Raw genomic sequence first — 107,645 nt, forward strand, 5'->3', positions numbered from 1 at the left:
CAGGTGATGGAGCACACTGGAGTACACTGCTAATATTGCAGGGTGATATGGGAGCACAGTGCTAATTTTGCAGGGTGATATGGAGGGCTGGTGACGGAGCCCACTGCTAATATTGCAGGGTGATATGGAGGGCTGGAGAGGGAGCACACTGCAAATACTGCAGGGTGATATGGGGGCTGGTGACGGGACACACTGCTAATACTGCGGGATGACATGGGAATACAGGAAGTGGGAAGACAAAGGATTTAGTTCAATATAGACTAATCACCATCCTAATAGGAATCCTAAGGGAAATCTAAGGTATTTTTACTGAAAAGGAATTAGCCATACCATATATGAGCAGACTGTACCTGTACACTAAAAGAAATTTTCAGGAAATTTTTAAGGATGGAACTTAGTTTTTGGAACAACTTTTTTACCATGGGGGAACCTTTGAAATAATGGTCAGGTCTTCAAGGAATTGTTGATAGAGCCTCCTCTTGAGGAACCCTGGGTGAGAAACACTACTATTGAGGGACAGGCTTTCTACTAGATGGGAAATAGCCACAACCATCTCCCTATCTCTGTCTTTTACTTGCATTTCCAGGTCCTGGCCAAGAGTTGCAAAATAGCCAGCAAAAAAAAAAAAAACAATATAACCCAACATAGCTGCTCCCTGACTGGAGGCCTGGAAGCCTGGAAAAGGCAGCAGTACACATACAGAGCTCCATCTAGTGGTCACTTTGGATTACTGCAGGAAAAGAATACCAAATAACACAAACAGGATCTCCCATGTTGGGTCAGTCGCCAGCTCAAAATCACCTGCTAAAGACAGTTAACATTAGACCAAATGGGTGTATTTTTTTTTTGTTTTTTTGTGACACCCAATCCAATGTCCAGGGGTGGTTTGCTGTCTCTGCCACCTTCATAGAATTGCATCAGAACTGTCAGAAAACACTTAAAATGCTTGTACAGGTATTTTTAAATGCTTCTGGATGTTTTTAGGTGTTTTAGGAGTTTTTTATTGCCTAGAAAAAAGGAACAAGAGATTGCTAATCAGATTTCACTTATTGTGTTGAGCCACGTACCCTGATATGAGTCGAAATAACATATGAAAAGCAAAGAAGAAAAGCCAGGGTATTTGCTTTTGTGGCAATGTATTGAAAACAGTGTACATTTTTTTTCTATATTTCAGGAATGTGCATAACACAAAATTGTTGTCATAGTTATAAACAAACATAATTGAGGTCAACATATATTTAGCTGTTTAGATCTAAATATATGGGAAGCCTATATAGGCGAAACGCGTTGGGTACTGATCAATTGCTTTAATGTTCTTAGGGATTCTATGTATAGCCTATAGGTCAAAAGAAACCCCCTTGATCTAAACACTGCAGCACGGCTTTCTAAGCAGGGCTTTTCCTTTCGGGGTTCCCTCTAATATTGAAACCAGACTCTTCAATAGACTTGGGATCTTTCTGGATAGGAAATGAGGCAGTGAGCTTACCTGAGTGGGCAATGTGCCCATATGGACAATCCCCCTGTCCTACCCATTAAAGGTCCTTGGGATTTTTTTTCAAAGAATGGTGGTAAAAAGTGGAGATCTGTGGGTGGGGACATTATTTAAAATCTGAAAGCCCCCTTTATGAAGGGGCTCCCAAATATCCACCCCCTCACCCTAATGAATGAGTACAAGGGCACCCCTTACCTATTCCTATAACAAGTTAAATAATCCTAGTAATAATCACAACACACGTTTGTTTAAAACATTTTTGTTTTTTTCTAATACTTACTTTTTCACCTGTCTCCCGAGGGAGAATCCTTCCAGTGTAGGGGGAATGCAAGGCTCCTTTGAGTGGATCAGCAAATTCAGCTGGAGTGCAGTCCAGGACAGGTATCGCTCTGAGTCCTCTTCTGTGATTGGTTGAAACAATTTATACATTGAAGACACCTCCATTGTTGTTAGTGCTAGGATTGCCTCAACTAATCATAGAAGAGGGCACAAGAGAACATCTGCCTGACTATTCAAGCAAAATGATAGGTCCTATATGACTGTCAGATCCAGTGACTTGAAAATACTCTACACATGCATGGGAGCGGCAATTTTTCCCCTCAATGCAGAAAGGACAGAAGGGGAGGGGCTTTACTTTTTTTTTTTAAAGGGTGTTAAAGAAAAAAAAAGAACATTTTCACCCTTTTATGTAAAGTAAAAATTTTGGTGATAGATCGGCTTTAAGCAATATTTGCTGATTACAATTAAACACCAGCAGATGGCAATAGATCTCCAGCATTGCGAGTTAAAACCATTTTTACCTTCTGGCATCTCTGCCCTTCTTTAAAATTATGATCCATTTATGAAATTATGATCCACTTTATTTATCACAATATAAGTGACAGTATTTAGTGTTTAATATGCAGATCATCCATTTTTGTACACAGAATTCGGAACCACCAATAAATTGCCATGATTACCTGATAAAACACATAAGTTTAAGTGTCACTTTAATCCTTTAATCTTCCCCATATATCAGTTGGAATATAGTAATTTGCTATGACAAAGTATGTAAGCACACGGATTTAAAGATGACCTTTTCATCGACCACCAGAAAATGGTAAAGGAAGCTCCCATCTTTAAAGTAGATGTAAACTATAACTGAGTAACATTTGCCAGACATCTGCTTAATCAATGTGTATCATTTATTCTCTTTTTTTATACAGCAGGGAACAACAGAGCAGGGGGTGGTGTGGGCCTCATTCTCTCACTTAACTGGACATACAGTGTCCTCCCTACCCAGCCCTCCCTCATTTTCACCTCTTTTGAAGCCCACTCTGTCTGTCTTTTCTGCCCTCTAACCCTTATTGTTGGTGTTGTCTACAACTTTGCCTCCTGGCTCCCACATATTCTTTCCCATGACCTGCCCACCCTCATCCTTGGTGACTTTAATGTTGCAATGGATGACCCCAACCATCCCTCCTCAGCCAAACTGCTCTCCATCACCTCCTCCTTTGGACTCACACAGAACATCAACAGCCCCACACATATCGCTGGACACACTTTGGACCTGGTATTTCCCAAACTCTGCAACCTCACCTTCCACCTTGACAACTCACCATTTCCCCTTTCTGATCACAACCTAATCACCTTCAACCTATCTAACTCCTGCCCCCCTCCACCACAGCCCAGACCTGGCCAGATATCTGTAACCTTGACCACAACCTCAAACTGCCTTACGTCCCTCACCCCCGCTCCCTGCAAAATCACCTCCCCAGAGGAAGCTGCCACCCAGGTAAACCACTCTCTCTCCTCAGCTCTGGAAAAAGTTGCCCCTGCCACCTTCCGCTACCCGCGCCCTGCCAACCCCTGTCCCTGGCACAACAATCACACCAAACACCTACAAAAGACTGTTCGTGCAGCTGAGCGCCAGTGGAGGAAATCTGGCCTCAGCGCTGACTTCATGGACTACAAAGCCAAGCTACATCACTTTAACACTGAACTCACTGTTACCAAGCAAAATTATTTCTCCGCTGTCATTTCCTCTCAAGTTTCCAATCCACACAGCCTCTTCTCAACAATTAACTCCCTCCTTAACCCCACACCTACTGCCCCACAACATCCTTCTCTGCCTAAGACACTGCCACCTACTTTAGAGATAAAATTGACAAAATCAGACATGATGTCTCTGCCCACCGAGCCACTCCAATCATACCCACCCCTTTCACCTGTAAATCATCACTGGCCTCCCTCAGCCCTGTTACTGTGGACGAAGTCTCCTCTCTTCTCTCATCATCTCAATCTACTACCTGTCCGCTTTACCCAATTCCCTGATCTACTCCGTGCCCATTCCTCCACCTCTGTCCCCGCCTTAACCAAACTATTCAACCTCTCCCTTTCTATTGGTATCTCTCCCTCCGCTTTCAAACATGCCATAATTCTCCATATCCTGAAGAAACCCTCACTAGACCCCTCCCTACCTTTGAGCTAACGCCCCCTTCTCGCATTTGTTTCTAAACTCCTTGAGCGCCTTGTTTTCAAAAGACTCACTGATTACCTGAGCACCAATTCTCTACTTGACCCCCTCCAGTCTGGCTTCCGAGCTGACCATTCCACCGAAACAGCCCTTACTAAAGTGGCCAATGACCTCATCAGAGCTAGATCTCAAGGCAACTTTTCCCTGCTCCTTCTCCTTGATCTTTCCTCTGCATTTGACACTGTTGACAACCCCATACTAATGCAAATCTTGCGCTCTATTGGTATTACTTACACTGCTCTCTGTTGGTTTGCTTCCTATCTGTCTGACCGTTCCTTTCAAGTTTCTTTCAATGGTAATTCCTTCTCTCCCACTCTCCTCCCTGTTGGTGTTCCCCAAGGGTCAGTCCTTGGACCGGTTCTCTTCTCTCTGTACACCTCCTCTCTGGGTAGTCTCATATCCTCTTTTGGCTTGCAGTACCATCTGTATGCTGATGACACTCAGATCTATCTGTCCACCCCTGACCTGTCTCCCTCAGTCCTGGATAAGGTCTCATGCTGCCGGTCAGCCATATAATCATGGATTTCTGACCGATTTCTGAAAGTCAATCTGGATAAAACCGAACTCATCATCTTCCCCCCCTCAAATTCCAAATCTCCCCCTGACATATTCCAGTTAACAACACTGTTATTTGTCCCTCCCCTCAGACACGTTGTCTTGGTGTCACCATTGAATCTGCCCTCTCATTCACCCCCCATATTAAGAACATTTCCAGGTCCTGTCACTTTCCCATGTGCAACATCTCCAAAATCCGCCCCCACCTGTCCCCAGAGACCACCAAACTCCTTGTACACGCTCTCATCATCTCTCGTCCGGACTACTGCAACATCCTTCCCTCTGATTTTCCACTAACCCGACTCTCTCCTCTACAATCTATCATGAATGCTGCAGCCAGACTCATCCATCCTTCCCATCATTGCTCTTCTGCTGCATCTCTTTGTAGTTCCCTTCATTGGCTTCCATTTCACCTTAGAATCAAATTCAAGTTCCTGTGCTTTGCCTTCAAATCCCTACACAGCTCCTGTCCAACCTACCTTTCTGACCTGGTAGACAAATACTCCCCTAGCCGCTCTCTTCGCTCCTCCAATGACCTACTAATGACTTCCTCGCTCACAACCTCATCACACGCATGGATACAAGACTTTTCCAGAGCTGCCCCGATTCTCTGGAACGGTTCCCCTCATCCCATTTGGTTTGCTCCTACCTTCCACTCATTTAAAAGGCACTCAAAACACACTTTTTCAGACTTGCGTACCCGTCTTCTTCTGTCTCTTGAAACACTCACCACTACTCATCACTCCATATCTCCCCTTGTGTGAGACTTCCCCCACTGCGTAGATTGTAAGCTCTTCTCCGCCTGTGTCACTGTTTGTAACTGTCTGTCATTTGCTACCCCTATCTTATGTACAGTGCTGCTTAATATGTTGGCGCTATATAAATCCTGTTTAATATTAATAAAATTGCCACTACAGAATGTTTGAGGAAATGTCAGATTCCGATTTTTTTTTAAACAGAACCCATAGACACTCTTTTTTGTAAGTAAAATATTGTTTTTACATAGTTGTTAACCTTTGTTGCATCTTAGTGGAGAAGATTTGCTACTTTCCTTTTTCAGCCACTTCCTGTCTGTATGTAAGCACCCCCTTAACGGCTGCATGTAAGAGCAAGTCTACTGATGGTGACAACAAAATGCACTTTTCACCATAACATAAGAAATAGGACCTTTGCGTTCTCTCCTTCCAAAGGTCTGAATCAAAACAGCTCTCAAGTCAACTGGGGTATGAACTTTGCTGATTATAGAGCTATATGTCTGACTCAGTAAGGGGTATATTAGACCTCCCATAACACCACTGCTTTAATATAGAGAGCAATGTTCATTCTCTGTAGCACACTTGTAGGGTGCAGGCTTTCCTGCATAGCCTGTGTCTGCAATTGGAGCAACAAACATTAAGATTTGGCACTAAATGCATTTAATTTTTTTTTAATAATCCAATTTTTCCAAGGAAAGCAAAGGTAGAAATATTTCACAGTTTTAGTATTTGAGGGTACAAAAAAATTAACACTGGGTTACAACAAATCAGGGGGAGACTACATAACAAACAAACTCAAAGAAACTTGGGGTTATTTGCTAACAAACATAAAACGCAATATAATGATATAATGCATTGCTTGGTGGCTAGCGGAAATGTTGCAATATATGATTCACCCACCTCAAAAAACCCACTCACCCTCTCCAAGGAAGCTTCTATCCGGTCCATCTTGAATACAAACCTTAGCTTTTACTCGAAAGAGTAACTAAGGTGCATATTGGAAATCGTTTCTTAATCTAAAGCAGTGTTAGTATAGCTAGCTGTTCTATGGATCCAGTCCTTCAAGTACCTGGTAATCAATCACAACCCAACTATATAACTCTACATCTGGCAAGTTTAGCCCCCCAGTTGTTGGAGTATGCAAATAGTAAGTTGAGCCCATTTGCCTGCCCAGATAAAGGTTCTGAAAATTTTGTAGAGCTCTTGCAGCTCCTTAGGTCCAAGTAGTATTGGTAACATCTAAAGAGTATATAAGATCTTTGGAAACACCACAATTTTAAATAAACTGGTTATGCCAATGCAAGAGAGGGTATAACTGAGACAATTTTTGAAGCTGGTCCCTTACTTAGGCACCAAAAAGAGCTAATACTTAGGTGATGCAATTTACCATTTAATTAATTTAAAATAAAAGTCCAGATTGGATTTAAGGGTTTAAATCTGCATTTTAAATGTTAATATGGACACTTTCAGAGTCAGGAAACACACGTCTCTATTCTTGATGACAGGCTTCTTTTAGGAATAAAAATGATTTCAGCTTTAAGTGCCTGAAACATATTTATTACAATCAGCCTTTTCTTGGAATGTGTTTGATGTCAAATTGATATAAGGCAGCCGCAGAACTACTTAAAGTTATATATTACTGTTAAAAGGTTTTCCAGTATAAGTGAGAATTTGGGTGCAACCTGCTAGCTGAGCTGTTAGTATAGGAAGTATATAGAGAAAATACAACAAATATTCTGTTACCATAGACTGTCAACTATTTTGTGTAGTCATTGATCTGACTGGGTGCAGTACTAATAATATAGTTTTGCCTATGTCTTAAATTCAACTTGATTTAGTAATTTCATCATTACTAATATTATTTAAGTTTGACAAAAAAAAAAAAACAAGGCAAACATGCCCCAAGAACGTTTAGTCATTTAGGTGCTTGAGACACTCCATCAGCCCCTTTCTTATGAAAGTGTCCATGTGAAGATTGTGAAAAAGTGTCCAGTCCATATGCAGACTGCTGTACACTGTATACATCAGACGAACACTTTATACATTGCGCTGTTCACAACATACTGCAAACTGTAATATGTAGACTATGCGGTACCTTACTTCAGAATACAAAATGCATTCAGTACATTGTATACTCTGTATACTACTATACTCTTTACACTGTGCTGCACTTTACATATTCCAGACTGCTGGTATATGTACAAAGTGCTGCACCTTATATACCCCAGACCACCTTGTAAGGTTTTATTGCCGTGTCCCTTCTGAGGAGGTTTACCTTATTTGTTGAGATGTAGTTTGTCCTCTAGGTCGTCCCTCTACTTTAAAGTGCCAGGAAATCCAAAATGTTATAGTTCCCATCTGAACAAAAGATAAATGTTAATATTCCAATGTAACTATCTGTTCTAGTGGTGACTATCTAAGTATGGAATTTCTTATACTTTGAAGCAATTTTTTACAGTATATACTAAAGTATAAACCATTTTTAACCCCCTCAAACTGCCTTTAGAAAAATATTCTTAGTTTAAACTCAGACCACTAGATGGCACAGCGCTTGCTGTCAAAGACATGAGTTTATTACACACTTTGCATTAGGATGCAGCTACATCTACTGGTGGCTAACAATAATGCAAAAAAAGATCCTTTAAAAGTGAGCTATCATAACCAACTCAAATGTACAAAATACTCTAACCTGTTAAATAGGATGAAAAAATGTAATCAATAATTTTCAATAATTATTTAAAAATTAACACATCATGAATATTTTTATTCAATAGAATGTTTTGCCAATTTATTGATTGCTGTTATGAGAGCTAGCATTAATGAACACGTGTGCCCTAGGTTTATGCTTGAGTTGAAACATTTTCGTGTGTTTTCAGGTAAAAAATAAGTACAGTTTATATTTAGATCAGGTTAAATTCCAGTGATTCCTCCTATGGAAGGACAGGAGCAGAAAGAAATTCCCCCTAATGAGGATTGAAAAAAAAACTGACAAAAATGAAAACCTTTACCTATCCTATACTTACCTTTTAAAAATTCTCTTTCTTCCACTTTTTCCAGGACTATACTATACTATACTGTAGCATTTTTTACTCTGGTTCCAGTACTCAGACGGTATAGAAACTGGACCAAGCAGACCAGTAGAGTTTTTAGAAGAAGGTCAGCGATATAAATTCACAAATATTTCTAAGCACAGGTTCCCTTTAAGCTTACTTTTCAGTCTGGAAGAGTTTGCGAGATGAGTGGTGAAAAGGTCAGCAGCACAAATGGAGTCAGTTGTGAGCTGTCTGAATTTATATTCCCTCCTTGATATATGAAGTCTCTGATGAGTTTTTAAACCTGGAACTCCCCTCTTCTCGCCTCAGAAAGCGGCTCCTGTCACAGAAACATTACAGTAAATAATTCTTCCTGGCAAAGACCTGACCTCACTCTTCCTCAGGTGGGTGTTCTACCCCTGGAATTTTGAGATGCTGAGAAAAGGCATGGGTGGGGTGAAGGATGAGGGTCCCATCTGTGTTCTGGGCATTAAATCATGTCCAGAGCTAAAAGTGCAATTCCACATTTTGGTTAAGACATTATAATTTTCTAGAAAGCAGGCTTGGACAGATTAGGATCTACTTTCTGTTTCAGAACTAAAAGCTCACATGTGCACACTCTCAGTTCTAACACTGAGCTGGTCTATGCAACCTACTGGCATTGTTCTACATCATTTGATCACCATGATAGCCAGTCATGATGACCATGTGGGTTTAAGTGTAAAATCACCTACCAGCTCCAGCTGTTTCAATGTTGTACAGTGAATAATATATACCGTATATAAATGTATTAACTATGTTGTTTAAAGTTAAGAAAACTACTTTTTTTTTCATTTGACAGGTTACAATAAAGACACGATCATATATGTACATAACTGTATAACACCAGAGAACCCTAAAGCTTACAGCATTATTTACTTAAGTAAATCAAAGAGTATTACTTCAAACTCAAAACATTTTGTGGTAATTGATTGCTAATATGGCACAACACATGCTCATGCCAAAGTGATTATTATTTCATAAGGTAGGTAGGTATTTCAGAGCGGATGTATAATTTAAGTCAAAGGCTTTTAGTGCAGGGCTTGTATCTATGACAGTAAGTAAGGACCATGACCAATACATTCTATGTTGGCAGGCAGGAAAGACTAGCTGATCCTATCAACATCTCTGAATCTGTAGAATTTCTGGTGAATGCCTGGTGTGGCCTTCCATTGGGTTGAATGAATAACCCTGAGAGCCAAGGTTGTGCTTGTAATGACTTCTTTGATTGACATTAGGCCCACTTAATTTGGCCCTGAGGTAGATTAAATCATCCCAAAGGTTGAACATGAGCACCAGATAATAAAACAAAACATTGTTGATGCGGACATCACCTATCAAAACATTTCTAATAGGTAACAGGTAGTCAGGCATGAAGTACATCATAAGGTCAAAATGTTTTCTCATTAACAAATCAGCATTAAAATTGTAACATTAATAGTTTATTAGAATCACCTAACCATAAAGCTCTACTCTGAACACTTTTTTATTATATTTAAAATATTTTTTTTGAACGATGAGCAGAATTGGGACTAATGGTCAGACTACTGTTAGAAAAGCAGGGAGAGCTGAGCACAACTACAGTATATGCACAGGACACATATACTAATCCATTAAAAAATAAAAAAAAAATAAAAAAATGGACAGCAGAGATAGCGTCTTTTAATACACACATTCTTTCAATAGCAAGCTTAGAGATGCCTAAATTGTAAGTGTTCTTTAAAATCAAAAATAAGTTTTAACCAGACAGATCCCATGCATTGCATTAATATTGCAGGGAATTCTGTGCAATATTATTGACCATATTTTGTCAATGCATCTCCAAGGATTCCCTATGCTGTCACAGAACCGTCATTTAACAACAGGTTACCATCATATGTTGTCAAGATTGTTGATTTACATGTAAAAAATTGATCAGTATAAATTTTCATTGATGATGGATGTCAGTGGATGAAAATCCATTGTCAAGCCAAGGTAATGCCTGGGGTTGTTTACCTATCATAGACTAATCGCTGAATGAAATAGATACATTTCCACAGAAGTAATTGCATGGTGGTGTTCACCAATTTACTTTCCACAGAAACACATTTTCCACTGTGAATTCAATTCTGTTGAGATGCACAACTCATTCCTACTGTCTATCTGCCCACAGGGGAGATTCCTTTTACCGTTGGTCTTGATGGCTATTGTCACTGGGGTTCAAAGTGCGGGAAAATTCAAAATAGTTTAAATTGGATTGGCAAAATCTTCCAATTAATTGACAACTGTCTTATATGGGATTTCCATTACTTTTCATCCCAGATCTCATCTCTTTTTCTGTGAAGTCTATGGGAAAGGAAGTGGGGGAAAATCTCCCCAATTGGACACAGATGCCAAAAAAATTTGTAAAGAATTTTTTTAATGTTTTGTTTTATCCAAGACTAAATAAATGTTTTGAATGTACTTGTTCTTTAAATGTTCTAAGAACTAGAATTAGATAGAACTGTATTTTCTTGACATTTTTTCATAACTACAACTTGTTGATTACAGAATAACCTTAGACCTGAATAATTTATTGGACTGTAACTCAGGTCAGAAATGATAATCAGTCTATGCATTCTACACCTTCTGTTTTATTACATAACATTAAAACAATGTATCACAAATTCCAAAAATATATGCATTGTACATTGTTAAACACGTCATTTTGAAAAAAATAAAACAATAATAACAGAGGCTATTTCCTTTAATGCGGATCAATACAAATATCATAATTGTGTTCATAGGTTTGGTGAAAGCCAGACACAATTATCCACCATAGCTTTTAGCTTTATTTTAGAAGTTGATCCTCTTTGACTACCTTCCCACATGTTTAGTTATAGAAGAAAAAATAGATTCAAACAAAAAAAAAAATCCACATGATTTAAAAATGGCTGTGTGTGGGAGGAGCTGAAAAGACACAGCTGTTGGGAGTTCAGGATTCCTGTATTTTACAGCACACCCGTCACCAAAGCAGCAGAAACTGCACAGAGCTCAGCTGCCTGCTTGTCTAAGGACCAGAAGGAATTTCAGAAAACATTACAAAAAGGTAATTTTTAATTCTTTCTTATTATCTTCAACTATGAACTATGAGGTATAAAAAGCTAACGTATGTACTTAGTATGGTGGATTAGGTTTAGGAAGAGTTGTTTTGGTTACATTACTGATGTTCTGCTTATTATATATATGAATGTGCACACAGGGAAGGTGCCTATGCGTTAGGGAGTCACGTTGAAAAAATAAGCAGCTAAACCCAAACAGCAATAGCACAAAATGCAATTACAGCAATTCGGGAAGAGGAAATGAATGGGATCAATGGTACAATGTAAAGCCAGATGGAATAATACATTTGAATTTATCTTATGTTCTTGGCATACTTGGTTGTAATAATATGTTACTTTTTTAAAGTTTGAATTGGAGAAGGTTAAGAGCTCCTTTTAAAGTTTCATTGCTATTTAATATTTCATTCAAGAGATTTTCCTTTATTTCCTGTCTTGTTGATGATGTTTACCAAACAGGAAGTAAGGGAGACTCTCTTTCATAGGTTTTTCATTACATTTCTTTACTGTTGTTGCAGAGACAGCAAATAAAGGGACATTTCTGTAATGGAGCCCCAGATAGCTGTTAAATTTGAGTTACAGACTCTATTTACAATTTTAAAAAAGTTATTGTCAATTCAAATAAAACTGTAACTGTTTCTAATACTATGAATAGTGCTGCTGCTTCATTTGAATTATCATTGGTATACTGTAAGCACACGTTTCCTGACTCCTCCTTCACATGAGACATAGTGAACGTCTACACATTTCACCATTTGCACTCCTAGATCATGTAGAATGAGCAGCTCTCTTAGCTTTGTAAATGAGATGTAGCTCTGCTGACTTTAACCATTCCATCATGTGCAAGCAAAAACCCTATATACTGCTACATGATTGGGTATTCTTTGCAAAATTAAATACCACCACATTCAACTAAACTAAGCAAAATCTTCCTTATACAGAAATACTTCATTTTGTTAACAGTCTATATAGATTTGGTGAATCAACTCCGGATGTTTACCTTTTATAGCAAGCTGGACTAAAGTAAAAAAAAAAAATTTATATTATAATCTATTTATGTTTTTGAAACCCATTTGAACATTTAGATGAATATGTTCCAGGTACTTCCTACCATTAGTTTGGCATTTCCTATGGTTCTTTTTAAAAAGGTTTCTCAATGCCAGCGAGGAGAAGAACCCTTACTCAGTGTGTAGAAGTTGTGCTCTCTGCAGTGGTCCAACATGTCGACTACTGGAAAAGATTTGAACCACCGCAAATACAGGCTTTTCTAAATGACATACAGAATTTCATTACTATATATCTGACTCAGCAGATGGATCAATGTTTCCCAACAGGGTTCAAGGGTTCTTTTCTGCTGCTAGCAGGGACCAGGTTTTACTACTAGGAATGTTGCTGATTCAAATAAAACAGAAAACATACTAAAATACTTTTACATTTTGTTTTGATGCACACTAAATTTATTTTGCCTATATAAATTTAAAATTCAATTGTGCTTTAAAAGAAATTACTAAATATAGTTAAACAAATAGCAGTAACTAAATTTTCATCAACGTGGTTTTTACTAGTCTCCTGCAGCACTACAAGACTGAAAACAGAAGACAGAATGTGAACACTGTAAGCCAATCACATTTATTTTCTTTGCATAGCTGTTTTGCCAAAGTTCCCCATCCTCTGAGAGTCCTCCTACCCTGGCCCCTACAGTCAGTCAGCAGCACTGTTTAAAGATCACTTCCAATTTACATGGAATGGGAGATTTTCAGCATGAAAATTGGGGAAGGGGGAGCATGTCCTTCTTGTCCTATTCATGTCAAGTGAAGTTTTTGTATTTTAGCAATAAAGTCACTTGGGTTGGCCAGGATGGTTAGGGTGTGTCATTTTTCTATAGTACTTTATTATAATTTAAACGCAAAAACAAAAATGTAATATATTGCTGCTTTCCAATCTTTAGATGTGATCGTAGCAATAGTTTTCTTTGTGTATTATATTTTCCTTTTTTGGCCACTGGTGATTCTGCCAGTAACAAACTACAGAGAAACAAGAAACGACTACAGAGCCCACCCTTGGTTTTCCATACCATAGAGAGGCATGAGTGATTGCGGAGTTCAATCTAATTGACCACAGTGCAGCATAGGCAAAAGCCACAGGAAGTCATCAGTTAACAAGTTTTCAGGTTTTTGATTATTTATTTTATTTCTAGGTATAAAAAATGGTATAATAATAATTTGTATATTTTGCAAACCAAAGGGGGTTAAAAAATGTTTGTTGGTAGAACCTAATGAAGATTTTTCCTTTTCTGTAAACATTACAATGTGTGACTTACTGATCTGGTCATAAGCTAAAGAAACAGGAGGGAGCCTGAAATCTGTTGTACTTTGCAAATTTCATTCCTCCGGCCAGGTATATGTATGACCTTCAGACTTTGATTTGGAAAGTGCTTTATCGATATAGATGACCAGTTCACAAACTCTGTCACACATTATAAATTTACCCGTTAAACAAAAAAAAAAAACCTCAAACATTTAGCATCTCATTTAATATAAGAAATGTGGGCTTTAGTGAAGCTGCAGACATTTCAAACATAATGCACTTATCGTATAGATAGATAGCCAGACCCCCACTCCTCCCGCCTTTGCCGAGTTTCTTCCTCACCAGATGTAGTTACTTTGCAATTGTACCAACAGCCTCTGGGATTTGCAACTTTCTGCTAATATTCTGCATGCCAGCAGTGCAAGAGCAGTTGCTTTCCATGGGACCATCTCCAGACAAGAGACCTCTTGGGAGGTCTCATAAAACCCTATCAGAAGCTACTGTGGAGGTCCACAGGTAAAAATTGGCAGCAGGATGCGAAAAACCCAAGAGGCCTTTGGTACGCCTGCGAAGTAACAATGCACCTGGAATGGAGAAAGGCAGTGGCCTTAGAGCATTGGCTGCCTTTAAAAGTTTATAGCACCACTATACACAAACATGAAGGGGCACTTATCCTTTAAAAGGAATTAGTCAGGAATGAGCATTGGTGAAACTCAATTTCAATCCCCAACTCCCACTACACAGAACTGTCAGCTCTGCCAAAGTGCTCCAATGCAGGGTGGTGTGAGCCTACCCTTTTACAGGCAGTAAGCTGGGTTATCCATTCCTTCAATACATTGGCTCTTGTGATTGACTCTCATTCACTAATAGTATCAAAGTTTTAAAATCCCTGCAAAGTCTTTAGTCAGTGTAGTAGTTGTCAGCAAAACTGGAGTTTAAAATATCTGTTTCAGTGATTCTACAATTTTTTTGCAAAGGTAAAGTGGAATTCACACTGTTGGGAAAAATGCTACTGAGTTACTATGGTTTGTGATTGATAAATGTTTACTGAATTCAAAATGTGCTAAAATACTGAAACTCAGACCAAGCTGCAAAGTTCTCCTTACTTTCCTTTCCCAACCACTCTATTATTGCTGCTTCTTCCAGGAATGATGGTGCACATGGCTCTCCCCTACCTCCTTCATTGCAGCATCAATTGCCAAAGTGGCCATGCTCTAGGCTCGAGCTCTGTAATGTGGGGAGGGTAAAAGGGTTTTCTGGATTCTGTAATCTCCACAAAGGAAATGTGGGCATAAGTAGAGATAAGAGAGGTGAGGTTTTTAATTAGGTGAATATGTTGCCCTGCAAGAAAGAGTACAATTTCATTTTAAACTTAATTCCTATATTCTGGAATTGTAGAAATAAAAAAATCACTTATTCTCTAAAAAGGTGTATACATTTTCACGGGCCTGCAAACTTTATTGAATATCACTGTAAATATTTTTATGGAGGATTTTAGTAACAATAAATCAACAATAAAGATTACACTTTTAAAATAGTAACTTGCAATGAATTTTGGCATGCTGCACAAGGGAGAGTAAACAGATTTCTGACAGGTCTGTATATACTCAAAATGTTGGAATCATCTGCAGGGCTATGAGATGTTTGGCACAGAGGGTCAGAACAGGCTGGCACAGCCCTGGTACTTTAGTAAGCAAGCAGGAGAATCACTGGACGCAGACAGCACATTTGTTACCAGTTCACTCCCAGTCAGTGCTAGGCCCCGCCAAATAGGTCACCCAGCCAGATTTGATGGCGATCCCACTTTTAAGGCTGCATGGGTTTATGGATCAACATTTAATGCCTCCTAGGATACAAGTGGTCTAAGTATTATACATTTATGTGCTATATGGAGGTGTGTTACTGATACATTTAAATGCAATCTCCTGCCTCTGTCAGTTTATCCTTCCCATCCTTACTCAAAGCTGACCTCTACTGACCTGAGCCCTGCAGTGGTAGACAGCTCATTTATTATAAAAGATGCTTCTTGCTATCACACTGCGTTGCCCTATGTTGGCAGAGCTGAGTAAGATCCTGTAAAAGGGAATGGTATAGAGTACTATTTAGAGAGAAACTAAACTGGTGAGTTTCTGGACCTGTGCAGGACCTGTCATCGCTGCACTAAAAGGGATGCAGTCATCTTCACGGCCGGGTCCATGGTGGACTGTCATGGAGAAGGGATCCCTCCTCGCCGATTGGATGATGTAACACTAGCGCATGCACAAGTCCTGCATTATCCCTGTGACGAGGGCTATGCTACACAGTGCAAGCGATGTGTAGTTTAGAGCTGAAACAAAAATAATTTTTGAGAGACATTGCAAGTCTCTCTTGTCAAATAGTACTGCCTCTTGGTGTTTTTTTTTAGTTTTCTTAGTTTAGGCCCTCTTTTAGTGACAGCACTGAATCAGCTGAGGCTACTGACATCATATCTATGGCAGCACCCAGCATTAATCTTAGTTCTTTTCAATGTCTTCATAAAAGAGACATTTATAGATAAGTACCATACCTAAAATTCATCACATGCACATATAATTTTAATGTAAGCTTGTTATTAAAATGAGTGATTAGATAGCAGGATCTTTTGAAGGTGCTCATGGGGATAAAACCTTACTGAATGCTACACAAAAATAAAAAAATGTGTAGTTTTGTTGAAAAGATTTTGTATTGTTAGTATTTTTTTTTGTTTGTTGTTTTTTTTGTTTTTTTTTTACTAGCACGGGAATTTGCCTGTCTAGTAGTATAAAGACTCCTGTAAAAGTAAATCCAAATTATTTGTGTTTCTTGTTTAAACTCAGAGTCAGAGACTGAGTTTTTTCAGAGCAATAAACTGTTTGTGTACATGAAATGCCAGCACAAAATTCCTCCTACCTGAAATATCTTGTACTTGTAAACAGGGATGGGTGTGTCCATGAGAGAGGCGCCAATCTGTGCTTATCCATTTCCCACTGAGATACGCCAAAAATGTGAGTTCTGTGTGTTCTGATATACATGAGTTTTTGCTAAAGCCAATCAGGTCTTTGCTTTCATTTTTAACCACTTGATGTTTTTACTACAGTATACTCATGTCACCTCAGTCTTGACTTAAGTCTAAGAAATGTGAATGGAAATCGTGTGCTCAGGTCCATAGTGGACAAATAAAAAATGATTTGGTCTATAAGGGTATAAGAGCTGAAATCATAAATCTGAAGAAAAGAAATGGCGTTTTGAAACTGTCTGATTGCTTTGGGCTTTTCAATTTCAATGACACATCTGTGTGAAATGGCATTGTGTCTGCCATGGAGGTCCCAGTGATTTTTGCAGTTGCTTTGTTGCCAAAAAAAAGCCTATTAGAAGCCCTGGACCTTAAAATTACTACCAAAATCAACCCTTAAATACCGCCCTCAATATTTAATCTGTAACTTAAACCTAAAACTTAAAGCGGACCTAAACTCAACATTTTCACTTTACATGAAAGGGTTAGACAACACCTCCCCTTTCAGTCTTAATCGCCTGGGGTTACGCATCCGGGGAGGCTCTATCCGAGGCCATGCACAGACGGACAGTTTTTTCTATTAAGGGAAAGAGATGCCGGTCTCATGCAAGCGCAGTGAGATTGCCACTCTTTTTTTTTTCCTCTTTACAGCGGGCTACATCACCCGACCCTGTACCTGCTCAGTGCAAGATCGGGTGACGTGCCAAGAAGACGGAAAAAAAAGTCCGAAGATAGAGGCGCCCGGCGCGTAAAAAGGAAATCTAGGACAACGCAGGACTGCATTGAGGGAAGGACCAGCACCATTGAGAGATCTGCAGGATTAAAGGTAAGTGTATTTTTTTGTTTTAGTTTAGTTCCTAATTAAACTAGTAATGTAGCAGTATTTTTTTCTTTTGGTAAAAATGTTTTAAACCTAACTAATTAAAGGTCACGGTTATAGGCCCCCCAGCAGTTCTAATATGGTTTGTTCTAATCCTTGTAATTGCCCTGAGAAGTTTAGCCCTGGAGCATAACTCCCATAGCAAAATTTTTATGTGGAACCAAGTGTCCTATTTTATGGCACCAGGTAGCACCAACTCTCTCCATGATCTTAACATGGCATTTGGCTAAATCAAAAGGGCAGGCGGGATCAAAAGGTGACAAAACTGCTACAGAATTGGACTAAAAAAAAAAAAAACAAAGGTATTAGGGCTGTCTGCTAGCTGTGTATACAAATATTGGCCACTTTATTAAGTACACCCTGCTAGTACCAGGTTGGATGCCCTGTTCCTGGATTTTACAGAAGCCAGTATGCCTGACTGCTAGTACTTCACTCCCCAAATTTCTTTGACTAAGACTGTTCATCCAAATGCCAGCAATTTCAGCACTTTGTTATAAGAACAGACTTCATGATAACTCGGATAATGGAGTTAATTTTTTTAGGATTGTACTTTTAGCCTATTTTTAATTAATTAGGTATTTTGCTGCTTCTGGTGTAAAGCCCTGGTCCAACACCAGTTCCCACCGGACGCCAGTCCCCTAATCTAATGCTGCAGTCTTCTCCAATAAAAAAGCCCCCGCTCAGCCTCAAGAGATTAGTTGCACCTCCCAGCTCACAGTTGCCCCCAGGACTTCTGTGCTCTAGGAATGGTGACTGTGTGCTCCTAGTAAGGTCATAACTAAAGAAACCTGTTGTATTTCCCTGCATGGGCAGAAATGAGTTTTACTTTAAAGCTTTAATTTGGTCTGTTTTTGTGGTTTAGATGAAAACGTTCAGTATACCAATCCTAAGCATCCGTTGTTGTTTTTTTCTTTTTTAAAAACACAAAATCATAGAACACAAAATCCCCAGCCAGTCAATATGAATAAATCAAAGTTCATTAGTGGGGGTGCTGCTCTGTTTGGATAAACTTCTATGTAAAAACTACATACACTGGCAAAATCACTCAACTGTCAGTAACCCCGTTCATGTGATGATAATAAATCACTGTAAGTAATAGACTGTTCTAGAACAAGAATGAGGCACACATAGCGTACAGAAATGCCCAGACTTCAGTTATGTTTGTTTCTAAGTGAAGGTAATTGATTGAAACAATATTTCAGACATGCTGGACAGTCTAGATTGGGAGGGGGCTGCTGTAGTTTAGAAGTGAAACCCTTTGCCTGTTTTAAAAGCTCTTGTCTAGGATGATGAATAGAGATGTTTTTCTCTGTTAATTAAAGGGGCTTCCCCCTATAAATGAAGAACCGACTGCTGATTGAAAGGAAGGGGGCTCATGCTCTTTTTATCAGCATAAGACCATGCTTATGCTGGTTGATCAGGCAATCTGATCACCCACTGGTGTAAAGCAAACCCGAAGAACTATTTCATGGTGCAACTAACTGACACTGCCAAGGTGGCATCCAAAATGCACAGCTCATATATCATCTTTTATTGATATTTCAAGTATGTGGTCGTGGAGCCAGAGGGATAGCGGCTAGGTGATTAGGTATGGTCTACAACCTATAAAGTTGCAGGCATTACAAAATATAATAAGTTTTGCTTTTATTAAGATCTTCATATAAACATAACAATAAATTCATAATATAAATAATAAATAATAGCCTGTTAGATTTTAAAATAGCAAAATCAGCTTTTGCAGCAATTTGCACCTTCATTTCAAAGATTTCCCCCACAATATATTTTGCCTGCTGCTTTATGTCTCCAGTCTGATGGCCACCATCATTCAACCCTTCTCTAAACCAAAGTTATACTGGACCTACCCCAGCCAGTGACTGTAAACAGAAAGAAAAAGCAGCAGAATGTTGAGAAGATCTTTCTGTCACTCAACTTTCTGTTCATTTTAGCATGCTTCTTGTCAACACATATAAACATTGGTCCTGATTTATTAACCTCCTTGCCGTTAAGCCCGACCTTCGTACGGGCTCAAAAAAGTTGCTCTTTTCGTTAAGCCTGAGATTTTCCGTACATTAAAATCCCCACTTACCCAGGTAAGTGGGGATTTAATGTAGGGAAAATCTCGGTCCCCCTGTGCTCATCCAGCGTCGGGTTCGCGTTCGATCGTCGTCCGTCGGTCTCCGTTTCCAGCGTTGGGTGCCTTCTCGTATACCAGCGGGACCAGGTAAGAAGCCGGCCGGCATCTTGTGCTCCGCTGGCCGGAGGAAAAAAACAGCCGGCCGGCTTCTTGTGCGTGCGTGCGTGATGACGTCGGCGCGTGTGCGGGAAATTCAAATTGAAACTCGTTCATTCATTTTGTATTGGATTGAATACAGGAGTTTGTATTCAATCCAATACAAAATGAATGAATGAGTTTCAATTAAAAATAAATACAAAGTATGTATTTTGTATTGGATTGGTTTTCATTTATTTATGTATTCTTGTTTAAGCTGAATTTTGTGTTTTTCCTTTAATGTTATTAAAAGTAATTTTTTTTTTTACATGATTGTGTGTTTCAAACATTTTTTATATTCATTATATCTACTAGAGCCCTATTCGGACAAATTTCTGTAAGTTACAGGTCTACAATTTAAAAAAAAAAATTGCATGAAAACCTGTAACACTTTTGGTACAGAAATCTAGACCTCAGTGTAACGCCCAGGTGGTTAAAGCTCTCCAAGGCTGGATCGGATACACTTTTATCAGTGAAGCTGGGTGATCCAGCAAACCTGGAATGGATGTGGTCCAGGATTCAAAACATTTGCTGACAAATAGCAAATGACTTTGAAGAAATCCATTCCAACAAAATTCTTGTTGATATATTTCCTAGTGTTTGCTAATAGTATCTTGACTGCAAAATTTTTCACTTTCATGTCAGCACTATTTGGTAAATCCTCTCTCTTATTTCGATTGGTCACATTTCTGTGCACATTTCTATATTCTATTCTTGAGTGCTGTTAAGTTTGGTATGTGCTTTTAGGGAACTTTATGGGCATTGTAAGTCATTGTGTGTGATACAGCAGGTGGCAGAGCTGGCAATGCACCCCAGGACATAAGTAAGCAAGGTGTTTGATTTCTCAAATATCATTTTAAAATAAAAATATAACTTTTTGGTGAATTTTTTTTCACACTGCAAGGTATTGCCTTTATCCATACTCCTACTTCCTTTTTCACTCAAACACAAACAGCCTCAGAAGTGCCTGAAGCATGCAATGACTCATTGCATTGGATCCTAACCAAGCAGTCAGGTCTGTAGGTGGTCTAAAGGGTTTTAGTTCTTTGAACATTCTGACAAATAATTATAATGAATACATACATTTTATCAAGTGTTGGAAAGCTTTATTACTGTAACTCTGGGGCCGGTCCATTGATATAATCTCCTGATGACGTCCCTAATAGGAAAGAAAAATACAATTTTACCAGAGAAGTGAATGATATATTAAAAGATAAACAGGCCTATGCCACCATTACTGCGTCAAAAAGCTTGGCCAACAGACAACTGTACTGACCTCTATTTCAGGTTCCTGCATTTTACGTCAAATCTACGTAGGGAGTGTTAGAGTTGTTAAAGAACTGGTCCAATTATGTCTCACACACTTCCATGTATTTGTGTTTAATGGAGCAATCACTGTAAAATAATAAACAAAAAAAAACATACAATGCTACCCTTACATTTTAATACTGCAGATTTTGGCAACAATAAATACATGTTTTATAGATCCGGGGAGTGAGGGCTACATGCAATTAAAAGGTATATGGTGGCTGCAGTAGTTTCATTCCTTAGGAAAACTGTCTGGCTCTTATGCTGACCTCCTGGTCTCATTACTTTCCTGGTCGGTGTTAAAAACAAGATACACTCCAGAAACATCCTTTACAGTACATATGATGATAATAAATAAAAAAAAAATCTTGAAAGCTGTCAGAGGGTAAGATAATGTAAGAACCAACTTAAAAAGTCTTGTAGAAAAGCATGTGAGAAGTGGAGATTAAGGCTACGTACACACACGTCAGATGATTCTCATCCGATAACTCGCAGCCCCCCTCACCAAACAGCAGAATTGCGGTGTATGTTCAGCTATCGTTCATGAATCGTGCAGCCTTTTGACGTTGGAAAGGATCATGAAAGATCCTTTCTAATGACAATTATTGCACATGTGAACACAGCCTAACTATATGGAGCAATTTCTCCAAGAAAGTATACTAAAGCATAATAAATTAGTTGGAGAAGGTGAGAGGAAACACTCTAGAACATTGTTTTTCCAACTAAAGTTCGATGGAACACTAGGTGTTCATCTGAGTTTGCTAAAGGTTCTTTGAGCAGTGAGAAATAGTGGATTAATTTCCCAACTACACTGAAAACAAGTGAAATTTGTAAGGAAAGTTTTGGCATTGGTGTTAAGATTAGGGTTAAAGCTGATTTAAAACCCACTATACCAGGGGTCTGCAACCAGCGGCTCCGGAGCCGCATGCGGCTCTTCAGCCTCCTTGTTGTGGCTCCCTTCAGCTGCCGCGAGATCTCTGATGGGGGATCCCCTTCCTCCCAAGACACTGCGGAGAAGGGGGATTCCCTATCCAGTGTTCTAATGAAAAAAATCTACCAGTGAAATAAATCTACCACGGGGCGTGTACAAATGGGTGCGTACAATGACATCCCTCTCCTTTGAACCCCAATACCTCTGGAATGGGGAGATGTACAAAACCAAAAATGTAGGTGCAAGTGGGAGACACCTGTGACTTAAAATTTAATTGTTAGGCTATCATAAGAACATAAAGAACTCTGCCCATCAAAAAAATCTACTGTTACACATTGCTGGAGGCACCTGAACCCCAATTTCTCTGGAACAGGAAGGGGGTACAGGTGAACAAAATTGGAGGTGCAAGTGGGGGGCACCTGTGGCTAACACCTCCTAAAAACTCCACCCATCAAAAAACCCCTACCCTGTTACACATTGTTGGAGGCTTCTAGCACCTAAACCCCAATTTATCTGGAAACGGAGGGGAGGCGGTACAGGTGACCAAAATAGAGGTGCAAGTGGGGGACACTTATGGCTAACACCACCTACAATTGAATCGCTAAGGCATCATCAGAAAATAAAGAACTCTGCCCATCAAAATAATCTACCCTGTTACACATTGCTGGAGGCTTCTAGCACCTGAACCCCAATTACTCAAGATTGGGGGGTACAGGTGAACAAAATTAAAGCTGCAAATGAGGGACACCTGTGGCTAACACCCCTTAAAATTTCATCGCTAAGGCATCGTCAGAACATAAAGAACTCTGCCCATCAAAAAAATCTACCCTGTTATGTTAGAAGCCTCCAGCTTCTAATGTAACAGGATGATATGTTAGAAGCTGGAGGCTTCTAGGGGCATAGTTCAGTGTTTAATTTATTTCAAAGTAGGCCTACACATGCACACTTGTTGTAAAAGGTAAAATTTAAAAAATAATAAAACTTTTAAAAGTTTATAAACTGTGTTATGTTTTGTGGCTCCAGACTATTTTTCTTTAGTGGAAGAGGAGGCAAAATGGCTCTTTTGATAGTAAAGGTTGCTGACCCCTGCACTATACTCATTTGTCCTAATTCCATCTCAGAGCGCCTCTTTCTTCTTCCTTCTTCTCATCATGAATATATGATCCTTGACCATCTTGATTGGCCGTGTCTTAAAAATGTAACTTTATTCATTCATTCCTTGCAAGTGCAGGGTAGGGTAATGTGCAGCTCAGCTATTATGACAGTTTCCCAGCTTAATCATGGAGGGATTTTGCCTGTCCTTTTCTGCTATAATGACCTGCCTGAACAAGCATTTGTTAAAATAGAACTTTAGTTATGCTTTAGGGACAAGAAATTCGTGCACTGAGAACTTGGCTCACTTCCTTAGCTTCATCTGACAGTCAACTTTCAGGACCATCTCCTAAACATCAAAAGAATATGTTCAGGGAATACAGACACCAAACTTAACAGGAGTATTCCATTGTTTATTATAAAAAAACTAAAGTAACCAATGCCCCCCCCCCACACACACACACACACACACACACACACACACACACACACGCACGCACGCGCACAAACACACTGATGTGCCCTTTTGATAAAAACTGAACTGATAACATTGACAAAATTAGATGCTTCAAGGTTTAGTTAGAGTATAATAAGGAAATTAGCAAATACTATTTATAAAAACTTTTTCCTGAGCTAGAAATAGGAAAACAACCTTTGCCTGAAAGTCCACCTAAAATGTATAGATCCACATTCCAAAATCCAGTTAGTCTAGAAAGCAGAGATATTCTTTAAGTTTCCTTTGCATAGATGATTAACTTGCTGAGCAAGGGAATGAACAAATGGAAAACATTACAGGTTTCTCTAGGAGTAAAAATAGTGGCTCCAAACCGGACCTTGGCCCATTCTCAATACTGCAGGTTAATATTTTCAAGTTTTTAAAGACCTTGATAATGAGTTCAGCCTAGAGGTGACTGTCCTCATGTTAGCTGCCTGAGAACAGCCAACACCAGTCAAGTGGAGACAAGTAGCCCCAGTACTTAAATACATCATTAAGTTCTTCAGCATTCACTGCTCTATTTGTCATAAGCTAACAGCTTGTCTGACAGTTCACATGATAGCTAATGATTTATTCAGGGGTGGGCTAGTCTCATCCCAGCTCAGACTGTGTTAAATAAGCTCTGCCAAGAGGCTACAAAGAGTAGAGAGACACTGACAGAACAGGCAACTGCCAAACAAGTAAGTACAACAGTGACCACTCCAAAGTATCCATCTATCTCAGGTAATAATAATTATTATACCAGTATTGTCATTTACTATACCATATAACATTCTAATTCAATTTACAATTTTACCTAGCTCAGTAAACTGATTTTTAAACTCAAGCCTAAGTTTATTGTTTTGTATATGAATTTACATTATCTTTAAAATGTGTATTGGAAGTGCCTAACAATCACATATGTGCTATGGGAATATTTGAGATTGTATGCCTATTGTTTTTTTGGCTTATTTTATATATGGCAGAATATGGGGTCTATTTTAAAGCAGTGAATCTGTGAAAAGTGCTGTCTGGTGAGGGTGTATATGTATGTATTGTGTACCTTGCAGCACTGTGATAAATTTTATTTTCAGATATTAGATTGTGCTGTCTTGTCTTCTTTACAGCAGACTACACACATAGCTATGTGTAACAAAATAGTATATATAATAGTATGTATAGTAACCCTACATGTACCTAGTTCCATATAACACATCACATACTGGTATCCCTGACACACCTAATGGACTAACAGTTTCATTCCTCAGTTCAAAGAGAAAGACAAAAGAATGATAACAAAAGAAGACCAAGTGGTCCATAGAGCCGCTTTCCTTTTTGTTTGTTTCTAACCTTGTATGATTATAGTTTTTTATGTTTGTTTCAAGCCTGATAAAGTTTACTTACTGTCACCTGTTTCACTACTTCTACTTGATGTCTGTTTTAAGCATTAACTACTTTTTGGTAAAATAATACTGTAAACTTTGAACTTTCCACTTGCTAGTTTAAAGCCATGTCCCTGTGTAGCTTTATATTCCCTTCTTAAACCTTATTTACACTCCTAATGCATTTGAAGTTTTCATTCACTTTCTTCCATTTTCTTTCTTTCTTCAAGACAGTAAATATTAGGTTGCTATAGTGTTCCTGATATGTTTTATTCCTTAGACCTTTTACCCAGGTTGTTGCTCATCTATGGTCTCAATCCAACTTTTTGAATATTCTGTGGAAGTATGGTCTCTAGAACTGGGCAGAGCATTGTAAAGAAGGTATAAATTAGGTCTAACTCATTCCTACTTCTGGTTTGCTATCCCAGAATGGCAGGGAGAGTAGCTTCAGCATTTAATATATTATAAATATGGAAAATAGTAATGAGATCTAGCATTCCTATTAAAGCATGGTAAAATAGGATGTACTGGGAAATTAACACTATCCAGGAAACTGGGCTGTATAACTATGCCAAATACCCAAATATCATGTCATGCTTAATGATCATCAATTCTGCTAATTGATCATTTATAAGCAGCTTTCCCAAAGTATGTAAGTAAGTTAATGTATTAGCGACACAGTGATATTTATTCAGTCTATCTATTAAGGCATTAAATCTGTCATTCACCAAAATAATCTCTGTTGGAGAAGCTTCCTAGTCCATTTCAATAGAAGACAGATTTTTCCACCAGTGATTTTTTTTCATTGTCAGATTCCCTGCTTGATAATTAGACCCCTTTGAGCAGAACTTTAACAAAAAAAAAATTGACACCTTTACTTCTGCAGAGCCCTCCATCCCTCCACAACTAGCTTCCATTTGGTCCCGCACCTTCCTGCATTCTTTCTTCATCGCAATGTGGAGGAACCAGCAGGCGCTGCCATCTTCTACTGTCCTCTTACTGTTTCTGCTTATATCACCAATCTAGCACTGCGAAGGAGCGAGAACAGGAGACATTTCCTCCCGCAAATATATTAAAAAAAAGTGCCAATCTCACTGTGAATGCAAACACAAACACTTTTTTTGCTTTAAAAAGTACAAAATATTGTGATAGGTCTGCTTTAATATACTTTAAATTTATTACCAATATTTGTAATGAAGTATTAAAGAAAATATTCAGTTGCATGAGTTTATCTTATCCTTTGGTTAAAACGGAACAGTTGATATAATTAATGTCATTGTACAAAGAAATCATCTGTTTGTAGCATAAAATGACTAAAAGTTAGGTAATTTTTAATTAATCAATGGCTACCATTAAATCTCTTATTTTTTCTGTTTCAGGCTTGAAAACCTGACAAGACAAAAAGTACTTAAAGTGGAAGCACTTGATTACAAGTGACACAACACGTGTACTGAACGCTGATCACATGAAAACAGAAGACGGTCAGTTGGAACTGGTATGGAGCTATCTGGTTGCCTGAAAACAGTGTCAATCCCATTTACTCTCCTCTACCTGATATACTCATTAGAGGGGACACACTCAGAAAAACTCTTCCATAACAGAGACCATTCAGATGTAGAACTACAAAACCACCCACAAGCTGATGCCATTCTGAGCCCTGAGGCAGCACAGGTATGACCAGCTAAGTTAGTATAATTTTTTGTAGCAGTGGTAGAGGTAGACAGCAGAGGGCAAAGATAAAGATGGAGCCTGTTGTATCATACCTCCAAACTCCCAAGCAACAGGGACACTTGCTTGGACCTACAAAATATGTGGACAAATGGCATGCCCCTGCCATACAGGCTATAGAAAATGTGTACGTAATATATTTTTTGTCCTCATTTTTTAGAATAGATCATCGGTTTGATAACTTTATTGACATCGCGTCTATCTACCATATTGGTGGACATAAAATGGTTGTCCTCAGCAGCTGATATAGGGAATTGCACTCAGATATCAGTTGAACATTAGAGAGCCATATCTTCCATAAAAATTAATCATTCATTGAGCACCACCATAAAGCTGGCAACATGTATACTGTGAGTGTGAAGGTCTACATATACAAGGTGCTAATTTTACATCTGCAGTCACATTAACAAATGTAGAGGCTAGAAGTCGCTAAAGAAATGGTGGATGGGGGAACTTGCTCATCCTTCAAAGTGTTTATTGTTCTAACTTCTGGTCTGGTGGACCATAGCAGAACGTTCAGTACTTGAGAGATAGTAAGGATCAGCATCTTGCCTAGGCTGAGATGATGTCATCAGTCTCCTTCAAGCAGGAGGAAACATTTCTGTACGCAGCCATATCAGCCTAGGCAAATATTCTTTTTGAAGATCAAGGCCCTCTTTATGTGTATATGTATATTAAAAAAAAAATCTTTACTGTTACAGTATACAAATATGAAACCTACATAATGATAGAATAGAACTTTTTCAGTAAACGTGAAAACTCATATCATAATATCGCCATTTAACATGAACAACAAGGCAGTGTAAACATCCTCCAGTCAAACCTGCACCAAGCACTTTATGTACATGAGTGGGCGTTCTGCTGTTCAGTTTTTTTGGATGTGAATTAGTAACAGATATATATAGAATATCATATAGAATATCTCTCATTTCTAACTTATCATCTAGTAGAATGATCAAAACATGCACAGGCCCACCCAGTAAACATTTATCCATGTTCGATGTGGAAAGGTTGATAATGTTATTAAATAAACCAGGATTTCTGAGGAAATTTATATAAAGTAGTAGAGGAGTGTTGTACTGTGTTTGCTACTGATTAATGTAGTGAGTTTGGAGAGAAAACATTTTAAAGAGAAACACAATGCCAAAAGTTTAGGATGACTAATTTCCTCAAAAATTCAGTTCTATATAATCTGTTGAATCCAATTTGAACAGGATTCTAAGAAAGCATTTTGAGTTTATTTGCTTCCTTTTATTGCATGGCTATAATGTGGTAAATTACTTTAATTTGCAAAAATGGTAAGCTGAAGTGCACAAGAGAAGACAGAACAGTACATAGTTTGCACACACATATAGTTATAGGTATCTGCACTAACTGAATGATAAATTCCAAATTTAAAGTATACTTCTTGTAGGTTTTATTGCTGAAATGTTCACATATGACCAACAAATACTGTGACCTAACTCACAATTACCATTTCAATTCATCCCAAAGGTGTTCAGTAGGGTTGAAGGCCAGACTTTGGTTAGACCTATTAACTTCCTTCAAACCAAAGTTATTAAACAATGTTTTGTGCACAGCACTTTCTAAAACTGTTTACTCAGATTTAAATAAGTATATACACACTAAGGATTCAAAAAGTCTTAGTAGTGGATGCACAATGAATTAATATTCATCCATGGCTATCCAGAGGTCTTTTTAATAGGTCTCTATACAAATATAAAACAGTAACACAATGTTGTGTGCTAGCTCTTTCTGTGTTACCTATCTCAAGCTGTTACTACAACTGTCTAAAATCTCTTTGTATGCTGTAACAATAGCAGTTTTATTTACTTAAAACACCTAACTTGGTAGTAATTTCCACTTTCTTTTAGTCATATAGGTAGGTGTAATGGCCATGTGTATACAAATGTTTGACTATTTATTTACGTGCATAGTTAAACTACAGAACTACTGATTTCTGTAAATCATACATGTTTTACAGCAGCAAAAAGTTTAAAGAAAATGATGAAACCACCTGCTGATTTATTAGGGGTCAACATGATATTTGCATTTTATATTTGAAAATTTAAAAAATTCCAGAGCTTTACAGCTTTAGACCAAAATATGTTCAAAACACTGTACATTACATACTGTAAATTTGTGTATCTAAGTTTAATGTTTCCATATCTCTGTTCTGCAGCAATATCTGGTCAAATATGGTTGGGTGGATCCTGTAAACTGGGAGGAACAAGCATTTGGAGAGTCTCTTGACCTTGATCAAGCTCCACAAGATGTTTCCCAACTTATATCAGAAGGAGAATCATCAGAACGCTCCTTCCTCCCTTCTCCAAATAAGACGTCGTTAAGTTCAACTTTTTCAGAGTCATTGAAAAAATTTCAAGAAGCCAATGGTTTGAATGCCACAGGCATCCTGGACACACCCACCAAACTGGCCATGAACAAACCTCGTTGTGGTGTTCCTGACCACAAAGCCCCATCAAAACGTAAAAATGCAACTTTAAGCCTCTTAGCTACAAATGAAACATATCATGATCCCACACAACCAGAAAGAACTCGTGGAAGGAGAAGTGTTCTGTCTACACTGGTTGAGCATTATAGAAAAAAACGGGATGAGAGAAATGCTCTAGAGAATGGAAATGCTATGAGCATTTCGAAGAGGACATTGAAGTGGAGGCTTATGGGAGAAGGATATAGCATGCAATTGACCATAGACCAGCAGAGGAGAATACTTCGCACTGCTTTTCGTATGTGGAGTGAGGTCATCCCACTACAGTTTGTGGAGGATCTCACTGGAGATGACATAGACATTCGAGTTGGGTTTGGCACAGGCAAGTATATGCTCATTTCTTGATTGATGAAATCAAGATAGTTTCAGAGATAGTATGAATCCCTAACCATATACAACCTTTAAAACTAGCACCATTCCTAAGCCACCTCTAAAACTAACACTACATATCCATTGTTTTTAGTTGATCATTTTAATTTATAAGAAAAGGATTCTTCTTAGGACAAGAAAAAGGAGGTTATGGTTTTAAAAAAAGACCCTTAATGATAAAAGTTATGATGACTAAATTGACCAATGGGATGCCAGCTCCTATGGTTTACAGGGTTGAAAAAAAGAGGCTGAAGGATCTTACTACTGGTGATGAGAGTTGACAAACCTGTTCTATGCTTTAGAGGTTGTGTTGTTTGCTATCTATTAAAATCTGGTGAATCTAAATCTTTTTTGGGTTGGAAAAGATTTTTTTTTGCTGTTTGTGTTTCTTTTGGAGAGAAATATTGTCCCTATTTGTCCTGGTTACCCTTCACTGAGACATAATTATGAAAAAAAAATGTCAGACAGTTTTAACCAAAAAAGGGGGTGAAGTGAGCTAGCAAATAACTTACCTTTGTGTTTTGTTCCCTTTGGTCTGTTAAATATATTTTTAGTGTACAGTACAGTGGCATTGTCACCCCAGGGCAGAAAATGTGTTACTGAAAGGCACACCAGCTAAAAATTAAATTAGGCTTTATAAAATAAAACCAATGTAGCTACTTTGCAATACATTTCTGTTTTGGGGTTTAGATACAAATTCATGAGTCTGAATGGAAAAGCCTTCTGTCTACTTCCTAGTTTTTTTAGATCAAGTCAAAAGCGTTTTTAGTCAAAAGCTGCCACCACTACATTGTTCTTTAAAACTGGAGCTAGTGTGGATTGGAGAGACATTTAGCCTGCAGTGGCCAGTTTTCTGTATCCTGACATTAAAAATAAAATTTAACGCATGTAAGAAGGCAAACAGATAACTGTGCTTTTGTGAAGGTTTCAAGTGCATGTTTTCCCATTTTGTTACCACATTACTTCTGTATGGTAATAACAGTCTGGTTATTTACAGGGCAGCACCTCGGCTGTTCTCAGGCATTTGATGGAGTCGGGCAGGAGTTTGCCCATGCCTGGTACCTAGGAGACATTCATTTTGATGACGATGAGCACTTTGTTGGGCCAACCAGTGAACAAGGGATCAGCCTTTTAAAAGTAAGTCCGTAATGTAAAAAAAATACCTGTTATGCGGAGGGCTGTGGAGTCGGAGTTGGAGTCGGAGACAATTTTGGGTTCCTGGAGTCTGTGTAGATAAAAATGTGTTGACTCGGACTCCTGATAAATTTAAATTATATTAAAAAAAATACAGCAATTTCAAATGTCCTATTTCAAAAACAATTTGTACTTAGTACTTTGTACTAAGTACTCTGATGTAAGAATAAAGCCCAGTGCATAGTTGTATTTCTACTAGTGTGAAGTTAATCTGAGCTATACAACCTGACATTCACATTTTATGTAATCAGGATTATGTACATTACAAAAAGTGTTTTCATTTTATTTCAGATATAATGTGTTTAACAAGTTCATTTGAGTGTAAAAAAATGTAATGATATAGGTGTAGGTGAGTGCTATTGCCTGATGTGTCTTCAGGTGTCCTGTCTGCCCTCTCCATATATGCTCCCATCCATACTAGGCAGTTAGATAAGTGGGCCCCCCTGGCCCTGGGGCCTCCCACTGCCCTGTCTTTAGCAGAAGATCAGCAAACAAAAATAAAGGCAGCAGCGTCTGCTCAACTTCTTCTGTCTGCTAAAAGAGCTTAGAAGAACTTGGAGGAACAGCTTTTTGGATTCAACTGTAAGTGTTCATGTTTATTTTAAAACTGCATGGCTGCTTGTGTGTACTATGATGAAAGGCTGTGTGCATGTTTCTGGATAAAACTGCAGGACAATGTGTATGTTTATGTGTATGGTGGAGGAATATATGAATGTTTGTGTATCGTGCATGGTGTGTATGTTTCTGAGTAAAATGTAGGGCTCTGTGTTGTGTGTATAGTATATATGTTTGTTCATGTTTTTCTGTATAGGACAAATTATGTCTAAGTTTAGTGCAGGGCTATAGCTTATTTGTGTTTATAGTCCCGTGTTGTATGTATGTTTGCAATAGCGCAGGACTATGTGTTTGTGTATGTGTATTTAAATCAAAGAATATGCTAGTTAGTATTACATATTCTATATTTATAGAGTTTTAGTGGGTCTAACGAAAATGCACCTACTAGAGCATCAAATTTGAAAAGACACTTGCACCGTTTTCATCCTAAAGTGTTAGAAGTTGTGAATGAGAAAGATATCAAAAAAAATATTCCATTTACTTCTGGGATAAAAAAAAAATGGTCAGAAATCTACTGGAGACCAAACACAACTAAGAAGATTCTTTATATCTGACAATATTACCATAACAATGACACCAGAAAAATACAAAAAACACATTATTGAAATGGTAGTAAAGAATAGTGTACCACTATCCTTCATTTCACAGCCAGCCTTTTTAGGCATAAATGGAGAAATGGCTGAAAAACTTGGTGTTTCTCTGGAAAGAGAAAGTATAAGAAAACAAATATTTGAAGAGGTCAAATGTAAAAAGGAAGAACTACGAAAAGGTCACATTCAAAGGGACATTTTGTCTTCATAAAAATGGATGCATGCACATGTCACAGAGTCATTTATTTTGCTATTAATGTTGGATTTGTTGATGAAAATAATAAAACAATAACGCAAACCGTGGGAGTAAAAGACACATCACACCAGTGACTATCTTCAGAAGTTATGGGAGGATGAACAGATTCTATGTATTGTGACAGATAATGCTTCTAATATTTAAAACACAACTGAGAAAATGCAGAAAGTAGATGAAGAAAGTGACAGGCAGATATTAAAGGAAGACAGTCTTGCAAGTATTGGAGAAAGTGAATTCGAAGAGAATAGTGACATTTTGAATAACATTGTTAAAGAAGCATCTAAGCGTACTACTATTCAACATATGCATTGTGCTATTCATACTCTACAACTTGCAATAAGAGATGGACTGAAAGATCGTCATGCAGCTACTCCAATTGGCAAATTGAGGCAGGTAACTGTTGCAGCCAGCCAGGGCCCTTAAAACTGATGCGATTTTTAAAAGACGTGCAGGAAAAGGAGCCATTTTGGATCAAACAACACGCTGGGGAAGCACTTATTTGATAGTAAAGCATTTGCTTGAACTAAAAGACTTTCTTGAAGAACTGGACAATGAAAATGTTTTATTAACTAAAAGCCAGTGGACAAGTAAAAGCATTGGAAAATCTACTTTCTAGCCCCTTTACTGTCACGAAAAGTTTGCAATCTGAAGATTTAACACCTGGTAAATTGTTCTTGAAATGGAAGAGCTTGATATATTGCCTGAACAAAAGTGGAGGGTTAATAGCTGATGGCATTGTATCTTCAATGAAGAAAAAAAGAGAATCTCCTACTGAATAATCAAATCTTGTTATCTGCTATTAATGTTGATCCAATGAGCCAAATTTTGTTGAGCGATGACCAGACTGATACTGCAAAAAAGGCCCTCTATGATGAAGCAGTTGGCATGAAGGGATTACTACCTGAAACACCACCACTGGATGAAGCAATAAGTACTGGTATCTCAGGATCATCCTCTTCAAATGACAAAATGGAACTTTCGAAAGTAAAGCAACGTTGCATATGCGTGAAAGATAAACGACCAGAAAATGTCCAAAAAAAGAGATTACAGCAGGAGTTTTTTAAAGAATTAAAAGAAGTAGAAAAGTATGCTCGCTGAACGAAACTGACTGTAGAAGAAGCCATCCTTGTTTATCCCGAAATTATTGGCGATGTGGCTAGAACCGTAACAGCAATGCCAACCAAATCAGTGTTGAAAGAATATTTTCAGCTCTAAAAATAATCCAGTCAGATTTAGGAGCTTCTATGAAAGAGGATCTGGCAGAAGCAATTCTGTTTATTAGAACAACACTACATTGAGTTAGTTTTGGATTGCATTTAACAGCTATTCTACTCTACAACTATATTCCAAGTTTAATATATAAACTGTTTTAGGTTTTCCAGCTTTTGTTTTTGTTCATGTAGTTAAGCTTTGTTTTTGTTTTAAAACTACCAAAGAATGTGGTTCATATTTTTAAACTGATAAAGTTCCTGTTCCTAATTTTTATGCATGCTATGCTACTACTTTATAGCCACTTGATGAAAACAATAAATAAAACCCTATTGTTTTCATTTTTTTGTCTTTTGTGTAAACTGGCCAATACAGTAGCCTAGCCAGTAGTTCTGTGGTTAAATAGCGTGTATGTTGCCTTCCTTCAATCAACATAGAAAATACATAGCATATTACAGGGTTTCTCACTTTATTTTCACACTTTTCCATTCATGCATACCTTTGCAACCAAAACTTCACAAAAAAATTTAGACCCCCCTAAATATTCATAAATCAATAAATTTATTATAAAATATATATTACAATATTTTTACCATTAAAGTTTTTCTCAAGAAACAATAAATAAAAATGTGTAATAATTAATTAAATGGTTTATTAATAAATAATGCTTTCTCCGCTAAACATTTTTGTATAATAATTTGAGCAATCCTGCTCACTTATTGTTAAAAATACACTAATGATGCTTTCTAATAAAGCAACCGAATTAATTAGCCTATTTCTTCTTACTATGGTGGTAAAAATAAGAGTTGGTGTCCCTTACTTTCAAACAAGCTCTTTACCTGTCTAGTTTTATGAAAAGGGGCATTATCCATAATTAGGATGGCATGCTGAACACTCTTTTCATTAAAAAAATTAAAAATATAATCAATAAAATTGAGGAATGCTTCTTGATTAAATGTTTGTGCAGTGAAGGGTCCCATTTTTTTTCTTCACACAACAAATTGAAGAATTTCTGGAACGCACTCCAGCCACAACATGCACTGCCCTATGCCCAATAAGAGATCTTCCCCTTTGAGATGTTCTCATTGAGATGTTTAAAACTATTTTTTCAAGAAAGTAGATGTTTATTCCATCTTCCCTAGCAATAAGATCAAGGATTTTGTTAGCATAGCTAAGCCTTTTTTGAAGAGAATGGGAATCATTGTGCCTTGCAGGAATTAAAGAAGTTCTTTTTAATGACTGGTTATGGCTGTACAATTACAACCCAAAGCAAATCCGTTCAGATAACTGTCTACCACTCTTTGATGTTCTGCATTACCTAATTTTCTGGCCATAAGAGTAAGTGCAATACTAAATATAAAGCTAATAACTTTAAAGATAAAAAGATGAATAATATTATCTTAAAACTTAGTATAAATCCCTGAAATAAAGATTTATTTTAAAATTATATAAGGTAAAAAACATAATAATTGAAAAACCATCAATTTATTTTCATATATTTTTATTAATGTTTCTTTATTTATGGTAAAAATATTGAGTTATATTTAATTTTATAATAAATTTATTGATTTATGAATAATTAGGGGGTCTAAACTTTTTTTGTGAAGTTTGAATGCAAAAGTGTTAAGATAAAATGAGAAACTATGTAAACACAGAGGAGTCGGAGTCAGAGTCGGGGGTATCAGATACTGAGGAGTCGGGGAGTCGGAGTCAAAGGATTTATCTACCGACTCCACAGCCCTGGTTATGTGCAATATAACAAGATTTACTTCAGTTTAGACTTAGTGACTGGGGCAAAAAAGGCAAGGCAGGGCATAAAGACCTTCCTTTTAACAATCTTATTAAGAATGTACACTGGGGTCAACATGCACAGCCCATAGTACATTATTGGCATACCTTGGTGCCCAAGTCAATTAACTCATGTGAGTATGAATGGGAGTTACATCATTCCAGTATGGTCGATGAAAATGGCCAAAGGTCCCAAATCTGAAAAAAACAGACAAGTTATTGGTGGTGAGTTGAACTAAACTTTTAAATACCAATTAAATACCATTCTACAATATGGTGTTTATGTTTGTGAACTAAAGTAATAACCACAGGTTAATGTAGACATTTTTTTCTGGAGGATATATTGTACAACCCTTAAAACAAAATCTATAGCATTTATATCTAATATTTTTCGTTGCAGGTTGCTGTTCATGAAATTGGTCATGCTCTTGGCCTGCCCCATATAAACCGCATTGGGTCTGTGATGCAGCCAAATTATACACCCCAGGGAAAACACTTCGAGTTGGACTGGGAGGACAGAAAGGCTGTACAGAAAAAATATGGTAATACATTTTATTTGATTGACATCTAATCACCAACCAGACCTCTACAGCAGCACATAAGGGGGACATAAAGACATGAAACATAGACACTTTGAATTTTCTCTCTTTATTGAGGTGGAATGACCTTCAGTTCCACAGCCCACCTATATCAGTAAAGTATTGTAACAAGCATTCATTACAATACATCCCTATATGCAATTTACAGGATATATAAAACAGCGGATCAGAGTAATATAGATAATTCTAGAATTACAGAAAAAAACAAAACTGATCAAAGCTTGGTGAAGTGATCACAGATTACAGTGCCTTACATAAATAACACAGGGCTGTTTAAATATAAATTTAGCCAGTACTATCAGTATCCAGTATTTACATAGCGCCGATATATTGTGCAGTCCATTGTCATATCACTAACTGTCCCTCAAAGGGGCAAACAGTCTAATGTCCCTACCATAGTCATATGTCATTAACATTGTCTAGGGACAATTGTTGAGGTAAAGCTAACCTAACTGTATGGTATTTTTGGAATGTGGGTCGAAATCAGAGTACAAGGAGGAAACCCACAGAAAAACAGGGAGAACATACAAACCTTTGCAGATAGCGTCCTGGCTGTCCTGACCGGGAACATACAGCAGCCATTTTAGGGTATGTCAGACCTCTTAAAGTGCTTACTTGACTGAGAGGCTACATGTAGCGTTTCATCCACAGCAGCCCAATAGTGAACGAATAGGGGTGGCATTGAGCAGTTTAGTACTGTTTACTGCTGCCTACTGTCACACATACAAATGCTCGTTCTTTAGGTTAGTGTGAAAGTGTGAAAACAGTGTGAAAGGCTGAGCACTGGGAACCATGCAAGAACACTTGTTTCTACTAGAGGTGTGAACCAGACTTTCAGACCTGTGGTTACAAACTGCTGCTGTTATATTCCTTCAGCTACTTCTCTACAGTACTGTGCAGGTTTTACCCTGCAGTTGTTGTACCCTCCACAGTTCAACCAAACTCATCCTCATTGTCACGTGGTTGAATGCCGTTAAGGGCGGTTGAAGGTGAGATTTTAGTTTGCTGTTGTTCAATAATTTCAAAAAGCTGACTTTTTCAGTCCTCCAGCAGCAACTGCAACTGCTTTCCAAGCGATGTGAGCTGTAGTTAAAGGAGGTTGCATTTAAGTCAATGGAAGCAGCTGTCCACTCAAAGAACCTGTTCTGATTCTAATAACCAAAGCATTAACACAGAAAAGGGTGTATTATTCCCAGTAAATGAACTGGTGCAGTCCTAATGCTTTCTTACCAACATATATTACAATACTCCAGTCCCTAAATTTTGGATGAATTTTCCTATATACAATTTCACTCTATTATACTGTGGTACTTTTTTTTCAATGCCTCTATTTGTGTTGCTTTACTTGATCTTTGTTTTAATAGACCTATCTAACGCTGTATACATAATTACGCAAAAGGTGAGGAAGATCACATTTAATCTATATGTATGTGTCACTAGGCTCATGTGATGGCAGTTTCAGCACCGTGTTTGACTGGGTGAGGAAGGAACGGAATTCACGTGGGGACACCATCTACAGGTTCAACACCTACTTCTTCAAGACTGGCTGGTACTGGATGTATGAAAATAAGAGTAACAGAACAAGATTCGGGGACCCTCTCCCAATCAAATCAGGCTGGAAAGGACTCCCAGACAAAAACATAGATGCCTATGTACATGTCTGGACATGGAATATAGATGCCCAGTATTTCTTTAAAGGTAAAAATTAAAACATAAGCCTGCCTTCCAGAAAATTTGATTTAGGAAATAGGTGACGTTAGACAGATCAAACGTGTCAGAAGTTCTAACCTTTTCCACTCTACTATTGTTTCGTAAGTGTCCCCATTGGTCATTACAACAAGAGCAAAACTTACACCAAGACGTTAAACTCCAAATATTTTGTTGTGGTTTTTAAAAAAAAAGTTTCCAAATACAAGAAAAAAACATACTATATTGCACTTTACCAGTCCTTAGATGTAGTTGTAATATTCTGCATTTATTATTTTCCTGTCACTCATTAGAACTGATAAAGTGGCTCGGACTAGCCATATTTAACATGAAAACCTTCACTGACATTCTTTGTTTGAAGCTTCCTGGAAAATAGTTCTTGCTCATGCAGTAGATGACCTAAGTAGAAAAAATAAAGGTATAAATATAAAACAGGAACCCACAACACTCTAATCTAATCTCTGTGTTCATATTCATAATTAATTGTAGATTTTTTGCTTTGAAGGTACTCAGGTCTGGCGCTATGACCCTGACAAAGACATCGCTTATACAGAAGACTGGAAGAAAAATAAGTACCCTCAGCTCATATCGGAGGCTTTCCCTGGGGCTCCGAGTCCCCTAGACGCAGCTTTCTTTGACAAAAAGGAGCGGCTCATATATTTCTTCAGACAAAGCAATGTACGGATGAGTACCCATATATGTAGCATTTTTTGTAGGACCTCAAGTGTCATTTGTACTATTCTATTATTTTGAGAAAGAAGTGTTCATCTACAAATTCAAAGAGACCTACATTGAGATAGCAGTGAGGCAGCTAAACTAATTTGTCTTTTTGGTAACAAAAAAAAAAACCCCAAATAGAATTTTGGCAAAAACATTTTTTGTTATTTCAAATATAATTGCAAAGCTCCATGGCATTGTCACCAAACCTGCAGTTATGATGAATAGGTAACTATGATAATGTCTCAACTAAAAAAAAAAAAAGTGTATGGTTTTCTGTAAATTAAAGTTATCTCAATGAGTCCCCTAGGTTGTAGTATATACATTTACAATGAATACAGCATACTAGAATTAGTTAATAATTACATGCAATGTTTTTATGCCTAATTAGGATTTACAGCAAGTATGGTGTATTTATTGTAAATAAGCACCATCTAGTGTACTCAATGAGTATGACAGCCACTAATAAACCAATGTATTTCCAACATAACTTTCATTAATATATACAGAAAAAAAACACCTCCCGTTTGTTTTTTCACCAAAATATTATAATCATAATACACTATTGGGCATATTTTTACAGATCCTAAGAACCAACCTCAAGAAAGGTTGGTGACAATTAAATGTTAAGAGCCTTAGCGAATAAATTGAAAATTACCTTGAAAGAAAATGTATTTTCACAAAAAGTTATTTTTTTCAATTTTGCTCAACACATGGGCTCTATTTATAAAACAGGGAATATGAAATTCCCTCAAACATTTCATGGTGGGAATCAATTAGTGCCATTGACCTAGAAGATTCCAACCAGGGAATGTTTGGTGGGATGTCAGATTTCCTGTTTGACAAATAGAGCCCAAGTTGTCTAGCAAAAGCAGACTATCTATGCTTTTTAAAATGTAGGTGTGACAATAAATACCTGTTTATCATACTCCTGCATTTAGATTAGAGATACCATTCTCATGTAGGATATGCCTGGTTGCACTACAGTGGGATGAAATATTGTTGCCAAGGTGTCGCTGTGGATTTTCAGGCCTGTAGCTTGTCAGTCTGTGGCCACACCTAGTGCAGCCTACTGTTTTTTATTCAACACTGCCTCTGTTGCTGAAACCTTATCAATGTGAGCTGCAGTGTCTAGGATGGGAGTGTGTAAGATACAAATGAAGGAGAAATAGCTGTTGAATGTTGAGTATCTCCCGCTCACCCAATGTCACTACAGAACACAGTAGTGTCATAGCAGTTGGCAGAGGAATAACCACAATACCCAGCAGCAGACACACTTTCTGACTCACCTGGAAGTGTTGAATAGCAAGGCTGCCAGAGCTCTTCAAAAAGAACAGTTTTTAAACACCATTGACTAGAAAAGTAAGTATAAACCTATTGTACTAGCTTAGTTTCTGCTGTTTTTCTATTTTGGTATCTGTCCCCTCTTGGGTAGGAACTTTATGCAAACCATATTGCTTTAAAAAATTGCACCAACTTGAAACTGTGGCAATCCAATTCTGAAACTTGCCGAGTCTGGTTGGCTTAGTTTCAAGTGAGTGCAGTTTGCATATATTTTGCATAGAAGTGAAAATTTTTGCATTTTGACTGTTTATTAGGATGACCTATTTGACGAGGAATGCTCTTTAAAATAAAGTGAAATCTTTGTTTTACCAAAACAAGTTTAAGTTGATCAGAATTTAAAATATGCCAACCATTGAGTACTGCTACAAGAACAAAAAAAATAATAAAAGTAATAAGTAGTAATGTGTTATTAATAATGATTATTAAAAATGATTAATAGTGCATTACCATTCCAGGTAACTGCATTCAGTGTGGATAAGAATAAGGTGGTTGAAGGCTTTCCAAAACGCATCATAGATGTTTTTCCAGCAGTGGACCCTGCAGACCACCCAATAGGGTACATTGATGCCGTCTATTCTTCCTATACACATCAGGCAACCTACTTTATCAAGGAAAGTTATTACTGGAAAATGGTGAAAGATCAAGAAAGACAAGCCAATTCGTCCCTGCCGCTAAACGGACTATGGCCCAAGAAAAAGATTAATTCCAAATGGTATGATATTTGTGATGTCCATCCATCTGTTCTCTTCAACATGACATAGTCTGGAAATCTGTCACGTTTGGTCTGTATGCTGAGCAGTGAAGGACAAAAACATTGCAACACAATGTTTATGATTGCATTCCAAACAACTCCAACGCTTCACCTCGTACCATTATAGCTGTTCCCAGGACTGCTGCTACGGGAAGGGGACAGGGAGGCCCAGCAGCTATGGGTTCTTCTAAATAACTTGTGATCATTTGTGTAATATAAAAATAACTAACACGCCAAGCTCTCCAGGAAATATTTAACTTGCTATTACTGTATCCTGAGTGTACAGAATCCAGGACTAAAACAACATGCCTCAATCTTTTTTAAAAGTGTACCTGTCCTGACACACTTAAAAAATGAAATGTGTATAGGTAAAGCCACAACCTCCTGTAATATGAAAGAGATGTAATGCTTTGCATTCGTCATAATGGGACTCTGTTACCTTTGGGCATATTCTCAAAAATCCATTTTTGATAACATGTTAATAGCATATGTGGAAATTAACACGTTACTGCAACATGTGTTAGTGCTCTGCATTGTCATTAATTCCTAATGTCACCATGATCACTTCCCAATGCACTACATTGCAAAGCTTAGCAAAACATTTTTGGAAATGCAGCTAGCAATATTTCTTTGTGTTGTGGAGTGTCCTAACGCAACCCTCATGTTAATGGGCCCTTACTTTTGTAATGCAGTCAGGGTGCATTTATTCTACTAGTATGCAGATTTTTTTCCCCAGTACGTATACTTCATGCTGGCACGCCAAAACGTAAAAACAATGCAAGCAAGAAATATCATAAGGACTGGCATTAATACCTGTTTATAATGTTGCTGTTAATAAATAGCAGGTACACTACAAAAGACAGATCAGTCAAATATGAAAAGAGCTGCATCTGCCTTGTACGCACATATTGGGAAAAAATAATGCATAATTACTTTTTTGGGTCTATAACTGGAAAGCAAACGTCTGTTTTTACAAAACAAATGGGCCATTCCAATGCAATTATATTAACCCTTTTCTGCCAATAACTAACTACACTGTTACCCACTGCTACTGTCACATCATAAACATACACTATCACCCAGGTATCAGGGGGTTAATGCTCAAAATACTATAAATATTATTTAACAAAATCATGCCATTCATTTCAGGGTGTAGCAAACAGGTTTTTAAAGCCCTACCTGTGTTCTGTGTTGGCTCTGCAACTATGCCACACTGCCACCAAAATAGCCTGTCCCCTGCCATCAGTAGTCTGCAGATAAGGACTGCTGCTCTCTGAACTTGTCTGACACACCCCTGCGGAGCAGAACTATGGCTCTGTAAAGGTCATACTTCCTTCTGATTGGAGCACACTAACTCTGTGTTAAATGGCTGTTGAAAGAACACCGCTCTCATACAGGACTATGGGTTATGGTTTACAGGATTCTCTACTGAGGTGTGGTACTTAATAAGTGATAATGCACATTACAGTAGCATTCATCATGAAAGACACCCCAACACACTAAGTATTGTGACACATTATGCCCATGTATTGCAGTGCACCTTAACACAACACAATGTGTTTTAGTGTGCTGCTAATCTTAATGTTTCCTTTTACTGTACTACTTTTACCATTCTCTACACAATAACAGTTCCTATGCTGAATTAGGCCACAAATGTCCACATTGGGGAAACAGTAGGAAAACAAAGCTACTTTCTTTAACCTGACTACCCTTGGCACATTTTTTATTACAAGTAATACAGCCCTGAACATGGGAATAATTTACTTTTGCTGCTAAGACTAAACTAGACGTTAAAGGTAATCTGCCACATAGCAAATGTCCTGTATGAGAAGCTTCAGGTGAAGCAGACTCTTATAAAGCAAACCATATCTAGGACAATATGACTAAATGCCTTGTAACTAATATGTAGTCCAGGGTGGGGGGGTCACAAAATAACATCTTCTCCTGGGGCTAATTATACAGATATTTTGCTTTGTTACGGATTCTCTTTAAAGAAATTCCTAATGTAAAATATTTATTTATCCATTTTGCATATGTTAATATTTTATAAGCCCTTACTATTTTAGAAGTCTAAAATGTATATTTCACAGGATGCTCGTGACCACTATATTTGGACAATGTACATAGCCTATTTGGGCTTTCTCAAAGGAGGCTTATTGTGCTGCTGTTATATTAATTCTTAGATGATAATAGTGCAATCATTTTTCTTTTGTATATCATAGGAAAGCTAAATCGAGGTTTATCTGGCTTATAATTAAGATGTAGATCTTACAATCACGTGCACAATCTAATATGTAGAGTGCTCCATTTTTCTAGGGTTAAATGGTTCTCACTTTTCAGGTCATGTCACTCCCCAGTACTCCAAGGCAAAGCAGCCATCAGTTCTAATAAATGGTCAGGGGTGGTTTTGCTTTCCATGAGAAGCATTGGCACCACATTTAAAAACAGTTTGAACCTGGCCTTAGCTAAGTTGTCCTCAGTGAAACCATGGTAGCAAAATACTTATCACACAACCAAATTATACCTATAGCTGAATCGATACTTCTCTGGATGGCTAGGGGCAACCATGAATAGTCTGCCAAAGAAATAAATGGGCTGAGCAGCATGCATGCATGCATGCATGCATACATACATAGTGAGAGCTCATCCTGGTCAGTAACGTTTGTTACACAGGTAGTACTGCGCAGATAAGGCCCCACACCGTGGATGAAGGCATAGCTGTTCTTTAAAAAGACAACTCTACTTTTAAACCTATTTCAATTTCCTTCACTGGTGTTTGAGATTTACTTAAGTATCTTGGCCATTTTCATTTTTTTCACGATATGTCACTGTATTGTAATACATAGTAAAAATGTAATAAATTTCCAACAAAGCATTTCTCCACTGTTAGGTAATTGCATACTCACCAACAGAAACATGCCATGAAATACAGAAATGTAGTATATGAACACTTTTATGTATACTTTAAGTTAATTTTCAGGAACTGAAAAAGGAATACATGAAAACATATTAATAGAGTTTATCTGAATCTAATAAGATTATTCCATATGAATATTTATGTGATATAAATGATTAAGTTTTGTTTTATATTACCGATAATGTATCAATTGTACAATTTCCTTGACAAATAAAAGTCCAAATAACAAACTTTTATGCGTTGATCATATATATGTTTACTTTACATATATCCCTGTATATAAATAGATAATTATGCTGACATTCTATTTCAGACTTAAGGCAGGTTCAGACGTGCTTCGGGAACAAGCGATTCTGCTAAGCCCCCTGCGGCTGGCACATTGCCAGTCCCTTTGTCACTCGTACTGCAACACTGGTTTTTGAAGAACCAGCATCTGCGGATTTGACAGATGGCAACAGTGAGCTGTATTAGTAGTTCACCTCACTGCCACCCCTATTCCTTCTCTATAGAGCTGCCCCCAGGAGATGCTACCTGTAGGGTGCCCAACAAGACAGCGGTTTCCTGGCATGAGGAAGCACCTCATGGCCATGGCCTGCAACCTCATGGCCATTTTGAACATAGCCTTATTGTACACAAAGAGCATAAAAATAACATCTTTCAAATAATCCTGCCAACCGGCTGAAAGGAAATATGGAGTCCACTACTGTATTGCTAAGCAGTGTCAGATAATACTAAATAGCTGGGTGATTTGTTGAGATGCTGGGTTCTGTCCTTTAGGACAAAAGGAGATGGTAAAGTCAGGACTCTGCATGAAGTTGGTACCTCAAGGTAATAAAGCAATGGTGTTAGCACAATAGACATGCATGCAGCATTTTCAGGAGGGCTTTGCCTGACATTCAAAGACATGCAATACATCCAGTTATAACATTTTGTCTTACTTTCTAAAACATAGGGTGTTAGGAAATGTCTTAAAAGTGATTTTTTTTTCACAATTCTAACATATATATGTATATACAGACATAAGAAGAGTCAGAATGTAAATTAATAATTGCTCTCTGTCTCTCTAAAAAGGTGGTTTCCTTTCAGTTACTGTTGTGTATGACACCTAATGCCTATATAGGAAGAAAGGAAAGAACTCCATAATAAGGAGACACACAGCAAAAAAAGTCTAAAAATATTGAGCTTCTGTTAAAGAAGCCAAAAATAGTATTATACAAAGTAAATGGTAAACCTGTTGCCTTCAAAACTAAATGAATTAAATTAATGTATTAATTAAATGAAAAGGCCATTACACAACCAATTCGCTTTCATAAATTATTATACCTTGCAAGGTAATATTCAGCCAAACAGTAAATATCATGCATACATCAGACCATATCATATAGTTTCATAAAGAGGACGATGACCGTGTGTCTCTATATTGTAAATCATTGTATCAGTCTTACCAACTCTATTCTTTATAGTTATCATATTTAAAGTAAAGTATGTTAAAACATAATAAACAAATTGTGTATAGACACTTTGTAACCCACAAGGGTGTCATATAACCTACCACCTGACCTGGTTTGTCATGTGTAGAATTTGTAACAGAATATCACTAGATCCTCCTCTCAGTTTCAAGTTTTGTGCTGACCCCAATTGTATGAGACCCAAATTGACCCCAATCATAAAGAATTGAATATTAAAGAAAAGAGAAAAAGCTGGAGTTTTGTTATCGGCAGTTTCACATGTATTTTCAATATTAAATAAACAAATACAAATTAGCATTCATACAACTCAGCACAATGCAATTTGCATAATTAAACCACTCCCATTAGTAATGTCATGAGAGATGGTGCTTTCTTGTCTATACATAAAAGCCCATAAGTTAATGAAGCGTCTGTATTCCCGACATGTTTCGCCGATAGACTTCATTAAGGGATATACTGAGGGCTTTACAGAACCCGAGAGGGTTTTCAAATGAGAATAGAGGAATTCTCCAGGGAAGGCGAGATTCTGGTATTTTAAATATCCATGGTTTGCTGATCCTTCCCTTAATCTAACATGTGCACATCTGATTTTTCAGCATCTTGTCTTCTGTAGTATTGTTACCATATACCATATAGCAGAGACTAAAATTGGAATTGCACAAGAGATCTGTGTTGATTATTATAACAGTTTTTAATAGAAGATATCACTGATTCATACACCTCCCATTATGTTACCATACAAAATAAACCTATTCATTAGAAATTCATTGTTAACTTCAGGTTTATGCAGTTTTTTGAATATTATATATTCATCAGGTAGTAAATGGGATCACTAGTGTAACAAGCTATTGGGAGGTTAATAAAAAGTAAAAAAATTTCCTTCTGGCAGGGGGAGCAGGACAGCAAGACACCCATACTCAACTGTATGAATCCAAAGTGAACCTCTCTGACTGGAGGAAAAATGGTAACTGAAGAAGTGGGATTTTATTTCAAGACATGTTAAAGAAATTTCTGTTTTGGTGGCAGGATCTTCACCTCTCAGGTGGAAAACAACTAGTAAAAAAAACAGTATATGCAGTGAAAATGGCCACAATCTGTTTTAGAATCTCCATTATATAAATCTAAATGTTGCATACCCCCTTAAATTGACAAACAGGCTGGGCATTAAGGCCATATCTAGAACTTTATTGATATTTTTCAAGGATATATATTTAATTTAGTCCTTTTAGCCTCCGCTTTTAATTATGTCTTTGTCCAGCAGAACGGAATATTATGCTAAATCGTCCTGCATCTGACAAGAAGAAAAAAATCAAACAAACGAAGAAAAAAATTGACAAGAGGCAAAATAATTCAAAGAACTCAACATATAAAAAATTTAAATAAAAAATATAATTATCAAAATGTAGAGTTAATGCAACATGAAGAAATAACACAGTGCTTGGATATTTATGTTGTAGATGAAGTAAAGCAAGGCAGGTTTTAATATTTTGAAAAAAGTTTAGTGGCTACAGAGAGAAAAAAAATGGCCATCTCAATTCAAGCACCATGGCTTCTGCCTTTACAGGTAAAAACTAAAATGTGCTGTACAGCACACCCTTTAAGTGAAACTATTTACTGTTGACCTTGCTTCTTTGAGAGATACCTGTAAAAAAATGGGAAAGCTATTATTATGTCATACATGACCATTAAAATACTTTAGGCTGAACTCCTATGCAGATAAAAAATACACAAAACAATGCAGCTATGCAGAATACAAACTTAAGATTATTATCAATAATATTAATAACACCAGCATATAAACACTAGGACTGGATAGGGGGAATACAAATCCTTGGGCAGGTAAAACATTTACTTTAGTTGTATTTCATCTAGGGGTTTGTTGGCTAGAGCCCAACTTTAAAGTGACTCTGTCACTTCAAATCCTACACAGCAACCTTTTAAAATGAAAAGGCCCATTTCATTTATGCTGCTTTACCTTTAAATGCTGATATGTGATGGAGGACTTTATTAGTTCATTGTTTGTTCTTTGATTACCTCAGTATCTCAATGACTAAACTCTAAAGAAAATGCATAACATGTCATATGTCATTAAGATATAGGTGGTAAATATGTACTGATCATTGTAGCATATACTCGTTTCAGTTCACTTTTGGTAAACATCAATTATTGGTTTGCAGAACTGACTCAATTGTTTTACACACATACACACCATATAAGTATGCAGTAACAGCCTCTGCAATGCCTAAAACTTGCATACAGATGACAAATGCTGCCTGCAAAGGATACAAAGAAAATGTTCTCATGCAATATATCATGTTAAGTTTTAAACACTAGATATAAATACAAAAAAACTAACTAAAACTATTCAAAATATTTCATTAAAAACAGAAAGAACAAATTTAAATTCACAAAACTAAATACTAACCTTTCCCAATGTTTATGATTGAGATCTGATAAATCTTCTAGTTTACCAATTTCTTTAAGATACTGTGATAGCTTCAGAAGCTCTTTATCTTTATCCCGATTTAAATGCGCTTTCATGAAAGGTCTGATCTGAAACCAAAAAAGGAAAAAAATTAAAAAACACATCAATAACACCTGGGAAAGGTAAGCCGTTCCTTCTCTGCAATGACATTTTGGGTGACTTAACAACTGCTTAGCCAATTGAGCAAAAAGGAGTGTAAGAAAAATAACTTTTTACTTTTTTTCTTTTAATGTTTTAACTTCTTGAAGCATTTTTTAGTCAGAGATGAGGGCTTACTAATTATTAGTCTCCATTAAAATGGAACTAAACTCACTGGTAAGGACTGCTCATTTAAAGCTCACTGTAAAAATATATTCCACACGCAGTCCTTCAGGTGCCAGGATTTATGGTGTGTAGGGGTGATGTCAGTTCCCTCCTATGCCCAATAAGAGCTCCCACCCCACAGGCTCTCAATCTATTACCCACTGGCATTGTGTCATCCTTTTTGCTTCTGTGTGCGCGGGTTCTATCCTCAACCCGCAAACTAGGCTCTTATTACAGTAACAAAATCAGTAAAAAATAAATAAAATAAAATCATTTATTTAGATCCCAGTGTTTATAATCTGACATAAAAAAAAATCGTCAACAAAGTTTTTGTGGCATATTTTCCACATGAAGCTTTTAACACTGCTAGTATTTATGTTGTAATGTAATATTTATTGCCTTTATATTATAAAGATTGCCTGAAGTTTATAATTAGGTTAAGGTTTAATTATAAAGGTAACTGCAGTATACCTGTTCCACCTCTCCTTCGTCCAAACACTAATCTTACAGTGCAGTGTGAAGCCCTTTACTGTGAGCCAAACAAGCTCTCTTCCATGTCACTCACAAAGCAAAATTTGCCTATGTGTTTCAGCTTACCAGCCTAAGCTCATAATTATAACTAGTGTTTAGGCTGAAACATTTTAGTAAGGTTTGCTTTGTGATTTACATAGATTCCTAAAATCATTACCCGATGACTGTTTTATGTGATGACAAAAGCTAACAGTTAAGTCAAGGTTAAAGGAAACATGTCAGTATTTCACGATTAATAAAACACACCCGAAGGCTAGAACTGGATCAGCCAGAATCACAGGACATAGTGTATGTCCTCAGGGCCCAGCTACAATCTTCATGCTCCTGCAGATCATGCCACTAAAGATAAAGCAAATGAAGGCATCTTTTTTATCACCAATGCCGTTTGCTTACCTAGGACTCTGTACTACCTAGCCCATCAAGTTCAACCACTAAGGAAGTAAATATATCCCAGATATAAAACCCTATAAGACATGGTTGGTTCAGAGGAAGGCAAAAAAAGCTGGTACAATTTGCTTCAACAAAGGAAAAAAATTCCTTCCTGATTCCATGAGGCAATCGGATGCTCCATAGTTCTCCCCAGAGGTTTTTAGCCGGTTGCTCCGCCCGGCTGCCCCGCCTCCTCTATTCCTCTGCACGGATCTCAGTGAGGCTGCTCTGTGCCCAGCTGTCATCTGTTCAGACGATTGCTGCTGCTGATGAGAGGTGAGCACAGAGTTCAGCCTTCATGTGAATGAGACACAGGCAGCCCCGCCCCCATCTGATAGCACGAGCTGGGTTTTCCATTGAAAAAAAAAAAAAAAGAGAAAAAGCTGCCAGTGAAATGTATCCACTGCTAGAGCTGTATGTAAAGTCTGCATGTCCTTCTGCATCCTCACAGCTCTGTGTGTACAAACCTCCATATCTCCTAAACTGTATGTCACAATGACCTGTAATTTTCAGGGTGCACAGCGGACCCTCATAGATACTAGTTACCACAATTCCAGCCCCCCAGCCTTAAACAATTTTAAGATATGAAAGTCTGAAATGTAAAACGTTATGAAAATTGAACTTTGGGGTTGCTGTTTCAAAGGAAAGTGCAACTAGAAGTCCTAAATAAAAATTCAAATTGGGGACCCCGGAGCCACTAACATAGCAAGCAGCATTGGGGTGAGACCCCTAAATGTATACCTACCTGTCAAAAATCTATACCAAAACTACCCTGTCTGCTTCTCTTCTTTGAACCCCAATTTCTCTGAGGTGGGCACATTTTCCCTCTAAAATTTCATTACTGCAGCATCATTAGAACATAAAACAATCTGCCCATCAAAATGGGCATCCCTGCCCTGTTACACATTCCTGACTACTTCTAACATTTTGAACCTAAAACTTCATCACTATGGCATCATTAGAACATAAACAATACAACCAACGGTTTAGGAGATCTGAAGGTTTGAACACAGTGAGTTGTTAGGCTGCAGAATATGACAAGCAGCTTTTACACTCGATCACACATAGCGATCACACTGCGCTGCCGATGACATCATTACACATTGTGGTTAAACTTCACAGACAGTTTTTTTTTTTAGAATATGGGCAGTGATGAGAGAGGGACACTGGCTGTCTTATCTCCATCTGATCACATGCATGATGCTATTAAACCATCACCAAATTTTTAACATTATACAAAAGAGTGACTTTCTCTCTTATATAATAGAAAAATGTGTTTTTTTGTTTTTACACTTTTTTGCGGAGGACCAATCCCCTTTAGTCTTTACTTCTATTTCGGTAAAGACCAAAGGGGAAATCCGCAGTCTCCTGGGATATTTGTGTCACATATCCCAAGAGGTTCTGGGCTGCTCCTCCTGTGCATGCACCTTCGGGGGCTTTCTTCTAATGTAAAAAAAAAGTGTTCAATCTAATGCATGCGCAGTGCGCAGTGCAAGTGCACTGGACGGAAGGTGCAAGGTGAGCCACACTGTCTCACTGGGCTCGTTTTGTAAAAGGATCAAGTGAAAAAAAAATGTTTTCACAAAAGTTCACTTTAACTGAATATAGCTTCTGGGGCACATCAGAAGTTAGGCTGAATTCACACTGACAGTAAGCTTACATTTGTCCATTCCTTATGCCAGGAACCACTGCTGCAGAAAAAAACTGCTAGGTCTGAAAAAGCCCAGCACTTACCGCCTGTTGCCAATCCTAGGTGCCTAGCAGTTGCCAAAAGTCGCTCAAGAGAGTAATGTTTTTTGCTAATAAAATGAACAAAGCCTAACTTGTTACACCACATTTATTATACTATTACACTACTACAAAGGAATACACTCTTAAAACTTAGAACACTAGGAAGTTGGGTCACAATACACGGCATAGGACAGTTGTGGCAAAATACATAGAATGGAAAAATTGAATATACTAACAGGGCAAGCATTACAAAGTTGAAACAAAGTATAGGGAGAAGGTAGAACACTGAAACAATAAGAGGTTACTGAATACACATGGCATAAACAACTGGGAGCACTAAATTTGCTGTGTTTTGCCACACCCCCTTTATGACCACCCGGCTGAAAAAAATTCTGGGGAGAACACTGTGTTCCCTGGATCAACAGTCTCTGTTATCTTTACTTTAAAGCTTTAATACCAAGTTATATTCTGCGCTTCTAGAAAAGCATGCAGCTTTTTCTTAAAGTAATCTATATTAGTTGCATGACTAGGTATGAATGTTTCCTGTCTTTAAGGCCTTTTTCTTTTAGGTTTTCTTTTGCAGTTCCCTATACAAAATGGTTACTTCAGATTGAATAAGTTTCCAATACTGCCAAATGACTGCAGCAAGAAATGCCTATGTGAAACAGCCCTTTGGGTAACGAAGCACAAAAAGAACTAAAGCAGACATGTTTAAAACAGGCCTTTAGGATTTTTCAGACAGTAGGTTAAATAAGAGTCTTCCTTGTGTTTGACTGATTAAAAAGCATAAAAGGAACTGCCAAGCTTTCTCCCTGTCGTTAAAATGAGAGTGGCTGAAGAGTCTTTGACTGCAGATTTTTAGCAGGCATGCCATTGTGTTGCCATTTTCAAGCAGTGGTAAGTTGCTAGACATGGCATTTTATGGGTATTGGGATGCTCAACTGCTTCCTTAGACTTGAAAAAGAATTCTCTACAAATGCCAGGTAAGCTTTTTCAAGTATTTCAAAGAAATTTTGGAAGTGCATGTAAAAAAAAGTGCCAACAAATACCATTCCTTCTCCAATAAAAGGGTGAATGAATAGCCACGCCAATGACACTTACCTTTAAACCATTCTGAGGATTCATCAAGAAATTTCTCCCTATATCATCAAACATTATGGTATTTTTTTTACTGTAAAATTCAGGGTATTTGCCCCATATTACTCCAAGAGGCTTTACCTATTAAAAAAAAGTTTGTTTTATTAAAAGTCCTTGATTGTGCTTTATAGTATATACATTCATAAGTATTTAGGTATACCTTTCTTCTTTGCTGTTTGCTAAATCAGTTGACAGACAAAAAGGACCACAGGCTGCACACATTTGATAATTAGTCAGGCACTTTTGTACTAAACAGCCAATAACTACAACTAGTATGTACCAGAATAGCTGGTTACTGAATATAAATTAGAACTTTTTCATGTATAGCATTAAAGCAAAACTGCTAGCAACATGAATACTCTTTATGCATTTTCAAAATACCTCTGAATAAAATATTACTGACCATGCAGATATAGCTGAAAGGGAAACCCTGCTTTATCCGCGCAGGTCAAAGAATTTTGCTCACTTTAACTCAAGCACAACTGCTACTACTCACCATGTATAGGAAATGTAATTTACTGCTTCCATCCATATAAGTAGGGCAAAGCAACACACCTAATTTAACTCTGGCCAGTACAACAACTACAGGATAGCTTGGAATAATGTGATTTATCCTTTACCACCCACATGACTGTGTTTTTGCTTAGTAATTGCCAACTTCAACACCAGGCTCTGTCACATGGGGCGAAGAGAAATTCACATGTTTAAATGGCACTTATTCTCCCTCCACATTTAGGTGAACAAAATGAAAATATAAGCAGCGGTGGGAGCCAATATACTAACCCATCTCATTGATAGGTTTTTTTTACTGGCAAATAAAGTGCAGAGAGCAGAAAAGGGTGAACCAGGGTAAAAATGCCTTAACAAGTCTGAAATTTCTTTAAAGTCTACACATGCATTGAAATATTTGTTGGATAAAAGGCTCTATAGAGCAGGGTTAGATTGGTGCAAGGTAAAAATGGATAATTACACAGAAAAAGGGAGGACTTACATCAATAAGACCTCTTCTGGGTGTGTGGACAGTAATCATGGCTGCACTATCCAACATGAAAGTGATCTTATAATTGGCATTTGTGCTGACACCCAACTCCTAGAGAAAAACAAACACAACATAACCAGCAGATAAGTCTTTTGTATCTCAAAATCTAAAGAAATGTAAATGGAACAACAATAGGATGCCACATTTCATGAAAATACATACAAATGTACAGATCACTTCTAACAAATAGAAAAAATCTAAAAAAAAAAAAGAGGTGGGACCGAAAGAGCAAAACAAAGTGTACAATCATTAAAAGCAAATTTTGTAGCTATTCAAGAGTCAGTAACTTTTAGGAACTCTGCAGCTTGCTTGAGTTTCTTGGTTTAAATTCCTACTGTGACAATTATTAGAGGTTCCCAATGTACCTGGTTTGGTTTTAAATTTGGATTTAAAAGGTACCTACATATAACTGAACAGGCCCGCTTACCTTCATTTTGGCTTCAATCCATTTCATGCTAGTTGCCGCTGGAAAAAAAAAAAAAAAAAACAATTAGGAGTGTACATAGTTATTAAGGCCTGCCCTGTACTTAGCAGCTTCAAAGGGAATCTAACAGCATTTGCTTATAGGGTTCCTTGAACCCACAAATGTACAGTAAATGCAAAAAGGTCAGCTGTTTTGCTGAGCTCAGTACAACATATCTCTGAAGGAATGTGATCTAATCTATTGGAATACTTTGTACTACAAATTAGCAAACAGCTTAGCACATATTCACATTACAGGTCTGCTGCTCATAGGATCATCTGGTAAGGAGAGGGCCACAGTGTTTGCACAGATGGAATGTATAAAACCCTTAATGGTAATTTTGCATTTTTGTTCAGTTCTCTTTAGTATTGGATGGCACCCTCTATTCATTTCTTTATCTTTTTTAGGGGAAAGATTCATCTTTTCCACATCGTTTTGCTAATTTCCTGCTGAATGATATTCAGGATCATGTTTTATGTGAGTGTGGCAAGGGGTTTTACGCAAGTAGTCCCTTGGTGCACTCAAATGCTTCACTGCCACATGCCCCCTTGCACTACTTAAAAGGACATGAAATCCCAAAGCAGGATCTAGGGAAAGTGGGCAATTAGGATATCTATAACCTCAATTTCCCAGAATACAGGCACTAAATTAGGCTTATTTAAATTAAACTCATAATAAAAGGGAGGACAGCAGTGGAAGCCCCATATTACTGTAAGAACACTAGCACCCAGGCACCTTCTAAATTCCAGACCTGGTGTATAGTAATATTAGAAAGTCAGACCCCTTTATCTACTTATTTGTTCCACAGCAGTACTTTGGGAACCTTGCTAATATTTTGTCTTCACTGACCCCCTACCCCTTTCATCATTATGCTACATAAATATTTTAAATAACACCTTTTCATACATATCCGGCCGAGTGACATCATTACTAAGTCTTTGTGCTTTTCTGTGCAATTCAAGCAGACTATGACTGGTGAGCTTCCTAAAAACATCATGCCCATACCTCAATACCCTTCTCAAGAGCCCTCAGCCCTAATCAAACAATGAGCTGACTCTTTGGAAAAATCATGCATATATTAAAAATTGTTGAAGGGTGGATATCAGGAAATGAGACAAGCTCAATATAACTTGCTGATGTTTTAGCAAATCAGATAAAGCATTTTCAATGCAGAAGAGAAGCCTGTACAACTGTACCACTGAATTAAAGATGGATTTAAACAAAAACTTTAGGCAAAAACAAAAATTACATTCTCAATAGAGGCTTTCGATAACATTAACACAGCAGTTTTTGTTTTTCGGAGTCTCCCATAGAAGTTTTACTATGTTTATTCTACCAGTAGAATGTATTTTCTACTTCCTAAGGCTAAGCAAGGCTATGCTGATCTAACAAAGTGGCAGTTACAGCTGGCACAAACAATACAAAACTGCCAGAATTTTAAAACAGTTCGGATTATTCATTTATGGTGATTATGTTTTTTTTTTTTCATTTACTTTAAGAAAACCTTTAAATGTAACTGCTTAAAAAGTATACACTGAAATTGAGTGTTAACTTGCTGCCTACTTAACATGGAAATATACTCACCTAACTTTCAGCTATGCTACGTCTGCAATATCCCTAGAAGGTACCGTTAGGGTAGTTCAAGATATCATGCAGCCCTAATTAGCCATGGTTGGATGGATAAATGCCCGCACACACATGGAGCTTATTTATCTTGGCATGAAATTATACATTAAGCTGCACATGTGCAACTCAATGTGTATGGTAAAGAAGATTGCAAACAGGCAGGTAAAAATCATTGCCAGCAGAGGAAAATTAGTATGTCTTTACTGCAATAAAATGCCTGCCTTCATTTCATTTAAAACTTTATCTATAAAAACTTACTCTGTCCGCAGGTAACAATGCAGCTGCATAATTTCACTGGCAGGATCATTGAATAATGAACTATGGTATGTGGGAACATATGACACACAGGGCTCTATTTAAAATACAGGGAATCTGACATTCCTTTAAACATTACCTGTGTTAATAATTACTGACATTGAAACACATGACCTGGAAGATTCCCACAATGTAATGTTTGGGGGAATTTCTGATTCCTTGTTTTATAAATAGAGCCTAGTGTTCAAGTTTTAGGACCAGTCAAACAGACAACTAGCATTTTTAGAAAAAAAAAAAAAAAGAAAGTGAACCCCCTATATTTTCACAATAATTCAAAACAAATTTAAGCCAAAAGACAATTTTTTTCCATACGTTTTAGGAACGATAGAAGGAAAAAATGCACCTTAGGAGCATATATTAATACAGATTAACTTACACCATATTACAATATCATAATCTTCATAGGCAGATGTAAGAAATTCATGTAGATATGGTCTCATGAGCTCCAGGCCAGTTTCTGCGCAGGACCGATGATCTAAAATAGTCCAAGAAATGTGATTAAATAGACGTAAAAGAAATACGATAACAAATAAATATAGCTAGACCTAGGAGTAGTTTGCTAAGGCCTTAGTAGCAGATGTGGGGTGAAGTGTGTATCTATTCTCTGACTTTTAGAAGGCTATTATCTGAATTTCAAGCACCTCAAAGGAGGGAGAGAGAGGGAGAGAGAGAGAGAGAGAGAGAGAGAGAGAGAGAGAGAGAGAGAGAGAGAGAGAGATGCAATTCACATGTAATAGGAATAAACAGTAAAATTAGGACGCAGTATACTAACCAAACAATGTGTAGTCAACATCTAAAACCAGCAGCTTCTTCCCCTCTCTGGGAGCATTAAGGATTTCCACCTTGTAATCTTTGACACGTCGTGAAATCTTAGCCAGATTTTCTTCTCTGCAAATCATTACAGTTAGTAATAGTTTTAAGTGGTGACTTTAAAGTCCTGCCAACTCTCAATACTGTGGGCAAAGCAAGTTTTACCTTTATTTGATACATACCAAATACCGTAATATGTAATATCTATACCCCCACTGTTCACTGCAAACTATGCACAGTACAAATGAGCTCTTTGCAGTGGAATGAAAAGGTGATTACATTTTTAGACAGAACCAATATGAAAGTATAGCATCTTTATATCTGGAATTTGGGAATTTGCTTGAACATTTTTGGGTTTTTTGTTTATCATCACTGAGTTTTTTACCTTCTCAGTGTAAGTTGATTTTGTTTGCATGGCCCTCTCATTATACTCTGCAACAAACACAATTATTTTGTATAGAAACCCTACAATTTTTATAAAAAATAAACTGATGCTATAAACAGTGCTAAATCCCACAATAATATTATACCACCTACAATTTGGATTAAGAGCTGTTACAACAACAAGACTCACCGATTTTCCACCTCCACTACCTCATCTTCAATGTCAAAGTCATTTACAACATCGTCATTTTCTGGAGGTGGTGCCATCACTTCTTCCTGCAGAAATATACCACAAGATTAAATTTTAACTATACAAGAAAAGGCACTGAATAGTGTGCTGGAATACAGAGAATATTTGGTACACCTCATCACTTATTCTTGGTGAATCAAAAGTATTCCAGCAAACAAATGACCAAACATTATATATCTGTGTGTTTTATTCCTAACTTAATTCTAATTAAATTTTATTTATAGCATTACACATAGAACATGTAACTTGTATTACCAAACTCTCCTCACGTGTTCCCATCATCATAATCTTGGTATTTGGTTTAAGCTTTAGGACACCGAGCTTTACATCATTTTCTGCAGGTTTGCCTGAAGAAGAAATTAAATAAAACAACATTACTGATCATTTGATTATCTAGCTGAGAAAACAAATTGACCTATGTATGTCTTATAATTAGACCAATATAATAATAATATAACCAATATGAAGGCTTCGGTAGATAGGCCAAAGCAGTTTGTATTTATACATACAGTCTGCATGTGAGATGCTTCGTAAGTATTAGAACTTGAAAATTTTCTCTGGATAAGATTAATTCCGTCTATCAATGATCATAAGGATAACTGAGGAAAAATCTCCAATGACAACTTTCTAAAAGGTTTTCGCTCGTTTCCAGTTGCGTTTCTGATCCAGAAAGTGAAGTAAAATCTTCCTAAAAAATGTTATGGCTATATATACACAGGAATGTGATTTTTTATTTCCATCTGTCATTTCACTGGTTGACAAGCTACCAAACAATCACACAGGCTCCGATACAAAGCATTCTGCCTGCTGTACAAATGTAACTCAAACTAGTCCAGAAGCAGATTCATTTGTCCAACATTGGACCATATAAAAACATACATATTCTGAAACTTAATAGATGTTTTTACAATCAGTCGGGTGACAATTCTAACAGAATCAACGCTCCAGATTATAATGCCTCGGCAGCCCAATACCAACCTGCCCCCACCTACTTTACACTGCTCTGCATTACCAGTAAAACATACAAAAATAAGGCCATGGAGAAGCCGTATCAATGAGTAAATGGCCAGATATTGCTATAGAGAAAGTTGCTGAGCTGACAAAGTCATCAAGGGAACACCGCAGGTATGTGCCTTACATGCATTTGCTAATGATCCCATCACAATTAATTTCTTGCTAGCAATATAATTCCTAGTGTGACAACATCATTAGAGAGGATCTGTCACATGAGATTCATAGTGGTTGCTGTTCTCTTTCTGAAAATCCCACTTGCCTGACTAGGTATAACTTAATTATTTTTTAAACACAGACTGCAAACAAGCTCCAAAAATGTCTTTTTCCCAGGTCAGAGGCTCTAGACCATATTTATGTTAAAGCATAAGAATGGCAGCCAGATACCTAGCATTGTCAGTCTCCCTTATGGCAGATTCTCTTTATATGCCAGAGGAGTGGTAAAGTGTTACCATAAAAAGCAGACTGTAAGGTGGAGGGTGGTTCAAAATAAGTATCTGCTGCAGCAAAGCTTTGGCTACATCATTGATACATACATAGATTTTGCAGCTTCCAGTGTTGAACCCAGAATCATTTTTAACCTCACTGGCGGTACGATTAATTAGGATTTTTAAATGTAAAAGCAGTTTATTTAAAAATCTTAATAATTTTACATTTTCCGCCTACCTGCTTAACAGTCCCATCCTCCAGCCTAAGACGAGCAGGTGCCCAGCCAGCATCTGCTTCCTCTGGCCTCGCGTCCCAAATGTTTACACACCGGGGACGCACATACCGGCCGGGCATCGCCAGGTTACACAGGTGCCGGCATCGCCAGGGGAAGAAGGCCGATGGAACCAGGTAGGGGTTTTAACCCCCATGGAAATTGTACCCTGAGTGTGGCTCTGGGTTATCGCTTTTGGTATGGAAAATTCACACCGAGAATACCGCCAGGGAGGTTAAGCCGGGTGGGAAGAAATTGTAGGTGGGTGGCAGTCCCCGTATTGTGACCCAACTCTTCAGTAATCACCCAAAAACAGCCGGGGGTTACAGAAAAGTGCTGGGTGATGCACCCAGCTAAAAGGAGCTGGGGAGAACACTGGCATCTATGAGGAGTCCCTGTCATTCCCTTTAAAATATTTAAATGCCTATTTGCAGTATTTTTACATTCCATTAACTCCTTGTTTCTTTCATGCATTGAACAGACATGTGACCATTTCAGTCCATTCATTAGCACAACCCATTCCCTTTGATGCACCTATCATAGGTCTCGTTTGGAGTTTCTGAATTCGTTCTGTACTGGCCCAGCTCCCAAGAGAGGGATTTACTGGTAAAGCACATGTCTATAATATATTAATATATTAATATTAATATATTTTATAGATTATCAGTTTTATATAAATTGTCATGGGAAAGGTTCTCTTTAACAGAATTTTTTTATTATTGCCCCAAATACCAGGGGGGGGGGGGGGGGTTCAATGAGCAAGCTATGCCATGTTGCTATGGGTTATAGATAACACGTGACACAGGGCTAGGAGAGCCAGCTTCCCAGCTCACCCTTATATTTGAGTCCCAGCAGCTTCTGCCTCTCTGGCAGCACCCCAGTCAGGCTCTTCAGGGAATGCTTCAGGTCCAGCACTGTGTCCTCCACCGAAAGGGCAGACAGAGGGAACTCCCGGCCTCCCCATTTGATTATCAGTGACAGAGTCATTGCCTTGTTATCTGCCCCGGCAGCCATTGTTGGCCGCTTTCCCTTCCCGCAGAGTTACACCATCAGAGCTAGGGCACTTCCGTAGACAGCCGGCAAGACACAACAACACACAGACACAGACCGGATGTGACGAGAAAGCGACTTCGAATCTGCGTCAGTGACTGAGCTGCTTGGTCCCCCTGGCAACACTTCCTGTTTCTGTCACTCTGCCAACCACAAGATGGCTGCCTTCTATTAAACATACTAAGCTGGGAATAAAGCATGGACAACCTTTTTTCTCCCTAAAATTTTTTCAAAGCAATAAAATATTGTTTTACTAATTACTGTGCACCTACAAATGCAAAATTGGAATGAAAGTTTATCTATCTTTGTGTTAGCTCAGCTTGTTCACATATTCCTGGCGCTATCAAGCTGGTAGTACAGATTATTGCAGTAGGAACATCACCTGTCCTTTCTTTAATAACCACCTGTCTGAAAAGCTGATTTGCAAAGAGGGACTTTAATTCAACCTTAAATCTTTCAGAATAATTTATGTTGTTTAAGAGACACAACAGGATGGACTTGAATTCTCCTTAAATTTAGAGGAATTGCCTCTAGAGACAATTGTTACTTTAACAGGTGTCTCCATTGGAAGAAAAACTCTGATCTTTTGTTCTAGCCACTACTCTATGGGGTCTATAAATCAATGTTTTCACCTTAGACTTACTCATTTTTTCACATGTCAAATAAACAAACACATAAAACCTGTGTGAAAGTTGAGTGAATCTTGGTTGAAAAAGATTATACAATTAAAACCCAGATTATTTTAGATTTCCCATCACTTTATGTTATAGTTATAGTGGTCACCACTACTAGAAAATGCAAATTTGTCAGATGCTCAGCTGTCTCTGTTACCAAAGATTTGTATATGGAAATAACTATTAAAAATTGGGAAAAGTTTTGCCTGTGTATAGACATTAAGTTAAAGATGCTAGACAGGTATATTCTCATAGCTGTTGATTGCCCACACCACTGTATTGTAAATATCTATGCCCTGATGATAAATCAGGAAGTAAGAGCAAATCCCCCCTTTAGTTGTGTCCCCTCTGAAAGATATTTTCTCTATTCCTCTTGGGAACACACAATTACACTATGCCGTCCACTTATTAGAGTAAGTCTGCGATTATCATTAAAATAGTATCTGCTGATCCTGCCATGAAAGTTCTTGTTATAGAGTGATCACACCCTGTATCTGTCCCCCAGTTAAACTCCTACATTGTCCCACTGTAACATTTCTTCCCATGGCTTTCTAATAAAGTTGACACAAGCATGTTCCAATATTGTCACCTTTAGGAAATCTGTGTGAGAAATGCCCTGCAGCTATAGTCACAGTACGTATAGCCAGAGCGTTACTGTAAAAAAGCTGCACAGGATCCACAACACTCAGAAGTAACAAAGGATGAAAACAAACCATTTATTCTAAAAGAATCTGATTTGTTTTAAATACACATTGCTTTCATAAATCAAATTGCGTTTAGTTAGGGGTTACATTTACCTTTAGTACATTAAAACAAATAGCAATCCTATCAAGAAGCAATGAACAGCGAGACATTTATATTATTTTTTTTTATTATTGTTCCTGTGAATCACAGATATGGGTTTATACATTCACATTCTAGAGCACAATGGGGTGGATACAAACTAGGATATTCTGAACAGAGCATGATTTGTAGCCACATGCATTAAAGATATTCAGTGTTTATAAGGAGTAATTGAATTCATATTTATACAATAAGTGGAGGAAATAATGCATCTGTAAGATATAAACCAAATATAGAAGCTTACAATCTTTTTCTAATGATTATGTGATCATTGTACTTATTTCTCTGGAAATCTTTACCAATTACTTCCTAAATATTAATCATGTTGATATGAAGGGAATTCCCAGTTCAAAGTGTATTGGATGCTGCACACTGTCATAGCCAAAAGCTGTGTGACCTTTCGATTTCTTCTTTTAAAAGGTTACTTGAAGTGCCTGGGGCAGAATTCTTGACGAGGGAGAGGAATAAGAACAGTTCAATCAGTATGGAAAATCCCTTCATCAAGCCGCCTAGTGACATATTCAGAATAGTAGGGTCATTGTTCATTAGCATGGCCCCAGTATCACACTATTGTACAAAGTAAACTTGTCTTTCAATTGGCTCAAAAAGTTTATACATTTGTTATGAGTTCAAATTTCAAGTGAACATTCAGTTCAAAAAAATCAGCAGAAGGTTACAAATAATTTTTTTTTCGCCACATCCTATGTAGAAAAGCTCTTTTAGCATGATGCAGCAATCGGCAGTTTCTCTGTGTGAAAGCAGTGGTCTTTCTGCAAAATCCGCTACTTCTGAGTTAGCCTATAGAATTTAATCAGCAAAGGTGATGTGTCCTACTGATTGTATAGCTCCTGCTCTGATTTAGTATGAGGTATCAGACCTCTGCATTGAGATTGCTGCTTTCACACAAAGAGCAGAGATTTGACACATTCCTGGCTGAATTAAAGCCATAGTTCTCCAACGAACAAAGCTTATGCTTCCTTCTCCTATCTCTGACTAAGAAGGGGTGCATTTGACCTCTGTAGAAAGACCACTGAGCCCACAGGGGGTCCTTTCCACAGCATGCTGGCAGGGGACAGGCTTTTTTACTTAGGTTGCTTTCTGAATAAAAGAAACTGTAAGAATTAGCTTATTTTTTGTTTTATTTTTAACTGAAACGTCAGTAAGGATTAGGAGTATGCACAATGGAGTGTCACCAATTGGTACTGCTGGTACTGCAAATTCATAAGGTTATTTCTACAAGATCTAGATAATATTTGGAATATCCTAAAGGTATAGAAAGCGCAATAAGAAGCTTTACAACTGGTATACAAACACATTTTCCTGTCCGGGGGTGTTTACCTTCTTTTTCTAGCAAAAAGAAACAGCAGGAAGCTAGCTTGGTTCATAGTGTTTCCTGTTTTATGATTACTTTATGATTGCTTGTGTATAGCCACTTCCTGCCTAAAGTGTATGTATATGAATTGGGAAGGGGTTAGACCCTCTTCCTTATTTGTATTGTGGTCTGATTCACCCCTTTTTGCCTTGGTGACCACCAAGACATAAAATAGGTTTAAATCCTTACCTTCCTTAAGGGACACATTCTCGTGACAACTGAAGCAGGAATTTCTCTCATGTTGGGGATATGTTGTCTCACTTTGTTTTGTGTTTCAAAGACAGAAAGTGAAATCTTCCCAGCAGGACACAGCTGAGGTTTTAGCCCCATCCCACTCCATGCAAAACTTTTGACTATACCTATCTTTCAGGCAGCCATAGCTTAGTGAATTTCCTGGGAGTGGAAAGACTTTGTGTCATAGGGAAGTCATAGGAGCAGAATGTTGGTAGCAGGAAAGCTCTGTGTTTAGTGTTTTAAATTACCATATTTAAAATGTAACCCCTTAAATCTGTATCAGGTTGACCCTTCCTTAACTTTACACATCTGCATAGATACAGTCAAAATTACAAAGTTTCCAGCAATCATTTTTCAGGCCCCTTTTATCATTCAATTTTCTTAAACTCCATTCCAATGATTTAGCCTATTCTGAGAAGATGTCTGCTGCAGGTAGAAAGAAGCATTTGCTCAGTCAAGTGATCAGTCCCCCAGTGATCAGAATTCAACATTGTTACTAGTAAATTCCAAAAGAAAAAGCTGATTTCTGGAGCAGACAGTCATCTGATATTTGTATAAAACTGTAAAGATCTAGTTCCTTCCCCAAGCTGTGATCAGATGAAAAGAGAAGGAACAAAATGATGAGCTCATTTCTTTTTCCATTCTGCTCTCTTCTCCTATCAGCATGCTTCTTGGCTTGGCTTTTAGAGCTCCCCAACTCTGTCATATATGAGTATCATATCAAGTCTACTTAAGGTGCGTACACACTTCCAATTTTTATCGTTCCAATCGAACGACGAACGATCGATTGGGCAAAAAATCGTTCGTAAAAAAGTAACCAACGACGCCGACGAACGAGGAAAGTCGCTGGAAACGAACGACCGGACCGACGGATCGGATTGGACGACGATCGTTGAACATCGTTCGTGTGTACGGTCGTTTGTTGATCGTCCATGTTCAGAGCATGCGTGATGAACGAACGTCCGTTCACTTTCCTGTCGTGCACATAGTTCCTCTATCGCTCAAACGATCGTATCTATTGTGTGTACAATATCTACGAACGATCGTGTCGTTAACTCTATGTGCAGGATCGGTGCTATACGATCGTTCATATATATCGTGCATGAACGTTCGTCGTTCGTTTTCCAACGATAATAATTGGAAGTGTGTATGTAGCTTTACAGTGCTTGCATTAAAAAATACATGAAACAATGTAATAATGATTAAATAGCTGCAATTATTGGTATTTGTTCTATCTCGAATCAGCTTTAAGTAAATATGAAAAAAACTGACCTGCCCTGCAAGGAAGAGGGGAGAGTGATAAGCCAGTGATTTCTGGTATGAGAAGTGTTTGCTTTGCAAACACTAAAACCAGCCTACTGTTAGCTTTTTCCTTCATATCTGGAGATTTGGTCCTTCAATGCAGGTCTGATTACACCTTTTAAGGAGATTGTAACTACTGGGATGATTCTGGGTGTTGCTATATGGAGATGGTAAATGACTGACTGATTTAATAATTCACCTGTATATCCTATAAATAATCCGCCAAATTGTCATTCACCTGTGTATATGACGTAATGCAAATCACGTATATCCTGAGCAGCTCCTCCCTAGAAACCTCATCCCCCTATTCTCATAAACCTTTATCTATTATTTTCAGGTGTCTTATGGCTGCTCACATGACAGCTGCGGTTCCTACTCTATATACTGATGGAGGTTTTTAATCCTGCAGAGAATGAAATTCACCTTAGAATACAGGATCAGGCAGGTCATTATTGCAGGATAGGACAGGTGATGTCCCTTCTTCAATAAACTATCTTATCTGCCTGATTGCACCAAGGTAATGTCAAAAAAGCAGAGCAGCTCAGTTGTGGTTGCCAGTGGAACCTGACTATCCTGGCTTCCTTTGCGTGTGTCGGGAATGAATGATGTATGTCATCCTGGCACGGCCAGTCAAGATGGCCAAAGATTGTCTCTAGGAAGAAGAATGAAGATAATGACTAAATGATGATAGGTGAGCCAAGCGGGTTTAGTTCCCCTTTAAAGTGAAACTAAACTTACAAACTCTGTGTTCTGTGAACCCAGCAATCATGTAACAGATAAAGGTAAGTTCTCCCTGGACCATGGATGAGGAGTAAGTGATCCCTAAGCTTCCAGCAGCCATGTCTGATAACAGAAGAGATATAAAAGAAAACTGTGAGCAGGCCAGTTCTTTGTTGCAGAAGGGACAGACTGTGTATTATGTTTTATATTCTATTAAACGATCTTACGGGTGCCTGTCCATATTTATTCAACTAATCTCACATCTTTTTCAGCACTGCCATCTTCACCCAGTTCTCTTCAGGATCTTTGTCCACCTTGATTGATCAGATCACAATGATGTAACTTCCAGTCATGTGCACAGAAGTTAATTAATTCCCAGCAGCGTTGGGTCATACACTTGTGGAATGTTCATCACAGAAGATTTTTAAAAGTTTTTGCAAAGTTTGTTATATTGCAGAGGAGACATGTTTGTGGTGTGTCCAGGTTGCATGAGGATGCACCCCAAGGGTACGTCCATGAATGAATCAGGAAATTTTTCATCCATAAAGAAGGCTGATGGCTAGCAGGACAGAAGAATACAAAGTGTACATTGGAGCATAGTGAAGGAGAGTACTTTTTCTTATATAAATCTGAATAAAAACTTATTTTAAATTAGCTAAATTCCTGTTGCATCAAAACAAAAATGTGTTCAGCCTCTCAGATTGTTATCTTTTTAAAGCATGTCCCCTGCCAGAATGGTACAGAGAAGGGCTCTCTGAGTGGAAGCAGTGGTCTCATTGCAGAGAACCGACACGCCCCCTATGAGGTCAGAGGGAGGGATATCCAATCAGCAGGAGGCAAGATCTTTGCTTTTTGTAGATCTTTAGGGCTGACTCAGTAAGGGAGTGCAGAACCTTTGCAGAGAGACCACCAAAAGACTTGGTCCCTTCTCATGCTATCAGGGGACAAGGCTGATTATCTTAGAATAGATGAAACTATAAAACATTGCACACCAGGAAATTATGATGCCTTTGACATTGGTGATTAAATGATTATTGGTGACAAAAAATGATTATTTTGTAAAGTAAAAGTATGCAAAAGTTTATTTTTTTATAGATTTGGATTTACAAAATGTATTAATATATTAAAATACAACAGAATCAAAGGAAAATATATTTTTTAAATGTGGAAAATTAAACTATTAACCAAAAATCTACTGGAATTTGCAGTTACATTTGAAAAAAGTCCAAGGGAGGGAAATGCAACGTGCAGAAAAGCTACACTGAAATCCGGCTGGGGATCGCATGAACCCGAGTAACCTGACAGCTACATCATGAGGCGCTCTACGCACGCGCAATCTGATTGCAACTCCCGACGCACGCGTAGTACTCTCTTTAGACTGCCAGGGTGTGGGCGGAGCTGGCAGGGCGGCCCGGTCGCGCAGGCGCAGTGAGGCCGCTGTTTGTTGTTGTGGGCGGGTTGCAGGTTGTGTGTATTTGCTGCGTGAACGGCTGGTGCGGGTTTATGTGGGCCGGAAATCCGTGAGGAGAGGGATCTGTACACAGACGGGTCTCCAGGCAGAGAGAGGCGGCCGGGAGAGGCCGTGCTTGGTGCTGTGTGAGGAGACAAGGCCAGAGGGCCCAGAGAATGGATCCCGGGACACAGTGAGGAGACGCGGACAGGTGAGGGGACACATTGGGGTGTCAGAGATGTCTGCTGAGAGGGGCACTGCCATGGCAGAGAGACTTGTAGCCATACCCAGTGCCCTACCATGCCAGCTACTATTTCCTCACAATGTCTACACATTCTGCATGCACAGTAACATTACCTCATACTTCATTTGTCCTGTCAGGTCTGCCCACAGTACTATAGGGGCAGTGCCCACCCTGGGATGCCATGTGTGCCCACCCTGGGATGCCATGTGTGCCCACCATTGCGCATTGCTTGCACATTGGAGTTCCATATAGGGCTGTGCCCAGCCCTGGGTACAACATGGAGGAGTGCCCACCCCTGGGTGCCATGTTTAGCAGTGCCACCCTGATGTACTATACGGAGCACTGCTCACATACTGGTTTACATATGGGGCCGTGCCCACCCTGATGTACTATACGGAGCACTGCTCACATACTGGTTTACATACTGGGCAGTGCCCACACGTGCTTTACATACAGGGCACCACTCATACTGGTTTACATACTGGGCAGTGCCCACACGGGCTTTACATATGGGCACTGCTCACATACTGGTTTACATACTGGGCAGTGCCCACACGTGCTTTACGTACAGGGCACCACTCACATACTGGTTTACATACTGGGCAGTGCCCACATGGGCTTTACATATGGGCACTGCTCACATACTGGTTTTCTATATGAAGCTGTGCCAACTCTGTGTTCCATACATGACCGTGCCCATCTTCCTTGTTTTGCTGTTTTATCAGGTAGATGCTTCTTCCTATGCCATTTTGTCCATATGTAATATATAGAAAATCTTCTTACTTGTCCAATGGAAGAACATTTCCTCACTTGGTCTCTATATACCTCTTGTGCCCCCATAGTATGAGGTAAAGCTGCGCCTCTAGAGAACCAATTTTATTGGAGGGGGGATGTTATCCCAGCAATCATGTAACAGGTAAAGGTAAGTTCTCCCTGGACCATGGATGAGAGGTAAGTGATCCCTAAGCTTCCAGCAGGCAGAGTGCAGCACCTCCCCCTAATTCTTGATTGCCTAGGCGATTGAAAATTAATGGGAGTGCAAAGCCTCCCGGCATACCTACGTCACCCATCCCGGGAGGCTCCTGGGTGCTCCTTCTGCACATGCCCGAGCGTCTCAGACATGCGCAGAAGGAGCCTTTTCGTGCAAAAAGAAAAATTGGCCGATCTCACGCATGCGCAGTGAGATTGGCAAGTTTTTTTTCCAACCTAAGTCACATGATCTCGCGTCTGGATCGGGTGATGTAGGAAGGAGAAGATAGCGCCGCCTGTATCGCCGGCTCGGGGATGTATGCCAGGAGACGCGGGACCCGATGCAAGACACCTCCGGATAGATCAGACTGCCCTGCAGGATTTGGTTTAGGAGTTTGGTTATTAACAGTTTAGTGGTGATATAATCTGAGTGATGAGAGGTCAGTGGTGATGTTTTTGTGAAAGTTCTGGTGGATTCTGCCAATTTTCCCTAAATAATAGATGTTACCGTTGTTTAGGTTCTTTCTTTGCAGTCAGGCTGATCCTTTGAATCGGCACCAGATAACTTGTACAATGCAGCTGCCATATTTTGAAGACGTCAGGTGACAATGTACATGTTTCTCTTATTGCCAGTCTCTTTCATTGTAACTTTGTCTTGGATATGTTCTAGAATCAGCCAGGCTTGACATCTGATCTTTTAAATACTTGTGAGGCTCGCTTTAGAAAACTTTTTTATGTTGTATTGTAAGATGTGGCGTCTCATATATTGTGAGAAAAGGAGGTGTGGTTGATTATCCATTTCTCCAAAGCTTTCATCTGTCTTCTGTAGAGAGAGAAATGAAAGTCTAATTACAAGGAATCCTAAAGGGAAATTGGTTTCAATTATCCAGGGGACTACAAGTTTGGGAGTTAGCTTTAAAATTAAGTGGGGAATCCCTATAGCAGAATTAAGCTTGCAATAGTCACTTATTCCTGTTCCATCACAGAGCGCCGCCATCTTCTTTCCTTTTTTTCTTACCAAGCATGATCTTTAGCCACTTTGATAAGCCTCAAGGGACGGCCAGGATTGCTGATTTTTCCTTGCAAAAAAACGCTGAGCTGTGCACACCTAGCTTAGAAAAATCTGATATCTGGGCAGTGATAGGCAGGTAAGAGCAGGTATTGCAGAAGAGACATCGCCTGTCCCTTTTTTGCAAGAACCACCTGCTTGGTTTGCAAGTGTTTAAGGTGGGACTTTAGTTCTACTTCACCTCCCCAGCGGTATTCCTGAGTGTGGCTCGGGGTTAATTTTCAGTACCAAAAGCAGTAACCCCCGAGCCACACTCGAGATGGAATGTACTGCTTTGACATTTAAAAATACTTTCTATTCAGACCGCCGGGGAGGTTAACCTCCTTGGCGTGTAACCCAGAGTTTGGCTCGGGGTAAAAAAAACATGCTGAAAGCGGTAACCCCAAGCCACATAAAAAAAATCACTTACCTGGTTCACTTGGTGTCGTGCGGGGTCCCGGTCGATTACCATCCTCGGGCCGCATCCTCTTCTGATCTCCCCCCGGGGAGATTCCAGTGACGTCAGTGCGTGCAGCGTGGCGGGAAATTCAAATTATTTTGTATTGGATTCAATGCAAAATAACTGTATTGAATCCAATACAAAGTAATTATTATATAATTTATATAATTATTTATATATATATATATATATATTATACATGTATACATACATTACAGGTTTCAGTATTTTTAAGCACCCTTGTTTTATCAGATTTTTTTTTTTTAATTTAAAGTTTAATATTAAATTTATTAAATATTGGACGTATTTCAGTGAGTTATGCCTAAGAATTATAGGCCTACAATGTATAAATAAATAAATTTCCATACAAAACAATGTACGGCTTCTGGCGTAAAAATACTGTCATAATTAGACTGTCAGGGATGTTAAATGACATTGGTTGCCATATACTTTTTAGAGAGAAGACACCAATATGTTCAGCTCATAGCTGTCCCTTAGATATCACAAGATGGCATTGACCAGGAGGAGGACTTCGCGGTTTGGGTTCACAGCATAAATAACTGGCTGAGGGTCACAACCAAAGGTGAAGAGAAAGTCCTGGATGGAGTTCCTGTATGACCTGCAAAGCAGCATTGCTCATTTTATCATACCGGTACTTGTGTTCTCCCTTAGAAAGTTTTTTAGGCTGGATTGGAAGAGGCTGTAGGTTGGCAACACATAACAAATTTAGTGTTCCCAACTGTTTTTCCCATAGTAATTCAGTAACCCCTATAATTCTGTCAGCTTTCACCCCCCCCCCCCCCCCCATACTTTGTTCCAACTGTCTAATGACCACCGCCTTAGCATGTTTTATTTTCAAATGTTCCAACTTCTCAGTGACCACCCAAAACAGCAATGTTGTTACTAGAAAGTGCTGGGTGGTATGCTTGGCTATAAAGGGCTGGGGAGAACACTGCGCTACAAAGGAAAAGTAGCAATGTTGCAGAAAGAAATCAATTATTTGTGTTGTTTTTTAATAGTATAAAAAGGACATATTTTTATTGTTTTTATTTGTAGGCAGCTCAGTCCAGGTTCATTTTATATTTCTAACTTTCCATTGGAAGAACAAATTTAGAGAACAGAACACTAAATACACTCAGCTTTATTTATTCTATCTTTTTCAAAGGACGCACAATGAGGAACAAATCTTTGCGGCTGTTCTGTATCTGTCTTTGCTCACATAATAGCTAGTGATGGCTGACCGTAATTGTGCAGGCGCACATCCCATCAATAAATATTCAAAATGATTGCTGTCCGGCTAGGTTTATTTTATGGCACCGGGTTCTTTCATTGTGACTTTTGGCCTCGTTCCCTTTCTTATGTCGGATTAAGTAAACGTTAGCATTACATAATCGCTGAGTGTGTTTTGTCTCATTTTCTTACTGTTAAAGGTGAGTTGAAGGTTTATTTAAGCAAGACAAAATACACTTTTAGGACAGCCAGCAGTTTTATATGATGTGTTATAAGAACAACACTGCAATGAGGGTTCATATTTATGTATCATATAGTTTGTTCACTAAGATTTGTTTTACCTTTTTGCCTAAATACTGTATATCCACACCTCTCAATCTACCTAAATGTTTCTTTGAACTTTGTGATGTGTCTCCATTAGATAACATAAGGCGCTTTCCAGGTGTCTAAACGGATTGATGTTGCAGGCATGTGACACAGGAAATAGATGTGTTTTTAACCTTTTACATTTTACTTTTAATATTTAATTGGCATTTAATAAAATTTTGCTGAAAGGAAACAATCTGAATTTAATCAGAGGGATTCTATTTACATGTTTAGGAAGCCTCTACAAAGGACAATGAACAGCTCTGATTGGTTTCTTATTTGACCTTAGTGGCATTACTTTTGTATCACAGGTCCCTTTCAGGCAACCTTAAAGCAAACCTTTAAAATTGGATTCTGTGAGAGTTTTCTGGAGCAGCATGTATGTTGTTTACCACCCGCTACTACTTTTACCAATGCAGTTTGTTTTAAATTGACAGATTCATGTTAATGGAAATCTGTGTTGTGACTGATATGTTATATCTCATTCATCTCTCCTTGTAAAAGTACTAGCTGCTGTAACTCACTGACCCAGGACAGGTATACACATACCCGGGTCCTGAAGTCATGTGCTGCATGCTTGTTCCTGGTAAGTGACAAGGAAATACTGAAATCTGTAAATCATTCTAAAAACCAGACAGCTCAGGGTCCATTCATACCAACTGCACAGAACTGCAAGAAAATGCAATTTGCTCTACATCATATAGCTTCGGTTCAAAAAAAAAAAAAAAAACGGCTGCTTTGGTGTGTGCTGAAAAAAAATAGGACATGCTGCGTAACAGGAAGCAGAGTTAGTTTTTGGGTGACATTTTACTTTTATCTGCAGCTCAATATGTTCCACTGACTTGACCAAGCTGACATCTTCAGCTGGACCTTCATTATTTTCCCTTCTTCCAACACATCACCTGGTAGAATTAACTGTTTACTTGTTGCCTAATATCGCACAGCATGACTGGCGCCATTTCTTTATCTGTCTGGGGTTTTAGTGTTTTGTCTGATCAGTTAATTGTTTTGGCTTCTTTACCCACTTTTCTTTTTTAAGCTGCTAACTGCAATATTAGTTCTTTTACTCGGGTGACAGCTGCCATCAACATTTCACCTTAGGCTGCTCCCCTGATCTGGGCTAGAAGCACCTTGCTTTATCTCCGCAGGTATTTTTCTGCAGTTGTAGAAAGTGTGCTTAGGGTAAAATAAATAAGCAGCAACATATTCAATTTCTGTTGAATTATAAAGTATTTGAGAGCCAACAGGGACTTTTAAGATTCACAGAATAGTCCTGCCTTTGACAACAAGCAAAACTCTTCTAAACATCTTAACAACTTGCCTCATTGTGTTAGAACATCAAAACTTTCATTTCTAAACTACAGTTATTAGGCTCCCAAAATAAGCACTTCATGTAAAGAGCTTACTACCCGTCTACAGTTTTCCCTCGCCTCAAGTTAAGTGCTCTGTTCCAGCAGGTGCAAGTGGCCACTTGATTATTTTCCATAACTCGTATATTCTCTGTACCTTTTCATCAGGTTGCTCTCAGGTAATAATTAACACAACTGACATGTAATACAAAATCACGGAGGGTTTCCAGGTATTATAGGGACAATTTGTTTTAGCAAATGAAGTGCATTCTTCAATTCCATATTTTGCACTGACTTTCCATACCTCCTGACACCTCCTCAAATTTGTGACTTCACCTTTAACACTTTCAACGCCATCAACCTTTTCTCTACAAACAGCCACGGCACCAATATGTAAACCACATCCCACCACTAGCGTAGCCAGGAGTTTACTTTTGTAATTGGACTGCTGGTTGTCTATTGGGTGTGATTTTTGGCAGCTAAAAAGGCACTTAATCAGATCTACAAACTTGGGAAAGTGCCAACACCGCCTCCTCACTGTGTCCCGCACATGCCGGTCCCTCTGGGGTGCATGGGACCTCTGTGGTGTGTCAGGATTTGGGGTGACGGGGTAATCTGTCAATTCGTAAAGAAAGAATCTATTTAGTTTTGAGAACTTCTAGCTCCAGAACTGTCAAACCTCAGCACATTCCATGGTAGAAGCTAGTTGAGCACATTGTGTTCTCTTTAATGAAGTTCAGAGGTCATAGTAGGAGATAATTTATTAATACCCTGTAAAGGCTTTTAGTATTGACTGGAGAAACTTTTGGGTATCCAGTGTTCTCCCTAGCCCATTTTAGTTGGGCACACCACCCAGCACATTTCAGTAACCACCCGGCTGTTTTTGGGTGGTTACTGATTTGCTGGGACACAATAAAGGACCACCACCCACCTACAATTTCATCCCACCCAGCTTAAAAAAATTCTGGGTTGAACAATGGGTATCACAGGTTTTTGACCTTTCACATACAGAAGCTGTTCTGAGTCTTAATATGTTTGTTTTACATTTTTTTTAACGCAAATCTTTAAAGTTTTACAAAAAAAAATAAAATTGGGGATCATATTGTGCTTATGTGCACTAATGTTAGCCTATTTTTTTTACTGAGAACTGTTAATGTGGTTACTATGAGATATAAATTGCATCAACCACCATTTTATTCTACAGGGTTTAAAGGTCAAGAAAATAATGGCACTAAATAGGTTAAGTGATGTTATATTACAATCATAGTTAACTTCTTTATCGCCCAGTAAATTTGTGGATGTGCAGGCAAATTACAGGCCGGACCTTTTAGTCAACAATTAAGACAATTGTGGTCTCGAAGCACTAAAGTCATCAGTTCTGTTTCCACCAGGGACATAATTTGCTTGAAGTTTATGTTCTTCCTGCATTTGTATGAGGTTCCTAAAGCAGTACCAACCAAGTACAGACCTTATAAGTAAATTCAAGGTGATGACTAATGTGAATAAGTGTTCTTTGTAAAACATTGCTGAATATGTTGACTATTGTAAATACATTTCCAAAAACTTTGTATTACATCATCAGATCAGCATTTCTGCTCAGATTCTCATCTGTCTTTTTCTTTTGTGCTTTCACAGTTTGACTTTGACTTTCTCCAAAGGGAACCAGTATGGGTGCAAAGGAGAAGCTGGAAGCCATGTTGAATGTGGCCCTACGGGTCCCTAGCATCATGCTGCTAGATGTCTTATACCGATGGGATGTCAGCTCCTTCTTCCAGCAGATCCAAAGAAGTAACCTGAACAAACACCCTCTCTTCCAATACAAGTACTTGGCACTCAACATGCATTATGTTGGTATGGAATTCCTTTCACACTTTAATGACCTTATATGTCTAGTCGGCATTTGTTTCTTAATCATAAATTGTTTGCCTTCGTAGAGGGCAGATAGGTGTCAGAATGTTCCCTGTCTGAGAAATATTGTCACATGTCCAAATATTTGATGAGCTGGTGTTTTATATTTATTTGAATGATGTCTTTGTATTAATTGAAGTTTGCTCTTCAGGTATGTGATCAAAAAGTATTATTCTTTGGAAAGCCTGTGATGTAAATGTTGCAATTTTATATACCAGTAAAAGTAAAACTACAGACACAAAAACGTTTAAATTTAATAATATTAATCAGTAGTCATATAAGTAAAAGTTGTGTTCTTTTCACCAAAGTCCTTTGAAAAACTGGATATTTCCCTATAGAAGTAGCAGTGACACCATCACTGGGCTGCATAAAATATGTGAAGCAAGCAGAGCTATGAGACAAACCCAGCAGACCCACGTACTACCTATTGCCTACAGATAATTATAGGAAGGGGGCATATACAAGACCAGTCACCCTGCCCCACATCACAGAGAAGGATTGCCTGGTCTTTACTACATGAACCCTTACTATGTGTTTATATAATATTTAATATTATATGTGTAATAATCAAGAATCTCCTTTTATTAGTCTGCATCCTCTATGAAGTTGGATTAGTTATTTTTACAATCCAGATACATTTGTTAATAATAAACCATGATTGTTACACACACATGTTTAAATCTAGACAACCTCCTCTCCCTTTTATTTAATAGCTAACATACCTTGCAAAAATGCTTATATCAGTATTTGGGACCAACAAATCATCCATTGAAATAAAGTTAATGAATTGCCTGACAAATAGTTTTAAGGCAAAGTAAGCTGAGAGGGTGCATCTTGTGCTAAATATTTTCTGGTAAAGCAAGAAATCCTTCGCAGGTTGTTTTCTATATACAGGTCACCTGCCCTCATATGTACATTGAGCCTTTAGTGTCCCAACTGCATTGTTGTTAAACATACATTAAATAAGAAAAAGTTTTAATAAAACAACCCTATTGCTGCCTACCACACCTTACTTTGACAATTCTTTATTTAAATATCCTTAGGCTTCCTGTACTCAATGTCCTGTAAGTCCAGAATTTCTGCTACACATCTGTGTACATATGTGCCATCTTTGAGGATGAAGACTGTGGGATTAGTTTGATTTTTGGAAAGTAGTTGTATCTTTCGCACAACCTGGTGAATATTTATAAAACTGTACCCAACAAAAGGGCAGCTGTTAGTTTTCTTGTACTTTTTCCTTTTGATGAGAACGTTAACACAACCGATTTATCAAGACCTATAGTGCCATGCCATTTAAATGTGATATTTTAGTTTTATTTGAAGCCTGGGGGTCGAATTCTGTTTCTTATGTTTAAGATGCTCTGGGAATATAATCTCCCTGTTTTTATTTCTGGGTGTTCAGCTCCTCCTGTTGCATTAAAAAAAATATAAAGTAAGCTCACAGGCACAGAGACTCCCTTATAATTGCTGCATCGGGTATACAGATCTCACACTCGTAAAGAACTCACACTGAAAGTCAATGATGGGTTTATAAAGAAATATAAAAAGTTGTCAAGTGGTTTACCTCTACAGTGGCTATATAATTTGGGTGGAGTGTATCATTGAAAGCAGAACTTAAGTTCCACAATTTGCGATCAGGAAGGTCTTTATTGTGAAAGGGACAGACGGCGTTACTTCTGCAATAAAACATGCCTAATTGCTGTCTTCATCTATCAAAAACATCATCCCGTTATGGCCAAATAAGATGGCCAAGAATCAAAAGCAGAGAGTGGTGAAGATGGCGGCACCTGTAACCGAATAGGGACAGCTGAGTGTATATAAAACAAACTTCAGGCAGGTAACGTTATTTCATTGCAGATGAGACATCGGCTGTCCTTCAAAAGGAGATTTGCTGAGGCTAGGACAGGGAGATGTAGGGGAAACATTTTCTTTTGCCAAATAAAATAGACATCCCTGACAGACAGGAAACTGCTTGCATGAGATTACCTAGATTGCTTGCATGAGAGCATTCAGGCAGCCTTATATGAAACTTAAAGCCATTCCAGTGTTCTCCCCAGCCCTTTTAGACAGGCACACCACCTGGCACTTTTTAGTAACCACCCATTTGTTTTAGGGTGATTAATGATGAGTTGGGTCATAATACAGAGCCTGCCACCCACCTGCAATTTCATCCCACCCAGCTTAAAAGTTCAATGCTGTAGTCTTGATTGCAGTGATGCTCTGAAAAGACAGCAAAATTGAAAAATGATGCTTTTAGCAAACATATTTTGCTAGTTTGGTGTTTTCTTTGTAGACTTTAGTCACTACCTGTTTAATTGCAAGCTATGCTTACTTATATTGCATGCACCTTCAGATATCTGAGCTAGTGGAGATTGAGGATTACAGTGCATGGATAGTATTTAGCCTGGAGATTTCCATGTTGTTTTTGATTTTTTTTTTCTTCTTTCTCATTGCTAAGTTGTTCAATGCAGTCTGTGTCACATCTGACTTTAATGTTTTTGTGTTCAGAGGGCAAACTCAAAGTAACGTGACAAGATGAACTACATCACATCTCATCACTGCTGCTGCCTTTATGACCATTTTTTTTCTGTTGCAGATCAATAGACTTTGTACAGTTTATTTCTGTACATATATATATAACCATTTATCTGATCTGTGTTGTAGGTCAGTGCTTTACTGGCTAAGACATGTTACAAGGTCCATGTATTTCATGTCCTAAAGCATTTGTCTGGGGCAAAAATATGCATATATCTACAATGCTTGTACAGTCCCTCATGGATTCCCTTTAACACTTTTTAACTTTATATAACTATTTTTTATAGGTTTAGCAGACAGAAATCCAGTGAGATCCTAATTTCTTGTACCGGTTGTCAGATCACTTTGAGAAATTAGGAGCTCACTAAGTTCTATAATTGCCCACTTACACACTTTAAATGTAGAGTTTTGAATAAAATAAAACTCCTTATTTAAAAAAAAAAAAAATAAAAAAAAACATGTATTCCCATACAGCAGTTCCCCATCAAATATGCCCTCTGTAATGCGTAGAATTCTACCAGTGTTCTGTACAGCTTGGTGGACTGATGTACACTGGTAAACTTTGATTTAGGGACCATTTTTATGTTAAGGTTGTGTAGCAAAGCCAGATTTCACCAACTAGTAAAGTCTAGATTACCTGTTTTTATTAAAAGAGAGCTAAAGGGACATGAGCCATAATATATTACCACAGAATCATGTAGTTGCTTTTGCCACTTGATGTCTACAAAGCTGCTACCTGATTTTGATTTATCACTTTAATGCGAAACTAAACACTATTATACTCACCTGTCCTTGTTCCATCGCAGGGCGCCACCATCTTCTTCCTCCTTGTGATCTTCATCTATCTTGATTGGCCTAGCCGGGATGCCGTAGCCTGCACAGGAGTTCTTTCAGTTCCAGCAAGCGCAGGGGAAGCACGCACAGCTCGGCTTTTTTAAACAGATCTCTGGAGCAATCGGGCAGGTAAGAATGCTTATTGCAGAAGAGACATCGCCTGTCTCTTTCTGCAATAATGACCTGCCTGATCAAACATTTTTAGTGTTAGAAAAGTTTTGCTTTAAATAGGGAATGTAGTGCAGAAAAGCCTGTATCTGAGTGAAAAAGCATCCTTGTGTGCTTGTACATTGGGCTCTGTGAACATGCACATCAATAAGGAAAGCCAGCAGTGCTTTCTTCCTGTGTTTGAAGACGTCTGCAATTGGCTTTTCCCAGGCAACACCCTCACATTAAAATTATAAACGGGAAGAAAGGTTCCTAGAGAGCAGCTCAGAAAAATGAAGAAAATGATGACACAAATGAGAGTAAGTTATGTGTCACCTGATTAAACGTCTCCCCAAGCGCAATAAAATAAGACAGCCAGCTAGTTTTGACATGTTCTGTACTAATTAGTCTTTTCATAAGATACTGCAGGCCTCTGGTGTAAAATTTTAAATATTTAGTGATTTTGCCTGAAAAACAAAACTCTAATAGAGTTTACATAGATGCAATTTGAGGTAAACTGCCAGAAAAAAATTAGATCGGCAGGCAAACTATACATGGTGCAGTAAGGGCTATTTCAGACTTACGCCTAACTGCAGTGTTCTACTGCAAACTCAGCTGTGCTCTGCACTCCTCCCATTCAACTGGATAGGAGTGGTTGGGAAGCGTTTTTACACGTGGTTGTGATATGGTTTTTGAACGCAATAAGTAGCTTCTGGACCACACAACAAAGTGATTGTCAAACTCTGCGGTTGAAACTAAATAATCGCCTAATAGTTAAATAGGGGCAGTTGGGTGCAGTTTTTGACCGCAGGTCTGAAAGTGGCCTAAGGATTATTTACAAAGGTTTCTACAGAGAAAAACAATATTGTTAATGTGAAAGAAAAGATGACACCATCAAGTGCGGCCTCCAACTAGTGCACAGAATGCACACCAAATATCAGCTTCAAACTTTATCTGGGTGAATGTTGTATATTCTTTAATAAACCGTTGTTGATTTTGATGATCTTGTTTTCCGTAGTTCAGTCCAGAAACCGGCAGCCTGCCCAGGCAATCTTAACTTGTTTTCAAAAGCAAAACCTACTTGCCTTTGTCCAATTTCACAATCCTAAAACTCTGCAGTTTCTGAATAAATTTTGTGTTCTTGTTTCCCTCTGCAGGTTACATCCTAAGTGTTGTTCTTTTGACTTTACCTCGTCAGCACCTTGCTCAGCTATACCTCTACTTTATAACTGCTTTGCTGCTGTACACAGGACATCAAATTTCCAGGTGAGTTGGATGCATGGCTCATTATCCACAGATAGCAGTTATCGGTCCCCTAGTTCTTACTCCTATAACAAGCCTTTATAAACTTGAGTTAAAGTTACATGTGCTGTGTCTGTAATATATTTATGTGGTTTTGATGTATCTTGGTAGCCTGGGGGAAAGACCTATAGACCGAACATACAAGTCACCTTATAATAGTAGCTATTGATTACGATAACAAATATTCTGACAAATATAGTTTGAGTGGACTAGGGTCTTTAAACCGCCTTATCTTGGGCATAGAGCACCTCAAACTTTCAGTAATTACTGAAACATGCGTTGAGTTTTATTTGTCTCAGGTGGTGTGGCAGTGCCTTTATCACTTTTCTAACATCAGGTAACAGCAGTTGCAGGGTTGGCAGCATCTTGCCAGGAATAAGGGTGGCTGACAACGTCCCACCTATAAAAACCACCTGGATGTTCTGTCATTGTTAACAAACAGGGACAACAATAATGCCCAGCGACTATTTGCTTTCTGTACTTTGTTGTTCATGGTGTTGCTGTGGTGAGGGCTGCCAATGACAGATGCAAACTGTCATTGATATAAAGCAGATACAGAAAACATTTCTGTTTTATTAGTTTCTGTAACTTACTGCGACAAACTTGGTAATTGGCTGCATGTAAAGATCTTTAATCTCTACCCAAGAAAAATAAAACCCACAGAGCTATTTTCTTTTTTTCTCTCTACTCACCCTACACCTTAAACTAGGTTTAAATAAGTTTATAAATTTGAGAATCTCTTCTTCTTCTCCAGATCCAAACTGTAGGCAGACTAAAAAAAAAGGCTGTGTTAACAATTTATTAATTTCTGATTTCTTTACATATTTTAGGGATTATGTTCGCAGTGAGCTGGAGTCTGGATATGAAGGGCCCATGCATCTAGAGCCATTGTCTATGAACAGGTTTCTCACTGCACTTGTAGGTGAGTGATAACTACCAACCTAGAGACATTACAGAATCTGTCAATCTAACTTTGCATTTGCAAATCATTTTTGAATCTGTTAATAAATGGTGACTGAGAATAGACACTCTTAATTTGTAGATGGTTAAGAAGACTTGTCAGATTTCTGCTGCAGTCAGGGCTCCAACAGTTTTACTTTTATTTAAAGGAGAACTAAACTTTCAAAGTAAAACATTGTGAACAGTCATGTTCTTTATTACAGAAGTCCCTCTATTTTGACAAGGGTTTTAATCCCCCCCCCCCCAATCTAGGAAAAAAAAAAAAAAAAATTGACTAGACATTTTTTAATGGAGCAGAATAGTAGTCTACAATAGTCTAAACTTCCCTGCTCCACCATTTCTCTCACTCTTTCTTCTTTTATTAGCTGAAGTTACTGTCAGGCATTCCAGTAATGTTTTAGATCTTCCGCATTTTTACAATATTAGTCAAGAATTATCCAATGCCTAATACACCATACAACTGATTGGTCCGTCTCACTTAAAATGAATTTTTGATGATCATTTAATGTGATGGTAGGAATAAGCAAGCATTGTATTGGTGTGCTGCTCAGCAGGCTGTCCTGTGAAGAACAGAAAAGGTGGGACTAGTGGGAGGCATCCAGCTGTGTCCTCCCCATTATTATTATTATACAGTGTTTATATAGCGCCAACATATTAGGCAGTGCTGTACATAAAGTAGGGGTTGCAAATGACTGACAGATGCAGACAGTTACACAGGGGGAGGAAAGGCCCCTCCCCCGAAGAGCTTACAATCTAGGAGAAATGAATTGCTGCATCTGTGCCTGTAGGTTGTTTAGTTATATTGCATTCAGATTTCTCAGTGTTGGGGGACGGCTGTATTTGTATTTTACACATCGTCACCCTGGGCAATAAAAATGTATTGTCTTTACACAGTCTATGGGTCTCTGTGCTTTGTATGATGGTTTTTTAGCCTTTAGTATTTCACCATAAATGCAGACCGAGTTTGCAAACTGTGATGAGACAGAAGAATCAAGTACACTTTATTGTATGATTTGACTATTACAGCAAATCTTAGACTAAATTGTTATATGTTGACAGCCTCTAATTGACCTCCTTTTTAGCAAATAATATGACTCTGATTACTTTTTATGCTACTGGTGGTGTAACTAGTGGTCATTGTGACATGTGTTGCAGGCCAGCTGGTTGTGTGCACTCTCTGCTCCTGTGTCATGAAGACAAAACAGATCTGGCTGTTCTCAGCTCACATGCTCCCTCTGCTGGCTCGCCTCTGCCTTGTTCCTATGGAGACAATTGTCGTCATTAACAAGTTTGCCATGATTTTCACTGGACTTGAAGTTCTTTACTTCTTGGCATCCAACATGCTGGTGCCCTTTAACCTTGCCAAGTCAGCATACAGGGAACTCGTTCAGGTAAAATGTTCTAAGTACATGCTTTGGAATGAATGATTTGGATTGTTACTCTGCTTTGACATATTGCGGATTGTCCAGGGAGATGTGCAATACTAAAATCTGACAAAGTTTAAATGGCTTTGCTAGGATACAGATATCGTTCACAAAAGCATGTTTGCTAAACAGTTGCTACAAGAGTGTCCTAGCAGAAGAGTCAAATCTAAGCTGGTTGCAGTGACATTTAGCATTGCACACCCTGCAGACTTTATGGTAATAGCTCACTTTGTTATAGTTTTTTTTTTTTTTAAGCACACTAATTATTTAGTTTAAAGGATTGAATACTGAAAGAGGGAAAACACTGCTTTAATATATTTTAGACAGTGTTTATACTTTTCAACAATTAACTGTCTATATAAATTTTACCTTAAAATAAGGTGGACTATTTATGAGCTGATACGGTATCCTGGTGGAACCCTGAACTGCAGCTCCTGACAGTTTTTTTTTTTGTTCATTTTGACATGTATTAGGTTATGTTCATGTAGTCCTAACCCAATACAACATGATGCTCTCTTCCCCCTTACTTGCTCCAGGCCATTTTTAGGTGTTCTTTGCAATGTGCAATAAATAATGGGAGGCGAGTGAGAGAGTCAGGAAAAATCCATTGATGCCATTTATATAGCACTAAGGCAGCTTTGGTGTGATCCAAACATTTTTAATTTAAGTTTTTTTTTTACCCAGATGGTTGTAAAGCAATGCTGTAACCACTTCATAACTGCATGTTTACAAACAAAAACCTTTGTTCAGGCATTGGGTTGAATAGACAACTGACTGCCGGAAACTGCAAGCAGGGCTTGTTCACAGAGATGATTCTAGCTCAGTTACAGGGTAATGCAGCTCCCAGCCACCGCTCTTATACCGCATAATGCTCTTTATCATTGTAAGAATCAATAAAGCAGAAGCAGCAATAGGCAAGTGTTTGCAGTGAATCTTGTTGTTTATTCAAATGATTGTCTATTCTACCCTCTGCTTGAGTAAACCTTTGCCTGTCAATTTCTATGAGCAAACACCGTGGCAGCTGGAAGCAGCTGAGTTACATGCAGTTATGTAACGGAGCTGTAACCAAAGCTGTGGTTTTGTCACTTTTAAATAATGTAAATGTGGCTTGCGTTAATCAAGAATTCTTAAATAAAAACCATAAACCCTATTTATCCTTTTGAACCAGTCAGAATAGGTTGTGGTTCTTCTATACCTATGAATGTATATTGTGAGATTCATTTTTTTCTGGTTATTTTTGCATTACAGGTGGTAGAAGTGTACGGTCTTCTAGCTTTGGGGATGTCACTGTGGAACCAGCTTGTGGTCCCAGTTCTGTTCATGGTTTTCTGGCTGGTTCTCTTTGCTCTTCAGATCTACACATATTTCAGCACACGGGACCAGCCTACCTCTCGAGAGAGGCTTCTCTTCCTCTTTTTAACAAGGTATGCTTCAGTAAAAAGCAAAAATGAACTATTTGTAAAAGAATAATAATTTGATAAAGAATGTTTGTAGAATTGTGTGTATCATATTTTTTTTTCTTGAATTACAATTACAATCTTGCTGTAAAAGGTTTGTAATTTATAACAGCAGCCCACCTACACCCTTTGATTTTTATAGTGGCTTTGACCATTCCATTTTCACTACCCAAAGTTGTCCAGAACATCGAGGGATTACCACATTTTCAGGAGCTCTCACAGCCCCAAAAATCGTTGCAGTAGAAGAACTGCATTGTCAGCCCACACAGGAAACTAAGACCTGAGTTCATTTGTGGCCGTTTTTTTTCATTTAAAAAAGACAGTGTGTTGCTGAAAATAAGCTTGTAATGCAGGGTCATAAGTGTTTTTTTTAAAAAGCATTTACCTGGTTTCATTATAAAATGACTGGTAATCCTGTCTTAGTGGTCCTGGTTTAACCAGGGGTTACTAGGGGTTCGTTCAGCAATCAGCAATTTGTGCCTCTCAAGTCAGTTTAACTGACACCAATGATCCTTTTTGCTATCTGTAAATGTGATATTCTTCCCAATGGCCAGCAATGTAAGAGTCATTATTCCCACTGACCACCACGCTAATGTACTGTGAGCTGTGGATATTATAAGTGTAGCAGAGGTTCCCTGAAGAACTGAAAGGTATTTCAAGGGTTCTCCCACATTGGAAAGGTTGAGTATGGCTGCTCTAGAGAGTGCATGAAAATGCTGACCTACATCTGCAGCACTGAGGTGGAACAAAGGATGTAAAAAAGCTCAAAACAGTATTTTATGTAAATGAAAAAACAGACTTACCGTCAACGGTTAGGGTTTACATTAACTTTTTCATACATATGTACCCAATCCATCAAAAAATTGATTTTATCCTCCGTTCTGACATTGACTAACTATGAACATCTGGAAGTGAGGACTTATAGAAACCTAAACATTGCTGACTTTACTCGTGATTCTCTCATATTCATCACCCAGGATGCTTGCTAATAACCTGCTTTGTATATCAGTTGCTAGGGTGTGCCTGATGCAAAGCAGATAACATTGGTGACCTGTCAGGCGTAGACCTCAAATACCAATCTGGCATGTTACTCAGAGTTTAATATTCATTGGCTCAGAAAGTTTATCACATTCCAGAGATAGTGTGTCCATGTGAGCAGATGAGACTTGGTCATTTAACACTTTTGGAGGTTGTTCACCTTTTGCTTTATTCAAAAATCGAAGGTATGTATTTTTTAAACTAAGAAAACCTTTAAAATTTAACTTTATGCAAATATTTGCAGAACTGTTTGAAAATGGTAAAGTTACACTCAGATTATTAATTTTAGTACACTCAATAATTGCCAATTTTTTTTGTAAAATGTAAAAGATGATATTGTGATTAATGAATGCCAGACATTTTAAGCCATAGAATTGCAAGTGCTCAGAAAAAAGAAAAACTACGATACTCCAAATTTTTTGATAGAGAACCCTTTAAAAGCCTTTACAGTACTACTTTTTAAAGTCCACTGCAAATAAAGACCCCCGATTAACACGTCTGACCCACAATGTAGAGTAGTTGTCATTTACCTGTGTGCATACATTTTTATTCAAATCTGAGTTCATAACTTAGTCCATCTTATTCTTAAGCCAGAACCTATGGGTTCTGACAGCTTTGAACCCAGAAGTGCTCAGAGCTGGGCTGGCTTGTGTTTGCCATGACGGTCGAGACAAATTTTTGGCATCCAAAGTGTAGCTAAACTTGAAATGTCTTTGTAAAGATATAAAGTTTACAAGGAGAAAGTGGGAATATTTAAGAAATGAGACAAACTAAAAAGCACAATGCTAATTATGCTTTAGGGGTGAACATACAGTTACCTTTTATTCAAAAAGACATCCCAAGTACACCCCCCCCCCCCCCAAAAAAAAAATAAAAAAATAAAAAGGATTTGAGCCTATTCTACCCTAGATGTGATGACTTTATTCTTTTCCTTTTTTATTCAGTTTTTCCTCGTTAAAGTCACCTGGTGATTTTGACAATATATTTCCTTTCCTGAGGTGACCATATTTACTCAATGTATTATATATATGGCCAAAAAGCACTGATCACTTTCTTGATCTTCATTGCATAGGAAAGAGGGGTTCAGGTTCACAAAAAAAAATCTTGGATTACATTTTTTGAGATGCCGGTCCTGTGCACTGGAAATTGCTGACAATAGGTTTTGCTGAAAATGTACTTGTACTACGTTAAAAAAAAAGTGTATGCGGCCACCACACCTGGTAAGGACAAGGACTGGTAAGCTTTACTATACCTAATTTTTGTTTGTGGGTTTAGACATTCCACTATTTTCCTGCCTTTTCAATGGGTATTTGTTTCCAAAAGTAAAACTTTTCATAGGGACAGTGGCCTTAGAGCTAAGCTTTAAAGTAAATGCTTATAGAAGAGCTCAAACCTATGATTGGTCTAGACATCTGGAGAGTTTTGTTCTCAACAAATTCTGTTGATGGGTCTTAGCTATAGGCTTGCTTGAAGTAAAGAGTAGCAGCAATAATTACTCTGCTGAACTACTAAGGAAATAGCTTTGTAGAAATGTCACATGTAAATAAAACACATTAATAATATTTGTAATTAATAAAACTAAAAAACTAAATCCGGACACCTTCCTTTATAATGGTGTAGGCTAATTATTAAATGATTTTAGTGTAAATATCCAAGTTACTGGAATATAGAGGTTACGTAAGCACAACGAGAAATTATTCTAATCAAGAGACAAGATATATGTAATCTGAAAGAAGAAAACCAGGACTTTTTGGAGTTATTAGTTTTTATGTTCCGTCAGTGGAATATTTTGCATTTGATTGATCACTTCATGAATAATCTTCCTTCATATTTTTTTTTTTCCTGGAAAGCTTGTCCACCATTCAGGGTCCACATCACGCATGTTATCTGGCAGATTCTCATCCTTCATTCTCTGTGATGAATCCCAAGTCTATGGTGTTCTGTGTGTTATATGACCAGCTAACTATGGACACATTAGAATGGTTCTCGAAGCTGCAGATGAGTTTCCTGAGACAAATCAGAGCCCTTGGGTGTTTGAATCTTCAATTACCGATTCTAAACTAATTTCACATATTTTATTTTAATACTTTTGTGATGCTAGAAATACTGAAGCCCCTGTTGTTGATGTTGTTTCATTTGTCTTCCTATTATTATTATTATTATTATTAATAAACAGGATTTATGTAGCGCCAACATATTACGCAGCGATGTACATTAAATAGGGATTGCAAATGACAGACTAATACAGACAGTGATACAGGAGGAGAGGACCCTGCCCCGAAGAGCTTATAATACAGACAGTGATACAGGAGGAGAGGACCCTGCCCCGAAGAGCTTACAATCTAGTAGGTGGGGGAATTTCACACACAATAGGATGGGCGATATGTAGTGGTTCCTATACCTGGTTTTAGTACCTACAGTAACCTAGAACACGTATACACTCTAAACTATGATTTTTGCATACTTATTCTGGGTCACTAACTTATTAAGGTAGCATTTGATCTAAATGGAAAGCCTCAGAGCTGCCACCTCAAGACAAGTCAATAATTACAATTCCCATATTTCTGGCATTACAGGTTCACCTAGGTTGGAAAGAGTCTAAAATGGCCAAATGTTTTAATCAATTAATTAATACATTTATTATAAAATTAATTCTTTCCCACCTCATCCATTATTGTTTTCTTTAAACTCCCACCTGTATTTCACAAAAAAAACTCTCATTTTAACAAATCCCCATTCTCTCTCCTAAAAAAACTACATTGTCTAAAAATTCACATTGTGATGGGAAGATTTCACTAATTTGCCAGTGACCAATCCTCTTGTAGATGTCAATAAAAGTCAAAGACGAATGACTTCCTATGTCCCTAATGGACTTTTTATGTGTATATGTTTTATGAGTATGTGTACTCTTTAATTAGTTATGCTTTTTTTATAGTATTTTATCAGATTTCTTCTTTTTTTCCCATAGCATTGCAGAGTGCTGTAGCACTCCTTACTCTCTCTTGGGTTTGGTCTTCACGGTGTCCTTTGTGGCTCTTGGAGTACTGACCCTCTGCAAGTTCTATCTTCAGGGATATCGTGCTTTTATAAATGACCCAGTTATGAACAGGTGAGGACTTATATTTTAGGTCAATTAAAAATATTTAGCCTTTCAGGTCATATATGTGAGGCGTGTTCCACATAGTATCCATTTATTTTGATTACCGTTGTTTTTTTTTTACCATTATTCGTTATTTTTTTTACCATCGGTTGTCTGTAGTTTAATTTGTTATTAATCTGAGTACTGTGACTGAGCTCTTTTTTTTTCTTTATACTCGGATGAATGGGTTTTTGTTCCATGAGACCCATAAAGCCAAACAGATTATTGAACAGGTTGAGATCTATCAAATCATATTTATGTTTGCCAAATTTTGAAAATATTTTTTGGCATCTGATATTAGTACATATGTTTCCAATATTGTCTTTGGTTGACGTGTGAAGTTCTAAAAAAATAATTTGATTCTCCTATTTCAGGGGAATGACAGAAGGGGTGACGTTGTTGATCCTAGCTGTGCAGACGGGACTGATCGAGTTACAAGTGGTCCATCGAGCGTTCCTTCTCAGCATCATTTTGTTCATTGTGGTGGCTTCCATATTGCAGTCCATGCTGGAGATAGCTGACCCCATTGTCCTTGCTCTGGGAGCTTCACGTGACAAGTAAGTGGTGTGTGGCACTTTTTCTTCTTGGCACCAGGTGATTCTAAGCGTTAAAGTTTATTTTATTTTTTTTTCCTTCCCCTATAGGAGTCTATGGAAGCATTTCCGTGCTGTCAGCTTATGCTTGTTCCTCCTGGTTTTCCCTTCCTATATGGCTTATATGATCTGTCAGTTCTTCCACATGGACTTCTGGCTCCTGATCATCATATCCAGTAGCATACTAACTTCTCTTCAGGTACAGCCAAAATAAGCAGATATATACCGAGGTTAATTTTTCATTAGCTTTGAAGCTTACCCATCAGACCAGCTTTAACTTCTCCTTTCCTCAACAGGTTCTCGGCACTCTTTTCATCTATGTCTTATTTATGATTGAGGAGTTCCGCAAGGAGCCTGTAGAGAACATGGATGATGTAATTTACTATGTGAATGGCACTTACCGTCTGCTGGAGTTCCTGGTAGCACTATGTGTTGTGGCCTATGGAGTCTCTGAGACAGTGTTTGGCGAGTGGACAGTAATGGGTTCTATGATTATCTTCATACACTCATATTACAACGTTTGGCTGCGGGCACAACTCGGCTGGAAGAGTTTTCTCCTTCGAAGGGATGCTGTGAATAAAATCAAATCCTTACCAGTTGCCACAAATGAACAACTGGAGCAACACAATGACATCTGTTCCATTTGCTATCAGGTGTGGAGGATATATGTACATGTGTTTATCGCCTGTCACTGTGGGATTTATGTGAGGACCAAAATAATAAGTCTTCCAACTAAGTTAATTTTCCTTTTAAAGATTTATATTTGGCTCCTTCTTTAGCTTTGCTTCTAACTTCACACACTGTTTAGATTTCTTTCTAAGTGGAACTATGGGGGAGGGGGGGGGGGGTGACAAATGTGATGCAGTTTATTCCTAGATTTATTATGGCACTGGACAGGCTGACACTTTATTTTATTTTGTCTACTCTGGAGGTTTTCCCACTTTCTCTCCTGAATGACAGGATGTAAAGTGAACAGGAATCTATTATAAACCTGTCCACCAATGGGTAATGCAGATCTGGACCAATTAAAGTATATACCCTCTTAGCTGTCTTTAGAACAGTGGTCCCCATTAGAAGGTTTCCCTTCAGTTTGTTGTGGGAACAACTCTAAGAGTTTGTATTTCTTTCTCAGTAACAATGGGAAATAGTAGAAAATGATAAGCAAATCTCCCCAGTGAGGGCACAGGCAGTCAGCAGATCTAACCCTTCCCCATACAAAAAAAAAAACAAAAAACATTTTTTGCCCACACATGCACTTTGGGCTCAATTTATAAAACTGAAAATCTGATGTTCCCTCAAACTTTTCCTAGTGGAAATCAATTACTGCCATCGAAACACATGGACCTAAATATGTTTGAAGAACATTCCATGTACTTTAAGTAAAGCTTTGTGATACTTTGACACAGTATAGATGCAAGAAGTAAGATGAATGCACAGGCCAAAAACCTTATTAGATTGTACAATGGTTTCATAAACAAATAGGGGAATATTTGCGTAGTGCCTGCTAAAAATTGTTTGATATATTGACATGATTTTACATGTGCTCTATTGCAAGTTATTTTTAAATAACATTTTTGGATTTTACTAGAACCCATAGGCCCTTCTTCCGACACACACACACTTAGACTAAGGTAATGATTACCTCTCCCAAACCAGGCTATACTTTCCTGCAAAGTGGTCTGCTGCTCAGACATCATAAAGTGGAAAGGCAATAGGATGTTAATACAGGAGCAGCACAACACTGAACTTTTACTAGCTGGGCTTTATACACTACAGGTGGCTGCTTCCGTTTAGCCCAATTTAGAGGGCCTGGAAGCACTGAACTATTTTTTTCAGTAAATTTAGTTTATTTCTAATATTAAAACATTAATTAAAACTATATTAAAATTAAATTTAGTTTATTTCTAGCTGAATAGATTTATAGTAACTTTAACCTTAAATTTTCTTTTCTTGTGTAGGACATGAATTCGGCAGTCATCACTCCTTGTAGCCATTTTTTCCATGCTGGATGCCTTAAAAAATGGTTGTACGTACAAGAGACCTGTCCATTATGTCATTGCCAGTTAAAGTCCTTATCTCAGCAGTCGGGAGGGGATCCTGGCATGTCAACAAGTCCAGCTTCTGATGCCAACAACCTTAACCCACAACCAGATGGACTGCCTGGGGCACAAGAAGTGGCATCTCCCCCAGTAAATGAACCAAAGCAGGGCCCTGAGGAACCAGAGCTTGCAAAAGATGTACATTCAGTGGGGGTCAGTTCAGAACAGACAGGGGAGCACTTGTGTACCCTGTGCACAAATTCTGAAAGACTAAACAGTGAGTTTCTTGGGGAAGCATCAAGCCAAATGCAGGATGAGGATTTACAAGAGGAGCTTTGCCCCCTCAAAATCTGATCTCCCTTTTTTTGCTTGCTGGAACTTTTTCATTACGAAGCCAAACCCCATCCCTACCACATGCAGCATTTTGCAACTCCTGGAGAGAACTTTAGCACTGACACTCATCAAGGTGTATGCAAGAGTTTTTCATGTGACTTTTTTTTTTTTTGTTTGTTACTTTTTTTATTTTCCAGTGCCGAAGTTAAAGCATAACAAAACTATTCTTTCTAGCCACTGCCGATGGATAGAGGACTCCGCTTATTTTGCTGGGTGCTTTTGATTACAGGATTTTTTGTTTTCCTTTTTTTTTTTTTTCTCTTTGTGTTGGTCTAGTTTTTGTTCTTTTTCTCAGTGGGTTATGTTTTTCTAAGAGTTCCAAATTTATTTTTCCAGCCTCCTAGGATTTGATATCATTGCCGTTTACATTGACCAGCCTTGGACAAACTAACGTAGTAGTCAAGAACCAATCAGTTTAAGGGCCAGCTGGCAACAGTAAGCCAAAAAATCTAGGCCCTGTTACGTGGGATTTGTCCAGCTGAGGCATAAACATATTTTTCAGGATTGATTCAAGCATGGGGGGTAATGTTTATTCCAGCTGTGTGATTTATTTGGAGAAGATGCTGCACGCTTGCATGCTCACTTGCTTGCACTCGAAGTAAACACAGTCGGGGAATGAAAGGGGGCAGGGCATCAATGACCTCCAAATTTGGTGGCTCCTACTTTTCTCCTTTTTATTTTTTTCTTTCCTTTTCTTTTTGTTTCTTGCTGTTGTATTGTGTGAATGTTCTGATCAGCCCTTATATGAAGTATATATGAAGTTCAGGTGATCACTGTTGTGGGATGAACTTCACTGCACAGAAGGGGCTGAAGAACCTCATTATTGCGCTCCAAAATATGAAAAAAACAATCTACAGTGTTAATGGCAATATTTGCACTTTTTTTGAAAATGAGTACATATTTCTTGTGTATGATCAAATTCCGCAAATGCCATACTAAGGCTTTTAGTAGACATAGCACTTTGTGTAATTTTTATTTTTATTTTTTTTTTTGCCCTAAAAAGAAGGTTGTGTTAGATTTTTACACTGACATGGCTTTAGGTGGATAAAAACATACAAAAAAGTCAATTTTTTTATGTGAATTTTGATATAAAATGAAAAAAATTTAGAAAAACCATTATTTATACTTTGTGCACATTTGGCCGTAAAGGGAAAAAGTGGAAAAGATTATTCTAATGAAAGCGTGACATTTCTGAGTTAATTTCATTTGCTTTTTTTTATTTTATTTTTTTTTTTATTTGTGGTACGTTTGGATGTAGACTGACAGACATAGCTGAATGTCTTAATAAATTATATTTAATCATGTACTGTCCTGGTGTTTCTATGTTCTTTTAGTGAGTTGTGATTCGAGACCTATATTCACAAAGTCATGTGATGTGTTTTAGATTAATTTACTGAGCTGCAGAAGTATTTTGCCTAACAAATATTTACTCGGCACTTTCACTAAAATCATATGGGTGTAAGATCTAACTTGAATATGTTAATAAACATTCTCCCAAGCAGCCAAAATTTTGCACAAAACCAGGCTGTCATTGGCAATTTGGGTCCCCACTGATAATCTGAAACTAGTGACAGACACCTACGGGACACTGACAAAAATGGAAGCTTCAGGAAGCTTTACACTGCCACCTACAGACGAAATTATAATTTAGGAAAATAGATTTCTTTGTACATATGAAATAAGTCCTAAATATTAGGTATGCTATTTCATTGTAATTACCAAACACATGCCAACATTACTAAACATAGCCTGACTTTTGTTTATGAAACAATAATATCATCTTTATATCAGGGTACAAGGGTTTATTAAGGGACGACTGCTTTTCAGGTCTACTTTGGATCATCAGAGATGCCACTGGTGTCAGGAGTAGTCATTTTCCTGAGAAAATGTGAAAACCTGGAATGTGTATTTACTGGTTTATTGCTGTATGTCCCCACTGGGCTTCTTTAGAGTTCATGACATGTTCACTAATTCTCAATGGAATTTAGGTGATGTGACCCTTCCTTTCAGTAGGCTCAGACATTTTACAGAGGTATTGTTAAAAGTATCTCTTCTTCATTCAGTACCTCTGTCTGTGGAATCGCTCAGCTTGATGAAGTGGATATTGTTCAATCACCCTTCAGAGGTGTCTGAGAATGACCAAATACAATGCACTACTTGCAAGGAACTCTACCTTTTGGTGTTGCACTATATTTACTACTGTAGGGGGGTTCACTTCTATGTTTCCTTTGCCTCACTACAGTGCTGTCAATGTATGCTGGTGTTTTTGAATCTGTGGTCCAAGTTGTTCAGAGTGGTCCCTTCTCTTACCTGGATTTAGACTTTGGATCTCCTGTTGACTTCCCGTATCTGGTCTTATGTATATTCATTTGAGTCTTGTAACCTCCCCTACCTGAGTAGGCCTCTGTTCCAAGAAGATAAGTAAAGAATTAGGGCCTTGATGCCTGTTCCTTTTTGCCTGAATAATGTAAGCTATCTGTATTCACTCTGTGCTTTCCTGTGTGTGGGTCTCTTTATTTGTGACTGGATCATGTTCAGAGATTTTATTGTTCCTGTGACTGAGATGTATGATCTGATAGCTGTTCCACCTTGGCAATGGCCTTCTTCCTTTCTTGGTGCAACTGATGATCCCATTTCTGGTTGGATCCTGAGCATGGTCTCCCCACTGTTGGATATTGGCCCACTAATTGAGCTGTTACCTTCTGGGTAACCTGTATTACCCTTTATATTCTGCATTATTAGCCCTGTCCACGCTACATGGTGGTGTGGTTTAATTATGTATTTAGTATTTTGTGTTTGTTTTTCATCACCTTTTAGATTCTCCTTTTGCCTGCTGCTGTATTTCAAACGTCTTTGTTGGCCCTTGGATCTCTGTTATTGTTGGCCAAAGTTGTTTTTTTAGCCTCAGAAGTCAAATCCTTTAGTTTGCTTATTCTGTGAGCAGTTTTGGCTCATTGGGGTGTTTTTTAAATATTGTATGGTCATAAATATACCTTGTTCATTATGCTTTAGCTGATTGATATACCAAACATTTAACATATATAGAATTACAAACATAAAGAAGAACAGCTTTCATTTGATAAAGTTAGATATTATGATTTTTGTATATATGTGCTGTATATTTTGTCCGCAAAATCAAACACAGAGTCTGCTAGGAGCCCGGAAGCAGGGGTAGAAACGATGAAATGCTAAGTTAATTTTGTGAACACAAGACTAGGAGCAGTGCAGTTCGGCCATTACCATGACTTACCTTCAATGCAGATCAAGCTGGTCGGGATCCAGCTGAGCTGAAATCTGATTGTTCTTACTATTTTTGGCCTATTTTGGCAAAATGCAATTACATATTTAGGGTAATATATATTACAGTAACATTATTACTCTATGACTCCCAGCTTGGATTCCTGGAGTGGGCATAAGAGAGGGTGACGGGCAATGCGGCTGAATTGTTTATTGTTGAATTACTACTCAAATCTGCAGGAAATACACAAAGGACAACAAGATTGATTAGGAATACACACCGTTCTTGTATTCAGACAATATGTGTTTAGCCCAGAGTTCAGCTTTCAAGCAGCAAACCTTTACTGAGATAAATATGGGGGCTGTCCTTATAATACACTGGTTTTCTGGCTGGCTGTAATGTTAATACTTTGAGTCAATGCATTAACAACAAAAAAGGTTGGAAATGGTAGTCTTTATTGTCTAGCTACAGGTTTCCTTTAAATCAAGTCATGCAGGAGAATTCAAATAAGTGTAATGTAGCATTGCCCCAATGTAAAAAATAATAAAAAAGCTGGGATTTAAATATGTTATATTAATTTCAAACGTGAGTGGCAGATGCAATATAAATTGATGGTAATAGCAAGAGGCATCAGCTTATACATATTAAGAAAAAGAGTGCTGTCTCCAAGCTTTGATTAGGTCAGGTGCCTAGTTATACAAATAATATACAAATAAGCATGCAGGCTGTGCTTGGCATTTAAGAAAGAGAAGAGAGGTTGGGGAATCATCTTACTGGCACATATGGATGCAGTACATAATCATTACCACTAGATGGAGCCGCTGCATTGTAAGAAAGATTATTCCATTACAAAATATTTTGTTATACTTTATTACACATCTAGCATGTTTCAATGACATTGAGATATTTTACTGAGTAAATATGTACAAGTAAACAAAATTATTAAGGTTGCAACTTCTATTTTCTCATATTTCTAATTCCCATTTTTTTTCATTTTAGAGCTAAATTTTAAGCTTTTTATTGCGTGGATTTAAAGTTGATCTTTTGGTTTCCGTGGTTTCAGTCACATACCTGAAACAATTATGCAGAAAACTGTGTGCCCATTTGCTGAACACCTGAGCTGCATTCTCATTGTGGGTAACTAATTCAGAAGGTAGTAAATGCAGGGGATCAGAATGCCAACCAGGAAGGAAGCATTACCAGTATTGTCAAAGTTATGTAAACCTTTCAGGCCCCCTAGTCTGTGACTGAACAGCAAAAAGAGAAGCAGCAGACTGCTAATCCAGTTTCTCTGAATTCTCACATGTAACACAGCGAACTGTCTTATCCTAAATGAAACCTAAATCATTTGCATCTGCATTGGAGTGGTAAAAATTCACTGCATTACCTGTGATAAATTGCATTGGCAGCCTATTTGTTTTGAATAAATTGCCTGATGCAATTCACCAAAACGCACAGAATAGTGTGTTATTGTGTAAAGGGGTATGCTCACGCCTGAACTCTCCAAAATCTCCCATGCAATTACGTATTCACGACCGCCTTCACTCTGTTGTGCATTTACCTGATTGCTATACTATATATTCTACAAAGACCTTACTGCTGCATGCCATACTCTGTTTCATGTTATGTTATCTGGGTGCCTACATTTTTGTCATGCTACATAGTTGTGACCCCTGAACTGCAGCCCCGGCCCCTTTTTAGCAGGGTGCACCACCCGGCACTTTTCAGTAACCGCCTGGCTGTTAATGAGTGGTTGCTGAAGAGTTGGGTCAGAATACAGTGGCTGCTTGTGCGTACAATTTCTTCCCACCTGGTTTAAAAACATTTCTGGGTTGAACACTGAACTGTATAGGATTTTTTGTAGATTACAATGTGTGAACCCAAATTTGCCTTTTGGCTAAGATCAAGTGTAGTACCAAATCATTCCAGTGTGCAGGAGAGGAACGGCATTGTATTCCTGGCAAGAATGCAGTGGACTAGTACGCCTGCTAGGATGGACAGCTAGATGTTGATGCTCTGTAAGGGGCCGCCCTATGTAAATTCCTCTAGCTAGCGTCCACCAGAGAGAGGCATGGGGCCTGCCCTGATAAGGAGCTCCCATATAGCAGTCTGTCCTGCTGGTCGGAGTGGGGAACCCTTGGTCTGGCCATCAGGTCTTGAGAGTGGGCCTAATCTTGCTTAGTGTTGTCCCCCTGGAGTGGGAAACCAGGGGTACCCTAAAAACACTTTGGGCGTGGTGAACCCTCTGTTGATTTCGAGTACACAGGCACGCCACATGCTGATTTAGCACATCGCCTTAAGTCTGCACTAGCTGCGGCTAGTACAGATGGGCAATTTTTTACTCTTTGCCCAGTGTGTTATGCACTGAGCACTTATTATTTACGTCATTTTCTGTTGTCACTGTCACTGGTGTGGTATTTGTGTGCCACTTTGATGGAGGGTGCTATTCCCTTATGGGCTAGCCCTGGAGTCTTTGGGAGTGCTTTTGCCTTATGGTCAGGTACTCTCCCCCACTGGGAGTCTCTCTTCGGGAGAGCTCCCAGCCTAGTATCTGTCTGTTGGGATTGCCTATGCAGTCCCATAGAGAACAGAACCTGTCTGACTTTGGTCAGACAATCTAGTAGGCCCATTCCAGCTTGGGCTAGATGGTCTTAGTACCCAGCCCCTGTCAGGAGCCTTGCCCCGGGGGGTCTGGGGAAACTGGGTGGCCCTTCCTCTTTAGAGGATAATACCCCAGTGCACATTTTTTGTGTGGTGTTTTTGCACTATCACTTTTTTTCAAGCACAGTTTTTGTTTAGTGGATCACGTTATGCAAGATTCAATTAAAAAAAAAAAAAAAAAAAAATGTGCGAACCCATGCACTGTATGTATGTATGTATGTATGTACTGGGCACTCTCTGGTATGTTACATGTAGTGTACATTGACCTCACAATCCTAACTACTCTACCCCTTGAGTCCAGAGGGCCACACACAGGCCAGAATTATACAAATATTCAAGTCATTTTCTGACTCCTAAACAGCCCTTATGGTGTCTGTTAAAGAAATGTTAAAAAAAATTCTGCAGATTTTGGCCCTGGACAACTGGAGTTTGACAGTCCTGATATAGCCTTGCACTTTATATACTATTGCATTCTACCTGCTATGTTGTACATTACATAGTCCTGATCGCTCAATCTATATGCTATGATGTGTGTTAAATAGTCCTGTTTGTTTCACTATATATATATATATATATATATATATATATGGATGATGACCATTTGCTGCCACATAGGTGTTCTAAATCTCACTACATCCGCCAGTGCATGTCCTTATCTTGGGAAGGGGGGAAACCCTATATTGACTGGAAAGTGAAAATATGCCATGAAGCTGATCTCTTGTGCAGGTCTGGATGGAAGGAAATTAAATGGAAAGCACTAAACTTGCCAGTCCTAATGAGCAATCCCATAAAATCTTGCCTCATAAAATATTAAAGGAACACTTTTTCCATGTTTCTTTGTACAATCAGCACTTTCACTTATCTGTGCCAGTAAGCAAATGATGACATAAAATTAACAGATCACACTTAAGACACACAAACGTGAAAAAAAAAAACGCTTGTTTTGCTTTTTTAGCGGTAACTGCGACCAGATTCCCCTGTATACAGTCATGTGCACTCATTAGTCAATGAATGGAACTACTGTATATATTATTAATGGGAAAGCTTAAAAAATTCTAGCTATAGGCAGAGTTAGACTGGCTTATTGAAGGACTGAAAAAAAAAAAAAAACTCTGGTGGGCCCCAACGATATGCCTCTAAAATGAGTTTTGTTGTAACTGGGCTCACAGAATATCCCCCTGGCCCTCTAGGGGTGCCCCTGGTAAAAGAAAAAAAATCTTTCCTTTTATACAAGTTGCACTTACTTGAAACTGAGCCAATCATACTGTTCATGTATATGTTTGATTGTTCATGTTCAATTCAGTACATTTTGTATAAAATTAAAGTGTCAGCATCTCTTTAACCATCTCTAAAGACCCCTGTTGGCTTACAAAAATGTGCAACTGTGCCAGGAAAGCTATCGGGTCTGGTGCGCCCCAGACCCCCTGTCTGACCCTGAAACTAGATATTTTGCCTTTTGTACTTGTCTCCTGTAAGCGGTTAGTTTAGGTACCACATTGGTTGTTGTTTGGCAGAAAAAGTAGGTGTGGAAGTATGGGCTTCAGCAAACTGTGCCTGCCTGAGGGGTAGGGTTTAAATTGGTCTAACAGAAATTAGAAAGTCTGTGTCTTTATATGTTCAGTGCTAGCTAGGTAATGTGTTTGGTCAAAGGATGAGCCACTGCACTGCATGTCCATCCCATATATGAGATCCTTCTGCACTGTGCATGGAGCAAAGAACATCCACAAAAGCCACAAAGGATGTCAAACAACTCTGAACCAAATAGCTTTGCAAAACCCAGATATTACCTTCGCAAGATTGGTAAAAACATCATCATTGCACTTTACATAGCTCATCATAAATCACAGCTGTTCCAGCGGGTCTTCCCAGTACAGGCTGTCTACAGAAAAGGTAAATAGGAAGGATACAAAACCAATCACCCTGCACGCTCCTGGAATGGATCTGGTCCAGGATCTACAACATTTGTTCACAAATAGAAATGCCTTAGAAAGCTTTAACAAATCAGGCCGAGAGAGAGAGAGAGAGGGATGGTCTAGGAGGAAATGCCAGTATAGAGGCAAAGTACAGGAGCAGATGTAAAGGATCCTGAATATGTCACTCATTTTTTATGCAACTTAAAGTTACATACAGTCAGGAAAAACATTTGTAACAATGTATTGTCTTTGAATATTCTGCGGAGGGCAGGAGAGTCAATGTGAACAAAAGCCATCTGCCAAAAATTCAATGTAATTGGCAAGACATTTTACAAACTAGTTTGATTCAAATTGTTAGGGATGAAATTTCCTGCAATGTTTATACAATGTAACTAGATCAAAGTTGCATGTAACTATGTTATAATATATGTACACTTGTTATATATATGGTAACTTTTAGAATGTTTCATTATCAATAAATAAATGCAAAACCTTTACAAAGCCCACTTTTTGCAGATGAAGGTTGGAGGCATCAAGTAGTGATCAGCCTGGTTGGCACTTTATTATTGCTAGTTCAAGTTTGCCACTTTGTAAGTGCAGAATGGCTTAGGCCATAATGGGGATTTGTGACAATTATTTTAATATTATATTGTATTCTGTCTCCCCCAGCCAATGAAAACTGAGTGTTGTCAAGACGGTTAGAATAGCAAATGGCTAACATTCAAGTCAAACCTACTACTATGTACACAAAAGTTTTCCTTAAACATTAACCCATGCACATATAAAGGTATAGTTTGTATTTTTCGTTAACATGGCTATTTTAAGTTTAAGCAGTAAAACATCTGTGATTAGAACTTGCCATTACGCCATTGTCTTATGCTTGATTCCTAATGTGGGAATGTGGAGCTCTATCGGTATTTGTTTTGGTTGTGACCTGTGATGACCTTCGCTTCCTCTTTGTGCAACAGTTCTGAACACTGAGCAATGAATGGCCTCTTATTAGATCTTCCTTCACTTTGGACTATGTGGGGGCAAAAGGAAAACACAGGCGAGGTCAGCTGCAGCAGAGCCAAAATAGCATACAGCGAATTCCAGTCTATTAAATACTCCAGCCTGTTACCTCACATTGAGACTAACAATGAACAGTCAGGGCTGGTATGAAAATTACTGGAAGTCACTCACCTCATGTAATGGGCACTCCATGATGGCTAGGGTTGCTGCAGAGAACAGACGTCCTATGATCAACATCCCTTCTATCATTAAACAATTGTACATTTTTTTTAACAATTTACCCAAAGTGTCAGAGCATCAGGGCCCAGCGGAAGCCATTTGCTTTCATACTTAATCTATCTGCATGAAACTCTAGGCATAACTAAATATAGCAGAAATGGGGAGCAGTCATTTATCTGATTTAAACACTTTAAAGTTTGGGATCATTAGACTTACTTTTCCCCACCTTTAAAACATATGAAAAGAAGTCAATAGCTCCATCTGGTGGCTGAATATGGGAATGCAAAAAAAAATGATGTGCAATATTTCATGTTAGCTGAATATAAATCTATTTTTTTAGGTATGGAAAGAAATGAAAAAATACATATAACACTGTAAACTTCCTTTTAAATTTGTTGCCAAAGTAGTCCATGTACTGCTTATACATTAGCTTTGCATTTACATGGATATTTCTTCGAACACTCCAGCTTTCCACCACATTCCAGAAGCAACTGGAAGGTTACATTGGTTTCTCCCTAACATGGCCTTAGACCATGTTAATGAAGCTTGACTATGGTAGGGAGATTAGACTGAAAGTGCCTGATGTGCAATATAAATGCATATTAAATGAAAAAGTAATTTCCACTCTTTTTTTTCTCTTCTGTGCACCTCTGCAGGTAAATAATATCACTTTGAATTTATAAACCTGAAATCGACTGCAATACCACTTGTGGCCAAAAGGTGGCAATGCAAAGCCAGAATAATGCAGTTTTCAGGCTCTGAATGTCCCCTTTTTTTTCTTCAATTTTTTAATTAATTTTGACCATTTCATAAATAGGCTGAAAACAAATTCCATTATTTTCAGTGAATATCAGCTAGTTCCTTATCAGCTACTACTTTGTAATTAACTGTGTTTATCAGGAATGTGCTTAAAGCCATACTTCTGCCTTGTGTACATGGTCTGTTTCAGCGACTTATTAAAGTATATCTTACCCAAGAACAAAAATGAAGCATTTTCCAAACAGCGTGACTACATAATTTGTATTTATATTTTTATTATTATTTAGGATTTGTTTTTCAATTTCCTTTTCACCTGGTAATCCAATTTATTAATTTTCAGGTAGCATGCAGAACCATGCATAGCACTTAGACACAGGGTCACACATTGCAGGAATTATTGATGGAAATCAGATGACTTACCTGTAGGTTTTCATTTTGTTGGAAGAACTTCTCTCATTATTCCTTGCACTCCTTTTCCCAATTCAATTCCCTGGCTGAATTTAGCCAGAATGTCCAGAAAAGGGAGACCCAAGAAGGGTAATGTTACCACAATTTTATTTTTGAGTCTTAGTGCTGTCCCTTCGGCCGTACTGTCCTAGGTATTGACTCATTGGTACCCTAGAGTAATTATTGCCCTATTGTGTCTGTGTGATTGTATTTACTGTGTAATGTGGAAAAAACTTGGCACCCATATTGTCCCAGAGGATAAACGTACCACTAATAAAGGTCAAAGGATGCCACTTTTTTGTATTCAGAAAACCAAATCACCAAAACTCAGTGTCAGCTTTAGATGGAGACTTGTGGGTTGAGCTTCCCCTGCTCAACCTACGATTCTCCTGATTCTTCTGCTGGCTTCATCACATCTCTTGAAGGCTCCAGCAGTGAGATGTTCCAGGTGAAGATACTGAATCCTTCTTTATGGAGCCTGTCTCTTTCTGCTACATGTTCCATAATCTTCATAAACATCTTGCTTGTCCAAGTAGTTTGTTAGCCAGTTGTATTTGCAGGAATCCGGTGACCTTGGAGAAGTGCGGCCTCACAAATGGGGCTTCTAGATTCCTTGTACCATGTGTGCACAGTAGGTTCAGATAAAAATCTAACTGGAAGGGGCGAGAAGCCCTTGTAAAGGCCACGACAAGTGGTGACACTGGAATCTCAGATGAAAGTACAAGCTTTAAAGTAGTTCTCAGAGGGCTAAAGTGGAATTTTAAAGAATATTGATAAGGTTCAATTTCCTTCTGTCACCATGTTCCTTATTCAAACATGTACAAGAAGCAGAGCCTGATTAGTCCTCCTCCATACAATGTCTTCTATACAGACATGTATTTGTATTAACTTCGCTTTATAATGTTGTTGTATATCTAATGAAGGTTCAGCTTTATACTCCAGGGCAAGGTTGGACCTAAACAGCAAACATTTTCTGAGCCAATCTGTGAAAATGATTTAAAGTTCTCAGTCTTTACACAAATGACGCATTGGTGGCCCAAGCAGGAAGTTAGGGATAAATCATCCACTCTACACGTGATTTTTTCTCCCACTTAACCCCGTGTACAATCATCCAATATGCTGAGAAATATGCCGGATAATGGTTCTATTTCCTATTAATGATATAAAACATGACCTATTAATGCCATTAAATGCATGATAATTAAACAACTTTAAAGTTTTGTGAACAATTACATTTTTTATTTACTCACTTTTGATATGTTTAATATATCCATGAATATAGTTTGTTATATCTGTTCAATACAAGCAAACAAAGGTTTGTTTAACTGCAGCAGAGAAAAGTTAGGTCACCAGCCTGGTTTTGTTGTCTGGCAGGGACTTTTAAATCTCAGGACTGGATTGGCAAAAATAATAATTGTTTCTTGGCAGAATATATATATATATATATATTTATGTATTTATATATATTTGTGAGGATTTAGCTTTTTGCCTGCTTTTTAGCTTTAGGATGCGTAACATACTTGCATAGTTGTATTTGGCCTATCCTAAGCCTGGTAATCCTCATAGACCAGTTAGCACTATTGGTTTTGTTTTGGTTGGATCTGTTCCTATGTTATCTGTCATTTCTGGATCTATCCTTTCCATCATCTTTTTCATTAGGGCCCTATACCAATCTGATGTGATTACCATTTTTTTTTTTATAACAAGCCACTAACGGGATAAACCTGAGTGAAAGCTAAAGAGTTCCTAAAGTGTATTGATTTGTGAAGTCCCAATACAAATATGACCATTGCAGCTTTAGGGATGAAATCATCCAGTGAAATTGAGGGGTAAGCCTGTTCCAAGGTCCCCTCAGCAGATACATCATTCGTAATGGGGGTTTGGCAGCAGACTAAGGATAAAACAGCAATCTCCGGCTTGACTTTCCCCCAAGAACGCTTGTCATGAGATTGTGTGCTGGACCTCTGCCAGCTACCCCCAATAATGTGAAAAGTCTTGTGCTCTATGCCGAGAAACAACTTAAAACTTGTCCTCATTGTTTTTTGGCTCAATTGTATTTTTTGCAAATGTATCCTTTTTTTTCTATAGTACTTAAAGAGCTAGTCTACTGTAAGGTGATATTTTGGGTGCAGATTAATCCTCTGGCTTTTTTTTGCCTTGGATACTCCGACTCTGAGATGGTCATGGTTTACACTCTGTTTCTGTCCACCTGTATGTCCCAGATCTGCATAATCATTCATAATTTCTCCCCATTGTTCAATGGCTCTGATCATCCTCAAATTGGTAAGGTAAAGAAACAAAGTACCAGCATTTTACATGAAACTGTGTATGTTAAATGTGCATTCACTAGAATTGGTTGTATACTTTATTTCATCTCTTTCTCTGTCATCCGCTTGACCCTCCAATCCCATCATCATTATATCCTTAGCTTTGCAATGTGAAGTGGGAGTAAATAGAGAGAAACACCAAGAGTGCAGTCAGTTTTTTTTTTTTACTTTTCCAAAATAATTTACCATTCCAGTAAAAACCTTTAGTATGGTGACCACCACCATCAATACCTACTCTATGTATTTCACCCTATGGACTCGTCATCTGGCACAAGTATGTCCAAAGAACCTCTATAGGAGCATTGGTTGTGCTCATTATTGCAGTGCAAGGCTTTTTGGTCAGTTCTGGCCCCATCACCCTAACCTGAATTATCACCCTATCTCGCCCTGTATTGCCCTTATAGAAGTAGTTCACAGACGTTTTATGATGCTGTTACTTACAAATACCTGTGAACATTTGACATCTTTTACACAAATTGTATCAGTGGTAAACCACCCACCTCTTCCAAAGATCTATCCTGTAGGATGGCAGAGGTTAGTTGTAAACTGACAAACAGAGCAAAGTGAGAAAAGTATCACACACAAGCACAACCACACAGGCAAAATCAACAAACACAGGATCCTGTACAGAATGGGAACTGAGATGATGGGCTAAAGGGAACCAAATGCCCCACCAGGAGTCCATGGACAGTATAATATAACACTGCTTCAAACAGAAATAACCTTTAAAGCCTTACAGATCCAACAGAATAAAAAAAGGTATTTGTGGAAAAAGCCAAGTTTACTTTGCTAAATTATATTGGCTGTACTCCTCAATTTTTAATATTATGTTTCTATCCCCCCTTTTTTGTAGTTCCATACCTGTGTTCTACAAGCCCCCCTCATTTCACCCCCCATGTGTAAAATATACAAAGAGCATTTTATGTACTGTGATGGCTGGCAGAGAAAAAAACAGATTTTTGCTGCCAGCCAGTAACAAAGTCTAAAGGCATTGACTGTAAGCACACCGGCACCTACTTTGTAATAAAAACGTTTGTACAGTAGAATAGTAAGGTGCGTTGTGAGGTTTCGGCTTGCCATAGTCAGGTAGATGTCTCCTTATGAATAATGTATCACTAGGATCTGGTTGATGGCAAGAAGAAGGGGGGCCATGTAGACTAGCCAGTGATAATCTTGGGTGGCACCCTTGGTTCCTCCAGGATCTGGTGGTGGCAGGGGCATAGGGAGCTAATACACTAAGGCAGGTATTTTACTTCCCAATGGTTTCAATATTGATAAAATGGTCTATAGTATAATAAAAGAAAAAAATAATTTATGATAATTGTATTTACCTTTTTTTCTTCTTCTCCTTGATTGTTATGAAGTGTTGGGAGATGTTGGTAAATCTTGATCGAATGTACACAGTCATGTTGTGTACATATAATCAGTTACATCCAGTTAGGATTCCAATCACTATCTGTAATAGAAAGAGCTTGGAAGAACAGAAAATTAAAGATATGTAAGCCATGTTTTGCAGCTTCTGACTAATTACCAATCGGAAAATTGCTTGGATTGGTCAGCCAAGCCCAAAGTTGGCAGTGGGTCTGCTTGTATTTAAGGCTTTATACAGAATTACAAATCCTTTGGTAAAACTGTTCTAATAAATGTCTGTAGCTCTATATGAGGCCCCTTGCTAGTAGAAAAGCATCAATATGTTAGTTTGCACTGAACACTAAGCTTTGTTAAGCTGGTAGCCAATCGTTATTAATACTGACAGAGTTTTTAGATTCCAGTTAGCGTGTTTTTTGTGTTTAGTTGTGTTTTTATATATTTCTGGCGTACTCTGTAAGAGTTTTCTTTCAGTACCTACTATATGTGTTTTGCCCCAGAAATCTAGTCTTAGCTTCGGCCTAGGTCATGCTCCAGTCAATGCGTTCCTCGTACCGTGGTTTTGTGAAGCGTCAAAGCACAGTTTTCCATTTGACTTGTGCATTTTCCTCATTTTATGGCTGCTGTGTGATCCCGGGCATTTAATTTATAGATATACTCAGGCTGAATAAAAAATCTATCGTCATCTACAGGAGATTTACAGTTTTTTTCCCCTCTAATTTATGGGATTTTTTACACTTTTACTGGTCTCGAATTATGTGCTGCAGGAGTTAAGATGTGTTTGCAACAGCAGAGTGTCAGTTCCAGGTCTGAGAGATATATGGCAAATCCATAGGAAAGGTCCAATTTATTGAGGATGCAGGGAAGAATTTGCCTTGAGCAAAAAGCTGAAACAAACATTGTTCCCGCTTCCTGGGGCTGCACACTAATAACGTTTTCATTCAGGTCTCTGTTTTAATTCATGTCCTACCTGCTCTATGTAAATATGTCTATAATGTTTTATTATGTCTTGTGCATAATGGTTAGTTAACTGAGATTTCCAGTGTAAATGTGATGTGTGATATTTAGCTCTCCAGTGTGCCATGCATCATGCTGCATGTGCTGCGTCCTTGTTGAAGCACCATGGCTACCAATGGGTAGCAGTGGGTTTTCTGTTAGCCATCTGGGGGGAAATTCACAGACAGTACTGTATAAAGCAACAATGTTACCCTAGGCCAGGGCTACAGAATCTCCCCTCTCTCATTCTCCATAACATAGAGCTAAGAAATTTGATGGGATCATCTGGCATTCTTTGCTCCTATAGACCAAATATAATACAAAGTTTTCATTAGTATACCAGATCAATAGGGGCCAAAATAAAGAAGTTCACTGTAAATTTGAATACACTTTGGGCTCCTACAACTTTAGCTCCAGGATTTCGGTAGACTGTCCTTAGTGGAACACAAAGAGGGTTCACATAATGACAAGAAAGTACCTTTAGGAGCGATTAGGGATGAACGAGCGAGAATATTAAGTTCAATTCCCCGGCGAATCGGGCGTTTCTCGCTTACCAAAAATGTAAGCGAGAACGGCCTTCTGATTTGCAGAGAGGTCGAGCTCTCGCTGAACAGGAGGATTTCCAGGGCTGCATCATGACCAAGTAACAGACAATATATTATTTATAATATATTTGATGCAGTGTTATGGGAGAGTCTAACTGCTGCATAAGTCTTCTGCAGCACATCTCAGGATTCTCAGTGGGGTTAAGATCTGGACTTGTGGTGGCCAAACCATGTGTGAAAATGGTGTCTTGCTCCCTGGACCATTCTTTCTCAATTTGAGTATGATGAATCCTAGGATTATCATCTTGGAACATGCCCATGCCATCAGAAAAAAATCTTTCTATGGAAAAACCTGGTCATTAAGTATATTCAGATTGTCATCTGACTTAATTGTTAGATAAATAATGTTGTTCAACCTAGACCTGAGCCACAAAAGCAACCCCAGATCATAATACTGCCCCCACAGGCTTGGGGACTTTTTTTCTGCCCAGGCAGTGCATTTGCACAGGTTGTCCAACCAACCTTCCAGCTTGGTAATAGCTTACTCAGAATTTGGGGGTTTTGTAGCTCATATGGTAAGGAAGATCATACAAATTATAAAGCCATCATGTGGCATCTTAAATGTCTCAAAATAGAGCACAGTTTAAGACTTTCTTTGAGAACACATGTATCTTCACTTACTCATCTTGCTACCAAACATCTTGTTATTGAAATACTTACACCTTATTTTTTAAGATCACAACCCCCCCCCCCCCTCTACTCCAGCCCCTGGCAAGAGTATTGGCACAGGGTATGGTCACATACTCTAGTGCCAGGTCTTCCCTCTTATTTGTTTATTTTCAGGAGGATCCTTTTTCTGGGTGTCCAAACTGAATGGGCTACAACTTTTGTAGACTAGAAGACCCACAGTGATGTTAGTATTACCACCAGGGACTGGTGCAGGCGCCATTAGGTCCCTAGGTGAGGAAGTGGCATGTCAAGTCCACCTGGATGGTGGATGTAGGTGAGTAAATCCTAATTTATTGTAAAGTAATGGAGTAGTAGTACATAGAGCCCAATCCACCATAATACCACTGCTTTAGGAGTTTAGTTTATGACAGTGTGGACTGTAGATGAAATGATGTTGATGGTCATTCAACTTACTTTTACCATCTAGTTATGGAAAGGAGTTGCTACAGGGGACGACTCCATATTATGGGTAAAAATTACAGCAAAACCTGTTTTTTTACATTTTTTGAATGGATTATTTTTTTCTAGTTTCAGTTCAGCCTAATAATTGCATGTATGAAATACGGTCATGAACCTAAACTAGAACAAGCAAGTAAAATGTGAAAATGATATGGAAAATGACTTTCAGATAACTCTAAAGCAATAACTTGAAACAAGTACTGCCTGAATATGCCACAATAGTTTCCCTTTAATCGCTGCTTTATGGAAACCAAGTGCTAACTAATATTTACTGTCCCTTTAAATCTGAGTGCAGAACAATCTAGTAATTTTCTGGCTGGAACAATCAACAGAAAACAAATGACAAAAATTTCTTATTCTCACTCTTGGTGGAAAATTCCTGCTTATGCCATCCATTAGGGAAGCTGAAGTTTATTGTCTCATAACATAGCACATTATGTCTGCCGGGATATATGTTTATGATCCATAAAAAGGAATATATAAAGATTAGTATGCAGGGTGCTTTTATTCCATTGTAATAGTATTCATAATTTTTATCTCCACAAACACAAAATCAGCATATTTGGTCCGATTAATCCTAAAAATAATGTCTGTGAAGTCATTAATAATGTTTCTGTTTGTCTGAGAGCAGCTGATGGAGGGCACAGACGGCAGATTGTCAGAAACGCTGTAGATGTTCTGGGGTATGGCCAGTGATAGATTATACTGCAGTAACAAGCATACAGGTATGTAAAGGGGTTGATTTACTAAAGGAGTAGAGAATGCTCACTTAAGTTCACTTTGAGTACCTAATCATGTGCAGAAGAAGCTTCATGGAAACTGATCATTTTAGGTTACTGTTCTTTTTCAGGCAAACACTCCAGGCAAACACTTATAGGAGGTGTTTTACTCACTAAAAGAATTGTGTTTTACTTACTAAAAAAAAATGTGTTTCTATCTATCCAGTTCTGATCAACCTGGGTGATCCAGCAATAGATTTCTTATAAGTCATTTGTTATTTGTTAGCAAATGTTTTTAATCCTGGGTCGGATCCATTCCAGGATTTCTGGATCACCAGCTTCACTGATGAACGTGTATCTTCTCCAGCCTTGGAGAGCTTTAATAAATCAGGCCCTTTCTGATGGAATCCCTTTGGAACAGAATGGTACAGAGAGAGGGGGAGGGGACAGTTCTTTCATTTAATCAACTTGAGCTTAAAATTTTGGTAAACAATAGACCTTTTTCACCAATTTGAGAATTAACCAAATTTGTTTATAATTCATTGTCATTGACCATTGTGATTGATATGAATATTCTCCGCTCTTTTAGTAAATTGACTTACCTTTCACTTGGAAGATTCTTTAATATTTCCCAAGAAGCCATTTATAAAGCAAATGGGATAATTCATTATTATTATTAATATTATTTTTTTATTATTATTAATATTAACCACCTAGCCGGTATGCCCGACCTTCGTACGGGCAAAAAAAAATGGCTAGGATGGTTAACCCCGTAATTTTGTCACATCCTTACCTCCATGGTCCCGCTGTGCACATCCAGCGGGACCATGGAGGTAAGGATTCCAGCGTCGTTTTCCCATTCCAGCGTCGTCGTCCGTCCATCGTCGTCCGTCGATCTCCAGCGTCGGGTGCCAGCGGGACCGGTAAGATGCCGGCCGGTATCTTGTGTTCCGCTGCCCGGCATCTTGCGTTCCGCCGCCCGGCCGGCCGAACACAAGATCCCGGCCGGCTGAACACAAGATACCGGCCAGCATCTTACCTGGTCCCGCTGATGGTCCACGTCCGTCTTCGTCCAGCGC

The 107,645-nt window shown here is 38.2% G+C and overlaps 3 protein-coding genes across 7 annotated transcripts; 2 read left to right on the top strand and 1 right to left on the bottom strand.

Annotated features, from left to right (window-relative positions):
• The first annotated feature begins 11,376 nt into the window (after nt 1-11,376).
• LOC140323405 (matrix metalloproteinase-21-like) lies at nt 11,377-43,643 on the top strand. 3 transcript variants are annotated; one of them, XM_072400426.1, is made up of 8 exons: nt 11,377-11,455; nt 26,499-26,790; nt 29,030-29,678; nt 30,723-30,862; nt 35,778-35,919; nt 37,417-37,674; nt 38,189-38,361; nt 40,200-43,643. In XM_072400426.1, the coding sequence occupies exons 2-8, from the start codon at nt 26,617-26,619 to the stop codon at nt 40,503-40,505; spliced, it is 1,842 nt and encodes a 613-aa protein (XP_072256527.1). In that variant the 5' UTR covers nt 11,377-11,455; nt 26,499-26,616; the 3' UTR covers nt 40,506-43,643. The 3 variants fall into 3 exon arrangements, with proteins under 3 accessions (XP_072256527.1, XP_072256529.1, XP_072256528.1); XM_072400428.1 differs by lacking the exon at nt 11,377-11,455 and adding an exon at nt 16,700-16,774; XM_072400427.1 differs by lacking the exon at nt 11,377-11,455 and adding an exon at nt 24,230-24,481.
• Nucleotides 43,644-45,553: 1,910 nt separating this feature from the next.
• On the bottom strand, nt 45,554-59,203 carry UBLCP1 (ubiquitin like domain containing CTD phosphatase 1). 2 transcript variants are annotated; one of them, XM_072400430.1, is made up of 11 exons: nt 58,929-59,203; nt 56,640-56,731; nt 56,325-56,410; nt 55,713-55,828; nt 55,317-55,415; nt 52,964-53,001; nt 52,489-52,587; nt 51,462-51,578; nt 47,307-47,434; nt 47,091-47,154; nt 45,554-46,523 (listed from the first exon to the last, which is right to left on the bottom strand). In XM_072400430.1, the coding sequence occupies exons 1-10, from the start codon at nt 59,107-59,109 to the stop codon at nt 47,124-47,126; spliced, it is 987 nt and encodes a 328-aa protein (XP_072256531.1). In that variant the 5' UTR covers nt 59,110-59,203; the 3' UTR covers nt 45,554-46,523; nt 47,091-47,123. The 2 variants fall into 2 exon arrangements, with proteins under 2 accessions (XP_072256531.1, XP_072256530.1); XM_072400429.1 differs by lacking the exon at nt 47,091-47,154 and having other exon boundaries at nt 58,929-59,201.
• A 6,534-nt stretch (nt 59,204-65,737) lies between these two features.
• On the top strand, nt 65,738-90,481 carry RNF145 (ring finger protein 145). Of its 2 annotated transcripts, none has more exons than XM_072400431.1 (11): nt 65,738-65,951; nt 73,042-73,257; nt 77,988-78,096; nt 78,963-79,054; nt 80,248-80,483; nt 81,765-81,940; nt 85,980-86,120; nt 86,525-86,707; nt 86,795-86,942; nt 87,040-87,396; nt 88,702-90,481. In XM_072400431.1, the coding sequence occupies exons 2-11, from the start codon at nt 73,074-73,076 to the stop codon at nt 89,134-89,136; spliced, it is 2,061 nt and encodes a 686-aa protein (XP_072256532.1). In that variant the 5' UTR covers nt 65,738-65,951; nt 73,042-73,073; the 3' UTR covers nt 89,137-90,481. The 2 variants fall into 2 exon arrangements, with proteins under 2 accessions (XP_072256532.1, XP_072256533.1); XM_072400432.1 differs by lacking the exon at nt 65,738-65,951 and adding an exon at nt 69,021-69,044.
• The last annotated feature ends 17,164 nt before the right edge of the window (nt 90,482-107,645 follow it).

Source organism: Pyxicephalus adspersus, chromosome 2 (assembly GCF_032062135.1).
Source record: "Pyxicephalus adspersus chromosome 2, UCB_Pads_2.0, whole genome shotgun sequence".
Classification (NCBI taxonomy): Eukaryota; Metazoa; Chordata; class Amphibia; order Anura; family Pyxicephalidae; genus Pyxicephalus; species Pyxicephalus adspersus.

Bases quoted from the DNA above. Each gene is read 5' to 3' on its own strand.
- LOC140323405 (XM_072400426.1), top strand. From the start codon at position 26,617: ATGGAGCTATCTGGTTGCCTGAAAACAGTGTCAATCCCATTTACTCTC. The intron at 29,679-30,722 runs GCAAGTATATGC...GGTTATTTACAG, and splicing joins TCGAGTTGGGTTTGGCACAG to GGCAGCACCTCGGCTGTTCT. The intron at 30,863-35,777 runs GTAAGTCCGTAA...TTTTCGTTGCAG, and splicing joins AAGGGATCAGCCTTTTAAAA to GTTGCTGTTCATGAAATTGG.
- UBLCP1 (XM_072400430.1), bottom strand. From the start codon at position 59,109: ATGGCTGCCGGGGCAGATAACAAGGCAATGACTCTGTCACTGATAATC. The intron at 56,411-56,639 runs GTAATACAAGTT...ATATTTCTGCAG, and splicing joins GAACACGTGAGGAGAGTTTG to GAAGAAGTGATGGCACCACC. The intron at 55,416-55,712 runs GTTAGTATACTG...GGACTATTTTAG, and splicing joins TGTTGACTACACATTGTTTG to ATCATCGGTCCTGCGCAGAA.
- RNF145 (XM_072400431.1), top strand. From the start codon at position 73,074: ATGGGTGCAAAGGAGAAGCTGGAAGCCATGTTGAATGTGGCCCTACGG. The intron at 73,258-77,987 runs GTATGGAATTCC...TTCCCTCTGCAG, and splicing joins ACTCAACATGCATTATGTTG to GTTACATCCTAAGTGTTGTT. The intron at 86,121-86,524 runs GTGAGGACTTAT...CTCCTATTTCAG, and splicing joins AATGACCCAGTTATGAACAG to GGGAATGACAGAAGGGGTGA.